The following is a 144,179-nucleotide window of genomic DNA, read 5'->3' on the forward strand; positions in this document are numbered from 1 at the left end:
GTTTGTCTATCTTTATACCTTGTTTACCACTGAACTTTTTGGGTAGTACTTGCTAGTGCTTTACGTGGTTTTGGGTATGAAGATACATTATTCATGATCACACTTTTATTATCTATTTATTATTACTGTTCATGATAAGATCATTTTGTTAATTGGAACATGGAGCGACCACCCGGGAAAACAGTGCTACCACAAGGGTTTAATGGGACGCCCTTGGCTGATTAATTAGGAAAGCTAGTGGAAGACTATCTTACCCGAAAGGGGCAAGGGCAGTAGGGGAGTGGTCAGTGTAGGGAGGTCCTTGGGATGATTTTGCTGCGATGGCGATGATGCGAGGGATCCCTGCATTGGAGCTTTCTATAAACTGTAGCGGGTTTTCTGAAGCTAGTGGAACTTTGTAAAGGCCTCGTAGTGTTACCCTGCCTCGCCTCCTCGGTAGAGGTGTATGGGAAGTCGCGATCCCTTGGCAGATGGGTAACATGACTTGTGGGTAAAGATGCGCAACCTCTGCAGAGCGTAAAACTGGTATACTAGCCGTGCTCACGGTCATGAGCATCTCGGACCCTCACATGATTAATATATGGAACTAAATTCAAATTGTCATATGCATTGCATCGCAGGTGATGTTATTACTTTTATTAATTGGGTTGGTATTTACTTATACTTAGTAACTGCTAATAAAATTTTGACCAACTTTAAAAGCAATGCTCAGCTCTAACCATCCTCTTTGGTAAGCCTTACACTTCACGTGAGCTCCCACCTTTGGCGAGTTCATGCATATTATTCCCCACAACTTGTTGAGCAATGAACGTATGTGAGCTCACTCTTGCTGTCTCACACCCCCCCACAGGTCAAGAACAGGTACCGCAGGATGAGGCGCATGAAGGATGCTATGATGTGTTCGTGAGAGGTCTAGGCCGTCGTCTCCCAGTCAACTTTGGGTTGCTGGACCATTGTCTCCTTATAATGTAATTATTTATTTATTTTGTATAGAACTCCTATTATATAGTAAAGATGTGACATTCGATCCTGTGCCATGATTCATCATGTGTGAGACTTGGTCCCAGCACACCTGGTGATTATGTTCGCGCCCGAGTTTTGGACCCCTAAAACCCGGGTGTGACAGAAGTGGTATCAGAGGAATGTTGACTGTAGGACGAAACCTAGATAGAACTGGACAACCATTATCTACTTACCTTTGCTACTCTAATTCTTCCTAAACTTTTCTTAATCTTTTCTCATCTATTTCCGCTTTACTCTGAATATTCTTACCTGTTCCTTCTAAAGATAAATGTGGATTTCACACTTTGAAATCGTGTGCCTAAAGTGGCCTTTAGGAATAAGAGACATACTCTTAGGAACAAAAACAAAACTATTTTATTTATACGCTTGAGTGTTTGTTCTAAAGATACATGTCTGATTTGGATCTTTGATTGAGTGTGATTAGTTGTGGAATAATGTCCACAATAACATCTGCATATACATATAGAAAAAAAAGCTTATAAAAATAACTAGACAAACTAGATTACCCCTCATTAATGTATCTAGCCAAACAATATCCATCTTACCTTAAAAGATACTCTATTACCTTAGTAGATTCATCTTATCTTGAAAAGATTTTATTTTATTCTAATAGATCTAACTGACCTCAAAAGATTCTACCTTAGTCTTATGGATTCATCTTGCCCTAATAAGCATATTTATCCCGCACTAGTGTAACAACTATGATCTATTCCAAAGTAATTAGATATTATCTAGTCTAACCTAGTTATACCGATCTAATCTAGATCCCATCTAATCTAATATGGTCCAATCTAAAGTGAGTTACTTAATGGATAAGTTAATACTTGTGAAATAGATTAGACCCTATCCACATGTTTTAACTTAGTTCACTCTGCACTAAATAAAGAATGATAGACCAACCCAACCAATAGAGTCATGATGGATTGTATAATCTATCTATTCCCACCTAACATCAAATGAACTTTTGACCTACATCATGTAGTCTATCTCATCCATAACTATATTAACCATACTCCACAACTTCGACGATACACATTAACCTCGAATTAATGAGACCAAAACCGGAGAAGAAAAGGGTCAACATCAACAAGGGAGGATATAACAGTCAAAGCAAACCTCGAGATGAATCAAGATTTAAAAATTTCGGATGAAGTCTTTTCCTTGTCATAATCTATTCTTGTCCTAACCTATCCATCTCTTATCCCACATAAAAAGTAGCTGGATACCCATGCTCTACTAATCACACAATATGGACAAAAAATGTGAGACTCTGAATTTTTGAACCAATTAGAAATTAAAGGCTCAAATCATAAACCAATTCTTTTATGTCCCTTTTCTTACAAATCTCGAGGACGAGATTTCTGTTAAGGGGGGTAGAATTTGTAACACTCTAAAACCCTATTTGTGATTTAGAAAAAAAATTCCAAAGGTTTTTGTGAAAAAAATCTTTTAATAAGAATCTTGTTACCTTTGAGTTACTTCTCCTAAGGTAAATGTGTTTTCTAATAAACTATTACATCAAATGGATTAAGTTATCCCTTTTATAAAACTATACAAGTCCTCACTATAGGATTTAAGCATATTTTGATAAAGAATATACATTATGTTTTATTCCTAGGTTCATGAATTATCCACCTAAAGACAACGCTTAACTAATTAAATTAGTATAAGTATTCATGCATCTCATGCTGAACTTTGGGGGTTGCATATAATTTGAAAGTTTAGTGATTCAATTCATATTTAATTGGATTTCAGAAAACATAGGAAAAAAACTGGAAATAGGAAAAAGAAAAGAAACAAAAAAATGACGTTTGGGCCGAATCCTCCCTCATCCGGCCCAGGATGCCGCCATCCCACGCACCGTGATTCCTTGAGCCACCGCCAGGTGGGACCTCCTCATCGGATGTCTCTTCTCCAGTCCGAGGCAATCGACGCCGAGCCCGCGGCTCACCTGGGACCGGAAGCTCCTCCACCTTGGCCATCCTCTCATTGTTGCACGCGCGGAACTGTTGCTATCAGTTGGGAAACAAACTCCGTGATGCGCGGCACAAACAAAATCAAAATGAACTCCATGGTTCTGCGGGGATTATGATTTCGGCTGCTCCCTGGAACTGACACGGTGAAATCCACGGCGAGCTCCCCGGCCAAACCGTTCTCCGCCTCGGGTGCCCTGCGCCTATATAAATCGGCGGCCCTACTCCTCATCTCGAGACTCGAAACCACCAAGCAGCGCTTCGGCAATCGACAGGGAGACCCGGCGCTACGCCCCCTGCCGTAGATGCCGCCGCCGCCGTTCTCTCGGAATGGACATTGTGGCGGAACTGCCCGAATTATTCCAACTTAAGTGCCTAAGTCCCGCCTTAGAGGCTAGACCACACTTAAATGGGAATAACCCGTCAATCCCTCGGATCTAGTCCGACAAGGCCACTGACAGGATCAAGTACCACAATCTCACTCGATGGTGAGTCACAGAGCAAATACAATAAAGCATAAAACCATGCATGTAGGAGTATTAAATTATTACATCATCATCGGAGTTTTGCAAAAGTAGTCATCATTGTTCGAAGTGCAGCGGAATAAAACTAACGGTAAATAAACAAAGAGATGGGGAAGCCTGTCCCATCACTCCTCATGCTCCTCCTCAGCCGAGGCGGGGTCCCACTCGACAGTCCAACCCGGTGGCAAGATGGACGGCCAAGTCACTCCAGCAACCATGTCCTCCAGAGAACCTGTAAAATTATGCCACAAGCAAGGCTGAGTATACTAATACTCAGCTAGACTTACCCGGTGTGAGGAGTCTACTCCTCTACCTCTAGACATGCAGCTGTTTGGCTGTGGGGTTTGGTTGCCAAAAGCACTAGCTGAGTTTCTAAGTCAAGTTTTAACTTTGCCAATTTAAGTGTGACTCTCTTAAGGCTAAAGGTGTACTATCTACTCATACATAGTAGCAAACATTATTAGCAATCAACATCTTATATCAACTCATCATATTTCCACTTGTTACTCCATGCAGTACAATGGATCAAGCAGTCTCATTAGCTGCGAGAAGCAGACGATTCGAATCGAGTTTTTATCCTTGCAAGGTAAACCTAAACACACGACATGTCAGGGCACTCCATCCCCACACACATCAACTGTCCCCATCGATTCCCCGTCAGCAGATCAGGGCTCACCGCCTTGGCGTACAATGCCTCACTGACCCCGACTGCCGTCGTGCAGTGACCGCACTTGTACCCACCATAACCGGAATGGGAGACCACGTCTCAGGTCGCGTGAGGGGTAAAGTCCACTGCCAGGTTCAATCAGGTACTAGGCTTACCGATTTACCATATTTCTCGGCATGTGTTTAGTACGTTCAAACGCTTGACACAGGTATCCGCACGTTAATCCTTATTCCATTTTCACATCTCGTAAACAACCAATCCCCATGGATTGTTGTCCACAACTAGCATCATGATAGTATGAAAGTGGGTACAACCAATTCCTGATCTCACGCGAGTGCTAGAAAAATCACTCGTCTTCTACCGAGATCCTAATTAAATAAAGCAACTACTCGACCTAGCATACTAGTATTCATCTCAAAAGGATTCCTGAGATCATGCAAATAGGGTTTCAAACAACTCCTACACCTAAGTGCACATTCAATCCTACAATCATTAAGCATAGTAAAATAGCATAAATAACAGGTTATGCATAAAACCAGGGCTTGCCTTCCAAAGCTTTGGCAGGCAGGTCCTCTGGTGCAGGCTCTGGTGCTGGATCTGGGGCTACCTCCTGAGCAGCTCCTTGCTCCGGCACGAGGACGTACTCTCCGTCAGCAAGGTTACAGTCTATCGAAATGCAATGAACATGTATGTCAAGATTATGCAGGATTTAATAACATTATGCTAAGAGAAGAAAAACTAAGTTAATGAGTAACTTAGGGTTTTCGGGTCATATGTGGCTTTTAATGGTTTATGCTTATCACTTCTAGGTTTAGGTTTTGCTAGGGATAGGCATAGGGAATTTGTATTGCCACTATATATTTCAGTGGACAAGTTAAAAAGGGTTTTAGGATGACAATAGTTCCTCTCATTCATTTTTCCCTTTCTTCATTTCCTATTTAGGGTTTCTAGTGTAGATTTGAACTACAACAGTGGTTTAATATTTTCCAAAAATTCTGTATAAATTACAGTGGGTTGCCATTGGCCATTCTAGCCTGTTTTAAGAATTTGAGGCTTAAAATATAATGGCTATGCTTTAGACAAAAATAACAAGAGTTGTGTAAAATGGGCCACTTTACACTACATCTCTTAATTAGGGGTGAGTTCTGCCCTAAGGGTTATTTTTGTTGGCATCTAACAGTAATAATAGGCTTTTGTGCCAAAAATCACAGAAAGCTAAGGGATGTTCATTTAGTTATGATTTTCTAAAGTTAAATGCCAAAAGGCACTTTCTACTACATTGTTATTTGAAAAATGTCAAACAGCAGATTTCATATTTTTCCTAAGTTCTTATTAACAAAACATTAATTTTCCCAAGGGTTGGGGTGTTTTCACCTTGGGGTTATTTTTGTAGGGTTTTTCTAAGTTTTCCTTGTTTTATTAAAATAAAAGGTATCCTCCTCATTTTATACTAAACCAGGGTATGATAGATTTTTCTAGTGAACTGTATTGAATAAGTACCCTAACAAAAATAGGGGTGCCCTCTGGTTCATTATTTATATCACCTTTTCTAATTTTTCTTATCCTTAAGCATATTGTAAATTAAATGGCAAAAACTAACTTAATGGGTTGGACAGAGAGGTTTAACATTTTTAGACAGATCAGTAGGTGGATATAAACTTCTCCAAATTTTTCTAACCCTAGTTAAATAGTGCAACTATTTTTATCCCTATTATTTAGTTTTTGGTCAAAACAATAATTAAATCAGAATCCTAAAGTTTTCTGTAGTACATAGGGGTTTTATATTTTTCTTAAGTAGTTTACATTATTTAGAGTCTGACAAAATTGGTTTGACCAAATTTGGATGAACTAAACAGATGTTATGGATTATTAAAGTTTCTGTTCAAATTTAAAATCAGATTTAATAAGGTTTTCTGGAAAAGCAGTTTACACCGAGGACCCTGGGGTATTTCCAAACTAACTCTCTCAGTTATACCCCCGCGCTACTATTCATTTGAGTCACTGACATCTCACAAAACCCCCCAGACTTCTCTCCTTCTCCCCCGCGGTCCCTCCCTAGGTTTAAACAGTACCCGCAAGATAGAAAAGGGTGGCGCGGCTTACCGGCGGCGAGATAGGTCCGGCGAGGGGCGGGGTTGGCTCGGGGAGGCTCTGGCGGTCACAGCGATGTACGGCTCGACGGCGGGGATGGCCGGAATCGCTCGGTCCACGTGCGCAGGCGGGTGTCTTCGTCGGCGGCGGGTGTGCCGGCCAAATCACGGCGATCTAGTTCAATCCAAGGGCACGGTGAGCTTCACAGGGTGACGTAGAGACCGTGTGCACAAGGAATTAGAAAATGGTTTAGTGGATTACCCGGTCCACACACTCCGGCGGGGTTGTGAACTCCGGCGACCGTGGACTGGCCTCTCCGGCGAAGCAGGCTTCGATTCCTCGCTCGGGGAGCTTCACTGAGGTGTGCTCACTCGTCTCCGAGGGTTTGACAAGGTCGGGAAGGGCTGGGCTGGCCGGTCTACGGCGACAGGGGCTCTGGTGGCCGCGGACACGCTGTGCACGGGCAAACGACGGTGAGTTTGGGCTCCGGTGAGGTTGAGCGCGTGCGGAGGGGTACGGTCAAGGTCACTGGGCGTTATATAGGCGCGGGCGCGGGCCATGGCGTCGGCTGGCCTTTGGCGCGACGCGGGGCACGCAGGGGTGCGCGCGGGCGTGCTCTGGCGAGCTCAGAGCGCGTCGAACACGTGGCTCTTTGCTTCTGCCCGTGTTCTTCGCTCTACTGAGCGGCCAAAATGTACGAATCTTGCCCTAGAGCCTGTGGGAGATCTCTTCCCTGCACCTAGAGCTACCTAGTTCATGTGAGTTCCAAGAGTAGATGTGGTCGGGTTAGAGAGATATGGGGGTGGGAAGTCGGCTGTGTCAGACATGTCCAAACCGAGACAAAAATGGTGCCAAGTCGTGTCAAACGTCTAAGGGCAGGGGTCATCTCTTTCCAGGGCATTCTAGGGTTAATTTGGCGCCACATTGTCAATTGGGTCGAAGTGTTTTGAATTTTGGATGAAGGTGAACATGTGTGATCTTTGTCCAAGGTTTAGTTTTTGGACTTAGGCAATATATGAATTTTCTCTTGTGCTCAAACCTTTGGTGAACTTTTTAGGGCTTTTCTGAATTCTTTTTGGGGTTACTTCCTTACTATTATTTGTAAGTTATTAAGTGTACTACAACTTTTATATTTGGCCCAAGCCATGATCATAAGGTTTACATGACCTTTTGATCCTACTTAAATCTAGGGTTCCTATTGTCCAAAAGGGGTTTGCTTTAGGGTTTTGGGAATTCTCCCCTTAGATGGGCATGACAAGCTACGGCATGATATCCAAGATGGGTGGCACTTGCTTAGGACCTTGAATTCCAAGTTTGAGATACATTACTCAAACTAACCCACATGTGATAGTATGTTAAATGGTGTAGCCCTGGGTGGACATCCTGAGTAACACCTGGGGTGTTACAGCCCTCCCCCCTTAAAGGAATTTCGTCCCGAGATTTCAGGTAGAGTCCCTTGGAGGGGTGCTTGAAGGTGTGTTGGTGTGCTACTCTTTCTTTTACCCAGGTTTCTCTTGTTAACTGCTCTTCGAATGTCATTCTCTTTGCAACTTCAGAAGGAAGCCCTTTTTAAGTTAAATCCACAACTTAGACTATCCTTGTTATCTAAGTTTTTCTTATAATTGAATTCAAAGGGCAGGTGGGGGTGGGGTTTTGGGGTACGTACCGACTCCTTTGGGCAGAAAGTCGGGGAAGCGAGAGCGTAGAAAATCCTCAGTCTCCCATGTAGCTTCTTCTGCTGAATGGTGACTCCACTGAACCTTATACATTCGGATCGACCTTGCCCGTGTTGATCTCTCCTTCTGATCTAATACCTTGACGGGGTACTCTTGGTAGGTCAAGTCTGGCTCTATCTCAATGTCTGGCTCAGGTAGCACTTCACTGGGTAGGCGGACACATTTCCGCAGCTGAGATACATGAAACACATTGTGAACTGCTGACATGTGAGGTGGCAATTCCAATTGATAGGCTACTGATCCACAACTTGCTTTGATATCATAGGGTCCAATGTAGCGAGGAGCTAACTTGCCCTTAATCCCGAATCTCTGGACACCCTTGGTGGGTGATACCTTAAGATAAACATGATCTCCCACCTCAAACTGTAGAGGCTTCCGCCTCTTGTCATGATAGCTCTTTTGCCTGGCCTGAGCAGCTTCTAAGTTCTTTGTAATAACTCTGACCTTTTCCTCTGCCTCAAGTACCAAATCTGGCCCAAATATTTCCCTTTCTCCTACTTGAGACCAATTTAGTGGGGTTCTGCATCTTCTCCCATACAAAGCTTCAAAAGGTGCCATCTTTAGACTGGACTGATAGCTGTTATTGTAAGAAAACTCTGCCAAAGAAAGACTCTTGTCCCAATCCTTTCCGTAGTGTAGTGCACATGCCCTTAACATATCTTCCAAAATCTGGTTTACCCTTTCTGTCTGGCCATTTGTTTGGGGATGGTAGCTGAGCTTCGTATGACATGGGTCCCCAGTGATTCTTGCAGCTACTCCCAAAAGCGTGCCACAAACAGTGCTCCTCTGTCAGATACAATGGTCTTTGGAATACCATGCAATCGCACTATTTGATCAACATATATTTCTGCATACTTCTCTGTCTTGTGGGTGGTATGCACTGGTAGGAAATGAGCAGTCTTGGTCAACCTGTCCACAATAACCCAAATGGAATCATGGTGCCTGGAGGTATTGGGCAATCCCACTATGAAGTCCATGCAAATGTCCTCCCATTTCCAAGATGGTATGGGAAGGGGTTGCAAAGGGCCTGCTGCCTTCAAGTGACTAGCTTTTATCCTCTGGCAAGTGTCACAGTCGGATATGTACTTTGCAATTTCCCTCTTCATTCTGGTCCACCAATATAAAGATCTGAGATCATGATACATTTTGTTGCTACCAGGGTGCATGGAGAATTTGGAAAGGTGAGCTTCATCTAAAATCTTCTTTCTGAGCTCAGGGTCCTTGGGAACAACCAGTCGATCTCCAAACCATAGAATTCTCTTGCTATCCTGACGGAAGCACTTGTATTTCTCTGCCTTCTGCTTGGTCATTTCCTTGATAACCTGAACACCGTTATCCTCAATATGTGCCCTGACTATCTGCTCTTGCAATGTGGGCTCTACCGAGATATAACTTAAGTCACCCGAAGAAACAACTTCCAGGTTCAGCTTGCACAATTCATCGCAAAGGGTGGTAACTCTTGCATCCATGCTCATACAATTGCATTGGGCCTTTCTGCTCAAGGCATCTGCCACAACATTGGCTTTACCAGGATGGTAATGCACCTCTAAATCATAATCCTTGATCAACTCCAACCATCTCCTCTGCCTCATGTTCAGATCTGCCTGAGTGAAGATGTATTTGAGACTCTTGTGATCGGTGTAGATGTTACAGTGAGCTCCCATCAAGTAGTGTCTCCATATCTTAAGAGCATGAACCACAGCTGCCAATTCTAGATCATGTGTAGGGTAGTTCTGCTCATGGGGTCTGAGTGCCCGGGAAGCATAAGCAATGACTCTGTTATCTTGCATCAAGACACAACCCAAACCCGTACCAGAAGCATCACAATAAACTTCAAATGGCTTGGTGTTGTCAGGTTGAGCCAGCACTAGGGCTGTTGTCAAATGCCGCCTCAAAGTGTGAAAGGCATCTTCGCACTTGTGGCTCCAATCATACTTGACTCCCTTCTTCAACAGTTCAGTCATTGGTTTGGCAATTCTGGAGAAATCCGGGATAAATCATCGATAATACCCTGCCAATCCCAGAAAACTTCGAATTTGCCTCACTGTAGTCGGGGGTTTCCAATTCTTTACCTCTTGTACCTTCTCAGGATCCACTGATATCCCATCCTGAGAAATTGTGTGACCCAAGAATTTAATCTCCTTCAGCCAGAATTCGCATTTAGACAACTTAGCATAAAGGCGATGATCGCGCAGTCGCTGAAGTACGATGTGCAGGTGCTCAGTATGTTCGTCTTTATTCTTGGAATAGACCAGAATATCATCAATGAAAATGACCACGAACTTGTCCAATTCTGGCATAAACACTGAGTTCATTAAGTACATAAAATAAGCCGGGGCATTGGTCAGCCCAAAGGACATCACCAAAAATTCATAGAGCCCATATCTGGTAGAGAAAGTCGTCTTGGGAATATCACTAGCACGGATCTTGATCTAATGGTAACCTGAGCGAAGGTCTATTTTGGAGAATACCTTGGCTCCTACCAACTGATCGAACAGAACATCAATGCGGGGCAGTGGGTATTTGTTCTTGATAGTCACTGCATTGAGAGGGCGGTAGTCAACACACATTCTCAAACTCTCATCCTTTTTCTTCACAAATAAGGCTGGGCATCCCCATGGTGAAGTACTTGGGCGAATGAACCCCTTGTCCAGCAACTCTTGCAATTGCCTTTTCAGTTCTGCCAATTCCACGGGAGGCATCCTATAGGGTCTCTTGGAGATAGGAGCAGTCCCGGGTTGCAACTCGATTGCGAACTCAATGTCTCGGTCAGGTGGCATCCCTGGCAATTCATCCGGAAACACATCCGGGTAGGCATAGACCACTGGGATCTTTTCCACTGGGGATTCTATCATAATGAAGGCACAAGAACGGGTGCATCCCTGGTCGGGCAGATATAGTGTAGTTTCACCACAAGTTGGTGAGTGTACCTCAATGACCCTGGCTGCAATATCAATAACTGCTTGGTGCCTGGTTAACCAGTCAGTTCCCAATATAATATCCACGCTATCCAAACCCAAAATGAGGAGGGTGGTTTTAATTACAAGACTACCAAATTTTATGGGCACATGCCTGTTGACCTGATAGGTGGCAACCCTGCCCCCTGGTGTTGAAATTGTGATACCCCCATTGGTGTGGTGAAAAGGCAACTGACACTTGGCACTGATAAAACTATGCGATGCACCAGAATAAAAAAGAATAATAGCAGGATAATTCAAAACTGTAAAGATACCAGTCATGACGGGTGCTCCCTCTGGAATATCAGTCATGGTGGTGAAGTTCAGCCTGCCCTGCCTTACTTGCACCTTCTGTCTCTCGCCTTGATTCTGATTCACATTCTGCCACTGCCTCTGCTGGTTCCTGGGGCAATTCTTGGCATAGTGTCTGGTGTTGCCGCAAGTGAAACACCTGTTGTCATTCCCCTGGCGATACGGCTGCTGCTGTTGATTGTTCCTCTGAGCTGGAAACTGGGTGCGGTTGGGTGTCTGCTGCTGCTGCTGTGGTTAGATCACCCATCGCCCTTGCTGCTGCTGGGGCCCCCTGTTCTGAGTGTCAGACACAATCCTGAAACGCTGTGGCTGAGCTGAGGGTCCTGCCACAGGGGTCTTCCTCTTCTTTTCTGCCTGTCGAGCTGTAATGCAGTCCTCCTGGGAGATAGCCATGTTGACCAACTCATTGTAACTGTTGGCCCTGACGGTGTTGAGACAGTCACGGAGCTTAGTGCTGAGCCCCCTCCTGAACCTGTCTCTCTTCTTCTCGTCCGTATCTGCATGATACACAGCATACTGGCACAAGTCATTAAAAGCCTGAGCATACTGCAATACTGTCCTGTTGCCCTGGGTGAGTGCCAGAAACTCGTTGAGCTTTCGGTCCATAATTCCGGCTGGTATGTGGTGTCCCCGGAAAGCTGCCTTGAACTCTCTCCAGTCCACCTCTCGATCCTCTGGCTGCATGGCAAGAAAATGGTCCCACCAAGTCCTTACGGGTCCGCGAAGCTGCTGGGTGGCGAACCTGACTTTAGTGACCTCAGAACAAGCTCCATGGAGTAGCGGGAATTTGGATTCCACTACCCTTAACCACACATCTGCATCAAGTGGGTCCTCTGCCCTTGTGAACAATGGAGGCTGGGTACTGAGGAACTCCTGGTAGGTAGCTGCCGCGGGGTGACGCTGATGGTCTCCACCACCATAATGCTGAGGTGGTGGCTGACGCTGAGCTAGCTGCCTCAAGATCTCATTCTGTTGAGCCATTAGCTCCTGCAGAGTGGGAGGCGGTGGCGGCGGTGGAGGAACGCGCTCATTCTGGCCACGACGCTGTCTCCCGGCCATCTGAAAAACCACATATATACTTAATACCATATCTCCAAGTTCAAGGTTTAATCGCGGCGAAAGAGTCAAACGCAATTTGATAGATTCCGACATAAGCTAAAAAGGATTTCAAAAGGCATAGACTTTCCTTCCAAATTTAAAACTAATAACATTATCAACCATGCATCCAAAAGATTTTATCACGGCTACATTAAGGGTCCCAAAAAGACTCAACTCTATGTAGCCTAGTACCCCAAGGGTGCAAAAGCTAAGCTAGCTGCGAGGAGTCCTACCCTCACCAACTTCTAACTCTATCCCTGATATCTAGTGAGCGAACGAGGCAACGCTCGACTCGGGGGAAGGTGGTCTCCCAGAGCCAGCAGTGTCCACGCTGGAGGCAGGCTCCTCTCCTCCCTCGATGTCGACGTCCTCGTTGGCCTCCATATCCTGGATCTCCTGGTGATGCATATCCAGGTGCTCATTAGCCTCAGCCAACTGCTGCTGAGTGTTAATAAGCTGATCCTCAAGAACCTCAATGGTGTTCTCCCTGGTCCCCACTAATTCCTCCAACTCTTGGATATCATTGGATAGCTGCTCCACCTGCAAGTCCTTTTCCACCATCTCAGTGGACAAATCAACCACCAGCTCCTCTCTGTTGTCCAAAGTGATCTTTGTCGCCTCCAATAGTGCCATCAGATGGGACATCGCCTCATCGCGCATCACTTGCAGACGGTACAGAGCATTCATGCACCGTACGGTCAAGTGCGCAGTCTATCCTGGGTAGATGGCCCAGATATCCTTGGCATGCTCCACCCGATCCTTCCACATTGGGTCATCCTCCCTTTCGGTGGGGAACAAGCCAATGGGGTGGGTAGACAGCTCCAAAGGATGGAATCCGCAGAAAGTGGTCAACCCGTGCAGAGCGATTGCCTCGATCGTGTCCTCAGCTCGGTATCCAAAAGACTCAGAGTCCAACGAGCGCCAGCCTGGCTGCAGGGGATGAGGCTCCAAGGTCATCCTTACCCTACAGCGGGGCACTCGGTGCTTCTCGAACTGCTGCACCGCGTACTGAGGAGGCTTCGTGTATCCGGCCCCGTGAAGTACCTCCCGCAAAATGTGGGGAAAGCCCTCCCGTGCAAGCCCGTCAGTGTGGGACAGTGCATTTCCGTCGTCTGAGGATCCGTGGGAAGTCATCTGTGTACGGTTAAGCGTAAGTAAAAGAAAAAGAATTATAAAAAGAACAAGAAAAATAAGACTCAGCCTTTCTCTAGTTAAATGAAATAGTACTGGGGAACTTAGTCGGTTATCATCTTGTTTTTAAGTCTTTACTCAAATATCCATTTGTTTAATTTAAGAATGCATGCATGCTCGTCCTGAATGACCTCACCAATGTAAAGGGGATAGGGAATACTCCCATCCTTTAAGGTGGCCTGTAGGGCCTAATCACTTAGCCACCTAGCTACCCTTCTATCATCCTAAGGCTTCACGTCCTAGGTCTATCCTGCTCGTCCTACTACCTATCCAACATTGTTTCTATCAAGTTTTATTTCGGAAAAGGATGGTAGTTACATTTTATTGATTCCTCTATGGTGGTACAAGCTCCGATACCAGCTGTGGCGGAACTGCCCGAATTATTCCAACTTAAGTGCCTAAGTCCCGCCTTAGAGGCTAGACCACACTTAAATGGGAATAACCCGTCAATCCCTCGGATCTAGTCCGACAAGGCCACTGACAGGATCAAGTACCACAATCTCACTCGATGGTGAGTCACAGAGCAAATACAATAAAGCATAAAACCATGCATGTAGGAGTATTAAATTATGACATCATCATCGGAGTTTTGCAAAAGTAGTCATCATTGTTCGAAGTGCAGCAGAATAAAACTAACGGTAAATAAACAGAGAGATGGGGAAGCCTGTCCCATCACTCCTCATGCTCCTCCTCAGCCGAGGCGGGGTCCCACTCGACAGTCCAACCCGGTGGCAAGATGGACGGCCAAGTCACTCCAGCAACCATGTCCTCCAGAGAACCTATAAAATTATGCCACAAGCAAGGCTGAGTATACTAATACTCAGCTAGACTTACCCGGTGTGAGGAGTCTACTCCTCTACCTCTAGACATGCAGCTGTTTTGTTGTGGGGTTTGGTTGCCAAAAGCACTAGCTGAGTTTCTAAGTCAAGTTTTAACTTTGCCAATTTAAGTGTGACTCTCTTAAGGCTAAAGGTGTACTATCTACTCATACATAGTAGCAAATATTATTATCAATCAACATCTTATATCAACTCATCATATTTCCACTTGTTACTCAATGCAATACAATGGATCAAGCAGTCTCATTAGCTGCGAGAAGTAGACGATTCGAATCGAGTTTTTATCCTTGCAAGGTAAACCTAAACACACGACATGCCAGGGCACTCCATCCCCACACACATCAACCGTCCCCATCGATTCCCCGTCAGCAGATCAGGGCTCACCGCCTTGGCGTACAATGCCTCACTGACCCCGACTGCCGTCGTGCAGTGACCGCACTTGTACCCACCATAACCGGAATGGGAGACCACGTCTCAGGTCGCGTGAGGGGTAAAGTCCACTGCTAGGTTCAATCAGGTACTAGGCTTACCGATTTACCATATTTCTCGGCATGTGTTTAGTACGTTCAAACGCTTAACACATGTATCCGCACGTTAATCCTTATTCCATTTTCCCATCTCGTAAACAACCAATCCCCATGGATTGTTGTCCACAACTAGCATCATGATAGTATGAAAGTGGGTACAACCAATTCCTGATCTCACGCGAGTGCTAGAAAAATCACTCGTCTTCTACCGAGATCCTAATTAAATAAAGCAACTACTCGACCTAGCATACTAGTATTCATCTCAAAAGGATTCCTGAGATCATGCAACTAGGGTTTCAAACAACTCCTACACCTAAGTGCACATTCAATCCTACAATCATTAAGCATAGTAAAATAGCATAAATAACAGGTTATGCATAAAACCGGGGCTTGCCTTCCAAAGCTGTGGCAGGCAGGTCCTCTGGTGCTGGATCTGGGGCTACCTCCTGAGCAGCTCCTTGCTCCGACACGAGGACATACTCTCCGTCAGCAAGGTTACAGTCTATCGAAATGCAATGAACTTGTATGTCATGATTATGCAGGATTTAATAACATTATGCTAAGAGAAGAAAAACTAAGTTAATGAGTAACTTAGGGTTTCCGGGTCATATGTGGCTTTTAATGGTTTATGCTTATCACTTCTAGGTTTAGGTTTTGCTAGGGATATGCATAGGGAATTTGTATTGCCACTATATATTTCAGTGGACAAGTTAAAAAGGGTTTTAGGATGACACTAGTTCCTCTCATTCATTTTTCCCTTTCTTCATTTCCTATTTAGGGTTTCTAGTGTAGATTTGAACTACAACAGTGGTTTAATATTTTCCAAAAATTCTGTATAAATTACAGTGGGTTGCCATTGGCCATTCTAGCCTGTTTTAAGAATTTGAGGCTTAAAATATAATGGCTATGCTTTAGACAAAAATAACAAGAGTTGTGTAAAATGGGCCACTTTACACTACATCTCTTAATTAGGGGTGAGTTCTGCCCTAGGGGTTATTTTTGTTGGCATCTAACAGTAATAATAGGCTTCTGTGCCAAAAATCACAGAAAGCTAAGGGATGGTCATTTAGTTATGATTTTCTAAAGTTAAATGCCAAAAAGGCACTTTCTACTACATTGTTATTTGAAAAATGTCAAACAGCAGATTTCATATTTTTCCTAAGTTCTTATTAACAAAACATTAATTATCCCAAGGGTTGGGGTGTTTTCACCTTGGGGTTATTTTTGTAGGGTTTTTCTAAGTTTTCCTTGTTTTATTAAAATAAAAGGTATCCTCCTCATTTTATACTAAACCAGGGTATGATAGATTTTTCTAGTGAACTGTATTGAATAAGTACCCTAACAAAAATAGGGGTGCCCTCTGGTTCATTATTTATATCACCTTTTCTAATTTTTCTTATCCTTAAGCATATTGTAAATTAAATGGCAAAAACTAACTTAATGGGTTGGACAGAGAGATATAACATTTTTAGACAGATCAGTAGGTGGATATAAACTTCTCCAAATTTTTCTAACCCTAGTTAAATAGTGCAACTATTTTTATCCCTAATATTTAGCTTTTGGTCAAAACAATAATTAAATCAGAATCCTAAAGTTTTCTGTAGTACATAGGGGTTTTATATTTTTATTAAGTAGTTTACATTATTTAGAGTCTGACAAAATTGGTTTGACCAAATTTGGATGAACTAAACAGAAGTTATGGATTATTAAAGTTTCTGTTCAAATTTAAAATCAGATTTAATAAGGTTTTCTGGAAAAGCAGTTTACACCGAGGACCCTGGGGTATTTCCAAACTAACTCTCTCAGTTATACCCCCGCGCTACTATTCATTTGAGTCACTGACATCTCACAAAACCCCCCAGACTTCTCTCCTTGTCCCCTGCGGTCCCTCCCTAGGTTTAAACAGTACCCGCAAGATAGAAAAGGGTGGCGCGGCTTACCGGCGGCGAGATAGGTCCGGCGAGGGGCGGGGTTGGCTCGGGGAGGCTCTGGCGGTCACAGCGATGTACGACTCGACGGCGGGATGGCCGGAATCGCTCGGTCCACGTGCGCAGGCGGGTGTCTTCGTCGGCGGCGGGTGTGCCGGCCAAATCACGGCGATCTAGTTCAATCCAAGGGCACGGTGAGCTTCACGGGGTGACGTAGAGACCGTGTGCACAAGGAATCGGAAAATGGTTCAATGGATTACCCGGTCCACGCACTCCGGCGGGGTTGTGAACTCCGGCGACCGTGGACTGGCCTCTCCGGCGAAGCAGGCTTCGATTCCTCACTCGGGGAGCTTCAATGAGGTGTGCTCACTTGTCTCCGAGGGTCGGACAGGGTCGGGAAGGGCTGGGCTGGCCGGTCTACGGCGGCAGGGGCTCGGGTGGCCGCGGACACGCCGTGCACGGGCAAACGACGGTGAGTTTGGGCTCCGGTGAGGTTGAGCGCGTGCGGAGGGGTACGGTCAAGGTCACTGGGCGTTATATAGGCGCGGGCGCGGGCCATGGCGTCGGCTGGCCTTTGGCGCGACGCGGGGCACGCAGGGGCGCGCGCGGGCGTGCTCTGGCGAGCTCAGAGCGCGTCGAACACGTGGCTCTTTGCTTCTGCCCGTGTTCTTCGCTCTGCTGAGCGGCCAAAACGTACGAATCTTGCCCTAGAGCCTGTGGGAGATCTCTTCCCTGCACCTAGAGCTACCTAGTTCATGTGAGTTCCAAGAGTAGATGTGGTCGGGTTAGAGAGATATGGGGGTGGGAACTCGGCTGTGTCAGACATGTCCAAACCGAGACAAAAATGGTGCCAAGTCATGTCAAACGTCTAAGGGCAGGGGTCATCTCTTTCCAGGGCATTCTAGGATTAATTTGGCGCCACTTTGTCAATTGGGTTGAAGTGTTTTGAATTTTGGATGAAGGTGAACATGTGTGATCTTTGTCCAAGGTTTAGTTTTTGGACTTAGGCAATTTCTGAATTTTCTCTTGTGCTCAAACCTTTGGTGAACTTTTTAGGGCTTTTCTGAATTCTTTTTGGGGTTACTTCCTTACTATTATTTGTAAGTTATTAAGTGTACTACAACTTTTATATTTGGCCCAAGCCATGATCATAAGGTTTACATGACCTTTTGATCCTACTTACATCTAGGGTTCCTATTGTCCAAAAGGGGTTTGCTTTAGGGTTTTGGGAAATTCTCTCCTTAGATGTGGATGACAAGCTACGGCATGATATCCAATATGGGTGGCACTTGCTTAGGACCTTGAATTCCAAGTTTGAGATACATTACTCAAACTAACCCACATGTGATAGTAGGTTAAATGGTGTAGCCCTGGGTGGACACCCTGAGTAACACCTAGGGTGTTACAGACATCACCGGATCATTGATGGGTGTCTCTGGTGATTCTTGATGGCGCAAGCAAGCCACCCTCGCACTATTTTGGCGTGCGGACGATCGGGACTCGGCCAACGACCCACCGGAGCTCGGTGGATGCTGGGGTCCTGCACTGTACCGTGTGCACGATTCTCTATTGCTCAACCATCGGTAAATCCCCTTCCATGTTGATTCGCCACCATCCTTTATGTGATTCGCATATGTCTGCCTCGCGCTAGAAGCACTAGAACATCGGGGCGCCGCTCTCCGGTGAGATGCTGCCGCGGGAGCCGTCTCCCTGGCCACCGCGTGCTGGCTTGGGGATGAAGACGCGCAAGAGCCCTCGATCTACGGATGAACGACTTTGATTGATCAAAGTTACCCCCTTCGCGAGATCAACCCTAAATCGTTGATATGTGATCGGATGGCTAGGATTGCATCCTTGGCATACCGCCTCGGGTGCAAGATCTGCGTCGTGGAAATCTGATCCTAGGATCGTGGTCGTGGACGACTTCTTTAAAAGTGGAGATCTAATCTGGACCATCTGGGTCAGATCTGACGGTCTCGATTCTCTCATACCCCTTCGGCCTGGCCGTCTTCCAAAAGAACCCATGGCCTTTGCTGAAATCAACCCGCCATCCTAGCCGTGGGAAAACTCTTGTACTGGGGTCCCTGGAATTTACAGTTTACACCCTGCACTCTTCTAAATTTATGGCCGCAGTCCACTAATTTGGTATAAATCTAGATTTTATCCGAAAATTGGTTATTATGTATAAAAATAATATTAGGAACTTGTTTAATTCATATTTAATTTATTACAAATCCGTTTTACTCCGTTCCAGTTGCGTTAGCTTCATAAAAATATTCTCTACGTAGTAAAAACATTAATCATACTATATCTCATACTTTTATGATATTTATTTAACCTATGTTTCGTAGATTAACCTCTCAAAATCAAAGTTAATATGTTTATAATTAAAGTTTGGCTAAAATATGATCCCTAATTATATTATGATTTAACTTAAAGTTGAATTAATTATTCATTTAGGTTATTTTCTCACATGATCTATTAAATCAACATAAGGCCTAGTTTTAAGTGCTTAAATTGCATGGATCTTTGGAAAACCATAACTTCACAACAGTAACTCCAAATTTAGTCGTTCTCGAATCCGCGATCTCGTAGCGACACGTAGATTATTATTACATAGTTTATTATTATCTTTGGTGTGATGTTAATTTTGCATATACCATGTTGGTTTGTATTGCTACGATTAGCAGCGAGGTTACGAATCTTGAAGATCATCCTGGTACCTGGAATCTCGAGTCCCAGGCAAGTTGTGCCCTTGATCACTTCTTTTTACCCACTCATGTTCTAATTAATCATAATGATCTGCATAGGTTAATTTTGATGGGACCCAATAGGTTACCCTAGTTTGTCTATCTTTATACCTTGTTTACCACTGAACTTTTTGGGTAGTACTTGCTAGTGCTTTACGTGGTTTTGGGTATGAAGATACATTATTCATGATCACACTTTTATTATCTATTTATTATTACTGTTCATGATAAGATCATTATGTTAATTGGAACATGGAGCGACCACCCGGGAAAACAGTGCTACCACAAGGGTTTAATGGGACGCCCTTGGCTGATTAATTAGGAAAGCTAGTGGAAGTCTATCTTACCCGAAAGGGGCAAGGGCAGTAGGGGAGTGGTCAGTGTAGGGAGGTCCTTGGGATGATTTTGCCGCGATGGCGATCATGCGAGGGATCCCTGCATTGGAGCTTTCTATAAACTGTAGCGGGTTTTCTGAAGCTAGTGGAACTTTGTAAAGGCCTCGTAGTGTTACCCTGCCTCGCCTCCTCGGTAGAGGTGTATGGGAAGTCGTGATCCCTTGGCAAATGGGTAACATGACTTATGGGTGAAGATGCGCAACCTCTGTAGAGCGTAAAACTGGTATACTAGCCGTGCTCACGGTCATGAGCAGCTCGGACCCTCACATGATTAATATATGGAACTAAATTCAAATTGTCATATGCATTGCATCGCAGGTGATGTTATTACTTTTCTTAATTGGGTTGGTATTTACTTATACTTAGTAACTGCTAATAAAATTTTGACCAACTTTAAAAGCAATGCTCAGCTCTAACCATCCTCTTTGGCAAGCCTTACACTTCACGTGAGCTCCCACCTTTGGCGAGTTCATGCATATTATTCCCCACAACTTGTTGAGCAATGAACGTATGTGAGCTCACTCTTGCTGTCTCACACTCCCCCAACAGGTCAAGAACAGGTACCGCAGGATGAGGCGCATGAAGGATGCTATGATGTGTTCGTGAGAGGTCTAGGCCATCGTCTCCTAGTCAACTTTGGGTTGCTGGACCATTGTCTCCTTATAATGTAATTATTTATTTATTTTGTATAGAACTCCTATTATATAGTAAAGATGTGACATTCGATCCTGTGCCATGATTCATCATATGTGTGAGACTTGGTCCCAGCACACCTGGTGATTATGTTCGCGCCCGAGTTTTGGACCCCTAAAACCCGGGTGTGACACTGGACCGACTAGTAAATTTGTCGCTGCGTGCCCCTGCCCAGATGGGTTGATGCGATACGGAACACAAGGGGGGAAATGCAGCTTGTATTATCTCGCACCAGGGGTGTGCTCGTAGTAGGGGTTACAAGCGTCACGAGAGAGAGAGAGAGTGAGCCTGTTCGTTAGCTTGTTCCCCCGCGCCCACCCCCGCAGGAAGGCCCTGGACCTCCCTTTTATAGATGCAAGGAGAGGGTCCAGATGTACAATGGGGGTGTAGCTATGCGCTAACGTGTCTGGCAGAGGAGTGCATGTACATGCCAACGTGGCTGTCGGAGGAGTGCTTGAGCCCTGTGTACGCGATAACGTGGCCATCGGAGAAGTGTCTGAGCCCTATAGAAGCACAGTTGTCGGTGCTGCTGGGATCCTGCTGACGTCCCCTTGCTTCCGTAGGGGGCTGAGAACCACCGACGTCATGGACACATGTGGGGAACCATCATTACCTATTACCGGGGCGAGCCAGATGGGACGCTGGTCTTGTTCCTTCGTAGCCTGAGCTAGCTAGGGTAGGGTAATGAAGTATCCCCTGTGGCGCGATCGGTCCGAGCCCAAGGTCGGGCGAGGCGGAGACTTCTCCTGAGGCCGAGGCCGGGGTCGGGCGAGGACGTGATTCCTCTCGAGGCCGAGGCTAAGGCCGAGCCCTGGGGTCGGGCGAGGCGGGGATCTGTTTCCGAGGCCGAGGCCTAAGGTCGGGCGAGGCGGAGCTTCCTGTTGCGCCCAAGGCTGAACTTGGCTATTGTCAGTCTCACCCCGGTGGGTGGCACAGCAGTCGGAGCGGGGTGAGCGCCGCTGTTTTCCTGTCAGGTCGGTCAGTGAAAGGGCGAAGTGACTGCGGTCACTTCGACCTTGCCGACTGAGGCGCGCTTGTCAGGATAAGGTGTCAGGCAATCTGCGCATTGAATGCGCCTGCGATACGGTCGGTTGGTAAGGCGATTTGGCCAAGGTTGCTTCACAACGAAGCCTGTCCGAACTGGGCTTCGGGCAAGTCGAGGGTGCGCCCACCGCCTGAGGAGGCCCTCGGGCGAGGCGTGAATTCATCGGGGACTACTGTTCCCATCCGAGGCCAGGCTCGGGCGAGGCGAGATTGCGTCCCTTGGTAGATGAGGCCTTGACCTGAACCGCGCCCATCAGTCTTTGCGGTTTGTGCTGAGGGTGGTTACCAGCCGTGTTTAGGAGTTTTGGGGGTACCCCTAATTACGGTACCCGACAAGCATGTTGGGGTGCAAGGACCCTTCGTCAGGTCCAAGTGGTCCCACATCCCAATCACCTTCTCCCAGGAGGATCTTTAGCTAAAAGACTATCCTCACAATGATGTTATGGTCATATCTTATGTCATCAAGGGATTTCTGGTCCACAATGTTCTGGTTGACAAAGGCAGTGCAACGGACATTATATTTGCAAAGGCCTTCAAGCAGATGCAAGAACCAGTGGACAAGATTAATGATGCTACACACTCTCTTTGTGGCGGAGGACAGCAGATTGTGGCACTTCACAAAATCACAGTGTCAGTTACCTTCGATTACGTTCACAACACAAGAACTAAGAAAGTTGTTTTTGACATTGTCGACATGGAATACCCGTACAAATGCAATCATTGGTCGAGGAACACTTAATGCCTTCGAAGCAATACTTCATCCAGCATACTTATGCATGAAGATACCTTCGGAGCAAGGGCCCATTGCCATCCATGGAAGTCAGAAGCTGCCATAAGGGCTGAAGGGAGTTGGACAGATTCAAAGGCAATCCACAACATAAATGGAGCTGAAGCTTGTCAACAATATAAGCACAAAAAGATAGAAGGCTTCTTCGGCAGATCAGCCGAAGCCTATGCTTCTATGTGAAGATATAGCAGATCAAAGGGTATTGCTCGGATCTCAGCTATCTGATGAGCAAGAAAAAACTTTGATAAGGTTTTTGCTCAACAACAAAGATGTCTTTGCTTGGATAACCAATGATCTTTGTGGTGTTAACAGAGATGTTATTGAACATTCACTTAATGTGGATCCATCTTTCAAACCAAGGAAGCAAAGGCTTCGGAAGATGTCCGATGATAAAGTTGAAGGTGCTCGGAACAAGGTAAAGAGACTTCTCAGTGCTGGTGTTATCAGAGAAGTAAGATATCTAGAATGGCTAGCTAACACTGTTAAGGTGAAGAAGGCTAATGGCAAATGGAGAATGTGTATTGATTTCACAGATCTCAACAAAGCATGCCCGAAGGACGAGTTCCCATTACTAAGAATAGACTCCCTTGTAGATGCAACAGCTTCTTCGGAGCTCATGAGTCTACTAGACTGCTACTCAGGCTATCATCAAATTTGGATGAAGAAGGAAGATGAGCCAAAGACTAGCTTCATAACTCCTAGTGGCACTTATTGCTACCTTCGGATGCCTGAGGGGCTCAAGAATGCTGGAGGAAGCTTCAGCAGAATGACAATCAAGGTCCTTCATTCTCAAATAGGCAGGAATGTGCTGACTTATGTTGATGACATCATAGTAAAGAGCATGAAGCAAGATGATCATATTGCTGATTTGCACGAGACATTTGCCAATTTCAGGCAAGCTGGTTTGAGATTAAATCCAAAAAAGTGTGTTTTTGGAGTAAAGAAGGGCAAGTTTCTTGGTTGTCTAGTATCAACAAAGGGAATCGAAGCTAATCCAAATAAAATTGAAGCTATCATTCAGATGGAGCCGCCAAATACAAAGAAAGGGGCCCAGCGGTTGGTAGGAAGGCTCGCATCGTTAAATAGATTTATATCCAGATTAGTAGAAAGGAATTTACCATTCTTTGAAATATTGAAGTTAGCTGAAGTTTTCCAGTGGGGTCCGGCTCAACTAAGGGTTTTCGAAGAGTTAAAGCAATACTTGATCAACTTGACAACACTAACTCCACCTTCGCTAGGGGCCCCATTGCTCTTATATGTGGCAGCCTCTCACTCTGCAGTCAGTGCAGCACTTGTACAGGAGAAGCAAGATGGCCAGGTTAAAAAACAAGCACCAGCATATTTTGTCTCCGAAGTTTTAAGGTTAACAAAGAAAAATTACACAAAACTGGAGAAGGTGCTATATGCTGTGTTGATGGCCTCCAGGAAGCTTTGGCATTACTTTCAAGCATATCATATAATTGTTCCTTCATCACTACCTTTAAAAGACATAATGAGGAATAGAGAAGCTACTGGGAGGATCAAAAAATGGGCTGCCGAGCTCAAAGAATTTTCTATAGATTATGTGCATAGGTCCACAATTCAGTCCCAGGCGTTAGCAGATTTCATCGCTGATTGGACGCCAGGGGCTCACGAAGAAGTAACAAAGGACGCCGAAGCCTGGACAATCTTCTGTGATGGTTCTTGGGGAACTTTCGGCGTAGGAGCCGCTGCTGTCCTAGTAGCGCCCTTTAAAGTCAGAACATGCTATGCAGCAAGACTAGACTTTAGTTGTACAAATAACATTGCTGAATATGAAGCCCTTCTGTTGGGGCTTCGGAAGCTAAATGCAATGGGAGTAAGAAGGGCGATCCTTAAAGCTGACTCCCAAGTCATCTCTGGCCAGGTAGATAAAAGCAGCAAGGCAAGAGGCCCGAACCTTGAAAAATATTTGGACACAGTCCGAAGGTTGGAGGCTTCTTTCGAAGGTTTTTCTGTAAAAAATATTCCAAGAGGGGAAAATGAGCATGTTGACCTACTGGCCAAGTCAGCAGCACAGGGGCTCCCTTTACCTTCGGAAGTATTCTTTGAGACAATAAAAGCACCTTTGGTTGAAGTTATGGAGATGGCAGTCCTCACAATATCACCTGTACATAGTGAAGATGGGAGGACTGAAATCATATCCTTCCTCCAAGGCAATTGTCTTTCGAATGATGAAGTTTATAATAAAAGAATGGAAGCAAGGACAAGACCATACGTCATAATAGAAGGGGAGCTATACAAACATAGAGTTTGCTCCCCACTTCTCAAGTGTTTATCCAGAACCGAAGGAATAGAGTTAATGAAAGAGATACATGCAGGTTTGTGTGGATCTCACATCGGGTCCAGGCCTTTGCTGGGAAATGTATTTAGACAAGGGTTTTATTGGCCGAAGGCAGCATCGGATGCAGCAGATCTAGTTCAAAAGTGCGAAAACTTTCAAAAATGTGCAAGAGATCAGAAACAACCTTCGTCATTAACTCAGCTAATACATCCAACCTGGCCATTGCAAAGATGGGGCCTAGATTTGTTGGGTCCACTCCCACCAGCACAAGGCAACTTGAAGTATGTTGTAGCGGCAGTGGAATATTTTTCCAAGTGGATTGAGGCGAAGCCCTTGGCTACAATAACTTCGGTTACCGTCCAAAAATTCTTCTGACAGAATATTATTTGTTGCTTCGGTGTGCCGAAGGCAATAACCGTGGACAATGGTACGCAATTTGAGGCTGAAGCATTCAAAGATTTTTGTGACCAAATTGGTACGAAGATCCACTTTGCATCAGTTAGGCATCCAGAATCCAATGGCATGGTAGAAAGAGCGAATGGTATTATAATGACAGGAATAATGAAGCTAATCTTCAACCAGCCCAGAGGAAAGTGGTCAGACGAACTAATTAAAGTGGTGTGGAGCCACAACACAACTACGTCAAGGTCAACAAGATTTACACCCTTCGAGCTCCTATTTGGCGACGAAGCAATAACTCCAGAAGAAGCAAAGACAGGGTCAATAAGAACAATAGCTTCAGCAGAAGACGAAGCTGATTATCATGTAACAAAAGATACTATAGAGGGGACCAGACTTCAGGCAATAGAGCACATCAATAAATATTAGGCCGAAATAGTAAAATGGTGTGACAGAAAAGTTCGGTTGAAAAATATCAAGCCAGGGCATCGGGTGCTTCGGAGAGTCGCTAACCCAGACACAGTGGGCAAGTTGCAACTGAAGTGGGAAGGTCCTTTTCTAGTAGTATCTTCATCGAGGCCCGGTTCTTATAGATTGGAGGATATGAACGACAACGACATACCCAGATCTTGGAATGTGGGTGAGCTACAGCGATACTATGTGTAATATGTTGTAATCTTTTTTCATTTTTTCCTATGGAACCCTTTTCCTTACAAGAGGGGAGAAAGGTTTTTAATGGGGCCATAGCTTGTAATTTTTCATTCTTATTTAGCCCTACGAGAGCCAAATCCCCAAAAAGATGTAATATGTAAAATCTGAGCATGCACCATTGAGTGCAAAAAGAAAAATAGGGTGAAGCTCAAAAGACGTCCCCAAGGGGATGCAGAGCATGACGAAGCTACAAAAAGTTGTTCCTAAGGGAGCACAGTGTAAGTTTCCTGCTCAAAAGTCGTTCCAAAGGGAATGCAGAGCCAGATACCACCGAAATATAAGGCGAAGAAGTTCAAAAGTCGTTCCTGAGGGGATGCAGAAGTTATACCGCAGAAATATAATGCGAAGAAGTTCAAAAGTCGTTCCTGAGGGGATGCAGAACTTATACCACCGAAATAGAAGGTGAAGAAGCTCAAATGTCGTTCCTAAGGGGATGCAGAGCTTAAGATTCAAAAGTCGTTTCTAAGGGGATACAGAGTCTGGGTGTGGATTCGTGTGTGTGTGTTTGGACATTCATTTGCACGTTACATTACATCATTCATTGCATTCATACACATTCATGTAGACATTCGTAGGATCATCATCATCATAACATAAAGCACAAACAGATACTTCAGCTTTGATAACAATGCTTCGATGAGCATGAAGAAGCAAGATATGCTTCGTTGTGTACAAAAAGAAGGGACGGTGTTTTTCGCCTTTGGCTCAAAAGATACAAGTTTTGTCCACAGCGAAGAAACTTACACACGGAAGAAAAGGTAAAAATACATTACAAGGTATGGACAAATATACAAAGTAATGTTCAAATTATCGATTATAATGTCTTTAAAGAGATAATACAAATGCCTCTAAAAGTTCTATGTAGGCAAGCCTAAAGATCAGCTTCAGTGGCCTTCGGAATCTGCTTCGGATTACTAATCTTCGGCATCATCATCCTACACACAACAAAATTTTATATGGTAAAAGGTAATCACAAGAAAAGGTAAGCAACAGGTATAAGTTTCATACCGGCTTAAGTAAGCTTCGGGCCTCATCACCAGCCAAATCTCGACCACCCTTTGCCCAAATTTGTGTTATAAATCTGCTTCCTATGCTTCGGGCTTTGCCGGGAATATCAACTAAATCTATCGAAGATAGGCTGAAGGTAGGTCTATTCACTATCTTCGTGTGCGTACAGCCGGCTTTCAAAAATGCTGCAGCCGTGCCGCGAGAAGCTAGCAGGGTGCAGAAGTCACCGTGCCCCGCTATTACTTCGTCAAGCGCCTCCACTTCGCCTTCAATGTGTTCGAAGGTGCTTGATATATTTTCAGTCGAAGGAGTAAACTTTTCAGCACTAGCTCCAACTGAGTTGAAAACCTTTTTTAATCGCTGTACGCAGCGGCTGCCAAAATTCAGACATATGTCACGAAGCTCCTTCAAAGATTGCTTCAGCTTCGTATTCTCGGTAGCTTCGGCTTCATACTTTGTCTGCAAGTTTTTTCTCTCCTGTTCGAAGCTCTCTGATTTTTGCAGGAGTTCCCTGTTTAATCTAATACTTTCGGCTTGCGCTTCTGCATGGGAACCTTCCATTGCTTGGAGTAGGAAATCCTTCTTTTCAAGAGAAGCTTCGTATTCTTTGATTTTGCTCTCTAAACCCTCAATTATAATTTCGTTCTTTTTATCCTCGAGGTCCTATTGCATTTGCAGCACTTTGCTTAGTAGCATACTCTGTACAAAATAGACCTTCATCAGCAAAATTCGTCTTAAAATTAAAACAAATAATAAAATTTTGCTTTATCATAAGAATTTTACCTTAAAGTTGGAATAAAACAAACTATCGACAATATGTTGTCGTCGGTAGCTGCTAATATCAGCTTCAAGCTTCGGAAAACCGACACTCTTCGATAGAGTGCCGATTACCTTTGCCTCGGTACGGTCGCAAACACATCCTAAGGCATCGATTCCACCAAATAGAATGGCTCCTGGCTGGTAGCCATAGAAAATGCCATATTCTTGTAGCTCCTTCTTCTCGGCCTCAGATAGTTCTTGTCCGACCAGGTTCCGAAGATCGAAACCTTTTTCTTCTGAAGCAGCTTCGGCAATTCCTTTCCCTTTGTCAGGCACTAGGGCCATGACTTGTTCTACAGCCGCAGATGTTTCTTCTGTAGGCATACCCAGTATCAATTTATCAATCCCAGATAAGGTAGCCTCCAGGTTGGCAGCTTCGGTGGCAGCTGCAACTTCGGCCGATGTGTTTGCTTCGGCAGTGGCCTCGGCACTTGCAGTAGGCGCTATATTAGATGCCGAGACCGGTGGTGGTGTCTTTTCAATGGCTTGCATTAAGCTACCAATCCTTCGCTTCTTCAGCCCATCGACCTTATTTGTGGCCGAAGGTTCTTCTTTCTTCTGAAAAAGCTTCATCAGTTCCAGTCCCAGAAGGCTTAGCAGCTTGATAGGTAGAGATTCAGTCATTACCTTTAAAATTTCTGCCACTTCAGCAGCTAGAGGTGTTGAGGGAGTCTCTTCTTCCTCTTCAGTCACCTTCGGCCCTGGGGATTTAGCTTTTCTTTTCTTTAAAGCTGCCACCTTCGGCTTGGGACTAGATTTTCTCTTCTTTAAGATCTTCTCATCTTCTTACACCATTCTGGCAGCTTGTCTGCTCAGAACGCTAACAACCCTTTTTCTTTTTGCCCCTTCGGCACCCTTGTTGAGCCGCTCATAATCAGGGTATTCAAATTTTAGAGCGTCCATAACCCGGTTTAACCTTCATTTTGGCCGGGTGCCGAAGGCCACTGACATTAATTAATCTTCTTTTTTAGTATAGTTCCCCAAAATTTCATTGCACATAGTTTCAATCATTTCCAGCCATTCTTGGCAGTGCTCCTTGAACTATTTCTCAAACTTAAAACGATAAGGTAATCGAACGAGCTCATATTTCTTTTTTGTCCCCTTTAGCTTCGGCATGCCCAGTCACTTGACGTTGGAGATGTCCTGTTGGCCAGGTATTCTTGGACCAGGTCTCTGGTGCTTATTTGTTCAGCCACCACCCTGAATTCTACTGTGGCCAGTTGGCATGGTGACCTTAGCTGCATGTTGCACAGGGGCCGAGTCATTCCGAAGTTTAGAGATAGTGGGCACATAACCATCGTCATCAGCTTCTCCCTTTTCTTTTCATCAGCCTTGATATAGAACCATTCACTCTTCTAGCCGGTTGGCCACTTGGTGCGATAGCTGGGAACTGGAGCCTTTGTATCCTTGCGATACGCGAAATTATAGCAACCAAAATTCTTATGTAAACCATCTGCCCTGGCCTTCTTTTTGTAGTGCAGCTCGTGCACTCGGCAGAATGCTTCGGCATCTGGGTCCATCCCTCGGCTTCGGAGGGCCCAGATGAAGATGCTGAGCCTAACGATAGCGTTAGGGGTCAGCTGATGAAGATAAATTTCAAATTTTTTCAAAACTTCTTCTATCATCTCGTTCTGAGGAAACCATAATCCTGCTCTGAAAAAACTTTTGAAAACCACTACTTCATCATCCTTCGGCGTTGGAGTGGTTTCTTCTCCAGCAAAACGAACAAGCTTCCTTTCAGCTTCTCCAAAGTAGCCCAGTTTCATCATCATGGGCACGTCGGCTTCAGACACAGTAGATTTCTCAAAATCTAGGTGGCTGGGTTTTGATGGGATCAAAATGCTATTATCCTCCTCTTCTTCATCAGCATTTTCTTCTTCAATATCAGCCTGTTCAGCTTCGGCAGCAGATGTACCTTCGTCAATGGTTCCCTCTATCACAACTAAACCCGACTGTCTCATGACTTTGGAAATCGGAGCAGTCTCGGTGGCCTCGGTCTCCTCTCCTTCATGAGTCATCCTTGCAGTCGAGCGTACTCTAGCCATCTAATGGATCTTTTGCGGTTTTTACGAAGTTGATGTCTTTTGCAGTTTTGACGAAGCTCTCTTTTTTGACGAAGTTAACTCAAAATGATGGTCCACTCGAGAGTGTAGTGAAAAAGCTTCGGCTATGGTTAAATTTTTTAAGAGCACAACAGTGCAATGGCAATGAATGCTGTGATAACTCCACACCTACCCGTCTGTTTATATAGTGCTGCAGGTGGGAAGGCGAATCGTCAAGTCGCCCGCACCCGTTGAACGGTGGACCATTCAGCGCCTGGAAGGTGAATCGCGAGATCGCTCGTACCTACTGAGCGGTGGGCCACCTGGCGCTTGAAATATTTTAATCGTTTCTCGGCAACGAGCTCAGGGAAGGTGTTTTTCGGACCTTCGGCATTCCGAAGCCTTTGAGATTTTTTTCCTAGATCTAGCTCATTACGAAAAACGATCTAGCACCACGAAGGGGCTACTGTTGGGGTGCTGCTTCTTCACCGAAGGTCCTCCAAGCAAAAACACCTTCGGCAGTATGATATGCGAACTGACACAACATGAAGGCACAAGCCGAAGCTAAAACCCAGAAAGCTTCAGCATAATGACGCGCCTTGAGACGAAGGGCAGCACCGAATTAAAGAGGAAAAGACCGTTCAGTACCTAATAGCTTGTGTCACATTTGTAATTTGTTATCAAGGACATAAATGTAATTTCGACCGGGCTGCGTCACGCACCTATAATTAGGTGAACAGTAACCCTGTACTGTTCACACTGACTTGTATTCGCTCACACGTCACACCTGGATTTCTACCTTCTGTCAAGCCGAAGGTATAAATGTAACTCGATATTGTTCATGTTTATTCATGATAATATAATAAAAATGCTCTGATAATGTCATATGATTATTCATGTTATTTTCCATGTTTCATATGCTTCTACTTTCATTTTTATATGGTGAGATGATGAAGGTACGTCCTTCATGACCTTCGTCTAAAGATCATTATATCCTAAGAGAGATAATGCTTCGAAGGACGAAGGTCGTTTATTATTAACATTTTGTGTTGCCTTGTTCTTAATTCATAGCATTTGAGAACAAGTCCCCAACAAATACCTTTTTATTATAACCCTTGCATGTAATGTTTTTGAAAAGCAAACGCTCTTTTCATTACGCTTTTTTTTAGCTTTACTTATGGTGAATGTGGTATGTTAATGAGCGGTGTTTGTTCTTCTTGTTTGTTTGTGTGATATTCAGTGGTTGATCTAGAAGTTAAGAATCAAGATCTATTCCTATCCGTGGAAGAAACTCAAGTTCCGATGATCTGCCAATGGTAATTGAACTTGAAGATGGAAATAAATTGAAATCTGATGATCTGCCAATGGTTTGCTTAAGTGGTTTCACTTAAGTGTTTTTTTATATACTCTTATACCTTTGTTTAATGGGAATACTTGGGATTCACACTTATTAGTAAGACATCTATTGTTAATAAAATGTTGACCAACTAAAATGCTCACTACTCAACCTTAGCCTCACCTTGTTAAACTTGCATTAATTTCCCTCACTTGCTGAGCCCCGACCATAAGTGAGCTCACCCTTGCTTAAATTTTGATCATAAGTTTGTAGATGAAGTTATGATGCTAAGCTCCATGGATGCTAGTTTAGTGATACCTCCGGTCATCTTCCTATGGATGGATGTCCATGTTTCGCAGTACTTTGATGAATAAAGGTTAAAACATTATGTTTGTTTGAAGTGTAATATGTTAATATAATCATTATTTATGCTTTTATGCATTGTTCTTTTGATATATTACACTTGTGACGTCAACATATGTGTGCAAATAGATCCTGGCACACATATGCGATGCACCTGGCTCTGCCCCCTAGAATCGGGTGTGACAGAAGTGGTATCAGAGCAATGTAACCGTAAGTCGTTAGATTAGTTAGAAATGGAAAGCCCAGTCATTCGTTCAAAACTTGACTTAATTGTCTCCATAAAAACTTACTTTATATCAAAACTCATCTCATTTATTTTCAACTCTTCTTATCTAATTCTTCGTCTATCAGAAGGTTCAAAATGAGAATCATTGCAAGATGATCAAGCTAGGATTTCAGAATTTGAAGCGAAGTTTGCCAGAAGAAACCCTTTCGAAGCTATTAACGATGCCCTATTCTCTGTCTTATCCCCACTCCGCAAGAAGTTTGTTATGGATCCTCTAGATCTATTATTTGACTTCTTGGCTAAGGTGATAGGATTGTTCTTTAGTATTAAGATTTTCGACTAGATCGGTAAGGGTTATATTATATTATATTATATTATATTATATTATATTATATTATATTATATTATATTATATTATATTATATTATATTATATTATATTATATTATATTATATTATATTATATTATATTATATTATATTATATTATATTATATTATATTATATTATATTATATTATATTATATTATATTATATTATATTATATTATATTATAGTGGTTTTCTAATCCCTAATATTGCTATATAACCCTTGACTTCCTATACTTTTGTTTTCTTGCCATTGTACTATCACCCTTGCGCAATATCTACCTTGATATATTAAACCTTTGCCTCTCTACTTTTCTCCTTGATAATGCTTTCTCCCTAACTCACTTCATATCCTTGGTTGTATCATTTATCCTCAGTTTAATAGTTCATGGTTACCTTATTTCACCCTTGACCACCAACAAATATGTCTTGTCTAACTCCTTGCTATTTCTTACCTGACTCCTTGACTTTATAATATCTTTCTTATTTCAACCCTTACCTGACCTTTTGTTTTGGTTGAATGAGTAGAATTGGATTGTGTTGTGCTGGTATGCTTGAGTTCATTGTCCCTTGTGTTCATGTTTGATTTGCTTCTTTGAAATGATGGTTGGTGTATTGTGTGACTTTTGTCCATAATGGCATCAGTTAGCTAGGTAAAACTATAGATAGATGGGTTTTCTCTGCTCTCTATAATCTGTCTTTGCTCAACCCTTTCATCCCTTCCATTCTTCTATACCCATACAGATGTCAGACCTTGTAATGTCAACTAGAAGTGACATCACTAAATGCAAAGAATGCGGTGTGTTGGCAAGTCAAAACAACACTATAAATAAAACAGTTGATGAACAGACATTCAAGACCCAAAAGGATGCACAACCAAACCAACAAACAAGTGACCTTGGAACATGTTGTTGTTGTGAGTACTATGGAATTCCTTGTCGCCAAATCAATGCAAATGAAAGTGAAACTGCAAAACAGAAGAACTAGATTTTATTTTTTGGCATAAAAAGACAGATGTCTCCTAAAGAACAACTAATAACAAATTCTCTCATACCTAATGCACTGTCACTTGATGAATTGCAAAGTATTCCAAAAAGGAAACATCACAAGGATGCCCAGCCCCAAGAAGAAACACAGGAGTGTTACATTGATGAATGGACTATTACTTTCACACAATTTCAGCCTTGTGGTCGCATCAGGTCCAAGAAACAAAAAGGGAAACATGGAAAAAGTCAAGAAATAACTTCAAGAAAAGCTTGCTATCAATGTGGACGCGAAGGTCATTACTTCTGTAATTGTCCTGAGAAGAGTTCACTACAGACCACCTCTGAGATGAAGCTATCTCAGTCTTCAGACATGGAATATGAACAAAAATGCACATAAACTTATACCAACAACGTAAAGACAACTCCACCATGTAACTCATCAAGTCGTGCTTGCTTTGGCTATGGTGATACCGGCCATCTTTTTAATAGTTGTCCTAAGAAGGATGTGGAGATCAATAAGGTCCAAAAGAAAAGACAACACCCTCAAACTCATGCATCAACAAAGAATAAACAACGGAAAAAGTCCATAGGAAGGATAAGTTATGCAATGACAGGAACCATTCCATATGAAAATGCAGTGATTTTTGGAACACTAGTCATTCACACAGCTATCGCCACCGTGTTGTATGATCCTCGTACAACACATTCTTTTATCAGTGCCCAGTTTGCAACAAAGTATGGTATCTTTAAGTGTCCCTTGAGATCAAGGATGACCATCAGTGCACCCGAAAGAAAAATGTTAGTAAACTACATATGTCCAAATGTAAATGATAAAATCAATGTGATAGATTTTCTAGCTGATCTTTTAGTAATAGAATCAATGGGAAAGAATTGGTTACAAAGAACTAAGGCAGTAATCCAACATACTGAGAGAACCATATGTTTGGAAACCCCATTTGGAGAAAGAATAGTAGTTGAAGACAATCGACCTACAGCTCTAATTGGTGCATCTGACAAGGAAGAATAATATATCATTTAGCTAGAAGGAGTATGTCTCACGAAGAAAAAAAGAAAATGTCAAGGTGTTGCTCTCTTAAAGGAATTGTAATTGTGCTAAGTGATATATGAATAAATTTGGAGAATCTTTCGCACCTATTGTGTTTTGCCTCTTTATAAAGAGAATAAAGTATGGTATCATCTGCTATATGCAAACAATGTGATGCTCTACTCTAGTTGCCCTAAAGTCCCGCTCAAGTCTTTCTCTCAAATTGTGCTCAAAGAAATACTGTTGGACCAGAAAGATGATTTGGATATCATGCTCTGAAATCTATAACATTCAAAAGATCTCTGTTAAGGATTATAACACATGTACACTCTTGCAGTATGATGAAGCTAGGAAGAAAGCTGCCAAGCATGACTTAAGCAATAATTCAGAAGACCAACCATTTTATAAGTACGATGATGAAGGTCGCTTGATTAGTATACTGATGTAGCTGAGGTGCCCGATCTTTCGGCGAGTAGAGATAATTCCGATTTGGCGGAAGATGACCCTTGCGATCCGACTACGACGAGCAAGCCCGAGGCGCCAATGCAATCGCTGAACCAACTCCCTGTGGTTACCGACCTTGCTGATGCGAGATCGGCCTGATCACGAAGATCGTTTCCTGTGCGCAATCGAAGAACGAACAAGAAAAAGATGCGAGCAATCTAATCTATTACTCGAGGGTGGAGTTCTAAATACACGAAGACAGCGCAGATTTGCGCGTGTTCAAGAGTAGCTAAGGCTAACGTAAAACAAAACTCAGAAAATAAAGGAGGCGCAGCTCCTGAATAAATAGAGAGAGGGGGCGCAGCCCCTAGGGGCAGCCAACCCTAGGTCGTCCATTATGGGCCGCAATTGGGCTGGTCGTCTATTCTTCCGGGCCTTCGTTCTTTAACAACATGATGTAGTTCAATTCTCTTGCACGGGCCCGAGTCACTGGCCCAGGTGGAAGGGGTGGCGCCTGGACTGGAGAAGGTGCTGCTGGTTTAGATGTGCTCGTGTTGGTGTTGATGTCCGCATCATCCTCCCCTTCTTGAACTGAAGTCGTCCTCGACGGCAACTCCTCATCTTCTCCCGCATACGGTTTCAAATCTGCAACATTAAAACTAGTGGAAACACCAAACTCCGCAGGCAGGTCAAGGATATAAGCATTATCATTAATCTTGGTTAGTACCTTAAAAGGACCAGCAGCACGAGGCATCAATTTAGAACGGCGCAAAGTAGGAAAACGATCCTTTCTCAAATGCAACCAAACCATATCACCAGGTTCAAAAGTAACTAGTTTCCGGCCTTTACTACCAGTAATCTGATATTTAGCATTAGCAGCAGCAATGTTTTGTTGAGTTTGTTCATGGAGATTAATCATTTGTTCAACATGTGCAAGAGCATCTATGTGTGGGGCGTCCGCAGCATCAAGCGAAAACAAAGCAATAGGCGCCCTAGGAATGTAACCATAAACAATTTGAAAAGGGCACATCTTTGTAGAAGAATGTGTTGCATGATTATAAGCAAACTCAACATGAGGTAAGCAATCCTCCCAACGTTTCAAATTTTTTTCTAAAACAGCCCTAAGCATGGTAGACAAAGTTCGATTAACTACCTCAGTTTGACCATCAGTCTGAGGGTGACAAGTGGTGCTAAACAGCAATTTAGTTCCCAATTTATTCCACAGAGATCTCCAAAAATGACTCAGAAACTTAGCATCACGATCCGAGACTATTGTATTGGGAATACCGTGCAAACGAATAATCTCTCTAAAAAACAATTCAGCAACATTGCTAGCATCATCAGTCTTATGACAAGGTATGAAATGAGCCATTTTGGAGAATCGATCAACAACCACAAAAATGCTATCCCTCCCCTTCTTAGTTCTAGGCAACCCAAAACAAAATCCATCGAAATATCAATCCAAGGGGAAGTAGGAACAGGCAAAGGCATATACAAACCATGGTTGTTCAACCGTGACTTAGCTTTCTGACAAGTAGTGCAGCGTGCAACAAGGCGCTCAACATCAGTGCGCATCCGAGGCCAAAAGAAGTGGGCAGCCAACACCTCATGTGTCTTGTAGACGCCAAAGTGCCCCATGAGACCGCCTCCATGTGCTTCCTGTAACAACAAAAGACGAACCGAGCTAGCTGGAACACACAGCTTGTTAGCACGAAACAGGAACCCATCATGTATGTGAAATTTGCCCCATGGTTTCCCATTAATACAATGGCCGAAAGCATCTTTAAAATCAGCATCGTCAACATATTGATCTTTCACAGTGTGCAAACCAAAGATTTTAAAATCTAACTGTGACAGCATGGTATAGCGACGAGACAAAGCATCAGCAATAACATTGTCCTTCCCGTTCTTGTGTTTAATAATGTAAGGAAAAGACTCAATAAATTCTACCCATTTAGCATGACGACGGTTCAGATTTGTTTGGGTACGAATATGTTTTAAAGCCTCATGATCAGAATGAATTATGAACTCACGATGCCAAAGATAGTGCTGCCATGTATGCAAAGTGCGCACTAACGTGTAAAGCTCCTTATCATAAGTAGAATATTTCAGACTAGCACCGCTTAATTTTTCACTAAAATAAGCAACTGGTTTTCCTTCTTGTAACAAAACAGCACCTAGCCCAATACCGCTAGCATCGCATTCAAGCTCAAACACTTTATTAAAATCAGGCAATTGCAATAGGGGAGCTTGGGTTAACTTATCTTTCAAAGTGCTGAACGCTTCCTCCTGCGAATCACTCCAAGCAAACGACACATCTTTCTTTGTAAGCTCATGTAGAGGCGCTGCAATGGAGCTAAAATCACGAACAAATCTGCGGTAGAAACCGGCAAGTCCAAGAAAGCTCCGAATTTGTGTGACCGTCGTCGGTGTAGGCCACTCCCGAATGGTAGCAATCTTGCTGCTATCCACCTCAATGCCCTGTGGAGTAACAACATAACCAAGAAACGAGACACGTCGTGTGCAAAAGATGCATTTTTCCATGTTAGCAAATAACTGGGCAGCATGCAATGCATCAAAAACAGCACTTAAATGTTCCAAATGCTCTTTCTTAGATTTGCTGTAAATAAGGATATCATCGAAATAAACAACCACAAACAATCCTATGAAGGGCCGCAGAACTTCATTCATCACTCGCATAAAAGTGCTGGGAGCATTAGTCAATCCAAACGGCATAACCAACCATTCATATAAACCAAATTTCATTTTAAAAGCTGTTTTCCATTCATCACCCAGTTTCATTCTAATCTGGTGGTAACCACTACGCAAATCAATCTTAGTGAAAATAATGGCACCACTAAGCTCATCTAGCATATCATCAAGGCGTGGTATAGGATAGCGATAACGTATAGTGATGTTATTAATAGCACGACAGTCTACACACATACGCCATGACCCATCTTTCTTGGGAACAAGTAACACAGGAACAGAGCAAGGGCTAAGAGACTCACGAATGTATCCTTTGTCAAGCAACGCCTGTACCTGGCGCTGAATCTCCTTCGTCTCATCTGGATTTGTACGGTATGGTGCGCGGTTCGGAAGCTGTGCGCCGGGAATGAGGTCGATCTGGTGAGCACAATAAATGCCAAGTGGCTAGAAAGGAGTCTCAACAAAACACAATACCACAAGAGATCAATCACAGAGATGACACAGTGGTTTATCCCGTGGTTCGGCCAAGACCAACGCTTGCCTACTCCACGTTGTGGCGTCCCAACGGACGAGGGTTGCAATCAACCCCTCTCAAGCGGTCCAAAGACCCACTTGAATACCACGGTGTTTTGCTTGCTTTTTCTCAATCCCGTTTGCGAGGAATCTCCACAACTTGGAGCCTCTCGCCCTAACAATTGAAGTTCACAAAGAACATAGAGCAAAGGGGGATGAGCAACGCACACAAGACTTCAAAAGATTAGAGCAACAACACGCACACAAGTCGCAACAAGAGCTCGCAACACAACTCAAAGAGTTCGCAACTCAACAAGAGCTCTAGATGCTATCACAATGAAACGAATGCGTGAGATTGATGTCTTGGTGCTTAGGAATGTTGTAGGAATGCTTGATGTCTTCCTCCATGCGCCTAGGGGTCCCTTTTATAGCCCCAAGGCAGCTAGGAGCCGTTGAGAAAAAATCTGGAAGGCCATCCTTGCCTTCTGCCATCGGGCGCACCGGACAGTCCGGTGCACACCGGACAGTGTCCGGTGCCCGATTCCTTTCCTTAAATGGCGAAGCCGACCGTTGCAGATCTGGGAGCCGTTGGCGCACCGGACATGTCCGGTGCACACCGGACAGTCCGGTGCCCCCTTCCGACCGTTGGCTTGGCCACGTGTCGCGCGCAGAATCCGCGGCCGACCGTTGGCCCGGCCGACCGTTGGCTCACCGGACAGTCCGGTGCACACCAGACAGTCCGGTGAATTTTAGCCGTACGCCGTCAGCAAATTCCCGAGAGCGGCCTCTTCGGCCGAGGCAGCCTAGTGCACCGGACACTGTCCGGTGCACCACCGGACAGTCCGGTGCTCCAGACCGAAGCAGCCTTCTGGCTGTACACAACCAACTCTTTTCTTTTCTTTTTCTTCCTGTTTCCAATACTTAGACAAGTATATTAGTACACAAAACCAATCTACTAAGACTTAGAAACATACCTTTGCTCTTGATTTGCACTTTATTCATCCATGGCATAAATTCACATTTAGGCACTTGAGTTGGCACTCAATCACCAAAATACTTAGAAATGGCCCAAGGGCACATTTCCCTTTCAATCTCCCCCTTTTTGGTGATTTATGCCAACACAACATAAAGCAACTAGAACAAGTGCAAAATCACTTCAAATAAAACTCAAATTGATTTTGATTCAATTTTGGCATATATGGATCATCCTTTGCCACCACTTGGTTTGTTTTTGCAAATCAAACTCAAATCTAGCACACATGCATACGCTAAGCATAATATCCGGTCTACTAGCACATAAATAAAGTAAAGACCCTATCATTGACCGGTATGCTTTTTGATCAATGGACTTACCTCCTTTGTTGAGGTCGGTGTGTCCGTCGGTCCCCATCGGAGTCTTTGCGGGCTTGGCGTCCTTCATCCCAAACCGCTTTAGCAGATCTTGCGTGTACTTCGTTTGGGAGATGAAGGTGCCGTCCTTGAGTTGCTTCACTTGGAACCCAAGGAAGTAGTTCAACTCGCCCATCATTGACATCTCGAATTTCTGCGTCATCACCCTGCTAAACTCTTCACAAGACTTTTGGTTAGTAGAACCAAATATTATGTCATCGACATAAATTTGGCACACAAACAAATCACCATCACATGTCTTAGTGAACAGAGTTGGATCGGCTTTCCCAACCTTGAAAGCATTAGCAAGTAAAAAGTCTCTAAGGCATTCATACCATGCTCTTCGGGCTTGCTTAAGTCCATAGAGCGCCTTAGAGAGCTTACACACATGGTCGGGGTACCGTTCATCCTCGAAGCCAGGGGGTTGCTCCACGTACACCTCCTCCTTGATTGGCCCGTTGAGGAAAGCGCTCTTCACATCCATTTGGAACAACCTGAAAGAATGGTGAGCGGCATATGCTAGCAAGATACGAATTGATTCTAGCCTAGCCACAGGAGCAAACGTCTCCTCAAAGTCCAAACCTGCGACTTGGGCATAACCTTTTGCCACAAGTCGAGCCTTGTTCCTCGTCACCACCCCGTGCTCGTCCTGTTTGTTGCGGAACACCCACTTGGTTCCCACAACATTTTGCTTGGGACGAGGCACCAGTGTCCAAACTTCATTGCGCTTGAAGTTGTTGAGCTCCTCCTGCATGGCCAACACCCAGTCCGGATCTAGCAAGGCCTCCTCTACCCTGAAAGGCTCAATAGAAGAGACAAAGGAGTAATGCTCACAAAAATTAACTAATCTAGATCGAGTAGTTACTCCCTTACTAATGTCACCCAAAATTTGGTCGACAGGATGATCCCTTTGAATCACCGCTCGGACTTGGGTTGGAGGTGCCGGTTGCGCATCTTCCTCCATCACATGATCATCTTGTGCTCCCCCTTGATCACACGCCTCCTGTTGATGAACCTGTTCATCGTCTTGAGTTGGGGGTTGCACCATAGTTGAGGAAGAAGGTTGATCTTGCTCCAATTGTTCCTGTGGTCGCACATCACCAATCGCCATGGTGCGCATAGCGGCCGTTGGAACGTCTTCTTCATCCGTTGTCGCTCCTTATCTTCTTCACCTTGAGCTCAAACTCATTTTGAGCTCTCATGAGGAAGCGCTTGAGGGTCCCTTGGGTTTCAGACTTATCCTGCAAAAAGAACACCCAAGTGAAGCGGGAAAAGTCATCAACAATAACTAGACCATACTTACTTCCTCCTATGCTCAGATAGGCGACGGGTCCGAAGAGGTCCATGTGTAGCAGCTCCAGGGGTCTTGATGTGGTCATCACATTCTTGCTGTGATGTGCTCCTCCCACTTGTTTACCTGCTTGACAAGCTGCACAAGGTCTATCTTTTTCGAATTGTACGTTAGTCAAACCTATCACGTGTTCTCCCTTTAGAAGCTTGTGAAGGTTCTTCATCCCCACATGTGCTAAGCGGCGATGCCACAGCCAGCCCATGCAAGTCTTAGCTATTAAGCATGCATCTAGACCGGCCTCCTCTTTTGCAAAATCAACTAAATAAAGTTTGACGTCTAATACACCCTTAAATGCTAGTGAACCATCACTTCTTCTAAAGACAGACACATCTACATTTGTAAATAGACAGTTATACCCCATGTTGCATAATTGACTAACAGATAGCAAATTATATCCAAGAGACTCTACTAAAAACACATTAGAGATAGAGTGCTCATTAGAAATTGCAATTTTACCTAACCCTTTTACCTTGCCTTGATTCCCATCACCGAATATAATTGAATCTTGGGAATCTTTATTCGTGACGTAGGAGGTGAACATCTTCTTCTCCCCCGTCATATGGTTTGTGCATCCGCTATCAATAATCCAGCTTGAACCCTCGGATTCATAAACCTGCAAGGCAAATTTAGGCTTGGGACTTAGGTACCCAACTCTTGTTGGGTCCTACAAGGTTAGTGCAAATATCCTTAGGGACCCAAATGCAAGTTTTGTCTCCCTTGCATTTTGCCCCTAACTTCCTAGCAACTATCTTCCTATCCTTTCTACAAATAGCAAAGGAAGCATTTAGGGCATGATAAATTGTAGAAGGTCCATGAACTTTCCTATGAGCATTAACAACATTTCTCCTAGGCATATTGTGAATAACATTTCTTCTACCAACCTTTCTATCATGCATAACATGAGAACTAGAAGCAGTCATAGCATAAGAATCATAAGCATGTGAATCAAAAGCATCATAACTTCTAAAAGCATTTCTAGAATTTTTCCTATCATGATACAAAAAGGCATGGTTCTTTTTAGCACTAGTAGCCATAGGGGCCTTCCCTTTCTCCTTAGCGGGAATGGGAGCCTTATGGCTTGTTAAGTTCTTGGCTTCCCTTTTGAAGCCAAGTCCATCCTTAATTGAGGGGTGTCTACCAATCGTGTAGGCATCCCTTGCAAATTTTAGCTTATCAAATTCGCTTTTGCTAGCCTTAAGTTGAGCATTAAGACTAGCCACTTCATCATTCAATTTAGAAATTGAAACTAGATGTTTACTACAAGCATCAACATTAAGATCTTTACACCTAGTGCACGTTTCAACAATTTCTACACAAGATGTTGATTTACTAGCTACTTCTAGTTTAGCATTTAAGTCATCATTAACACTCTTTAAAGTAGCAATGTTTTCATGACAAGAAGATAATTCACTAGAAAGCACTTCATTTCTTTTAACTTCTAAAGCATAGGATTTTTGTGCCTCTACAAACTTATCATGTTCATCATACAACAAATCCTCTTGCTTTTCTAAAAGCCTATCCTTTTCATTCAAGGCATCAATCAATTCATTGATTTTATCAATTTTATTTCTATCCAATCCCTTGAACAAACTAGAGTAATCTATTTCATCATCACTAGACTCATCGTCACTAGAAGAGTCATAAGTGACATCATTACGAGTGATTACCTTCTTCTCTCTTGCCATGAGGCAAGTGTGACGCTCGTTGGGGAAGAGGGATGACTTGTTGAATACAGTGGCGGCGAGTCCCTCATTGTCGGAGTCAGACGAGGAGCAGTCCGAATCCCACTCCTTGCCAAGATTAGCCTCGCCCTTTGCCTTCTTATAATTCTTCTTCTTCTCCCTCTTGTTCCCTTGGTCCTGATCACTATCATTGTCGGGACAGTTAGCAATAAAATGACCAAGCTTACCACATTTGAAGCACGAACGCTTCCCCTTGGCTTTGGTCTTGCTTGGCTGTCCCTTGCGACCTTTAAGCGCCGTCTTGAATCTTTTGATGATGAGGGCCATCTCTTCATCATTAAGTCCGGCCGCCTCAATTTGTGCCACCCTGCTAGGTAGCGCCTCCTTGCTTCTTGTTGCCTTGAGAGCAAGGGGTTGAGGCTCGTTGATTGGTCCATTCAAGGCGTCGTCCACGTATCTTGCCTCCTTGATCATCATCCGCCCGCTTACGAATTTTCCGAGTACCTCCTCGGGCGTCATCTTCGTGTACCTGGGATTCTCACGAATATTGTTCACGAGATGAGGATCAAGAACGGTAAATGACCTTAGCATTAGGCGGACGACGTCGTGATCCGTCCATCGCGTGCTTCCGTAGCTCCTTATTTTGTTGATAAGGATCTTGAGCCGGTTGTATGTTTGCGTCGGCTCCTCGCCCCTTATCATCGCGAATCGTCCGAGCTCGCCCTCCACCAACTCCATCTTGGTGAGTAAGGTGACATCATTCCCCTCATGAGAGATCTTGAGGGTGTCCCAAATCTGCTTGGCATTGTCCAAGCCGCTCACCTTGTGATACTCGTCCCTGCACAAAGAGGCTAGCAACACGGTAGTAGCTTGTGCATTTTTATGGATCTGTTCATTAATACACGAAGGACTATCCGAGCTATCAAATTTCATTCCACTTTCCACAATCTCCCAAATGCTTGGATGGAGAGAAAATAGGTGTGTACGCATTTTGTGACTCCAAAATCCGTAGTCCTCTCCATCAAAGTGAGGAGGCTTGCCAAGTGGAATGGGGAGCAAATGAGCATTTGAGCTATGCAGAATGCGCGAATAATCAAAAGAAAAGTTTGAGTTAACCATCTTTTGTTTGTCGTAGTCGTCGTCCTTGTGGGAAGAAGTAGACTCGTCGCTGTCGTAGTAGACGATCTCCTTGATACGTCTTGTCTTCTTCTTCTTCCCATCTTTACGTCTGTGGCCCGAGCCAGAGTCGTTGGATTTGTCATCTTTTGGCTCGTTGACGAAGGACTCCTTTTCCTTGTCGTTGATCACGATTCCCTTCCCCTTAGGATCCATCTCTTCGGGCGGTTAGTCCCTTTCTTGAAGAGAACGGCTCCGATACCAATTGAGAGCACCTAGAGGGGGGGGGGTGAATAGGTGATCCTGTAAAACTTAAGCTTATAGCCACAAAAACTTGTTAAGTGTTAGCACAATAAATGCCAAGTGGCTAGAAAGGAGTCTCAACAAAACACAATACCACAAGAGATCAATCACAGAGATGACAAAGTGGTTTATCCCGTGGTTCGGCCAAGACCAACGCTTGCCTACTCCACGTTGTGGCGTCCCAACGGACGAGGGTTGCAATCAACCCCTCTCAAGCGGTCCAAAGACCCACTTGAATACCACGGTGTTTTGCTTGCTTTTTCTCAATCCCGTTTGCGAGGAATCTCCACAACTTGGAGCCTCTCGCCCTAACAATTGAAGTTCACAAAGAACATAGAGCAAAGGGGGATGAGCAACGCACACAAGACTTCAAAAGATCAGAGCAACAACACGCACACAAGTCGCAACAAGAGCTCGCAACACAACTCAAAGAGTTCGCAACTCAACAAGAGCTCTAGATGCTATCACAATGAAACGAATGCGTGAGATTGATGTCTTGGTGCTTAGGAATGTTGTAGGAATGCTTGATGTCTTCCTCCATGCGCCTAGGGGTCCCTTTTATAGCCCCAAGGCAGCTAGGAGCCGTTGAGAACAAATCTGGAAGGCCATCCTTGCCTTCTGTCATCGGGCGCACCGGACAGTCCGGTGCACACCGGACAGTGTCCGGTGCCCGATTCCTTTCCTTAAATGGCGAAGCCGACCGTTGCAGATCTGGGAGCCGTTGGCGCACCGGACATGTCCGGTGCACACCGGACAGTCCGGTGCACACCGGACAGTCCGGTGCCCCCTTCCGACCGTTGGCTTGGCCACGTGTCGCGCGCAGAATCCGCGGCCGACCGTTGGCCCGGCCGACCGTTGGCTCACCGGACAGTACGGTGCACACCGGACAGTCCGGTGAATTTTAGCCGTACGCCGTCAGCAAATTCCCGAGAGCGGCCTCTTCGGCCGAGGCAGCCTGGCGCAACGGACACTGTCCGGTGCACCACCGGACAGTCCGGTGCTCCAGACCGAAGCAGCCTTCTGGCTGTACACAGCCAACTCTTTTCTTTTCTTTTTCTTCCTGTTTCCAATACTTAGACAAGTATATTAGTACACAAAACCAATCTACTAAGACTTAGAAACATACCTTTGCTCTTGATTTGCACTTTATTCATCCATGGCATAAATTCACATTTAGGCACTTGAGTTGGCACTCAATCACCAAAATACTTAGAAATGGCCCAAGGGCACATTTCCCTTTCAATAATATTCCTTATAATCAAGTATATCCTGGATTTCGCGGTTTAAAGCACCATGAAAACGTGCCATAGCAGCATCGTTGTCCTCCAATATCCCACAACGAATCATACCTTTTTGTAATTCCTGGAAATAGTCCTCAACAGATTGAGAACCTTGCTGAAAACGCTGCATTTTATTAAGCAAATCACGAGCATAATACGAAGGCACAAATCGATGTCGCATCGCAGCTTTCAACTGATCCCAAGTGGTTGGAATGGCAGTGGTATGTTTCATTTTATACTCACGCCACCAAATTAAAGCAAAATCAGTAAATTCACTAATAGCAGCTTTAACCTGAGAATGTGCAGCAATATCATGGCATGAAAATTTTTGTTCAACCTCTAACTCCCAATCAAGATATGCAGCAGGATCATATTTGCCATTAAAAGGTGGAATTTTAAATTTAATCTTAGAAAATAAGTCATTAGGGGGATGACGAACCACACGGCGTGCACGACCACGTCGATCTCCATCGTCCTGCTCAGTGTCACCGCCGTAGTCCTGCTCCATCTTTGTGGTCAACGCATCAAGGCGTGCCAGGATGGTGTCGAGTGTGGTGCGAGTCGCCGTTTGAGCAAGGTCAAGCTGGTTGAAACGCTCGGTCGTCGAAGTGACCGTTGAATCAAGTCGTTCATGCATCGTCCTAATGTCAGCAGCAAGTCCATCAACTTGTCCCCTTACTTCCTGCAACTGGGCATCCACCATGTCGTGTGCTCCTGCCATAGTTAGCGCAAACACCAATACACCAAAAGGAGAAAAACCAACGACAAAAACAGGGGTGTACTGCTCACAAGGCGCTCACACTAGTGCTGTTATCAAGTTCTTATCCGTTCTTACCAAGCCACAGTGGTGAACTGCAAGCAACAGGTGGAACCGGTGAAAGATTGGATGAGCGATTGCGTGGAGAAACAGAAACCTGCTCGTCGTAGAAATATGTGGAGTTGTGGGTAGGCTGCACTCAAGTCAAGGATTAGCACGATCAAACAATAATGCAAAGTTGAATTATAGTGCAGAACACGAAACTATATTGCTGGCCACAGGTGCAAAGGATGGATGGAACTAGCAGAATGGCAGTACCGTAAATATTGTACTAGTGATGCCAAAAAGGCACTAGTAGAAATCACAGGTGATTTTGTTTTTCTTTTTTTGTATGATTTTTTTGATATTTTTCTCAGCACAAGAAGCAACAAGATAGGAGCTACACGAAGTTTCACCTAAAACAGAGATCAGATGTGGTCTATAGAAAATCAGGAAGTTCTCTGAAAAGCGTGCGAGAACTTTGACGGATTTTTTTCTTTATTTTCCTGAATTTTTTTGACAATTTTGTCGAAACCAAACAGACCAAAGGTCAGTTTGGCCGGCCTCAGAATGGTGTCAACTAGCTCCTGTAAAAATTTCAGATTTTTTGGACACCCGAGCGAAACGTTATGCCCGGTTTAATGAAGGTACCTCAAGTTATGTTTTCAAACGACCGGGATGAAACAACTGTATCCTTTCTCCTTCGTTGTTTTTTGTTTCTGTTTTTTTTGACGTAACCGAAGGAGAAAAACAAGGAAACGATGTTGACTCGGTTTGTTTTTTTTCTGTTTTTTTTCGTAATCGAAGGAGAAAAACAAGGAAACAGCCGTTGACTCGGTTTGTTTTTTCTGTTTTTTTTTTGACGTAACCGAAGGAGAAAAACAAGGAAACGATGTTGACTCGGTTTGTGGCGTGATCAAAGGGTAGATGGTGGCGGCGCCAGGGTTTGAATGGTGGAAGAACACAATGCAACCAGCAACAAATGACGCGAAAGCACACAAATTCAACAATGCAGATTATTGAAAGAAAGTGCGAGGCTCAATAGGGTGCTGGGATAAGATCTAACCTGAATTTTTATGTGGTTTTGTGGACTGTAGGAAAAAAACGCTTGATAAACTCACCGATCAACCTGGAAATCTGATACCAATTGATGTAGCTGAGGTGCCCGATCTTTCGGCGAGTAGAGATAATTCCGATTTGGCGGAAGATGACCCTTGCGATCCGACTACGACGAGCAAGCCCGAGGCGCCAATGCAATCGCTGAACCAACTCCCTGTGGTTACCGACCTTGCTGATGCGAGATCGGCCTGATCACGAAGATCGTTTCCTGTGCGCAATCGAAGAACGAACAAGGAAAAGATGCGAGCAATCTAATCTATTACTCGAGGGTGGAGTTCTGAATACACGAAGACAGCGCAGATTTGCGCGTGTTTGAGAGTAGCTAAGGCTAACGTAAAACAAAACTCAGAAAATAAAGGAGGCGCAGCTCCTGAATAAATAGAGAGAGGGGGCGCAGCCCCTAGGGGCGGCCAACCCTAGGTCGTCCATTATGGGCCGCAATTGGGCTGGTCGTCTATTCTTCCGGGCCTTCGTTCTTTAACAACATGATGTAGTTCAATTCTCTTGCACGGGCCCGAGTCACTGGCCCAGGTGGAAGGGGTGGCGCCTGGGCTGGAGAAGGTGCTGCTGGTGTAGATGTGCTCGTGTTGGTGTTGATGTCCGCATCATATACATTGTGGAGCAAAGAAGAAAGGAAGTTCCTTAATATTAGAAGAGTTCAATGTGAACTAAGAACCTACAAATAACCATGTATCTCCTTTGCTTTGATGCTAGCGTTCCTTAATCTCGAGGACGAGATTCTTTTAAGAGAGGTAGGTTTGTAACACTATAAAAATCATCAAATAAAAAAATGCAGTAGTTATTAATGGTAATTATGGTAATGAATTTGCTTTTAAGTGTTTAATTTTTGATTGCATTTAGAATAATTTTTTATTTCTCATGATTGATTTTGGATATTGATTAGCATTTCTTCTTGAATAAAAATCCAAATAAATAATATATTTATTAGTCCTAAAATAAATATTTTATTTATAAATAATTTTGGTATAGTTATTATGAATTTTAGGGTTATTTAAAAATATGTTTTTGAAATTAGAAAAGAAAAAAATAAGAAGAAAACCCTAACCCCTAAAGCCCACTAAGGCCCATGTAAGGAGCCGCCGCCCTCCGCCTGCCTCCTAAGGCCGCCGACCGCGCCCCGCGCAAGGACCAGTCGAGCCGCCCGTCCCTCGCAGCCACCTGACGCGTCGACCCCGGCCTAGCCCCGAGCCGCACGCGACCCCGACAGCCGTGCCACCCACGCTAGGAAGCCAAGTCTCGCGACCATTCGTCTTCCTCTTTGTTAAGAAGCTTCATTGCGTCTGTTTCTCCTCCCCCATTAATCCCTCTCTTCATGGACGCCATTGATGACCGCCATGAAGACCCGACCGCCTCTCTCCCTTCCCCGGTGACCTTTCCTCTCCCTCCCTCCCTCTCCTCTATAAAACTGTAACACCATGAATTTGGGGTATAAAATTTCTTTTCTAATATCCACGAAATTCAGGTGTTACCCTCTCTTTTTCTTAAATTTATTTTCTTTTTCCTAAATAGTGGGAAATTATTTAGTGTGTGTATATATATATTTTAAGTGTAGTAAAATAGAACACTAAAAGAGTCCTTGATTATTGCATAACATGACGAGACATTTTATTGTATGTTGAATTGTTGTGGTGGTGCATCCATTCAAACTCATGAAGTATATTAGAATTTTTTGTTCAAAAATTATATCTAAAATTGAATAGAAATAGGTAAAATAATAGGGGAAGAAAAATAGAAAAAAAACAAAAAGGGTCAGCTCCACTTCTTTTTCCCACGGCCCAACTCGTGCTCCCCTCCGCGCGCGCCACCCAGCCCAGGCGCAGTCGCGGCCCAGCTCCTCTCACCTCGGCCTGCCTTGTGTCCCCTGGCCAACCCCGCGGCACGCAGCCCACCTTTCTCAGCCCACTTCCGCGCCATGCCTCCCCCTCCTGCGCGCACGGCTCACCCACAGCCCAACGCCCCCCAAACCCTAACTGTGGGCATCATTGCCCCAGCCGCCGGGCCCGCCTGTCAGTGGCGCCCCGCCCACTGTTCCTCTTCCCTAACCTCTCCCTCCTGCCTAAGATGCCCCACGTTGCGATAACCTTGTCAACCACCCCACGCCGCCCATTATCATGCCCCAACCCTGCTCAACCCCTCCCTCTTCCTCTTGTCCGTTGCCGAGCGGCCCAACCACTCCCTTCCACGGTGATGCACCCCGTCGCGTACCTGCTGGCGCACTTGGGCATGGCCAGCCCCAGCGGCCAGTCGGCGCGGCTTGATGGCAGCCATCCTGCATAGCTTGTGCGGCGGCTAGCCACGGCCGGGCCTCCCCGGCCAGCCCTGTGGCGCAGCCAGCCCCAGCGGCAAGAGCCCCTGCGCGCGCGGCGGCGTGGCCTGCTAGCAAAGTGGCGCGGCCAGCCAGTGCAGGGAGCCCTACACGCGACCCCTGCAGGAGCAGGCGTGGCGATATCCAGCCCCTACACACGCGCCAGCGAGCTTCCCCAGCGCGGCTCGCGTTGCACGGCCATCCCGGCGTCCTGGCATGCGGCGCGGCTAAGCCTGGCCTGCCCGTGGTGGCCAGGGCGAGCCCACCCCCTCCATTGCTAGCATGCCCTACCCTGCGCGGCGGGCCGTCAAGCCCTTTGTGCGCGACTTCATTCTCCCTGCGATGGCTAGTTCCTGCGTGTTGATTGAAGAAGATAGAGAAAGAAAGAAGCGCTCGAGGGATTCGTGCGTGAGTGGTGTGGGCTACTCCTCCCACACCAGATCCCGCTTTGCGCGATCTTTTGTGGCTACAAACTTCACGGCCTTTCATGTCTTATAGCTCCGGGCAATCATGTCATGCCAGGTCGTGTTAAATCTGAAATTATTAACTAAACATTAGCTTTCGCATTTTACATCAGTTTCAACCTATTTGCATGTCGTTAACTTCATAATAATGGTGTATACAAGTTAAAATATCATTTTGTCATGTCACATGTTTTAGTTAATTAATTAGGTGTTTATTTGTCTGATGGTTACTAAAGCGAAAATTTAATTAAAACTAATTTATAGTTTTAGTTGTGCTTTATTAATACCTATCAATATGGTTATGGCTATTCAAATGTTTTAATTAATACTTGTTTAGTATAAAGGCGTCAACCATTTATTATTTCTCGCCTGTCGCGCGTGCCGTTCCGCACGCGGTGGCGTGCTGTGTCGTTCGCGTGATGTCGCGCGTGCTGTTCGCACGCGTTGTCAGGCGTCGGTTGCGTGTGTCGCATATGCCATTTACATGTGCCGCTTGCCTTGCCGCGAGCCGTTTTCGTGAGTCGCACGCTGTCCGCGCGCGATATCAAACTGTTTCGCTTATAATCGCTCGTGTTAATTAGTTAATTACTTGTTTAACCCGACAACTATTAGAATAGACGATTAATCGAAACTAAGTAGAAGTTGTAATTTACATTTAATGAAGGTTGACTAATATAGTCATGTCGAACTAAATGTTATATTTAATAACTGTTTAGTGTAATCACCTTCACATTTATTTATTAGTTTTGCATGTCGGCCCGCTCGTACCGTGCGCGTGCCGCTGTGCTGTTTCTCGCGCGTCTTCGTGTGTCATTCGCTAGTGTCGAGCGCGCTATGCTGATCTTTCGAAGGTGTTTCTTCTTAAAGGACCTTCGGTGACGAAGCAGACCCCCAACAATAGCCCCTTCGCGGTGCTAGATTATTTTTCGTAACGAGCTTGATCCGTGAAAATATCTCCCAGGCTTCGGAATGCCGAAGGTCCGAAAAACACCTTCGATGAGCTCATTATCGAGAAACGATTAAAATGTTCCGAGCATAAAGTGGCCCACCTTGAGGTGGGTACGTGCGATCTGGCGATTCTCCTTCAAACGCCGAGTGGTCCACCATTCAGTGGATGCGGGTAACTGTTCAACGGTGCGGGCAACTTGGTGGTTCACCTTCCCACTTGCAGCACTATATAAACAGATGGGTAGTTGTGAAGTTACCACATCATTGATTCCCATTGCACTGTTGTGCTGTTGAAAAATTTAACCATAGCCGAATCTTATTCACTGTGTTCTCGAGCGAAGCATCATTTTGATTTAGCTTCGGCAAAAGAAAAAACTTCGTCAAAACTGTAAAAGTCACCAACTTTGTAAAAACTCGTAAGAGATTCAACATCAGATGGCCAGAGTACGCTAAACTGCAAGGGTGACCGACGAAGGAGAGGAAGCCGAAGCCACCGAGACAGCCCAGATTTATGAAGTTATGAGGCAATCGGGATTGGTTGTGACAGAGGGGGCTATTGACGAAGATGCACATACTGCTGAAGCTGAAGAAGTTGATATTGAGGAAGAAAATGCTGATGAAGAGCAAGACTATAACACTCTAATCCCAACAAAGCCCAGCCACTTAGATTTTGAAAAATCTACTGTCTCTGAGGCCGATGTGCCCATGATGATGAAGCTCGGTTACTTCGGGGAGATAGAGAAGAAGCTTCTTCATTTTGCCGGCGAAGAAACCACCCCAGAATCGAAAAATGATGAAATAGTAGTTTTCAAAAGCTTTTTCAAAGCTGGATTGCGGTTTCCGCTTCATGAGATGATTGGGGAAGTTTTGGATAATTATGAAATTTATCTTCATCAGCTGACTCCTAACGCTATCGTTAGGCTCAACATCTTCATTCGGGCCCTTCGAAGCCAAGGAATGGACCTAAATGTTGAAGCTTTCTACCGAGTGCATGAGCTACATTATCAAACGAAGGCTAGAGAAGATGGGCTTCATGAGAATTTTGGTTGTTATAACTTCACGTACAGCAAGGATATGAAGACCCCGGTGCTTAGCTACCGCACCAAGTGGCCAACCGGCTGGAAAAGTGAGTGGTTCTATATCAAGGCCGATGAGAAGAAGAGGGAGAAATTGAAGATGCTGGTAATGAGCCCGCTGAGGTTAAGCTTCGGGCTAACCAGGCCCCTGTGCCGCATGTCGTCGGGGTCACCATGCCAACAGGCTGTAGTAGAATTCAGAGTTGTGACGGAGCAGATCAGCACTAGAGATCTGGTGCAAGAATACCAAGCCAACGGGGTATTTCCGACGTTGAGTGAATCGAATATGCCGAAGCTGAAGGGAGCAAAGAAAAAGAATGAACTTGTTCGATTGCCTTATCGCTTCAAGTTCGAGAAACAATTCAAAGAGCCTTGCCAAGAGTGGCTAGAAATGATTGAGGCTATGTGCAACGAAATTTTGGGCAACTACTGATGTAGCTGAGGTGCCCGATCTTTCGGCGAGTAGAGATAATTCCGATTTGGCGGAAGATGACCCTTGCGATCCGACTACGACAAGCAAGCCCGAGGCGCCAATGCAATCGCTGAACCAACTCCCTGTGGTTACCGACCTTGCTGATGCGAGATCGGCCTGATCACGAAGATCGTTTCCTGTGCGCAATCGAAGAACGAACAAGAACAAGATGCGAGCAATCTAATCTATTACTCGAGGGTGGAGTTCTGAATACACGAAGACAGCGCAGATTTGCGCGTGTTCGAGAGTAGCTAAGGCTAACGTAAAACAAAACTCGAGAATAAAGGAGGCGCAGCTCCTGGATAAATAGAGGGGGCGCAGCCCCTAGGGGCGGCCAACCCTAGGTCGTCCACTATGGGCCGCAGTTGGGCTGGTCGTCTATTCTTCTGGGCCCTCATTCTTCAGTAGCATGACGAAGTTAAGATCTCTGGCACGGGCCCGAGTGATTGGTCCAGCTAATGAAGGAAGTGGCGCTTGATGTGGAGGTGCTGGTGGTGTAGTCGTACTCATAGTGATGTCCTCATCATCCTCCCCTTCTTGAAGTGAAGTCGTCCTCGACGACAACTCCTCATCCTCGACCATATATGGTTTCAAATCTGTAACATTAAAACTAGTGGAAACACCAAATTCCGCAGGCAGGTCAAGGATATAAGCATTATCATTAATCTTTGTTAGCACATTAAAAGGACCAGCAGCACGAGGCATTAATTTAGAACGACGCAAAGTAGGAAACCGATCCTTTCTCAAGTGCAACCAAACCATATCACCTGGCTCAAAAGTAACATGTTTTCTTCCTTTACTACCAGCAACCTGATTTTTAGCATTAGTAGCAGCAATGTTCTGTTTCGTTTGTTCATGTATGGTAATCATTTGTTCAACATGTGCAGCAGCATCTACATGTGGGGCGTTGGCAGCATTAAGTGAAATCAAATCAATAGGTGCCCTAGGGATGTAACCATAAACAATCTGGAAAGGGCACATCTTTGTAGAAGAATGTCTGGCATGATTGTAAGCAAATTCAACATGAGGCAAGCAATCCTCCCAACGTCTCAAATTCTTGTCTAAAACAGCCCTAAGCATGGTAGATAAAGTTCTATTTACTACCTCAGTTTGTCCATCAGTCTGAGGGTGACAAGTAGTGCTAAACAACAATTTAGTTCCCAATTTATTCCAAAGAGATCTCCAAAAATGGCTTAGAAACTTAGCATCGCGATCAGAGACTATTGTTTTTGGAATACCATGTAAACGAATAATTTCTCTAAAGAACAATTCAGCAACAATGCTAGCATCATCAGTTTTATGACAAGGTATAAAGTGAGCCATTTTAGAGAATCTATCAACAACCAAAAAAATACTATCCCTCCCCTTCTTAGTTCTAGGCAAGCCCAAAACAAAGTCCATAGAGATATTAAGCCAAGGAGAAGAAGGGACAGGCAAAGGCATATACAAACCATGGTTGTTCAACCGTGACTTAGCTTTCTGACAAGTAGTGCAGCGTGCAACAAGGCGCTCCACATCAGCGCGCATCCGAGGCCAAAAGAAATGGGCAGCCAACACCTCATGCGTTTTGTAGACGCCAAAATGCCCCATGAGACCGCCTCCATGGGCTTCCTGTAACAACAAAAGACGAACCGAGCTAGCTGGAACACACAGCTTGTTAGCGCGAAACAGGAACCCATCCTGTATGTGAAATTTGCCCCATGGTATCCCATTAATACAATGGCCGAAAGCATCTTTAAAATCAGCATCGTCAACATATTGATCCTTCACAGTGTCCAAACCAAAGATTTTAAAATCTAATTGTGACAGCATGGTATAGCGACAAGACAAAGCATCAGCAATAACATTGTCCTTCCCGTTCTTGTGTTTAATAATGTAAGGAAAGGACTCAATGAATTCGACCCATTTAGCATGACGACGGTTCAGATTTGTTTGGGTACGAATATGTTTTAAAGCCTCATGATCAGAATGAATTATGAACTCACGATGCCAAAGATAGTGCTGCCAAGTATGCAAAGTGCGCACTAAAGCGTAAAGTTCCTTATCATAAGTAGAATATTTCAGACTAGCACCGCTTAATTTTTCACTAAAATAAGCAACTGGTTTTCCTTCTTGTAACAAAACAGCACCTAGCCCAATACCGCTAGCATCGCATTCAAGCTCAAAAACTTTATTAAAATCAGGCAATTGCAAGAGGGGAGCTTGGGTTAACTTATCTTTCAAAGTGCTGAACGCTACCTCCTGCGAATCACTCCAAGCAAACGGCACATCTTTCTTTGTAAGCTCATGTAGAGGCGCTGCAATGGAGCTAAAATCATGAACAAATCTGCGGTAGAAACCGGCAAGTCCAAGAAAGCTCCGAATTTGTGTAACCGTCGTCGGTGTAGGCCACTCCCGAATGGCAGCAATCTTGCTGCTATCCACCTCAATGCCCTGCGGAGTAACCACATAACCAAGAAATGAGACACGTTGCGTGCAAAATGTGCACTTTTCCATGTTACCAAACAAGCGAGCAGCACGCAAAGCGTCAAAAACAACACACAAATGTTCTAAATGCTCCTCTATAGACTTGCTGTAAATAAGGATATCATCGAAATAAACAACAACAAACAAACGTATGAAGGCCCGTAGAACTTCGTTCATTAAACGCATAAAGGTGCTGGGAGCATTAGTCAATCCAAATGGCATAACCAACCATTCATATAAACCAAATTTCGTTTTAAAAGCCGTTTTCCATTCATCACCGAGTTTCATTCTAATCTGATGGTAACCGCTACGCAAATCAACCTTAGAGAAAATAACGGCACCACTAAGCTCATCTAGCATATCATCAAGGCGTGGAATAGGATATCGATAACGAACTGTGATGTTATTAATAGCACGACAATCTACGCACATACGCCATGACCCATCTTTCTTTGGAACGAGTAAAACAGGAACCGAGCAAGGGCTAAGAGACTCACGAATGTAACCCTTATCAAGCAGCGTCTGCACCTGGCGCTGGATCTCCTTCGTCTCATCTGGATTTGTACGGTACGGGGCGCGGTTCGGAAGAGAAGCGTCGGGGATGAGATCGATCTGATGCTCAATGCCACGGAGGGGAGGAAGACCCGGTGATAAGTCCGTAGGATAAACATCAGCATACTCCTGCAAAAGGTTAACAACAGCAGGGGGTATATCCAAAGACGGTGCATCATCAAGCGGAACAAGCATTCGCGAGCATACAAGTGCATAACAGGGCATATGAGCTTCATGGAGATCATCAAAATCAGCACGTGTAGCAAGTAAAACAGGAGAGTGCAACTTGATTTCAGATTTAATAGGTGCGGCTGATGTCGATTTGACTTGTTGTGCAGTTTTAGCAGCCCTAGTAAGATCATCTTTCAAAATTTGGTCAGGGGTCATTGGATGTATAATTATTTTCTGGCCTTTAAACATGAAAGAATAATGATTTGAACGACCATGATGTAAACTATCAGTATCATATTGCCAAGGTCGACCTAATAACAAAGAGCATGCTTCCATAGGAATAACATCGCAATCAGCATAATCAGAATAAGAACCCAGCGAAAAGGGGACACGTACCGAACGTGTTACCTTTATTTTACCACCATCATTAAGCCATTGAATGTGATACGGATGTGGATGTGTGCGAGTGGGCAAGGATAATTTCTCTACCAACGCTGTACTTGCCAAATTGTTGCAGCTGCCACTATCGATGATGATGCGAATCGACCGTTCGTGCACGACGCCCTTGGTATGGAATAGAGTGTGTCGCTGATTTTTTTCGGCCTGGGCAACCTGTGTGCTGAGAACACGCTGCACAACAAGACTCTCATACCTATCGGCGTCGATGGGATCAACGTGGACTTCCTCATTTTCTGCATGGTTAGTGGCAATCATAGCATGACTAGTTTCCTCAGAATCACTGGCTGAAGAGTACTCACCATTGTCACGTATAAGCAAGGTACGCTTGTTTGGGCAGTCCCGAATCATGTGCCCAAACCCTCTGCAACGATGGCACTGAATATCCCGTGTACGTCCTGTGGAAGAAGCGGCGCCTTTGGCAGGGGGCGCCACTGGCTTGGTCGTCCCTGTGCGCGATGTAGTGCTAGGCGTAGAAGGTGCAGGGCTGGAAGGAGTTGAGCTGTGTGTTGGACCCCGGCCTGCAAAAGAGTTAGTATATGTCTTTGATCGTCGTCCCTGCACTTCACGTTCAGCTTTGCAAGCATATTCAAACAATGTGGTTATATCAAAATAATCCTTATAATCAAGTATATCCTGAATTTCTCTGTTCAAACCACCACGAAAACGCGCCATAGCAGCGTCATCTGACTCAACCAAACCACAACGAAGCATACCCTTTTGCAACTCCTGGTAATATTCCTCAACAGATTGTGAACCTTGTTGAAAACGCTGCATTTTGTTAAGCAAATCACGAGCATAATAGGAAGGAACAAATCTGTGGCGCATGGCAGTTTTTAATTGGGTCCAAGTAATGACACTGTTAATGGGAAGTTTTTGTTTATACTCACGCCACCAAATTAAAGCAAAATCAGTAAATTCACTAATGGCAGCCTTCACTTGGCTATTAGCAGGAATATCATGGCATGAAAATTTCTGTTCTACCTCCAATTCCCAATCAAGATATGCAGCAGGATCATATTTACCATTAAAAGATGGAATTTTAAATTTAATCTTAGAAAATAAGTCATTAGGGGGATGACGAACCACACGACGTGCACGACCACGACGATCTCCATCGTCCTGCTCAGTGTCACCGCCGTATTCCTGCTCCATCTTTGTGGTCAATGCATCAAGGCGTGCCAGGATGGTGTCGAGTGTGGTGCGAGTCGCCGTTTGAGCAAGGTCAAGATGGTTGAAACGCTCGGTCGTCGAAGTGACCGTTGAATCAAGTCGTTCATGCATCGTCCTAATGTCAGCAGCAAGTCCATCAACTTGTCCCCTTACTTCCAGCAACTGGGCATCCACCGTGTCGTGTGCTCCTGCCATAGTTATTGCAAACACCAGAACACCAAAAGAAGAGAAAAAACAACGATAAAAACAGGGGTGTACTGCTCACAAGGCGCTCACACTAGTGCTGTTATCAAGTTCTTATCCGTTCTTACCAAACCACAGTGGTGAACTGCAACCAACAGGTGGAACCGGTGAAAGATTGGATGAGCGATTGCCTAGAGAAACAGAAACCTTCTCGTCGTAGAAATATGTGGAGTTTTGGGTTGGCTGCACTCAAGTCAAGGATTAGCACGATCAAACAATAATGCAAAGTTGAATTATAGTGCAAAACACGAAACTATATTGCTGGCCACAAGTGCAAAGGACGGATGGAACTAGCAGAATGGCAGTACCGTAAATATTGTACTAGCGAGGCCACTAGTAGGAATCACAAGTGATTTTGTTTTTCTTTTTTGTATGATTTTTTGATATTTTTCTCAGCACAAGAAGCAACAAAATAGGAGCTACACGAAGTTTCACCTAAAGCAGAAATCAGATGTGGTCTATAGAAAATCAGGAAGTTCTCTGAAAAGCGTGCGAGAACTTTGACGAATTTTTTTCTTTATTTTCCTGAATTGTTTTGACAATTTTGTCGAAACCAAACAGACCAAAGGTGAGTTTGGCCGGGCTCAGAATGGTGTCAACAAGCTCCTGTAAAAATTTCAGATTTTTTGGACACCCGAGCGAAAAGTTATGCCCGTTTTACGGAAGGTACCTCAAGTTATGTTTTAAAAACAACCGGGATGAAACAACCGTATCCTTTCTCCTTCGTTTTCTTTTTTTTCTTTCTGTTTTTTTTTTGAGTAACCGAAGGAGAAAAACAAGGAAGCAGTCGGTGACTCGGTTTGTTTGTTTTTTTCTGTTTTTTTTCGTAACCGAAGGAGAAATACAAGGAAACGGTCGTTGACTCGGTTTGTTTTTTCTGTTTTTTTTGACGTAACCGAAGGAGAAAAACAAGGAAACGATGTTGACTCGGTTTGTGGTGTGATCAAACGGGAGATGGTGGCGGAGCTAGGGTTTGAATGGTGGAAGAACACAATGCAACCAGCAACAAATGACGCGAAAGCACACAAATTCAACAATGCAGATTATTGAAAGAAAGTGCGAGGCTCAAAAGGGTGCTGGGATAAGATCTAACCTGAATTTTTATGTGGTTTTGTGGACTGTAGGAAAAAAACGCTCGATAAACTCACCGATCAACCTGGAAATCTGATACCAATTGATGTAGCTGAGGTGCCCGATCTTTCGGCGTGTAGAGATAATTCCGATTTGGCGGAAGATGACCCTTGCGATCCGACTACGACAAGCAAGCCCGAGGCGCCAATGCAATCGCTGAACCAACTCCCTGTGGTTACCGACCTTGCTGATGCGAGATCGGCCTGATCACGAAGATCGTTTCCTGTGCGCAATCGAAGAACGAACAAGAACAAGATGCGAGCAATCTAATCTATTACTCGAGGGTGGAGTTCTGAATACACGAAGACAGCGCAGATTTGCGCGTGTTCGAGAGTAGCTAAGGCTAACGTAAAACAAAACTCGAGAATAAAGGAGGCGCAGCTCCTGGATAAATAGAGGGGGCGCAGCCCCTAGGGGCAGCCAACCCTAGGTCGTCCACTATGGGCCGCAGTTGGGCTGGTCGTCTATTCTTCTGGGCCCTCATTCTTCAGTAGCATGACGAAGTTAAGATCTCTGGCACGGGCCCGAGTGATTGGCCCAGCTAATGAAGGAAGTGGCGCTTGATGTGGAGGTGCTGCTGGTGTAGTCGTACTCATAGTGATGTCCTCATCAACTACACTAAAAAAGAAGACCAACTGATGATTGCGGCCTTCGGCACCCGACCAAAACAAAGCCTGAATCGGGTAATGGATGCCCTGAACTTTGAATACCCTGACTATGAACGACTAAGCAAGGGTGCCGAAGGGTCAAAGAGAAAGAGGGTTGTCAGTGTTATGAATAGACAGGCTGCTAGGATGATAAAAGAATATGAAAAAACTATTAAAAAGAAAAAATCCAGCCCTGAGCCGAAGGTGGCAACCTTGAAGAAGAGAAAAACTGCAACTTCAGAGCCGAAGATGGCTGAGATAGAAGAGGGAGCTCCTTCGACACCTTCAGCTGCTGAAGTGGAAGAAATTTTAAAGGTAATGACCGAATCCTTACCTATCAAGCTGCTAAGTCCACTGGGGCCAGAACTGACGAAGCTTTTACAGAAGAAGGACGCACCTTCGGCAGCAAAGAAGGTTGTTGGGCCAAAAAAGTGAAGGATTGTTACTGTTATAGAAGCTATTGAAGAAACGCCACTGCTGGCCTCAGGGTCAAAAATAACACCAGCTGCCGAAGCTACAACTGCCGAAGCTACCAACCTAGAAAGTACAATATCTGATATCGATAAGGTACTCTTGGATTTGGCTGCAGAGGAGACTGCTGCTGCTGCGGAAGAAGTCCTGGCCACAGCGCCTGAAAAAAGAAAGGAAATCGCCGAAGATGTTTCGGAAGAAAAGGGCTTTGACGTTCAAAATATAATTGGTCAAGAATTATCCAAGGCTGAGAAGGAGGAGCTACAGGAATATGCTATATCCTGTGGCTACCAACCAGGAGCGATGCTCTTCGGCGGAATTAACGAGGAAGCCTTAGGATGTATCCGAGATCGAACTGGAGCAAAGATTATCAGCACTCTGTCGAAGAGTGTTGGTTTTTCGAAGCTTGAAGCTAACATCAGTCGCTACCGACGATAGCATATCGTCGGCAATTTATTCTATTCTAATTTCAAGGTAAAATTTTCCCTCGGCTTTTCATTGTTTTACGATGAAGGTGATTGCTGATGAAGGTTATTTTTCATAGAGTATGCTACTAAGTAAAGCCTTGAGGATGCAACAGGACCTCGAAGAAGAGAAAAATGAGGTTATAATTGAGGGCTTGGAAAGCAAAATCAAAGATCATGAAGCTGCTCTTGAAAAGAAAGATTTTGTTCTTCAAACAATGGAGGGTTCATTGGCGGAAGCCCAAGCCGAAATTGCCAGATTAAACAGTGAACTCCTTCTGCAGTCAGAAAGCTTCGAGCAAGAAAAGAAGAATTTTGATACGAAGCTTGATGCCGAAGTCAAAAAGAGTTTGAATTTGCAAAAATCCTTGAAGGAGCTTCAGGACAAATGTTTAAACTTCAGCAACCGGTGCGGCAACGGCTGAAGCAGGTTTTCAACTCAGTTGGAGCCAGTTCTGAAAAATTTGAACCTTCGGTTGAAGACCTGCCAAGCACCTTCGAACATATTGAGGGCGAAGTTGATGTGCTTGACGAAGTTATAGTTGGGCACGGTGACTTCTGTGCCCTGCTAGCTTCTCGCAGCACAGCTGTTGCTTTCATGAAGACTGGTTGCACGCATGGGAAGATCATAAACAGGCCAAACTTCAGCCTATGACCAGCGGATTTAATTGACATCCCGAGGCTGGCCCGAAGCATTGGAAATAGATTTATAACACAAATCTGGACGAAGGGTGGGCGAAACTTAGTTGGTGACGAAGCTTGAAGTCATCTCAATCCGGTAATAAACTTGTACATGTTGCTTACATTCTCCTGAGATTTCTATTTACCTTATACCACTTTGTTATGTACAGGATGACGAAGCCGAAGATCAATGATCCGAAGCTTGACGGATAGTGATGAAGCTACTGCAAAAAGCTCTAGAGAAATTTTGAATTAACTTTGTAAAAGATATTGTAATTTAGGAATCAAACACTGCTCTGTAAATTTGTCCATACCTTGTAATATATTTTTATCTTTCCATCCATGTATGAACTGCTTTGATGTGAATGAAACTTATATTTATTGAGCCAAAGGCAAAAAACACCTTCCCTTCTTTTCGTACACAATGAAGCATAACTATGCCTTTTTTATACTCATCGAAGCCTTGTGAGAGCCGAAGCATCTGTTTGTACTCGATGTTATGATGATGATGATCCTACGAATGTCTAAATGAATGTGTATGAATGCAATGAATGATGTGATGTAACGTGCAAATGAATGTCAAAACACACGCTTACGAAGCCACACCCAGACCCTGCATCCCCTTAGAAACGACTTTGGAGTCTTCTTCACCGTTTATTTTTCGTTGTTCACCGTTTATTTTTCTGTGTAAGTTCTGCATCCCCTTAGGAATGACTTTGGAACTTCTTCGCCTTCTATTTCGGCGGTATAAGTTCTGCATCCCCTTAGGAACGACTTTTGAACTTCTTCGCCTTATATTTCGGCGGTATTTGGCTCTACATTCCCTTAGGAACGACTTTTTGTAGCTTCATCGTGCTCTGCATCCCCTTAGGGACGACTTTTGAGCTTCTCCCTGCTTTTTTTTCTCTCTGCACTCGATGGTGCATGCTTAGATTTTACATTCTTTTGGGGGATTTGCTCTCGTAGAGCTAAATAAGAAATGAAAAATTACAAACTATGGCCCCATTAAAAACCTTTCTCCCCCTTTGGAAAGGAAAATGGTGCCATAGGAAAAAATGAAAAAAGATTACATCAAATTACACATAAAATTGTCGAAGCTCACCCGCATTCCAAGATCTAGGAATGTCGTTGCCGTCCATATCCTTCAATATGTAAGAACCGGGCCTTGACGAAGATACCACCAAAAAAGGTCCTTCCCACTTGAGCTGCAATTTGCCTACTGTATCCGGATTGGCTACTCTCCGAAGCACCAAATGCCCTGGCTTAATATTTTTGAACTGAACTTTTCTATCACGCCATTTTATTGTTTTGGCTTGGTATTTATTGATATTCTCCATAGCCTGAAGTTTTGTCTCTTCTATAGTATCTTTTGCTACGTGATAATCAGCTTCGTCTTCTGCCGAAGCTGCTGTTCTTATTGACCCCGCTTTAGCTTCTTCTAGGGTTATAGCTTCATCACCAAATAATAATTTGAATGGTGTAAAACCTGTTGATCTTGATATGGTTGTATTGTGGCTCCACACCACTTTAATCAACTCATCTGGCCACTTTCCTCTAGGCTAATAGAAGATTAGCTTCATTATTCCCGTCATTATAATGTCATTTGCTCTTTCGACCAGCCCGTTTGACTCCAGATGCCTAACTGATGCAAAATGAATCTTCGTGCCAATCTGATCATAGAAATCCTTGAAAGTTTCGGCATCAAACTGTGTTCCATTATCCACAGTTATAGCCTTCGGCACGCCGAAGCGACAAACAATATTTTGCCAGAATAATTTCTAGACTGTAACCGAAGTTATTGTAGCCAAAGGCTTCGCTTCAATCCACTTAGAAAAATATTCTACAGCTACCACAACATATCTCAAATTGCCTTGCGTTGGTGGAAGTGGGCCTAACAAATCCAGGCCCCATCTTTGCAACAGCCAGGTGGGCTGTATTAGCTGAGTGAGAGATGAAGGTTGTTTCTGGTCTCTTGCACATTTTTGACAATTTTCACATTTTTGAACTAGCTCTACTGCATCCTAAGCTGCCTTCGGCCAGTAAAATCCTTGTCTAAACACTTTTCCTAGCAAGGTCCTAGACCCAATATGAGATCCACACAGACCTGCATGTATCTCCTTCATTAATTCAATACCTTCAGCTCTCGATAATCACTTGAGGAGTGGAGAACAGACTCCATGTTTATATAATTCCCCTTCTATTATCACATACGGTCTTGTCCTTGCTTCCATACTCTTATTATAAGCTTCGTCATCCGAAAGACAATTACCTTGGAGGAAGGATATAATTTCAGTCCTCCAATCTTCACTATGTACTAGAGAAATAACAAACACTGCTCTCTCCATGAGTTAAACCGAAGGTGCCTTTATTGTTTCAAAAAATACTTCTGAAGGTAGAGGGAGCCCCTGAGCCACTGATTTGGCTAGTAGATCTGCATGCTCATTTTCACCTCTTGGAATATTCTTGACAGAAAACCTTCGAAAGAAGCCTCCAACCTTCGAACTGTATCCAGATATTTTTCATGTTTCGGGTCCCTTGCCTTGCTACTTTTGTCTACATGGCCAGAAATGACTTGAGAATCAGTTTTCAGGATGGCCCTTCTTATTAACTTCCGAAGCCCCAACAGAAGTGCTTCGTATTCAGCAATATTATTTGTACAACTAAAGTCAAGCTTGGCTGCATAACATGTTTTGACTTTCGAAGGTGCTACAAGGACAGCAGCCGCTCCTGCACCGAAGGTTCCCCAAGAACCATCATAGAACACTGTCAAAGCTTCGACGTCTTTGTTTATTTCTTCTTCCTGAGCCCCTGGCATCCAGTCAGTGATGAAGTCTGCTAACGCCTGGGACTGAATTGAGGATCTATGCACATAGTCAATGGTGAATTCGTTAAGCGCCGCCGCCCATTTTCCAATCCTTCCAGTAGCTTCTCTGTTCCTCATTTTGTCCTTAAGAGGCTTCTCCAATTCTGTATAATTTTTCTTTGACAAACTTAAAACTTTGGAGATGAAGTACACTAGAGCTTGCTTTTTGACTTGGCCATCTAGCTTCTCCTGTACAAGCTGCCACATATAAGAGAAATGGAGCCCCTGGAGAAGGTGGAGTTAATGTTGTTAAATCAATCAAGTATTGCTTCAACTCTTCGAAGACTTTTTGCTGAGCCGGGCCCCATTAAAAAACTTCGGCTGACTTCAGTATTTCATAGAATGGCAGATTTCTTTCGCTGATCTAGATATGAATCTGTTTAATGATGCTAATCTACCTCCCAGCCATTGAGCCCCTTTCTTTGTGCTTGGCGGCTCCATCCGAAGGATAGCTTCAATCTTGCTTGGGTCGGCTTCGATTCCCTTCGTTGATATTAGACAACCAAGGAACTTGCCCTTCTTCACCCCAAAAACACACTTTTCTGGATTTAACTTCAGACCAGCTTGCCTGAAATTGGCAAATGTCTCTTGCAAATCAGCAATGTGATTTTCTTGCTTCATGCTTTTGACTATGATATCATCAACATTGGTCAACACATTCCTGCCTATTTGAGAATGAAGGACCCTTGCTGTCATTCTGTCGAAGCTTCCTCCAGCATTTTTAAGCCCCTCAGGCATCCAAAGATAGCAATATGTACCACTAGGGGTTATGAAACTAGTCTTTGGCTCATCTTCCTTCTTCATCAAAATTTGGTGGTAGCCTGAGTAACAGTCCAGTAGACTCATGAGCTCTAAAGAAGTTGTTGCATCTACTAGAGAGTCTATTCTTGACAATGGGAATTCGTCCTTTCGACAAGCCTTGTTAAGATCTGTAAAATCAATGCACATTCTCCATTTACCAATGGCCTTCTTCACCATAATAGTGTTGGCTAGCCACTCTAGGTATTTCACCTCTCTGATAACATCAGCACTAAGAAGTCTCTTTACTTCGTTTAGAGCACCTTCGGCTTTGTCATCAGACATTTTCCGAAGCCTTTGTTTTCTTGGCCTGAAGGATGGATCCACATTGAGTGAATGTTCGATGACATCTCTGTTGACACCACAGAGATAATTGGCTGACCAAGCAAATATATCTTTGTTGTTCAATAAGAATCTTAGCAAAGTCTTCTCTTGCTCTTCAGATAGCTGAGTCCCTAGTAATACCCTTTGTTCTGCTATGTCTTCATATAGGAGCATAGGCTTCGGCTGATCCGCCGAAGCAGCCTTCTCTCTTTTGTATCTATACTGCTCACAGGCTTCGGCTCCATCTATATTATGGATTGCCTTTGAATCTGTCCAGTTTCCTTCGGCCTTTCTGGCATCTTCTTGACTCCCATGAACAGCAATGGGCCCTTGTTCCGAAGGTATCTTCATGCATAAATATGTTGGATGAAGTATTGCTTCGAAATCATTAAGTGTCCCTCAACCAATGATTGCATTATAGGGGTACTCCATGTCAACAATGTCAAAGACAACCTGTTCAGTCCTTGTGTTATGAACAAAGCTGAAGGTCACTGGCATTGTGATTTTGCCGAGTGCTACAATCTGCCTTCCTCTGAAGCCACAAAGAGGGTGTGTAGCATCATGAATCTTATCCTCTGGTTCTTGCATCTGTCTGAAGGCCTTAGCAAATATGATATCCGCTGCGCTGCCTGTATCAACCGGAACATTATGGACCAGAAATCCCTTGATGACACAAGATATGACCATAACATCATTGTGAGGGTAATCTTTGAGCTGAAGGTCCTCCTAGGACAAGGTGATTGGGATGTGGGACCATATTGACTTGATGAAGGGTCCTTGCACCCCAACATGCTGCACCCTTCTCTGTGCTTCTTTCTTTTGCTTCTTGTTAGCCGGCTCTAAGCTTGAGCCGCCTGTTATCGGGAGCACCAGCTTCGTAGCCGAAGGTGTTTTGGCTTGATTGTTAAACGAAGCCATCAGCTCAAAAGTGGAAGTGAGTTCACCGGAGGTGGGCGCCAATGTTGGAGACTTGTTCTCAAATGCTATGAATTAAGAACAAGGCAACACAAAAAAGAGGTTAATGGTTAAAGTCCTTCGACCTTCAAAGCATTATTTCCCTTGGGATATAACAATCTTCGGACGAAGGTCATGATAGACGTACCCTCATCATCACAGTATATGTTAATGAAAGAAGAAGCATATGAAACATGAGAGATAACATGAGTAATCATATGATTCTTGATATATCTTTATCATATCATCACAAATGCATGAGAACAATATTGAATTACACTAATACCTTCGGCTTGACAGAAGGTAAAAGTCCAAGCGTGACGCATGAGCGAATACAAGCCAGCGTGAACAGTACAGAGGTATTGTTCACCTATTTATAGGCACGAGACGCAACCCGATCAAAATTACATTTATATCCTTGATAACTAGTTGCAATCATGGCACAAATTACCATGGGCCGATTGGTCTTTGCCTCTTTAAGTCGGTGCAGCCCTTCGTATCAAGGCATGTCGCTATGTCGAAGCTCCCTGAAAGGTACCTTCGGCATGTACCTTCGCGCTATGTTTGCTTCTATACTGATCTTCCTAAGGTGTTTCTTCTTAGAGGAGCTTCGGCGACGAAGCAGACCCCCAACATGTCCTAAGAAGGATGTGGAGATCAATAAGGTCCAAAAGAAAAGACAACACCCTCAAACTCATGCATCAACAAAGAATAAACAACGGAAAAAGACCATAGGAAGGATAAGTTATGCAGTGACAGGAACCATTCCATATGAAAATGCAGTGATTTTTGGAACACTAGTCATTCACACAACTATGGCCACCGTGTTGTATGATGCTCGTACAACACATTCTTTTATCAGTGCCCAGTTTGCAACAAAGTATGGTATCTTTAAGTGTCCCTTGAGATCAAGGATGACCATCAGTGCACCCGAAAGAAAAATGTTAGTAAACTATATATGTCCAAATGTAAATGTTAAAATCAATGGGATAGATTTTCTAGCTGATCTTATAGTAATAGAATCAACGGGAAAGGGTGTGATTCTTGGAAAGAATTGGTTACAAAGAACTAAGGCAGTAATCCAACATACTGAGAGAACCATATGTTTGGAAACCCCATCTAGAGAAAGAATAGTAGTTGAAGACAATCGACCTCCAGCTCTGATTGGTGCATCTGACAAGGAAGAATAATATATCATTTAGCTAGAAGAAGGAGTATGTCTCACGAAGAAAAAAAAGAAAATGTCAAGGTGTTGCTCTCTTAAAGGAATTGTATTTGTGCTAAGTGATATATGAATAAATTTGGAGAATCTTTCGCACCTATTGTGTTTTGCCTCTTTATAAAGAGAATAAAGTATGGTGTCATCTGCTATATGCAAACAATGTGATGCTCTACTCTAGTTGCCCTAAAGTCCCGCTCAAGTCTTTCTCTCAAATTGTGCTCAAAGAAATATTGTTGGATCAGAAAGATGATTTGGATATCATGCTCTGAAATCTATAAGGTTCAAAAGATCTCTGTTAAGGATTATAACACTTGTACACTCTTGTAGTATGGTGAAGCTAGGAGGAATCGGAAATCATCCTTAAGTAATCTTATATTGGAAATCAAAATGTTGTGTTAGCTCTTTATCTTAATGTCATGCAAGCCTCTTATGCAGTCTGTCTCATTAACACTTTTACCCTCTGACTAGATGATGAACCCCAATGGAAATGAAGTAAATGATGCCAACGACAAAATTCGTACCTTAACAACTATGAACAAAAAAAATGAGTCACAGAGATATTTGATGAATGGAATGAAGAACAACAAAAGGAATAGAAAAATGTTTGGATACATGATTAGTCCACCTCAACCACAAGCAAAAGCCACGAAACACATGGATACCCAAACAGAAGAATCAAGTCAGACTCAGCTATATGAGATACAAACACCCAGTCAACCCTCACCCCCTGTTGATCAAGCAAAGTTGACTCGCAAAGAACTCAAAGCAAGATGTGCTTGCTACTACTGCAAAAAAACGAAGGACATATTATTCGCGAATGCCCCAAGAAGCGTCTAGACCGACTAGAGAAGAAAGCTGCCAAGCATGACCTAAGCAATAATTCAGAAGAACAACCATTTTATAATTATGATGATGAAGGTCGCTTGATTAGTATACATTGCGGAGCAAAGAAGAAAGGAAGTTCCTTAATATTAGAAGAGTTCAATGTGAACTAAGAACCTAAAAATAACCATGTATCTCCTTTGCTTTTGTGCTAGCCTTCCTTAATCTCGAGGACGAGATTCTTTTAAGACGGGTAGGTTTAATCATCAAATAAAAATAATGCAGTTAGTTATTAATGGTAATTATGGTAATGAATTTTCTTTTAAGTGTTTGCTTTTTAATTGCATTTGGAATAATTTTTGATTTCTCATGATTGATTTTGGATATTGATTAGCATTTCTTCTTAAATAAAAATCCAAATAAATAATATAATTATTAGTCTAAAAATAAATATTTTATTTATAAATAATTTTGGTATAATTATTATGAATTTTAGGTTTATTTAAAATATGTTTTTGAAATTAGAAAAGAAAAAAGAAGAAGAAAACCCTAACCCTAACCCCTAAAGCCCACTAAGGCCCATGTAAGGAGACATCGCCCTCCCCCTGCCTCCCAAGGCCGCCGACCGCGCCTCACGCAAGGACCGGTTGAGCCACCTGCCCCTCGCAGCCACCCGACGCGCCGACCCCGGCCCAGCCCCGAGCCGCACGTGACCCCGACGGCCGCGCCACCCGCGCCAGGAAGCCAAGTCCCACGACCGTTCATCTTCCTCTGTGTTAAGAAGCTTAATTGTGTCTGTTTCTCCTCCCCCATTAATACCTCTCTTCATGGACGCCATTGATGACCACCATGAAGACCTGGTCGCCTCTCTCCCTTCCCCGGCGACCTTTCCTCTCCCTCCCTCTCCTCTATAAAACCCACGCCGAGATCCTCTCTTCTCCTCCCTACCCGAGCTTGTCCCATTCTCTCTCTCAAGCTCCTCGCTGTTAGAGCCACCGCCGCTGTCGCCGGAGTTCGCCATGCCGTCGCTGGAGCCCGTGGAGCTCGCCGGAGCTACGCACCCGTCGTACCGAGCCTTCGCCTAGACGCACGCCAAAGCCCGTCCGCTGTTCGTCCCAAGGATGAAGACAACCCCAAAATGTTAATTTATTTTGTAATGCAATTTTTGAATTAATTTATGAATCTTGTGAATTATCGTTGTAATATTGAGATGATGTGATTTGGCGATTCACGTGTATGATTTTAGAGATTTTGATGTATAAGTGTAGCCAAAATAGAACCTCGCGGCAATGCTTTGAATATGTGTATGATTTATAATTTTAAAAATGAATACATTCACTATTCACTACCTCGGTGATTTTCATACTAGAATACGTTTACAATTAAACCTCGCTCTAGCACATGGAGTGATATTGATTAGTATTGATATAAGTATAATTTTATTGATATAAGAAAAATTGAAATAGGCACTAAGCCACGTATTTCTGGTCAAATGAAAATATAGATGTTACTAGTCATGATAAATGTATTCATAAGTATTGCACTTAATTACTTAGAATTAGTAAAATACTTATTTATGTCATAATAACCATGAATATGTTATTAAAAGTCTCATTTAGTAATTTACAATTAATTCTTAGTATATTAATGTCAGAAGAATTATAAATAAACAATTTTTAGTTATACGTATAAATTCTATTTAGAAAAGAAAGGAGAAAACCGAAAGAGTAGAATTTATAATAATGTTAAAATGACTTAACTAGGCGCTCATACTTTTCTAATAAAGAAATTGATAGTTATGTTGGTAAACATAGGTTTATTACTAAAGAATTAGATAACTTGTTTCTAATTTAAAATGACCTTTTAATAGATATCATATTTAACAAGGTTCGTTATAGATGTTTAAGTATAGCCGTATTAAATAGAAACTTAAAAGAATATGTAGACCATATGTTTCTTAATAAAAATAGAAGATAAATATATGTCCAATTAATAGATTATTTATATTTTCTAAATTAAAAGATAACAAGGGTCATTGCTTTTATAAACTAAAATGATAGTTTATAGATAATTTCCTTTCTAATGAATTAGATAATTTGTTCCTATAATAGAATTAAAGATAATTAATAGATTAATTATCCTTTATCATAATTTATTAATCAAACCTATAGTCAATTTGTCCTTAACTAGATTTATGGCATGATTAATGATTTCATAGAATTTAGTCCACATTATATATGAATCACTTAGCTTTTTATAAAGGATAAAATAAAGTAATAAGTGTTTAAGTTCTTTTATAACTTAAAATGTTAATGTATATATTGACTTTGAATGTAGTTTCTTAATAATAGGCTATGCATTTTCCTAATCAAAGTAAGACAATTAATGGTTTCTTTCTTTTACATGACAATCCACTTAAGGGCCTACAACCTAGTTTTTCATAAAATAGGTGTTTAATAATAATGATCTTTTCACATAAAACCTATTTAGACTTATATCTTAGTTTATCATAAGTGAAGGTTTAACAATGAATTATAATACGTTCCATAATGCTTCTAAAATTAATAACGTGTTTCGTAGCCCATTAACCTTAGATATATAACTTATATCTTTTCTAAAAGGTTAAAAAGGTTTAATATTGTTATAACGTGTTTTATCATCTTATAAACCCTTAATCTTAGACATATCACATATGACGTTTTATAAAAGATTAAATGGGTGAACTTAATATGTGTAGATTTCAATTAAGATATTTTAAGCTCATGTCTTGTTTTATAAAGTATAGATCACACATTTTTGAAAAGAATACCTTTTTATTATAACCCTTGCGTGTAATGTTTTTGAAAAGCGAACGCTCTTTTCGTTAGGCTTTCTTTTAGCTTTACGTATGGTGAATGTGGTATGTTATTGAGTGGTGTTTGTTCTTCTTGTTTGTTTGTATGAAATTCAGTGGTTGATCTAGTAGTTAAGAATTAAGATATATTCCTATTCGTTGTGGCGGAACCGCCCGAGTTATTCCAACTTAAGTGCCTAAGTCCCACCTTAGAGGCTGGACCACACTTAAATAGGAATAAAGCATCAGTCGCTCGGATCTAGTCCGACGAGGCCACTAACAGGATCAAGTACCACGTACTCACTCGAAGGTGAGGCACAGAGCAAATACAATAAAGCATAAAACCATACATTAAGGAGTACTTAATTTATTACAACATTTTCGGAGTTTATCAAAAGTAGTGACCATTGTTCGGAATGCAGCGGAATATAACTAACTGTAAGTAAATGGAGGGATGGGGAAGCCTGACCCATCACTCCTCATGCTCCTCCTCTACCGAGGTAGGGTCCCACTCGACTGTCCACCCCGGTGGCAAGATGGACGGCCAAGTCACGCCAGCAACCATGTCCTTCAGAGAACCTATAAAAAATTATGCCACAAGCAAGGCTGAGTATACTAATACTCAGCTAGTCTTACCCGGTGTGAGGAGTCTAGTCCTCTACCTCTAGACATGTAGCTGTTTGGCTGAGGGGTTTGGTTTGCCAAAGGCACTAGCTGAGTCTAAAATAAAGTTTAGCTTTTCAAGTTTTAGTGTGACTCTCTTAAGAAAAAATGTATACCTAGCTAATCATACATGATAGCAATCAACATCTTTTGCCAAATCAATACATTTCCACTTGTTACTCAATGTAGCAGCATGGATCAAGCAGTCTCATTAACTGCGAGAAGCAGAAGATTCGAATTGAGTTTTCATCCTTGCGAGGTAAACCTAAACACACGACATGGCGAGGCACTCTGTCCTCACACACATCAACCGTCCCCATCGATTCCCCGTTAATAGATCAGGGCTCACCTCGTTGGCGTACAATGCCTCACTGACCCCGACTGCCGTCATGCATTGACTGCACTTGTACCCACCATAACTGGAATGGGAGACCACGTCTCAGGTCGCGTGAGGGGCAAAGTCTGCTGGCAGGTTCACTCAGGTACTAGGCTTACCGATTTACCATATTTCTCGGCATGTGCTTAGTACGTTCAAACGCTTGACACACGGTACCACACCTTAATCCTTATTCCAATTTCCGTCTCGTAGACAACACACCCCCATGGATTGTTGTCCACAGACCAACATTATTACGATATAAAAATGGATACAACCAATTCCTGACCTCGCGCGAGTGCTAGAAAAATCACTCAACTTCTACCGAGATCCCTAATTAGTAAAGCAGCTACTCGACCTAGCATACTAGTATCCATCTCAAGAGGGATCCTGAGTTCAGGGAACTAGGGTTTCAGTCAACCCCTACACTTAAGTGCACAGTACAAGCGTACAAACATTAAGTGCAGTAAAATAGCATATATAATGGTTATTCATAAAACCGGGGCTTGCCTTCCAAAGCTGGGGCAGGCAGATCCTCGATGGCAGGCTCTGGTGCTGGCTCCTGGGCTACCTCCTTGCTCCGGAACGAGGATGTACTCCCCGTCAGCGAGATTACAGTCTATCGAATGCAATGAATAAGATGTATGCATATTAATGATATGGTATTTTGGAAACACTGAACATAGTGAAACAGTATTAAAATAGTGGTATACTAGGGTTTTCTTTGGTTATCCTTAAGGGTTTTATACCTTCATTTTTGGGGTTTTGAATGAACTTACAATCTTTAATTACATCTTTAGGTTTCATGGGATTTTTAGATGGTTTTAGTTGTACATTATCTAGTTCTCCCAAAATTCCCATTTTTCTTCCTATTGTACTTCTTATTAAGTATTTTTGATCTACCATGGCAAGTTAGAATTTTCCAAAAATGTTATAAAAATTATAGTGGGTAAACATTGACCTCTGGGCTCCATCCTACAAGTTTGAGGTTGAAAAATAATTCATATATTCCTTGGGCAAAAATGACAAAAGTAAGGGTAAAAGAGCACTTTACACCATAGCTCTACTTTCTGTGGGGTTTCTGGGTCAACATTTATTTTTGCCAAGATTCCTAGGGGATAATAGGTCTGTGTTAAAAATCACAGAAAAAGACCTACTGGATATTTAGTTGTGATTTTCTAAAGTTTAATGCCAAAAAGGTACTTATAACTAACTTGTTGTTTGAAAAATATCAAACAACAGAACTTACATTTTTCTTAGATTCATATTAGCATATTATTATTTATCCCAAGGGTTTGGTTGGGTTCTTCTCAAGATTATTTTTCTAGGAATTTTCTAAGTTCTCATTGTTTTCATGAAATAAAAGGTAGTTCATTTCTTTTGTACTAACAGAGGGTCCAACAAAATTTTCCCGTGAACTATGTTAAATAAGTGAGCTAGCAAAAATGTGGTTGCCCCCTGGTTTTTATTTTAAACTCCCTTTCCTATTTTCTTTAACTTTGAGTCAAAGTGAGTTTAAATGGTAAACCCTTCCTTAATCTGGTGTACTGAGGGGTTTAGTATTTTTAAACAGGCTAGGGAGTGGTTAAGTACATCTCTAATTTTTCTTAACCCCAGTCTAAAAGTATAGCTATTTTTCCCTTCTTTATTTATCTTTTGGTCAGTTTACTATTTAAATCTAAACCTTAAAATCTTCTACAATACTTATGGTGTTTGGTATTTTTCCTAAGTAGTTCACCTTATTTAGAACCTAGCAAAATTGGTTTGAACAAATTTGGTTGGATAAAACTGAAGTTATGAATTTTATGAGCTTTGTTTACATTTAAATTAATAATGTTTAAAAGGTTTTATGAAAAACCAGTTTATACCGAGACCCCTGGGCTTTTCCTAAACCAAGTCTTTAACTTATACCCCTGCGGGACTGTTCACATGAGTCACTGACTATTCAAACCCCCCAGCTTCTATTTCTTTTTCCTCGAGCTCCCTCCCCCCTTGAAACAGTAACTACGGAAATAAACAGGGCGGCGCGGCTTACGGCGGTGAGGGAGGTCCGGCGAAGGGTGGGGTCTACTCCGGGAGGTCCTGGCGGTCACGTCGAGGTATGGCTCATCGACTGTGATGGCCGGAAACGGTCGGGCTACGGGCGCAGGCGGTCGGGCTCATCGGCGGCGTATGCTCCAGCCTGCTCACTGCGGTAGAGCTCAATTAAACCGCACGGGGAGCTTGATGGGAGGCTAAGGGTGCTACCGGTGCAAGGAATCGAAGAAGGGCTCACCGTGGAGCTCGGTCTACGTGCGCCGACGGTTGGGTGAAGTCCGGCGACGTCGATCCGGTGTCTCCGGCGAGGTAGAGCTCAATCCCCGGCTCTAGAAGCTTCACCGAGGCACGCAGAGGTTATCCCGAGGGTCGGACGGGGCGCGAAATGGCTAGGGTGGCCGGTCTACGGTGGTCGGGTCTCGGGCGGCCGCTGGCATGCCGTGCGCAGAGCGATCGCCGGTGAACTTGCGCTCCGGCGGGGTGGAGAGCGAGCGGGGGTGTACGGTCAAGGCCTCGCTCGACTTTATAGGCACGGGCGCGGGCGCGGGGTCTTGCTTAGCGCGGCGCGGCGCGCACGGGGCCGAGCGCCGAGGCGTGCTCTAGCGTTGCCAGGGCGCGTCGAACACGTGGCCATTTCCGTCTGCCCGTGTTCTTGCCCTTGTTGAGCAGCCAAACGTGCGAATCTCACCATAAGACTTTTGTGAGATCTCTTTCCTGCACCTAGGGCTACCTAGTTCATGTGAGTTCCAAGGGAAGTATGCCCTAGCTTGGGAGATATGCGGGCGCCAAGATGGGTCTGTCGGCACTGTTCATCCCGAGACAAAACAGGTGTTAACTCATGTCAAAACGTCTTGGCTTCGGTTCAAACTTTTCCAGTGTGTTCCTTAGGTAATTTGGCTCCCTTTTGTCAATTGGACCCCATGGATTTGGTGCCAAAAACTAGGTGAACATCTATGATCTTTGGAAGAAGGCTGATTTTTGACTTAGAGAAAAATTGGTTGTTCTTGCGTGTTCTTCACTTGGGGGCTGAATTTGATAACTTTGTGGGGCCTTTTTGGAATACTTTCCTTACTATTTCCTGTAGATATATAAATTTACTTCAACTTTGGTAAAGGGTTTAAGTCATGATATGGTCATTTGTATAGCTTTCCCACTAATTCCATGCTTGGGGGTCTAATGGCCCAAGAGGGGGTTTAGGGTTTGAGCCACTTTTTCCAAGGTGAAGATGTATGAAAATCTTGGGTATTTCTTTTGTCATAATCATTCCTTAATTAATCCATGGTTCTAATGTTTTGGTGCTCCTTATCCTCTACTTAAACACATGTGATAATAGGCCATGAGTCCATGTATTGAGCCAGGGCCTTGGGTAACACCTTGGGTGTTACAGCCCTCCCCCCTTAAAGGAATCTCGTCCCGAGATTGGGTTGGAATCCTTTAGTGGGGTACCAAAATGGTGTAAGTTGGTGTGTTGTAGTTTCATTTAACCGAGTTTCTCTAGTTAACTGCTCTTCGAATGTCATCCTCTTTGCAACTTCAGAAGGAAGTCCTTCTAGATTTCTTTCCTCAACTTACTCTACTCTTATGAACTAGGTTTTTCTTATATTTAGATTCAAAGGGAAGGTGGGGGTGGGTGTTTTGGGTCATGTACCGACTCCTTTAAGCAGAAAGTCGGGGAAGCGAGAATGTAGAAAATCCTCAGTCTCCCACGTAGCCTCTTCTTCTGAATGGTTGCTCCACTGAATCTTATACATTTGGATTGACCTTGCTCGAGTTGATCTTTCTTTTTGGTCCAAAACCTTGACGGGGTACTCTTGATAAGACAAGTCTGGCTCTATCTCCAATTCTGGTTCAGGTAGCACTTCCGTGGGTAAGCGGACACACTTTCGTAGCTGAGATACGTGGAACACATCATGAACTGCTGCCATATGAGGTGGCAACTTCAACTGGTATGCTACAGGTCCACAAGTCTCTTTAATCTCATAGGGCCCAATATAGCGAGGAGCTAACTTGCCCTTGATTCCAAACCTCTGAACACCTTTGGTGGGTGACATCTTAAGATAAACATGATCTCCCACTTCAAATTGTAGAGGCTTCTTTCTCTTATCATGATAGCTCTTCTGTCTGGCCTGAGCAACTTCCAAGTTCTTCTTAATGATTCGGACTTTCTCCTTGGCTTCAAGTACTAGGTAAGGCCCAAATATTTCCCTCTCTCCAGCTTGTGACCAATTTAGCGGTGTCCTACACCTTCTCCCATACAAGGCCTCAAAAGGTGCCATCTTTAGGCTGGACTGGTAGCTATTGTTATAAGAGAACTCCGCCAATGAAAGGCACTTATCCCAATTTTTCCCATAGTGTAACACACATGCCCTCAACATGTCTTCCAAAATCTGATTTACTATTTCTGTTTGACCATCTGTTTGAGGATGGTATGCTGAGCTCCTTATCACCTGAGTTCCCAGTGACTCTTGCATTTGCTCCCAAAAATGGGCTACAAACGGTGCTCCTCTGTCTGACACGATAGTCCTTGGTATTCCAAGCAAACGCACTATCTGGTCAATATAGATTTCTGCATACTTTTCTGTCCGGTGGGTTGTATGTACTGGCAAGAAGTGAGCTGTCTTAGTTAGCCTGTCCACAATGACCCAAATAGAATCGTGGTGTCAGGAGATGTTGGGCAAACCCACAATAAAATCCATGCTGAGGTCCTCCCATTTCTAAGATGGTATGGGAAGAGACTGTAAGGTACCCGCTACCTTCAAATGACTAGCCTTGATTCTTTGGCAAGTGTCGCATTCAGATACATACTTAGCAATTTCCCTCTTCATTCTGGTCCACCAATACAAGGATCTGAGATCATGATACATCTTGTTACTGCCGGGGTGCATGCAAAATTTGGAAAGATGAGCTTCATCCAATATTTAGGAACCACCAATCGGTCTTCAAACCATAGAACTCCCTTGTTGTCCTGACGGAAGCATTTGTACTTATCCACCTTCTGTTCGAGCATTCCCTTAATGACTTGAACACCCTTGTCACCACTCTGTGCCATGATTATCTGCTCAGGTAGTGTGGGTTCCACTGAGATATAATTCAAGGTACCTGAGGAAACAATTTGTATGTTCAACTTGCACAACTCGTCACACATGGTGGCGATCTTAGAACCCATAGTTACACAGTTGCACTGGGCCTTTCGACTTAATGCATCTGCCACCACATTTGCCATGTCGGGATGGTAATGCACATCCAAATCATAGTCCTTGATCAATTCCAACCATCTTCTCTGCCTCATATTAAGATCAGCCTGAGCGAAAATATACTTGAGACTCTTGTGATCAGTACAGATATTACAATGGGCTCCCATCAAATAATGTCTCCATATCTTCAGAGCATGAACTACGGCTGCTAACTCCAGGTCATGTGTGGGGTAGTTCTGCTCATGAGGCCTGAGTGCTTGGGATGCATAGGCAATAACTCGGTTGTCTTGCATCAAGACACATCCCAATCTAGTGCCTGAAGCATCGCAATAAACCTTGAAAGATTTGGTGTTGTCAGGCCGCGCTAGCACGGGTGCTGTCATCAGATGCTGCCTCAACGTATGAAAGGCATCCTCACATTTCTGACTCCATTCATACTTTACCCCTCTCTTCAACAATTCAGTCATTGGCTTGGCAATCCTGGAGAAATCCGGAATAAATCACTGATAATATCCTGCCAATCCCAGAAAACTCCGAATTTGCCGCACAGTGGTAGGGGGCTTCCAATCCATCACTTCTTGCACTTTCTCAGGATCAACTGATACCCCATCCTGAGAAATGGTGTGACCCAAAAATTTAATCTCCCTTAGCCAGAAATCACACTTGGACAACTTAGCATATAAGCAATGGTCGCGCAGTCGCTGAAGTACGATGTGTAAGTGCATAGTATGCTCCTGTTCATTTCTTGAATATACTAGAATGTCATCAATGAAAACCACCACAAACTTATCCAGTTCTGGCATAAATACTAAGTTCATCAAATACATGAAATATGTCGGGGCATTGGTCAGCCCGAAAGACATCACCAAGTACTCATAGAGTCCATATCTGGTAGAGAAAGCCATCTTCGGAATATCGCTGGCCCTAATTTTGATCTGATGATAGCTAGAGTGAAGGTCTATCTTGGAAAACACCTTGGCTCCCACCAACTGATCAAACAATACATCAATGCGGGGCAATGGATACTTATTTTTGATGGTCACCGCATTGAGAGGGCGGTAATCAACACACAATCTCAGACTCTCATCTTTTTTCTTCACGAACAAGGCTGGACATCCCCATGGAGAAGTACTTGAGACGAATGAATCCCTTGTCCAACAACTCTTGTAACTGCCTTTTCAATTCTGCCAACTCTGCGGGAGGCATCCTATAGGGTCTCTTGGATATAGGGGTAGTTCCGGGTTGTAGCTCAATTCCAAACTCTATGTCTCTGTCGGGTGGCATCCCTGGCAATTTATCTGGGAAAATTTTCGGGGTACTCACGGACCACTGGAATTTTCTCTACAGGTGACTCTATCATAGCGAAGGCACAAAAATGGGTACAACCCTGGTCGGGTAGGTACAAGGTGATTTCTCCATCCAATGGTGAGTGAATTTTTATGGCTCTAGCTGCGACATCAATCACAGCATGGTGTCGTGATAACCAGTCAGTCCCCAAGATGATATCCACACTATCCAATCCCATGATCAGGAGAGTGGTTTTAAATATGAAGCTACCCAACCTTATTGGTATGTGCCTATTGATCTGATATGTGGCAACCCTGTCTCCTGGTGTAGAAATTGTAATACCCCCATTTGTGTGGTGAAAAGGTAAGTGACACTTGGCGCTAAATTTTGCGCTGATGAAGCTGTGTGATGCACCAGAATCAAAAAGAATGACTGTAGGAAAATTTAAAACGGAAAAGATACCAGTCAAGACAGGTGCTCCCTCTGGAATGTCAGCCAACGTGGTGAAGTTCAGTCTGCCTTGCCTCGCCTACACCCTCTGCTTCTTGCCTTGGTTCTGATTGGCATTCTGCCCCTGCCTCTGCTGGTTCTTGGGGCAATTCTTGGCGTAATGTCCAGTGCTGCCACAAGTGAAACATCGGTTGTCATTGGCCTGACGGTACTGCTGTTGTGGCTAGTTGTTGCTCCTCTGAACTGGGGGTTGACAACGGTTGGTTGCCTGCTGCTACTGCTGCTGTGGCCGGATCACCCATCGCCCTTGCTGCTGCTGAGGTCCCCTACTCTAAGTGTCGGACACAATCCTGAAGTGCTAAGGCTGAGCTTGTGGCGGAACTGCCCGAATTATTCCAACTTAAGTGCCTAAGTCCCGCCTTAGAGGCTAGACCACACTTAAATGGGAATAACTCGTCAATCCCTCGGATCTAGTCCGACACGTCCACTGACAGAATCAAGTACCACAATCTCACTCGATGGTGAGTCATAGAGCAAATACAATAAAGCATAAAACCATGCATGTAAGAGTATTAAATTATTACATCACCATCGGAGTTTTACAAAAGTAGTCATCATTGTTCGAAATACAGCGGAATAAAACTAACGGTAAATAAACAGGGAGATGGGGAAGCTTGTCCCATCACTCCTCATGCTCCTCCTCAGCCGAGGTAGGGTCCCACTTGACAGTCCAACCCGGTGGCAAGATGGACGGCCAAGTCACTCCAACAACAATGTCCTCCAGAGAACCTGTAAAAATTATGCCACAAGCAAGGCTGAGTATACTAATACTCAGCTAGACTTACCTGGTGTGAGGAGTCTACTCCTCTACCTCTAGACATGCAGCTGTTTGGCTGTGGGGTGGGGTTGCCAAAAGCATTATCTGAGTTTCTAAGTCAAGTTTTAACTTCGCCAATTTAAGTGTGACTCTCTTAAGGCTAAATGTGTACTATCTATTCATACATAGTAGCAAACATTTTTAGCAATCAACATCTTATATCAACTCATCATATTTCCACTTGTTACTCAATGCAGTACAATGGATCAAGCAGTCTCATTAGCTGCGAGAAGCAGACGATTCGAATCGAGTTTTATCCTTGCAAGGTAAACCTAAACACACGACGTGGCGAGGCACTCTGTCCCCACACACATCAACAGTCCCCATCGATCCCCTGGCAACAGATCAGGGCTCACCGCCTTGGCGTACAATGCCTCACTGACCCCGACTACCGTCGTGCAGTGACCACACTTGTACCCACCATAACCGGAATGGGAGACCACGTCTCAGGTCGCGTGAGGGGTAAAGTCTGCGGGCAGGTTCACTCAAGTACTAGGCTTACCGATTTACCATATTTCTCGGTATGTGTTTAGTACATTCAAACGCTTGACACAGGTATCCGCACGTTAATCCTTATTCCCATTTCATCTCGTAGACAACCAATCCCCATGGATTGTTGTCCCCAGACTAGCATCATTATGATATGGAAGTGGGTACAACCAATTTCCTGACCTCGCGCGAGTGCTAGAAAAATCACTCGACTTCTACCGAGATCCTAATTAATAAAGCAGCTACTCGACCTAGCATACTAGTATTCATCTCAACAGGATTCCTGAGATCATGCAACTAGGGTTTCAAACAACTCCTACACCTAAGTGCACAATCAATCCTACAATCATTAAGTATATTAAAATAGCATAAATAACAGGTTATACATAAACCAGGGCTTGCCTTCCAAGGCTGTGGCAGGCAGATCCTCTGGTGCAGGCTCGGGTGCTGGATCCAGGGCTACCTCCTGAGCAGCTCCTTGCTCCGGCACGAGGACGTACTCTCCGTCAGCGAAGTTACAGTCTATCGAAAGGCAATGAATATGTATGTCATGATTATGCAAGATTTAATAACATTATGCTAAAGGAAGAAAAACTAAGTTACTGAGTAACTTGGGGTTTTCTTGGTCATACAGGGCTTTTAGTGGTTTAGGCTTATCACTCTAGGTTTAGGTTTTTGTTAAGGATAAGCATATAGGATTGGTATTTCCTTATTATAATTTAGTGAACAATTTACAAGGGTTTTAGGATGACACCATTTCCCATTATTCATTTTCCTTTCTTTATTTTCTATTTATGAATTCTAGTGTAGGTTTGAACTACAACATTGGTTTAACTTTTTCCAAAAAATTTGTAAACATTACAGTGGCTTGCCTTTGGTCAATATAGCTTATCCTAGGACTTTGAGGTTCAATTGAAAAAGGCTATGCTCTAGACAAAAATAACAAGAGTGGTGTAAATGGGCCACTTTGCACTACAACTCTTAATTAGGGGTGGGTTCTGTCCTAAAGGTTATTTTTGTTGGTATCTAATAGTAATAATAAGGTTCTGTGCCAAAGATCACAGAAATCTAAGGGGTGGTTTTTTAGTTATGATTTTCTAAAGTTTAATGCCAAAAAGGCACTTTCTACTACATTGTTATTTGAAAAATGTCAGATAGCAGATTTCATATTTTTCCTAAGTTCTTAATAACAAAACATTAACTATCCCAAGGGTTGGGGTGTTTTCACCTTGGGGTTATTTTTGTAGGGTTTTTCTAAGTTTTCCTTGTTTTCTTAAAATAAAAGGTATCCTATTTATTTTATACTAAACCAGGGTATCATAGATTTTTCTAGTGAACTACTTTAATGGGGTGGACAGAGAGGTTTAGCATTTTTAAACAGGTCAGTAGGTGAACATAAACTTCTCCAAATTTTTCTAACCCTAGTCAAATAGTGCAACTATTTTTCTTCCTATTATTTAGCTTTTGGCCAAAACAATAATTAAATCATAACCCTAAAGTTTTCTGTAGTACATAAGGGTTTTATATTTTTCCTAAGTACTTTACATTATTTAAAGTCTGACAAAATTGGTTTGACTAAATTTGGATGAATAAAACAGAAGTTATGGATTATTCAAGTTCTGTCAAAATTTAAATCAGATTTAAATAAAGGTTTCCTGGAAAACTACTTCGCACCGAGGACCCTGGGTTTAATCCAAGTCAACCCACTCAAATCTACCCCTGCGTCACTATTCCCCTGAGTCACTGATAGTTCAAAAATCCCCCTGACCTTTCCTTCTTCTTCCCCGAGGTCCTTCCCCTAATGTAAACAGTACCCGCGGGAAAGAAAAGGGCGGCGCGGCTTACCAGCGGCGAGAGAGGTCCGGCGAGGGGCAGGGTTGGCTCGGGGAGGCTCTGACGGTTACAACGATGTACGACTCGACGGTGGGGATGGCCGGAATCGCTCGGTCCACGTGCGCAGGCGGGTGTCCTCTTCGGCGGCGGGTGTGCCGGCCAAATCACGGCGATCTAGTTCAATCCAATGGCACAGTGAGCTTCACGAGGTGATGTAGAGGCTATCTGTGCATTGAATCGAAAAATGGCGCAGTGGCTTACCCGGTCTACGCTCGCTGGCGGTCGGAGGGAGTCCGGCGACCGTGGACTAGCCTCTCCGGGGAAGCAGACTTTGATTCCTCGCTCGAGGAGCTTCACCGAGGTGTGCTCAGTCCTCTCCGAGGGTCGGACGGGGCTGGGAAGGGCTTTGTTGGCCGGTCTACGGTGGCAGGGGCTCGGGTGGCCGCGGACACGCCGTGCGCGGGCAAACACCGGTGAGTTTGAGCTCCGGTGAGGTTGAGCGTGCGCGGAAGGGTATGGTCGACGCCTGAGTGGGCTTTATAGGCGCGGGCGCATACGGGTGGCACTGGCGCGGCTCGGCGCGGCGCGGGGTCGGACGCGGGCGTGCTCTGGCGTGCGCAGAGCGCGTCGAACACGTGGAGGTTTTCTTCTGCCCGTGTTCCACAGGTCGCCCAAGTCGCAAGCGTGCGAATCTTGGCAAAAATCCGGCGCGAGTCTTTTCCTGGCACCTAGGGCTGTCTCTCATCCGCGAGTCGCCATGGCAGATATGCCCTAGGTAGGGAGATCTTTAGACGCCAAATCAGATATGTCTCCCTGCCCACCTCACGACAAAAACGATGCCAAGGCATGTCAAACGTCAAGGGCTCGGTGTCAACTTTTTCCAGGGGGTTCCCTAGGTGGTATGCCACATTTTTGGTATAGAACTTAGGTGGTTTTGGTGCCATCTTCAAGGTGAACACGTTGGATCTTTAGTTTAGGTGTAGTTTTTGACTTAGAGAGAATTAGAGAGCTCTAGCTCTCTCTCTACTTAGGGATTGGATTTGGGGTTTCTTAAGGGGTCTTTTAGCAATGTTTCCTCTCTATAATTGTAGGTTAATAAGTTACTTAACTTTGTGCCAAAGGTTTGGTCATGACTTGCACCTTTGCTTAAACTCTCCCCTTTAACCAAGGTGCTTAGAAGATAGGATTCAAGAGAGGTTTAGGGTTTACTCCCCCCTTGTCCAAAGTGATAAGTGCACACAACTTGGGTAATGCTTTTGGTCATCCACATCTCTTGGTTAAAACCTAGCTTCCAAGGCCCTTACACTTTTGCTCCTTAAGTTTCTTCCACATATGATCATAGTCATTAGTGCATAGGTGTGCCCTAGCCATGGTAACACCTGAGGTGTTACAACCCTCCCCCTTAAAGGAATCTCGTCTCGTGATTTTAGGCAGAGTCCTCTAGAGGGGTGCTAAGAAAGCGCGTGGGTGTGCTATTCCTTCTTTTACTCAAGTTTCTCTTGTTAACTGCTCTTCGAATGTCATTCTCTTTGCAACTTCAGAAGGAAGCCCTTTTTAAGTTAAATCCACAACTTAGACTATCCTTGTTACCTAAGTTTTTCTTATAATTGTATTCAAAGGGCAGGTGGGGGTGGGGTTTTGGGTTACATACCGACTCCTTTGGGTAGAAAGTCGGGGAAGCGAGAGCGTAGAAAATCCTCAGTCTCCCATGTAGCTTCTTCTGCTGAATGGTGACTCCACTGAACTTTATACATTCTGATTGACCTTGCCCGTGTTGATCTCTCCTTCTGATCCAATACCTTGATGGGGTATTCTTGATAGGACAGGTCTGGTTCTATCTCCATGTCTGGTTCAGGTAGCACTTCGGTGGGTAGGCGAACACATTTCCGTAGCTGAGATACATGGAACACATCATGAATGGCTGACATGTGAGGTGGCAATTCCAATTGATAGGCTACGGGTCCACAACTTGCTTTGATTCTGTAGGGTCTAATGTAGCGAGGAGCTAACTTGCCCTTGATCCCGAATCTCTGGACACTCTTGGTGGGTGACACCTTAAGATAAACATGATCTCCTACTTCAAATTGTAGAGGCTTCCACCTCTTGTCATGGTAGCTCTTTTGCTTGGCCTGAGCAGCTTCCAAGTTCTTTGTAATAACTCTGACCTTCTTTTCCGCCTCAAGTACCAAATCTGGCCCAAATATTTCTCTTTCCCCTGCTTGAGACCAATTCAGCGGGGTCCTACACCTTCTCCCATATAAGGCTTCAAAAGGTGCCATCTTTAGACTGGACTGATAGCTGTTATTATAAGAAAACTCTGCCAAAGATAGACACTTGTCCCAATCCTTTCCGTAGTGTAGTGCACATGCCCGCAACATATCTTCCAAAATCTGGTTTACCCTTTCTGTCTGGCCATCGGTTTGGGGATGGTATGCTGAGCTTCGTATTACCTGGGTCCCAAGTGATTCTTGCAGCTGTTCCCAAAAGAGTGCCACGAACAGTGCTCCTCTGTCAGACACAATGGTCTTCGGAATACCATGCAATCGCACTATTTGATCAACATAAATTTCCGCATACTTCTCTGTCTTGTGGGTGGTATGCACTGGTAAGAAATGAGCAGTATTGGTCAATCTGTCCACAATAACCCAAAAGGAATCATGGTGCCTGGAAGTATTGGGCAATCCTACGATAAAGTCCATGCAAATGTCCTCCCATTTCCAAGATGGTATGGGAAGGGGTTGCAAAGGGCCTGCTGCCTTCAAATGACTAGCTTTGATCCTCTGGCAGGTGTCACACTCGGATATGTACTTGACAATCTCCCTTTTCATTCTGGTCCACCAATATAAAGATCTGAGATCATGATACATTTTGTTGCTACCAGGGTGCATGGAGAATTTGGAAAGGTGGGCTTCATCCAATATCTTCTTTCTGAGCTCAGGGTCCTTGGGAACAACCAATCGATCTCCAAACTATAGAATTCCCTTGCTGTCCTGACGGAAGCACTTGTATTTCTCTGCCTTCTGCTTGATCATTTCTTTGATAACCTGAACACCCTTGTCTTCAATCTGGGCCCTGACTATTTGCTCTTGCAATGTGGGCTCCACCGAGATATAGTTTAAATCACTTGAAGAAACAACTTCCAGGTTTAGCTTGCACAATTCATCACATAGGGTGGTAACTCTTGCATCCATGCTCATACAATTGCACTGGGCCTTTCTGCTCAAGGCATCGGCCACAACATTGGCTTTACTAGGGTGGTAATGCACCTCCAAATCATAGTCCTTGATTAATTCTAACCATCTCCTCTGCCTCATGTTAAGGTCTGCCTGAGTGAAAATGTATTTGAGGCTCTTGTGATCAGTGTAAATGTTACAGTGAGCTCCCATCAAGTAGTGTATCCATATATCTTGAGAGCATGAACCACAGCTGCCAACTCCAGATCATGTGTAGGGTAGTTCTGCTCATGGGGTTTGAGTGCTCGGGAAGCATAAGCAATTACTCTGTTATCTTGCATTAAGACACATCCCAATCCTGTACTGGAAGCATCACAATAAACTTCAAAGGGCTTGGTGTTGTCAGGTTGAGCCAGCACTGGGGCTGTTGTCAAGTGCTGCCTTAGTGTATGAAAAGCATCTTCGCACTTCTGGCTCCAATCATATTTGGCTCCCTTCTTTAACAGTTCAGTCATTGGTTTGGCAATTCTGGAGAAATCCGGAATAAATCGTCGATAATACCCTGCCAATCCCAGAAAACTCCGAATCTGCCTCACTGTAGTCGGGGGTTTCCAATCCATTACCTCTTGTACCTTCTCAGGATCAACTGATATCCCATCCTGAGAAATTGTGTGACCCAAGAATTTAATCTCCTTCAGCCAGAATTCACATTTAGACAACTTGGCATACAACTGATGATCACGCAGCCTCTGAAGTACAGTATGCAAATGCTTGGTGTGCTCGGCTTCATTCTTGGAATACACCAGAATATCGTCAATGAAAACGACCACGAATTTGTCCAGCTCTGGCATGAATACTGAGTTCATCAAGTACATAAAATATGCCGGGGCATTGGTCAGCCCAAAAGACATCACCAAAAATTCATAGAGCCCATATCTGGTAGAGAAAGCCGTCTTTGGAATATCACTGGCACGGATCTTGATCTGATGGTAACCCGAGCGAAGGTCTATTTTGGAGAATACCTTGGCTCCCACCAACTGATCGAACAAAACATCAATGCGGGGCAGTGGGTATTTGTTCTTGATGGTCACCGCATTGAGAGGGCGGTAGTCAACACACATTCTCAAACTCTCATCCTTTTTCTTCACGAATAAGGCAGGACATCCCCAAGGTGAAGTACTTGGGCGAATAAACCCCTTGTCCAACAACTCCTGCAGTTGCTTTTTCAATTCTGCCAATTCCACGGGAGGCATCCTATAAGGTCTCTTGGAGATAGGAGCAGTCCCGGGTTGCAATTCAATGGCGAACTCAATGTCTCGGTCAGGTGGCATCCCGGGCAATTCATCCGGAAAGACATCTGGGTAGTCACAGACCACTGGGATCTTTTCCACTAGGGATTCTATCATTACGAAGGCACAAGAACGGGTGCATCCCTGGTCGGCAAATATAGTGTAGTTTCACCACAAGTTGGTGAGTGCACCTCAATGGCCCTAGCTGCAATATCAATAACTGCTTGGTGCCTGGTTAACCAGTTAGTTCCCAATATAATATCCACGCTATCCAAACCCAAAATGAGGAGGGTGGTTTTAATTATTAGACTACCAAACTTTATGGGCACATGTCTGTTGACTTGATAGGTGGCAACCCTGCCTCCTGGCGTCGAAATTGTGATACCCCCATTGGTGTGGTGAAAAGGCAATTGACACTTGGCACTAAATTTGGCACTGATAAAGCTGTGTGATGCACCGGAATCAAAAAGAATAATAGCAGGATAATTCAAAACTGTAAAGATACCAGTCATGACGGGTGCTCCCTCTGGAATATCAGCCATGGTGGTGAAGTTCAGCCTGCCTTGCCTCACTTGCACCTTCTGTCTCTTGCCTTGATTCTGATTAACCGCCTGCCCCTACTGGTTCCTAGGGCAATTCTTGGCATAATGTCTGGTGTTGCCGCATGTGAAACACCTGTTGTCATTTGCCTAGCGATACTGCTGCTGCTGTTGATTGTTCCTTTGAGCTAGAAACTGAGTACGGTTGGGTGCCTGCTGCTGCTGCTGCTGTGGTCGGATCACCCATCGTCCTTGCTGCTGCTGAGGTCCCCTGCTCTGAGTGTCAGACACAATCCTGAAGCGCTGTGGCTGAGCTGAGGGTCCTGCCACAGGGGTCTTCCTCTTCGTTTCTGCCTGACGAGCTGTGATACAGTCCTCCTGGGAGATGGCCATGTTGACCAACTCATTGTAGCTGTTGGCCCTGACGGTATTGAGACGGTCACGGAGCTTAGTGCTGAGCCCCCTCCTGAACCTGTCTCTCTTCTTCTCGTTTGTATCTGCATGATATCCAGCATACTGGCATAGGTCATTAAAAGCCTGAGCGTACTGCAATACTGTCCTGTTGCCCTGAGTGAGTGCCAGAAACTCGTTGAGCTTTCGGTCCATAATCCCGGCTGGTATGTGGTGTCCCCTGAAAGCTGCCTTGAACTCTCTCCATTCCACCTCTCGGTCATCTGGCTGCATGGCAAGAAAATGGTCCCACCAAGTCCTTGCAGGCCCGCGAAGCTGCTGGGTGGCGAACCTGACCTTAGTGACCTCTGAGCAAATTCCATGGAGTAGCGGGAATTTGGATTCCACTACTCTCAACCACACATCTGCATCAAGTGGGTCCTCTGCCCTGGTGAATAATGGTGGCTGGGTACTGAGGAACTCCTGGTAGGTAGCTGCCGCGGGGTGACGCTGATGATCTCCACCACCATAGTGCTGAGGTGGTGGCTGACGCTGAGCTAGCTGCCTCAAGATCTCATTCTGCTGAGCCATTAGCTCCTGCAGAGTGGGAGGCGGTGGCGGCGGTGGAGGAACGCGCTCATTCTGGCCACGACGCGCTCTCCCGGCCATCTGAAAAATCACATATATCCTCAATAACACATCTTCAAGTTTACGGTTTACTCGCGGCGAAAGAGTCAAAAGGCGAATTGATAGATTCTGACATAAACATAAAGGATTTAAAAAGGCATAAACATTTTCTTCCCAATTTAAAACTGTCATTATCCATCAACCATGCTTCCAAAAGAGTTTATCACGATTACATCAATGGTCACAAAAAGACTCAACTCTATCTAGCCTAGTACCCCAAGGGTGCAAAAGCTAAGCTAGCTGTGAGGAGTCCTACCATCGCCGACTTCTAACCCTACTCCTGATACCTAATGGGCGAACGAGGCAACACTCGACTCGGGGGAAGGTGGTCTCCCTGAGCCAGCAGTGTCCAAGCTAGAGGCAGGCTCCTCTCCTCCCTCAATGTCGACGCCCTCGTTGGCCTCCATATCCTGGATCTCCTGGTGATGCATATCCAGGTGCTCATTCGCCTCGGCAAGCTGCTGCTGGGTGTTAATAACCTGATCTTCGAGAACCTCGATGGTGTTCTCCCTGGTCCCCACTAATTCCTCCAGCTCTTGGATCTCATTGGATAGTTGCTCCACCTGCAAGTCCTTTTCCACCATCTTAGTGGACAAATCAACCACGAGCTCCTCTCTGTTGTCCAGGGTGATCTTTGTTGCCTCCAACAATGCCATCAGATGGGACATTGCTTCACCACACATCACTTGCAGACGGTACAGGGCATTCATGCACCGTACTGTCAAGTGAGCAGTCTGACCTGGGTAGATAGCCCAGATGTCCTTGGCATGCTCCACCCGATCCTTCCACATTGGGTCGCCCTCCCTCTTCGTGGGGAACAAACCAATGGGGTGGGTGGACAGCTCCAAGGGGTGGAATCCGCAGAAAGTGGTCAACCCGTGGAGAGCAATTGCTTCAATCGTGTCCTCAGCCCGATATCCAAAGGACTCAGAGTCCAGTGAACGCCAGCCTCGCTGCAGGGGATGAGGCTCCAAGGTCATCCTCACCCTACAGCGGGGCACTCGGTGCTTCTCGAACTGCTGCACCGCGTACTGAGGAGGTGTTGTGTATCCGGCCCCCTGAAGTACCTCCCACAAAATGCGGGGAAAGCCCTCTCGTGCAAGCTGAGAGCACCTAGAGGGGGGGTGAATAGGTGATCCTGTGAAACTTAAACTTATAGCCACAAAAACTTGTTAAGTGTTAGCACAATAATCGCCAAGTGGCTAGAGAGGAGTCTCAACAAAACACAATACCACAAGAGATCAAACACAGAGATGACACAGTGGTTTATCCCGTGGTTCGGCCAAGACCAACGCTTACCTACTCCACGTTGTGGCGTCCCAACGGACGAGGGTTGCAATCAACCCCTCTCAAGCGGTCCAAAGACCAACTTGAATACCACGGTGTTTTGCTTTGCCTTTCAATATCCCGTTTGCGAGGAATCTCCACAACTTGGAGCCTCTCGCCCTTACACTTGAAATTTACAAAGAAATACAGAGTAAGGGAGGAACTAGCAACGCACACAAGACTCAAAATCAGAGCAACAGCACGCACACAAGTCGCAACAAGAGCTCGCAACACAACTCAATGAGTTCACAACTCAACAAGAGCTCTAGATGCTATCACAATGAACCAAATGCGCGGAATCGATGTCTTGGTGCTTAGGAATGTTGTAGGAATGCTTGGTATGCTCCTCCATGCGCCTAGGGGTCCCTTTTATAGCCCCAAGGCAGCTAGGAGCCGTTGAGAGCAAATCTGGAAGGCTGATCTTGCCTTCTGTCGACTGGTGCACCGGACAGTCCGGTGCACACCGGATACTGTCCGGTGCCTGATTTCTTTCCTTAAACAGCGCAGCCGACCGTTGGCCGCCAGAGAGCCGTTGGCGCACCGGACATGTCCGGTGCACACCAGACAGTCTGGTGCCCCCTTCTAGCTGTTGGCTCGGCCACGTGTCCCGCGCAGATCGCGCGGCCGACCGTTGGCCCGGCCGACCGTTGGCTCACCGGACAGTCCGGTGAATTATAGTCGTACGTCGTCGGTAAATTCCCGAGAGCGGCCAGTTCGCCCGAGTCAGTCTGGCGCACCGGACACTGTCCGGTGCACCACCGGACAGTCCGGTGCTCCAGACCGAACAGCCTTTTGGCTGTACACAGCCAACTTTTCTCTGACTCGATTTCTCCTGTTTCAAGCACTTAGACACAATACATTAGTCTTCAAAACAATGTACTAAGGCTTAGAAACATACCTTTACTCTTGATTTGCACTTTGTCCATCCATGGGTATAGATTCACATTTAAGCACTTGTGTTGGCACTCAATCACCAAAATACTTAGAAATGGCCCAAGGGCACATTTCCCTTTCAATCTCCCCCTTTTTGGTGTTTTATGCCAACACAACATAAAGCAACTAGAACAAGTGCAATATCACTTCAAATAAAACTCAAATTTATTTTGATTCAATTTTGGCATATATGGATCATCCTTTGCCACCACTTGGTTTGTTTTTGCAAATCAAAACTCAAATTTCTATCTCTAAGTCAAACACACATGTTAAGTCATAAAGAGAGTCATTTCAGGAGTATTTGATTCAGGATTCCAAAAACTCCCCCTTTTCCCATAATCAACATTTCTCCCCACAAGAGGCCAACTTTTGACAAGAGAGACAATAAAAGAGTTTTGACAAAACAAAAAACTCTATTCTACTATTACAAAATCTCTCAAGTGGTAGCTGATCCATTTATCACTTTGGCCTTTATTTTCTCCCCCTTTGGCATCAAGCACCAAAACGGGATCAATCTTGGCCTTTTAACCCCATTGCCTCACCAAAATCTTCAATAAGAATACAAAGGCAATAAGACTACATGTGATGAACTTGGAATAAGTTACCCTCTCATCGGAGTGCAGTGGAAGTCTTTCATGGTCCAAGTCCACCTTTTCCCTTTCAATCCTTCTTTGAGACTAAATCAAGCAAACTCAAGCATATGGTTAGTCTCAAAGGGTCAGGTTGTAATACATCTCCCCCTAAATATGTGCATCTCTTGCATAAGGACTTGTGAGGTCCGGGGAGTGCTTGTACAACTTGAGCACCATAATAAGCAACAAAATGCAGAGTGAACATTATCAAAGGCATAAACACATGTATGCTACAATTCAATCCAAGTTCCGCGAATCTAAGACATTTAGCTCACTGCGCAGCCTGCAAAAGGTCTTCTCATCTAGAGGCTTGGTGAAGATATCGGCTAGCTGGTTCTCGGTGCTAACATGAAACACTTCGATATCTCCCTTTTGCTGGTGGTCTCTCAAAAAGTGATGCCGGATGTCAATGTGCTTTGTGCGGCTGTGTTCAACAGGATTTTCCGCCATGCGGATAGCACTCTCATTATCACATAGGAGTGGGACTTTGCTCAGATTGTAGCCAAAGTCCCGGAGGGTTTGCCTCATGCAAAGTAGTTGCGCGCAACACTGTCCTGCGGCAACGTACTCGGCCTCAGCGGTGGATAGGGCAACGGAAGTTTGTTTCTTAGAGTTCCACGACACCAGAGACCTTCCTAAGAATTGGCATGTCCCCGATGTACTCTTCCTATCGACCTTACATCCAGCATAGTCGGAATCTGAATATCCAATCAAGTCAAAGTTCGACCCCTTTGGATACCAGATCCCGAAGCAAGGCGTAGCAACTAAATATCTAAGAATTCGCTTCACGGCCACTAAGTGACACTCCTTAGGATCGGATTGAAATCTAGCACACATGCATACGCTAAGCATAATATCCGGTCTACTAGCACATAAATAAAGTAAAGACCCTATCATTGACCGGTATGCTTTTTGATCAATGGACTTACCTCCTTTGTTGAGGTCGGTGTGTCCGTCAGTCCCCATCGGAGTCTTTGCGGGCTTGGCGTCCTTCATCCCAAACCGCTTCAGCAAGTCTTGCGTGTACTTTGTTTGGGAGATGAAGGTGCCGTCCTTGAGTTGCTTCACTTGAAACCCAAGGAAGTAGTTCAACTCGTCCATCATCGACATCTCGAATTTCTGCATCATAACCCTGCTAAACTCTTCACAAGACTTTTGGTTAGTAGAACCAAATATTATGTCATCGACATAAATTTGGCACACAAAAAGATCACCGTCGCAAGTCTTAGTAAAAAGAGTTGGATCGGCTTTCCCAACCTTGAAAGCATTAGCAATTAAGAAGTCTCTAAGTCATTCATACCATGCTCTTGGGGCTTGCTTAAGTCCATAAAGCGCCTTAGAGAGCTTACACACGTGGTTGGGGTACCGTTCATCCTCGAAGACAGGGGGTTGCTCCACGTACACCTCCTCCTTGATTGGCCCATTGAGGAAAGCGCTCTTCACATCCATTTGGTACAACCTGAAAGAATGGTGAGCGGCATATGCTAGCAAGATACGAATTGATTCTAGCCTAGCCACAGGAGCAAACGTCTCCTCAAAGTCCAAACCTGCGGGGCATAACCTTTTGCCACAAGTCGAGCCTTGTTCCTCGTCACCACCCCGTGCTCGTCCTGTTTGTTGCGGAACACCCACTTGGTTCCCACAACATTTTGCTTGGGACGAGGCACCAGTGTCCAAACTTCATTGCGCTTGAAGTTGTTGAGTTCCTCCTGCATGGCCAATACCCAATCCGGATCTAGCAAGGCCTCCTCTACCCTGAAAGGCTCAATAGAAGAGACAAAGGAGTAATGCTCACAAAAATTAACTAATCGAGATCGAGTAGTTACTCCCTTGCTAATGTCACCCAAAATTTGGTCGACGGGATGATCCCTTTGAATCACCGCTCGAACTTGGGTTGGAGGTGCCGGTTGCGCTTCATCCTCCATCACGTGATCATCTTGTGCTCCCCCTTGATCACACGCCTCCTTTTGATGAACCTGTTCATCGTCTTGAGTTGGGGGATGCACCGTTGTTGAGGAAGAAGGTTGATCTCGTTCATCTTGTTCCTGTGGCCGCACTTCTCCAATCACCATGGTTCGTATAGCGGCCGTCGGAACATCTTCTTCATCTACATCATCACAATCAACAACTTGCTCTCTTGGAGAGCCATTAGTCTCATCAAATACAACGTCGCTAGAGACTTCAACCAAACCCGATGATTTGTTGAAGACTCTATACGCCTTTGTATTTGAGTTATAACCTAACAAAAACCCTTCTACAGCTTTGGGAGCAAATTTAGAATTTCTACCCTTCTTCACTAGAATGTAGCACCTGCTCCCAAATACACGAAAGTAAGATACATTGGGTTTGTTACCGGTTAGTAGCTCATACGAAGTCTTCTTGAGGAGGCGATGAAGGTAGACCCTGTTGATGGCGTGGCAAGCCGTGTTCACGGCTTCCGACCAAAAACGCTCGGGGGTCTTGAATTCTCCAAGCATCGTCCTCGCCATATCGATTAGCGTCCTGTTCTTCCTCTCTACCACACCATTTTGCTGTGGTGTGTAGGGAGCGGAGAACTCGTGCTTGATCCCTTCCTCCTCAAGGAACTCATCCACTTGAAGGTTCTTGAACTCGGACCCGTTGTCGCTCCTTATCTTCTTCACCTTGAGCTCAAACTCATTTTGAGCTCTCCTGAGGAAGCGCTTGAGGGTCCCTTGGGTTTCAGACTTATCCTGCAAAAAGAACACCCAAGTGAAGCGGGAAAAGTCATCAACAATAACTAAACCATACTTACTTCCTCCTATGCTTAGATAGGCGACGGGTCCGAAGAGGTCCATATGTAGCAGCTCCAGGGGTCTTGATGTGGTCATCACATTCTTGCTGTGATGCGTTCCTCCCACCAGTTTACCTGCCTGACAAGCTGCACAAGGTCTATCTTTTTCGAATTGTACGTTAGTCAAACCTATCACGTGTTCTCCCTTTAGAAGCTTGTGAAGGTTCTTCATCCCCACATGTGCTAAGCAGCGATGCCACAGCCAGCCCATGCTAGTCTTAGCAATTAAGCATGCATCTAGACCGGCCTCTTCTTTTGCAAAATCAACTAAGTAAAGCTTGCCGTCTAATACACCCTTAAAGGCTAGTGAACCATCACTTCTTCTAAAGACAGACACATCTACATTTGTAAAAAGACAATTATATCCCATATTGCATAGTTGACTAACAGATAGCAAATTGTAACCAAGAGACTCAACTAAAAACACATTGGAGATAGAGTGCTCATTAGAAATTGCAATTTTACCTAACCCTTTTACCTTGCCTTGATTCCCATCACCGAATATAATTGAATCTTGGGAATCCTTATTCTTGACGTAGGAGGTGAACATCTTCTTCTCCCCCGTCATATGGTTTGTGCATCCGCTGTCGATAATCCAGCTTGAACCCCCGGATGCATAAACCTGCAAGGCAAATTTAGGCTTGGGTCTTAGGTACCCAACTCATGTTGGGTCCTACAAGGTTAGTGCAAATATCCTTAGGGACCCAAATGCAAGTTTTGTCTCCCTTGCATTTTGCCCCTAACTTCCTAGCAACTATTTTCCTATCCTTTCTACAAATAGCAAAGGAAGCATTTAAAGCATGATAAATTGTAGAGGGTTCATTCACTACTTTTGATGAGGACATCACTATTATTGATACAACCACACCAGTGACCCCTACACCATTCGTAGCTAATCAAGGACCAATGACACGAGCCCGTGCACGTAAAATTAATTATCAGGTGAACTCGTTCCTTGCTGTTGAAGCTAATTCTTCTTTAAACGAGGTACTAAAGCCTTGCTACGACTTTATTATGCTCAGGTGTTTGGGAGGTGAACCATCTTGGAGTGGAGAAAACAACAAAACAATAAAAGCTGTTGCACCCGAGATAATTTCGTAACTGCAGCAAGTGCATATTAAAGAGGGCATATCTTTCAACTCCCAAGGTTGTTTAAAGCAAATAAGTACTTGTTGGAAAGCTCTCTTCGTCTACTTTCTAGTGGATCAAGAATCAATGAGAGATCAGACACTAAGCGTCCAGAAACTGCCGAGTGAACTCCTGCTCTACCCAAGTCAATTTCGTAACTGCAGCATGCACCAAATTAAATGGAGCATAACTTTCCACTCCCAAGGTTGTTTAGTGCAAATAACTACTTGTTGGAAAGCTCTCTTCGTCTACATTCATGTGCATCAAGAATCAATGACAGAAACCAAACGAGGCGTCCAGAAACTGCCGAGAGAGTTTCGTTCTCCATTAGAACTCCTTTCTATTCCTCTATTTAAGCAACTAGCAGCCACCAAAGAACTTGGGTTTTTGTTTGATGTAAGTTTAGCCTTTGCTACTTCCTTGTAAACGCGTGTGTCGGCTAGACCACCCGGATACTTGAAACAGAACCCCAACTCTATCAGATCCGTGAGCGTCTGCTTTTTATCTTGTTCTTGCTTGTTCTCGATTGCTTGCAGGTTCAAGGCTGTTCTTGGCACGGCAAGAGCAGCAACAATAGGAGCCGGTGTAACTATCGCTAAGGCGCAGCACCCTTGTGGTTGTTGTAGTCGGATAGCACAACATTGACCTCCACCCCAAATCGTAGTTATCAGGAGACGGTGTACCTGTCGCTCAAGGCGCCACACCATCTTGGTTGTGGTAGTCGGGCAGCCAACGTCGTTCTCCAACAAGTTTTCCACCTCCATCATCTCTCATCGAAAGATCGGGCACCCTTCTACCCGTTGGGTTTATCAAGTGGTATCAGATTTCAGGTTGCTCGGTGAGAGATCTACATCTTCCTTGTTTTATTTACCTACAGTCCACTTTTGCCAAAGATATATTTAGAGCAGAAAATCACCTAAAAACATTTTGAGCCTTTGCTTTACTACTTAGTTTTCGACTTGTTGAATTCACGGTTGCTGCATTTGGGTCGAGTTGCTGGTCTAAAGTTTTCTTACCGCTAGAGTTTCGAGTTCGCGCCACCTTGTTTCAATCACCAGTTTAGACCTCTTACTGCAATTCAACCAAAAAGAAGAGAAAGCAAAAGGCAAGTGCACAAAAAAAGCCGCACTAATCAGCAAAACAAAAAAAGCACGTACAAAAGAGAGAGAAAAAACTGCAGTAAGAATATTGGTAGATAAAATTCTATGTGCAAAAAAAAGACAGTTTGTGTGCCACCGTTTCACAATTTTATAAGTCAGCTTGCTGTTTTGAGTATTTGGTGATATCATTTGTGTAACGGCTCGCGTCTCTATTACGGTTTGGACTAGTACCAGCACAACACCATTGTGGAACGTTTATTCAACTTGTTGTGGCTAACGTGGTACTAGCTATTCCTTGGAACTATTGTTTTAGCAGCCACCTATAAATCCACAATTTTTTCTACAACACCACCAGGTTGTGCTAGCAGCCACTGTTGCTGTTCTTGCTGTTTGCCAGCGCCACTTGCTTTGCATGGTGAGAACTTGTAAGAGCTTGATTTCTTGCTAGTGAGGTAGTGTTTATCCATCCACATCACAGCAACTACTAGGCTGCATTACTTGTTTTTGTATCTCTTTTGCACTAACCATGGCAGAGGATGCAAATGCGCGACCTCCACATTCTCCACGAACAGTGGGCATCATTCAACATTTCGAACGTCAAGTAAGGTTGCACACAGATGCCCTCAATGAAGATGTTGAAGTCACCAATGAGCGCATTGGTCAATTAGAAACAGCACAAATTGTTACCAACAACACATTGACCACTTTGGAACGAACAGTTGCTACTACTAACACCTCTCTTGCAGCAATTATTGAGCGCTTAGATAGGATGGACCAAGTTGGGCGTGAAGGTAGGCAACAAGGTGATGATGATGGCCATGGTTCCATTGCTGGTACCGCAAGAGATGATGCTACGGAGTATTCAGCACACACCGAGCATGATGACCGATCTATTAGGCACCGACGACACCAACGACGTGATCGCCATGGCTTGGGTGGTCGACCTCCGCGACGTGAGGTACGTGAAAATGATGATTCTCTAGGAAGAATTAAATTCTCCATACACCGTTTGATGGAAAATATGATCCTGATGCATATCTAACATGGGAATTGTCGGTAGATCAAAAATTTGCATGCTATGATTTTTCTGATGATAAAAAGGTTAGAGCTGCTACAAGTGAATTCACTGATTTTGCTTCTATTTGGTGGCATGAGTACCAAACTACACATCCAGCTACCATACCACAAACTTGGAATGCTTTAAAAAGAATCATGCGTAGTCGTTTTGTTCCTTCCTATCATGCTCGTGATTTATTACATAAATTACAACAGCTTAGACAAGGCAACAAATCTGTTGAAGAGTATTATCAACAATTACAAATAGGCATGTTGAGGTGTGGTCTCGTAGAAAATGAAGAAGCTGCAATGGCTAGGTTCATGGGTGGTTTGACAAGAGAAATTCAGGATATATTAGCTTACAAGGAATACACTAATGTTACTCGCTTATTTCATCTTGCTTGTAAGGCTGAAAGAGAAGTCCAGGGACGATGCTTGAGAACTAACACTTATGCAGGTCGCAATACATCATGGCAGCCCCGCACTAGTGCTGCTAGCTCTAACCATGTGTTTCAGGGAGATGCTTCCAATAGATCATCCACAACACCATCGAAATCAGCACCTTCTCGTGCTATTGAGACAGGGAAAGGATCCTCCCAAGCTGTAACCAAATCTTCTTCTATTGCTTCCACGGGAAGAACAAAGGATATCCAATGCCTCCAATGCAAAGGATTTGGGCACATCCGAAGGGATTGCCCAAGCAAGCGTGTGCTAATTATAAGAGAAAATGGTGAGTACTCATCAGCCAGCGATTTAGATAATGATACATATGCCATGCTTGCTGCCCAAGATGCAGAAAAGGAGAATGATGATGTAGAGCACATTGGGGCTGCATATGCTGAACACTATGAGAGCCTGGTTGTAAGACGTGTCTTGAGTGCCCAAATTATTAAAGCTGAACAAAACCAGCGACACAACCTGTTCCAAACTAAATGTGTAGTTTTGGAACGATCTTGTCGTATTATAATTGATGGAGGAAGCTGTAACAACTTAGCAAGCACCACCATGGTAGAGAGGCTTGGGCTGAAAACGCTTCCACATCCACACCCCTACTACATCCAATGGTTCAACGACAGTGGTAAGCTTAAGGTAACACGTATGGTCCGTGTGGAATTTACAATTGGTTCATACCATGATTATATTGATTGTGATGTGGTACCCATGCAAGCTTGCTCTATGTTATTTGGTAGACCATGGCAATTTGATAAGGACACCGTGCATCATGGTAAAACAAATCAATACTCTTTTATGCATAATGAGAAGAAGCTTGTTTTGCACCCTATGTCCCCCGATGCTATCTTGAAAGATGAAGTTGCTAGAGCATGCAAAGAGAAAAACAAATCTGTTCATAATAAAAATCTAGATGTTACAAAGGAATTGGTACAACCTAAGAGTGATAATTCTAAATCTGCTCATGTAAGGAAAAATGAAATACAACTGAAAAGTGCTTGTTTCCTTGCTTCCAAATCTGATTTACTTGAATTAAACGATGTTGATGCAATCTGCTATGTGTTTATATGCAAGGATGCTTTGTTCTCACTTCACAACATACCATCTACTTTGCCTTCTACTATCACTAATCTTTTGCAGGACTATGCTGATGTATTTCCAAAAGAAGTGCCACCTGGGCTGCCACCGATAAGAGGAATTGAACATCAGATTGACCTCATCCCAGGGGCTTCCTTGCCAAACCGAGCGCCATACAGGACGAACCCAGAAGAAACCAAGGAGATTCAGCGACAAGTACAAGAATTGCTCGATAAAGGTTATGTGCGTGAGTCCCTTAGTCCTTGCTCTGTCCCTGTTTTACTAGTCCCAAAGAAAGATGGCTCATGGCGCATGTGTGTAGATTGTCGAGCAATTAATAACATTACCATCAGGTATCGTCATCCTATCCCTAGGTTAGATGATATGCTGGATGAACTTAGTGGCTCGATGGTTTTCTCTAAGATTGACTTACGTAGTGGATATCACCAAATTCGCATGAAGCTAGGAGATGAATGGAAAACAGCATTTAAAACCAAGTTTGGTTTGTACGAGTGGTTAGTCATGCCTTTTGGTCTTACTAATGCACCTAGTACTTTCATGAGATTAATGAATGAGGTTTTACGTGCTTTCATTGGAAGATTTGTGGTCGTCTACTTTGATGACATCTTGATCTATAGCAAATGTCTAGTAGATCATCTTAATCATCTACGTGCTGTTTTTAATGCTTTACGTGAAGCACACTTATTTGGTAACCTTGACAAGTGCACATTTTGCACAGACCGTGTCTCTTTTCTTGGCTATGTTGTGACACCACAGGGAATTGAAGTTGATCAGGCTAAGGTGGAGGCAATACATAGCTGGCCAGTCCCTACCACGGTCACGCAAGTCCGAAGCTTTCTCGGGCTTGCTGGGTTCTATCGTCGATTTGTGAAAGATTTCAGCACCATCGCAAGGCCGCTGCACGAGCTTACGAAGAAGGGTGCTACATTTTCTTGGGGCAAGGCGCAAGAGGATGCATTTGAGACTTTGAAGGATAGGTTAACTCATACACCCGTTCTCCAATTACCTGATTTTAATAAGACTTTTGAATTGGAATGTGATGCTAGCGGTATTGGTTTGGGTGGTGTCTTGTTGCAAGAAGGGAAGCCTGTTGCTTATTTTAGTGAGAAACTGAATGGTCCTAGTTTGAACTATTCCACTTATGATAAAGAATTATATGCTTTAGTTCGAACTTTGGAAACATGGCAACACTACTTATGGCCTAAAGAATTTGTTATACATTCTGATCATGAATCTTTGAAACATCTAAGGAGACAAACAAATCTGAACCGTAGGCATGCCAAGTGGGTCGAATTTATTGAATCTTTTCCCTATGTGATCAAACATAAGAAAGGAAAAGATAATGTCATTGCGGATGCTTTGTCTCGTCGGTACACCATGTTGTCCCAACTAGATTTTAAGATTTTTGGCTTGGAGACAATTAAACAACAATATGCTTTCGATGCTGATTTCAAAGATGTGCTTTTACAATGTAAAGAAGGAAGGACATGGAACAAATTTGTTCTCACCGATGGCTTTGTGTTTCGGGCTAACAAATTATGCATTCCAGCTTGTTCTGTGCGTATATTATTATTACAGGAAGCACATGGAGGTGGGTTGATGGGACATTTTGGTGTGAAGAAGACAGAAGACATATTAGCGAGCCATTTCTTTTGGCCAAAGATGAGAAGAGACGTGGAGCGATTTGTTGCTCGCTGCACCACTTGTCAAAAAGCTAAGTCCCGTCTTAATCCACATGGTTTATACATGCCTCTCCCTGTTCCTAGTGCACCATGGGAAGATATTTCTATGGACTTTGTTTTAGGACTGCCTAGAACAAAGAAGGGGAGGGATAGTATTTTTGTTATTGTGGACAGATTTTCTAAAATGGCACACTTTATACCATGTCACAAAACTGATGATGCAACCCATGTTGCTGATTTGTTCTTTCGGGAAGTTGTTCGTTTGCATGGGGTTCCAAACACTATTGTTTCTGATCGAGATACTAAATTTCTTAGTCATTTTTGGAAAACATTATGGGCTAAGTTGGGAACTAAATTGCTCTTTTCTACTACTTGTCACCCTCAAACCGATGGACAAACTGAAGTCATAAACCGTAGTTTATCTACCATGCTTAGGGCTATTCTGAAACATAACATCAAATTATGGGAAGAATGTTTGCCTCACATTGAGTTTGCTTATAATCGTTCGCTGCATTCTACAACTAAACTATGCCCTTTTGAAATTGTGTATGGTTTTGTCCCTCGTGCTCCTATTGATCTTGTCGCCATCCCACATTCTGAAAAAATGAATTTTGATGCTTCTCGCCGTGCTGAACTGATTATAAACCTGCATGAACAAACTAAAGCAAATATTAAAGCCATGAATGCTAAGTATGAACAAGCCGGTAGCAAGGGTAGAAAGCATATTACCTTTGAACCTGGTGATTTAGTATGGGTGCATTTAAGGAAAGATAGATTCCCTGATTTGCGTAAATCTAAATTACAACCTAGAGCTGCTGGACCCTTCAAAGTGCTTCACAAAATTAATGATAATGCATATAAAGTTGACTTGCCTGCAGATTTTGGGGTCAGTTCCTCTTTTAACATTGCAGATTTGACACCATACTTGGGAGAGAACGACACGTTTGAGTCGAGGACGACTTTGTTGCAAGAAGGGGAGGATGATGAGGACATCACTATTATTGATAGAACCACACCAGTGACCCCTACACCATTCGTAGCTAATCAAGGACCAATGACACGAGCCCGTGCACGTAAAATTAATTATCAGGTGAACTCGTTCCTTGCTGTTGAAGCTAATTCTTCTTTAAACGAGGTACTAAAGCCTTGCTACGACTTTATTATGCTCAGGTGTTTGGGAGGTGAACCATCTTGGAGTGGAGAAAACAACAAAGCAATAAAAGCTGTTGCACCCGAGATAATTTCGTAACTGCAGCAAGTGCATATTAAAGAGGGCATATCTTTCAACTCCCAAGGTTGTTTAAAGCAAATAAGTACTTGTTGGAAAGCTCTCTTCGTCTACTTTCTAGTGGATCAAGAATCAATGAGAGATCAGACACTAAGCGTCCAGAAACTGCCGAGTGAACTCCTGCTCTACCCAAGTCAATTTCGTAACTGCAGCATGCACCAAATTAAATGGAGCATAACTTTCCACTCCCAAGGTTGTTTAGTGCAAATAACTACTTGTTGTAAAGCTCTCTTCGTCTACATTCATGTGCATCAAGAATCAATGACAGAAACCAAACGAGGCGTCCAGAAACTGCCGAGAGAGTTTCGTTCTCCATTAGAACTCCTTTCTATTCCTCTATTTAAGCAACTAGCAGCCACCAAAGAACTTGGGTTTTTGTTTGATGTAAGTTTAGCCTTTGCTACTTCCTTGTAAACGCGTGTGTCGGCTAGACCACCCGGATACTTGAAACAGAACCCCAACTCTATCAGATCCGTGAGCGTCTGCTTTTTATCTTGTTCTTGCTTGTTCTCGATTGCTTGCAGGTTCAAGGCTGTTCTTGGCACGGCAAGAGCAGCAACAATAGGAGCCGGTGTAACTATCGCTAAGGCGCAGCACCCTTGTGGTTGTTGTAGTCGGATAGCACAACGTCGACCTCCACCCCAAATCGTAGTTATCAGGAGACGGTGTACCTGTCGCTCAAGGCGCCACACCATCTTGGTTGTGGTAGTCGGGCAGCCAACGTCGTTCTCCAACAAGTTTTCCACCTCCATCATCTCTCATCGAAAGATCGGGCACCCTTCTACCCGTTGGGTTTATCAACTTTCCTAGGAATATTAACAACATTTCTCCTATGCATATTATGAACAACATTTCTCCTACCAACATTTCTATCATGCACATAAGAAGAACTAGAAGCAAACATGTCATGAGAATCAAAAGCATCATATGCGTTACATCTCCTATAAGCATTTCTAGATTGTCTCCTATCATGGTACATAAAGGCATGGTTCTTTTGCACACTACTAGCCATAGGGGCCTTCCCTTTCTCCTTGGCGGAGATGGGAGCCTTATGGCTTGTCAAGTTCTTGGCTTCCTTCTTGTAGCCAAGTTCATCCTTAATTGAGGGGTGTCTACCAATTGTGTAGGCATCCCTTGCAAATTTTAGCTTATCAAAATTACTCTTGCTAGTCTTAAGTTGAGCATTAAGACTAGCCAATTCATCATTAAGTTTGGAAATTGAAACTAGGTGTTCACTGCAAGCATCAATGTCAAAATCTTTACACCTATTGCAAGTTTCAACAATTTCTACACAAGATGTTGATTTACTAGCTATTTCTAACTTAGCATTCAAATCATCATTAACACTTTTTAATTTAGAGATGAATTCATGACAAGTAGATAATTCACTAGAGAGCATTTCATTCCTTTTAATTTCTAGAGCAAGAGAATTTTGTGCACTAACAAATTTATCATGCTCCTCATATAAAAGATCCTCTTGTTTTTCTAGTAATCTATTCTTGTCATTCAAAGCATCAATCAACTCATTAATCTTATTAATTTTAGATCTATCTAATCCCTTCAATAAGCATGAGTAATCTATCTCATCATCATCACTAGACTCATTCTCACTTGAAGAAGCATAAGTACTAGTATCATGAGTGCTTACTTTCTTCTCCCTTGCCATGAGGCAAGTGTGACGCTCGTTGGGGAAGAGGGATGACTTGTTGAAGGCGGTGGCGGCGAGTCCTTCATTGTCGGAGTTGGAGGAGGAGCAATCCGAATCCCACTCCTTTCCGATATGTGCCTCGCCCTTGGCCTTCTTGTAATGCTTCTTCTTCTGCCTTTTGTTCCCCTTTTCCTGGTCACTTTCATTATCGGGACAGTTAACAATGAAATGACCAATCTTACCACATTTGAAGCATGAGCGCTTCTCCTTTGTCTTGGTCTTGCTTGGCTGTCCCTTGCGACCTTTAAGCGCCGTCTTGAAGCGCTTAATGATGAGGGTCATCTCCTCATTATTTAGCCCGGCCGCCTCAACTTGCGCCACCTTGCTCAGTAGCGCCTCCTTGCTCCTCGTTGCCTTGAGAGCAATGGGTTGAGGCTCATGAATAGGACCGTTCAACGCGTCGTCCACATATCTTGCCTCCTTGATCATCATTCGCCCGCTTACGAACTTCCCCAGAACTTCTTCGGGCGACATCTTGGTGTACCTAGGATTTTCACGAATATTGTTCACCAAATGAGGATCAAGAACGGTAAAGGACCTTAGCATTAGGCGGATGACGTCGTGATCCGTCCATCGCGTGCTTCCGTAGCTCCTTATTTTGTTGATAAGGGTCTTGAGCCGGTTGTATGTTTGAGTTGGCTCCTCGCCCCTTATCATTGCGAACCGTCCAAGCTCGCCCTCCACCAACTCCATCTTGGTGAGCAAGGTGACATCATTCCCCTCATGAGAGATCTTGAGGGTGTCCCAGATCTGCTTGGCATTGTCCAAGCCGCTCACCTTATGGTACTCGTCCCTGCACAAAGAGGCTAGCAACACAGTAGTAGCTTGTGCATTTTTATGAATCTGTTCATTAATAAACATGGGACTATCCGTACTATCAAAGTGCATTCCACTTTCTACAATCTCCCATATGCTAGGATGGAGAGAGAACAAGTGACTACGCATTTTGTGACTCCAAAATCCGTAGTCCTCTCCATCAAAATGAGGAGGTTTACCAAGTGGAATAGATAATAAATGAGCATTAGTACTTTGAGGAATACGAGAGTAATCAAAAGAAAAGTTCGAATTGACCGGTTTCTTTCTCTCGTATTCGTTGTGGTCGTCGTCCTTTTGGGAGGAAGTAGACTCATCGCTGTCGTAGTAGACGATCTCCTTGATGCGTCTTGTCTTCTTCTTCTTCCTATCTTTGCGTCTGTGGCCCGAGCCCGAGTCGTTGGACTTGTCATCCCTTGACTCGTTGACGAAGGACTCCTTCTCCTTGTCGTTGATCACGATTCCCTTCCCTTTAGGATCCATCTCTTCGGGCGGTTAGTCCCTTTGTGAAGAGAACGGCTCTGATACCAATTGAGAGCACCTAGAGGGGAGGTGAATAGGTGATCCTGTGAAACTTAAACTTATAGCCACAAAAACTTGTTAAGTGTTAGCACAATAATCGCCAAGTGGCTAGAGAGGAGTCTCAACAAAACACAATACCACAAGAGATCAAACACAGAGATGACACAGTGGTTTATCCCGTGGTTCGGCCAAGACCAACGCTTGCCTACTCCACGTTGTGGCGTCCCAACGGACAAGGGTTGCAATCAACCCCTCTCAAGCGGTCCAAAGACCAACTTGAATACCACGGTGTTTTGCTTTGCCTTTCAATATCCCGTTTGCGAGGAATCTCCACAACTTGGAGCCTCTCGCCCTTACACTTGAAATTTACAAAGAAATACGGAGTAAGGGAGGAACTAGCAACGCACACAAGACTCAAAATCAGAGCAACAGCACGCACACAAGTCGCAACAAGAGCTCGCAACACAACTCAATGAGTTCACAACTCAACAAAAGCTCTAGATGCTATCACAATGAACCAAATGCGCGGAATCGATGTCTTGGTGCTTAGGAATGTTGTAGGAATGCTTGGTATGCTCCTCCATGCGCCTAGGGGTCCCTTTTATAGCCCCAAGGCAGCTAGGAGCCGTTGAGAGCAAATCTGGAAGGCTGATCTTGCCTTCTGTCGACTGGTGCACCGGACATTCCGGTGCACACCAGACACTGTCCGGTGCCCGATTTCTTTCCTTAAACAGCGCAGCCGACCGTTGGCCGCCAGAGAGCCGTTGGCGCACCGGACATGTCTGGTGCACACCGGACAGTCCGGTGCCCCCTTCTAGATGTTGGCTCGGCCACGTGTCCCGCGCAGATCGCGCGGCCGACCGTTGGCCCGGCCGACCGTTGGCTCACCGGACAGTCCGGTGCACACCGGACAGTCCGGTGAATTATAGCCGTACGTCGTCGGTAAATTCCCGAGAGCGGCCAGTTCGCCCGAGTCAGTCTGGCGCACCGGACACTGTCCGGTGCACCACCGGACAGTCCGGTGCTCCAGACCGAACAGCCTTTTGGCTGTACACAGCCAACTTTTCTCTGACTCGATTTCTCCTGTTTCAAGCACTTAGACACAATACATTAGTCTTCAAAACAATGTACTAAGGCTTAGAAACATACCTTTACTCTTGATTTGCACTTTGTCCATCCATGGGTATAGATTCACATTTAAGCACTTGTGTTGGCACTCAATCACCAAAATACTTAGAAATGGCCCAAGGGCACATTTCCCTTTCACAAGCCCGTCAGTGTGGGACAGTGCATTCCCATCGTCTGAGGATCCGTGGGAAGTCATCTGTGTACGGTTAAGCGTAAGTAAAAGAAAAAGAATTATAAAAAGAACAAGAAAAATAAGACTCAGCTTCTCTCCAACAATAAAAATGGTAGTGGGGTACTTAGTTGGTCATCATTTTGTATTTAAGTCTTTACTCAATTATCCATTTGCTTAATTAAGAATGCATGCATGCTCGTCCTAAATGACCTCACATCAATAAAAAGGGAATAGGGAAGAACTCCCATCCCTTATATTTAGGAACCACCAATTGGTCTTCAAACCATAGAACTCCCTTGTTGTCCTGACGGAAGCATTTGTACTTATCCACCTTCTGTTCGAGCATTCCCTTAATGACTTGAACACCCTTGTCACCACTCTGTGCCATGATTATCTGCTCAGGTAGTGTGGGTTCCACTGAGATATAATTCAAGGTACTTGAGGAAACAATTTGTATGTTCAACTTGCACAACTCGTCACACAGGGTGGCAATCTTAGAACCCATAGTTACACATACAGTTGCACTGGGCCTTTTGACTTAATGCATCTGCCACCACATTTGCCTTGCCGGGATGGTAATGCACATCCAAATCATAGTCCTTGATCAATTCCAACCATCTTCTCTGCCTCATATTAAGATCAGCCTGAGCAAAAATATACTTGAGACTCTTGTGATCAGTATAGATATTACAATGGGCTCCCATCAAATAATGTCTCCATATCTTCAGAGCATGAACTACGGTTGCTAACTCCAGGTCATGTGTGGGGTAGTTCTGCTCATGAGGCCTGAGTGCTTGGGATGCATAGGCAATAACTCGGTTGTCTTGCATCAAGACACATCCCAATCTAGTGCCTGAAGCATCGCAATAAACCTTGAAAGATTTGGTGTTGTCAGGCTGCGCTAGCACGGGTGCTGTCATCAGATGCTGCCTCAACGTATGAAAGGCATCCTCACATTTCTGACTCCATTCATACTTTACCCCTCTCTTCAACAATTCAGTCATTGGCTTGGCAATCCTAGAGAAATCCGGAATAAATCACCGATAATATCCTGCCAATCCCAGAAACTCCGAATTTGCCGCACAGTGGTAGGGGGCTTCCAATCCATCACTTCTTGCACTTTCTCAGGATCAACTGATACCCCATCCTGAGAAATGGTGTGACCCAAAAATTTAATCTCCCTTAGCCAGAAATCACACTTGGACAGCTTAGCATATAAGCGATGGTCGCGCAGTCGCTGAAGTACGATGTGTAAGTGCATAGTATGCTCCTGTTCATTTCTTGAATATACTAGAATGTCATCAATGAAAACCACCACAAACTTATCCAGTTCTGGCATAAATACTAAGTTCATCAAATACATGAAATATGCCGGGGCATTGGTCAGCCCGAAAGACATCACCAAGTACTCATAGAGTCCATATCTGGTAGAGAAAGCCATCTTCGAAATATCGCTGGCCCTAATTTTGATCTGATGATAGCTAGAGTGAAGGTCTATCTTGGAAAACACCTTGGCTCCCACCAACTGATCAAACAATACATCAATGCGGGGCAATGGATACTTATTTTTGATGGTCACCGCATTGAGAGGGCGGTAATCAACACACAATCTCAGACTCTCATCTTTCTTCTTCACGAACAAGGCTGGACATCCCCATGGAGAAGTACTTGGGACGAATGAATCCCTTGTCCAACAACTCGTGTAACTGCTTTTTCAATTCTGCCAACTCTGCGGGAGGCATCCTATAGGGTCTCTTGGATATAGGGGCAGTTCCAAGTTGTAGCTCAATTTCAAACTAGGACTGGGCAAAAAACCCGTTACCCGTTACCCGAACCCGAAATACCCGAACCCGTAATGTCGGGTACCCGAAATTTGTTTGGGAAATTCGGGTAGTAAATTGTGAAACCCGAAATTATTCTGGGTAATTCGGGTAGCACCAACCGGTACCCGAACAACCCATACCCGAATATTACAACGGCTGCCGCGGCCCACTGTTCACAAATCACAATCACTCGCTGGCCGGCCCAGGCCCACCTAGGCACAGACGTAGGCACGCAGCCACGCCACGGGCCACGCCACGGTCCATCTCCATCTCCAGGCACCCAGGCGGCAGTTATGGACTCACGGTCACGCACTCACGCAGGACGCACTGACGCAGCTCCATCTCCAGCCTCCAGGCGGCGCCGCGCGACATCTCCAGTTCTCCACTCTCCAGGGCTCCAAGCGGCAGCCAAGCGCGGAGCGCCCAAGCCTCTAAGGCTCCAACGTCCACGCCGTCGACGCTGACATATCCAGCCGCCGAGCCAAGCGCCCAAGCCGCAGCATCTCCAGCGGCGTCGCGACATCTCCAGGCCGAGCTAGGCAGCCAGGCGCGGAGGCGCTCAGGCCGCAGCCGTACGCCGTCCTGCTCCTGCCATCCAGGTTCAACTCACTGATATGCTCATCCCTAATTTTCTACTGAACCCTGCCCAAGGAATAGAGCAGATAGCAGAGCACATCCCTAACCCTAATGGCCTAATCCGACCTTGCAGGCTCGCAGGCTCGCATCAGGCAGCACGACAGTAGACCACGCATACCTCATCGACCGACACGACGACACTGACCGAGGAATCAAGCAACGTATGCAATTTTTAGCATCAATATATGTTGTCTAATTATCACTAACTTTGTAAGTTAGTATAAGGTTTGAGTTTTTTGCAGATGCCTAATAGTATCGATGATATAGTAGACATGGAATTGGAAAGAGAATCTATGGGTACTGCTACTCAATTTGAGCAAGCAACTGTGGAAACAACAGGTGATCAGTCACAAACTATACGAGGTAAATCTAGTGGAACTGAAGGCCAAGCGGATGCTAATTTTGTAGACCTTGAGAACGAAACTGAGAAAAAGGAGGCAAGGAAGGAGATTGTGCCAAGGTCAAGTATGTGGGATCATTTCATTAAGATCAAAGATGACAAGGGTAGGCTAAAGTCTGCTAAGTGCAAATATTGTCAGCGTATCCTTAAGGCTGATTCCAATCAGCATGGTACATCTTCATTGAATAAACATTTTAATGTCTGCAAGAGCAACCCCAATAAATTTGATAAAGACCCAAAGCAAGGTACTTTGCAAGCAACCGGAGGGGAAGCTCCTAGCACTTGGAGGTTTGATCAAAATTCATTAAGGGATGCATTTGCTGAAATGCTCATAGAAGATGAGTTGCCATTTGCTTTTGGTGAGAAGTTGGGTTTCAGAAAATTTATGTCAAAAGCTTGCCCACGGTTCCAAGTGCCATCTAGAAGAACTTGTACTAGGGGCATTGTGCGTACATACTTCCAAGAGAGGGCCAAGCTAAAGAAGTTCTTCAAAGACTCTTGTCAAAGAGTTAGTGTAACAACAGATTGTTGGACTTCCCAGCAACAAGATGGGTATATGACTGTGACAGCAAGTTTTATTGATGAGAATTGGATTTTGCAGAAGAAAGTCATTAGCTTTTTCAAGATAAAGGGACATAAGGGGGATGATATTGGGAAAAGCTTGATCAAAAGTTTGGTGTACTGGGGTTTGGATAGAATTATGACTATAACAGTTGATAATGCAAGTGCCAATGATAGCGTTATTGGTTATTTGAGAAGAAAATTACAGAAAACAACAATAGCAGATGGCAAGTATCTCCACATGAGGTGTGCTGCACATATAGTGAACCTCATTGTGCGAGATGGCTTGAAAGATGTGGACCTCTCAGTGCAGCGTGTTAGGGATGCAGTTCGTTACATAAAAAATGGAACTTCAAGGTTGGTAAAGTTCAAGGAAATTGCAGAGGAAGAGAAGGTGGACATCAAGGCCTTTTTGAGGCTTGATGTCCCAACAAGATGGAATTCAACATATCTAATGTTGAAGGCTGCAATTGTGTATGAGAAGGTATTTTTAAAGTTGGCTGAAGACGACATTAGCTATGTTTTGGAGCTATCTGAGGTGAGAGAAGGACATGGTCACCCAAATGAGGATGATTGGGAGGATGCCAAGAAGATGGCTGAATTTCTAGAGCATTTCTATGATCTCACTATTCGCATCTCCTCTAGTCTTCATGTGACTAGTAACACCTTCTTTCATGAGATTGGAGAGATCCACTTGTTGATTCAGTCATGGATTGACAGTGTGGATCCTTTGCGAGTTTCAATGGGCTTGAGAATGAAAGAGAAATATGACAAGTATTGGGGAGTTTGGAATGAGCCACAACCACAACCAGAGAAGGATAGAGGGAAAGGAAAGGGTAAGGAAAAGGAGAACATTAATCTATTGATTTTTGTGGCTGCATTTCTTGATCCAAGATACAAGTTATCTTTGTACCATAAGATTACCATTGAAGAGATCTTTGGTGAGGACAGAGGACAACTAGTATGGTCTGCTATTAAGACATGTATCCGAGAACTGTTTAAAGAATATAGAAATATTTATGCACCAATTGAAGAAACAACAGATGAAACAGATTCAACTCAAGCAAAAGGTGCTCCAGGAGGGAAGCTTAAACAAGTTATTGCCAAGAAAATGAAGCTGACTAATAGTAGTAACAACACTACTAAATCAGAACTTGACAAATATCTATCTGAAGATTGTGAAGACACAGAGAAAAAGATCGATGTTCTCATTTGGTGGAAGGACAATGCACATAGATTGCCGGTTTTGGCTCACATGGCCCAAGATATCCTTGCTATACCAATATCAACAGTAGCTTCAGAGTCCGTTTTCAGCACAAGTGGGCGTATCTTGGATGATTTTCGTACTTCCCTTACTCCTTTCATGTTGGAGGCCCTTGTATGTACCCAAGATTGGCTAAGAAGGTCTACTCCCATTAACATACAAGAGAATATCGAGGAATTGACTATTATAGAAAAAGGTATATTCCATCATTTTTTGTATGTATTTGATGTTTACCCATTTCTAATTGATAGCTACATGCTTGCACTTCTTTAATTGTAGAGCTAATTGAAGAATTTGGTAATGGTGGCAAAGAAAAAAGAACCGAGGCTACTTCCACTTCCAAGTCTCAAGCAACACATGAGTGAGCTGCTAATCTGCTACGAATTGTTTACTGTTTAAATAACTTTATACTCTTTTTTATTAATGCTATGAAATGTTAACATATATATATATATTGCTTGGACTCGTGTACAGAATGGTTGCTGGTGCCGTGGTGCGCAGTGAGCACTAAGTAGTGACCTGGCGCAGTGTTGTGGGCTGAACTGAAGCCTGAAGCTGAAATGCTGAATGGTGGTTGTGTTATGTGGCTGTTGGGATGTGTTCTGCGCAGTGAGCTGTTGGGAACATGGGATGGTGGCTGACTGGTTGTGTTCTGTCTGTGGCTGCTGGAGTGCTGGTGCAGAGTGCTTGTGTAGTTCTGCGTGAATGGTGCTTGTGCTTGTGTAGTGTAGCAGTGAGTCAGTGACCTGGTGGCTGCTGGCTGGTGAGCAGTGAGCTGCGTGAATGGTGAGAAGTGAGCACTGGCAAGTTGTGTAGTTGTGTCTTGTGTTTGTGTGTGGCCGTGTGGCTTGTGGGTGTGGCTGCAGTGCAGAGACATGCTTGTGTTTTTATTTTATTCCTATCTTGATTCTTGAGAACTTGATGTATCTTCTCTTTATAATGTGTGACTGTGTGATTATGAGTATCCTAATTCCTAAATAGCTATTATTATTGTGGCTGTGTTGCTCTGGTTCCTATTTTTTAAATTTGGTTACTTCGGGAGTACCCGATACCCGAACCCGAAGTATCGGGTACCCGAACTTTCGGGTACTATAATACCCACTGTAAATTCGGGTAACACTTCCTGAAACCCGAAATTTTAATTACCCGGATTACCCGACCCGAAAATTTCGGGTAACCCGAACGCCCAGGCCAATTTCAAACTCTATGTCTCTGTCGGGTGGCATCCCTGGCAATTCATCTGGGAAAACTTCGGGGTACTCACGAACCACTGGAATTTTCTCTATAGGTGACTTTGTCATAGCGAAGGCACAGGAATGGGTACAACCCTGGTCGGGTAGGTACAAGGTGATTTCTCCATCCAGTGGTGAGTGAATTTTTATGGCTCTAGCTGCGGCATCAATCACAGCATGGTGTCGTGATAACCAGTCAGTCCCCAAGATGATATCCACACTATCCAATCCCATGATCAGGAGAGTGGTTTTAAATATGAAGCTACCCAACCTTATTGGTATGTGCCTATTGATCTGATAGGTGGCAACCCTGTCTCCTGGTGTAGAAATTGTAATACCCCCATTTGTGTGGTGAAAAGGTAACTGACACTTGGCGCTAAATTTTGCGCTGATGAAGCTGTGTGATGCACCAGAATAAAAAAGAATGACTGCAGGAAAATTTAAAACGGAAAAGATACCAGTCAAGACGTGTGCTCCCTCTGGAATGTCAGCCAACGTGGTGAAGTTCAGCCTGCCTTGCCTCACCTACACCCTCTGCTTCTTGCCTTGGTTCTGATTGGCATTCTGCCCCTGCCTCTACTGGTTCTTGGGGCAATTCTTGGTGTAATGTCCAGTGCTGCCACAAGTGAAACATCGGTTGTCATTGGCCTGACGGTACTGCTGTTGTGGCTAGTTGTTGCTCCTCTGAACTGGGGGTTGACAGCGGTTGGTTGCCTGCTGCTGTGGCCGGATCACCCATCGCCCTTGCTGCTGCTGAGGTCCCCTACTCTAAGTGTCGGACACAATCCTGAAGCGCTAAGGCTGAGCTTGTGGCGGAACTGCCCGAATTATTCCAACTTAAGTGCCTAAGTCCCGCCTTAGAGGCTAGACCACACTTAAATGGGAATAACCCGTCAATCCCTCGGATCTAGTCCGACACGGCCACTGACAAGATCAAGTACCACAATCTCACTCGATGGTGAGTCACAGAGCAAATACAATAAAGCATAAAACCATGCATGTAAGAGTATTAAATTATTACATCACCATTGGAGTTTTGCAAAGGTAGTCATCATTGTTCGAAATGCAGCAGAATAAAACTAACGGTAAATAAACAGAGAGATGGGGAAGCCTGTCCCATCACTCCTCATGCTCCTCCTCAGCCGAGGTAGGGTCCCACTCGACAGTCCAACCCGGTGGCAAGATGGACGGCCAAGTCACTCCAGCAACCATGTCCTCCAGAGAACCTGTAAAAATTATGCCACAAGCAAGGCTGAGTATACTAATACTCAGCTAGACTTACCCGGTGTGAGGAGTCTACTCCTCTACCTCTAGACATGCAGCTGTTTGGCTGTGGAGTGGGGTTGCCAAAAGCACTAGCTGAGTTTCTAAGTCAAGTTTTAACTTCGCCAATTTAAGTGTGACTCTCTTAAGGCTAAATGTGTACTATCTATTCATACATAGTAGCAAACATTTTTAGCAATCAACATCTTATATCAACTCATCATATTTCCACTTGTTACTCAATGCAGTACAATGGATCAAGCAGTCTCATTAGCTGCGAGAAGCAGACGATTCGAATCGAGTTTTATCCTTGCAAGGTAAACCTAAACACACGACGTGGCGAGGCACTCCGTCCCCACACACATCAACCGTCCCCATCGATCCCCTGGCAACAGATCAGGGCTCACCGCCTTGGCGTACAATGCCTCACTGACCCCGACTGCCATCATGCAGTGACCGCACTTGTACCCACCATAACCGGAATGGGAGACCACGTCTCAGGTCGCGTGAGGGGTAAAGTCTGTGGGCAGGTTCACTCAAGTACTAGGCTTACCGATTTACCATATTTCTCGGTATGTGTTTAGTACATTCAAACGCTTGACACAGGTATCCGCATGTTAATCCTTATTCCCATTTCATCTCGTAGACAACCAATCCCCATGGATTGTTGTCCCCAGACTAGCATCATTATGATATGGAAGTGGGTACAACCAATTTCCTGACCTCGCGCGAGTGCTAGAAAAATCACTCGACTTCTATCGAAATCCTAATTAATAAAGCAGCTACTCGACCTAGCATACTAGTATTCATCTCAACAGGATTCCTGAGATCATGCAACTAGGGTTTCAAACAACTCCTACACCTAAGTGCACAATCAATCCTACAATCATTAAGTATATTAAAATAGCATAAATAACAGGTTATGCATAAACTGGGGCTTGCCTTCGAAGGCTGTGGCAGGCAGATCCTCTGGTGCAGGCTCGGGTGCTGGATCCGAGGCTACCTCCTGAGCAGCTCCTTGCTCCGGCACGAGGACGTACTCTCCGTCAGTGAGGTTACAGTCTATCGAAAGGCAATGAATATGTATGTCATGATTATGCAGGATTTAATAACATTATGCTAAAGGAAGAAAAACTAAGTTACTAAGTAACTTGGGGTTTTCTTGGTCATACGGGACTTTTAGTGGTTTAGGCTTATCACTCTAGGTTTAGGTTTTTGTTAAGGATAAGCATATAGGATTGGTATTTCCTTATTATAATTTAGTGAACAATTTACAAGGGTTTTAGGATGACACCATTTCCCATTATTCATTTTCCTTTCTTTATTTTCTATTTATGAATTCTAGTGTAGGTTTGAACTACAACATTGGTTTAACTTTTTCCAAAAAATTTGTAAAAATTACAGTGGCTTGTCTTTGGTCAATATAGCTTATCCTAGGACTTTGAGGTTCAAATGAAAAAGGCTATGCTCTAGACAAAAATAACAAGAGTGGTGTAAATGGGCCACTTTGCACTACAACTCTTAATTAGGTGTGGGTTCTGTCCTAAAGGTTATTTTTGTTGGTATCTAATAGTAATAATAAGCTTCTGTGCCAAAGATCACAGAAAGCTAAGGGGTGTGTATTTAGTTATGATTTTCTAAAGTTTAATGCCAAAAAGGCACTTTCTACTACATTGTTATTTGAAAAATGTCAGATAGCAGATTTCATATTTTTCCTAAGTTCTTAATAACAAAACATTAACTATCCCAAGGGTTGGGGTGTTTTCACCTTGGGGTTATTTTTGTAGGGTTTTTCTAAGTTTTCCTTGTTTTTTAAAATAAAAGGTATCCTATTTATTTTATACTAAACCAGGGTATCATAGATTTTTCAAGTGAACTACTTTAAATAAGTACCCTTAACAAAAATAGGAGTACCCTCTGGTTCATTATTTAAATCACCTTTTCTATTTTTCTTAACCTTAAGCACATTGTAAAATAAATGGCAAAAACTAACTTAATGGGGTGGACAGAGAGGTTTATCATTTTTAAACAGGTCAGTAGGTGGACATAAACTTCTCCAAATTTTTCTAACCCTAGTCAAATAGTGCAACTATTTTTATTCCTATTATTTAGCTTTTGGACAAAACAATAATTAAATCAGAACCCTAAAGTTTTCTGTAGTACATAAGGGTTTTATAATTTTCCTAAGTAGTTTACATTATTTCAAGTCTGACAAAATTGGTTTGACTAAATTTGGATGAATAAAACAGAAGTTATGGATTATTCAAGTTCTGTCAAAATTTAAATCAGATTTAAATAAAGGTTTCGTGGAAAACTACTTTGCACCGAGGACCCTAGGATTAATCCAAATCAACCCACTCAAATTTACCCCTGCGCCACTATTCCCATGAGCCACTGACAGTTCAGAAATCCCCCTGACCTTTCCTTCTTCTTCCCCGAGGTCCTTCCCCTAATGTAAACAGTACCCGCGGGAAAGAAAAGGGCGGCGCAGCTTACCGGCGGCGAGAGAGGTCCGGCGAGGGGCAGGGTTGGCTCAGGGAGGCTCTAACGGTTACAACGATGTACGGCTCGATGGCGGGGATGGCCAGAATCGCTCGGTCCACGTGCGCAGGCGGGTGTCCTCGTCGGCGGCGGGTGTGCCGGCCAAATCACGGCGATCTAGTTCAATCCAATGGCACGGTGAGCTTCACGAGGTGATGTAGAGGCTATCTGTGCATTGAATCGAAAAATGGCGCAGTGGCTTACCCGGTCTACGCTCGCCGGCGGTCGGAGGGAGTCCGGCGACCGTGGACTAGCCTCTCCGGCGAAGCAGACTTCGATTCCTCGCTCGGGGAGCTTCACCGAGGTGTGCTCAGTCCTCTCCGAGGGTCGGACGGGGCTGGGAAGGGCTTGGTTGGCCGGTCTACGGTGGCAGGGGCTCGGGTGGCCGTGGACACGCCGTGCACGGGCTAACGCCGGTTAGTTTGAGCTCCGGTGAGGTTGAGCGTGCGCGGAAGGGTATGGTCAACGCCTGAGTGGGCTTTATAGGCGCGGGCGCATACGGGGGACACTGGCGCGGCGCGGGGTCGGGCGTGGGCGTGCTCTGGCGTGCGCAGAGCGCGTCGAACACGTGGAGGTTTTCTTCTGCCCGTGTTCCACAGCTCGCCCAAGTCGCAAGCGTGCGAATCTTGGCAAAAATCCTGCGCGAGTCTTTTCCTGGCACCTAGGGCTGTCTCTCATCCGTGAGTCGCCATGGCAGATATGCCCTAGGTAGGGAGTTCTTTAGACGCCAAATCAGGTATGTCTCCCTGCCCACCTCGCGACAAAAATGATGCCAAGGCATGTCAAACGTCAAGGGCTCGGTGTCAACTTTTTCCAGGGGGTGCCCTAGGTGGTATGCCACATTTTTGGTATAGAACTTAGGTGGTTTTGGTGCCATCTTCAAGGTGAACACGGTGGATCTTTAGTTTAGGTGTAGTTTTTGACTTAGAGAGAATTAGAGAGCTCTAGCTCTCTCTCTACTTAGGGATTGGATTTGGGGTTTCTTAAGGGGTCTTTTAGCAATGTTTCCTCTCTATAATTGTAGGTTAATAAGTTACTTAACTTTGTGCCAAAGGTTTGGTCATGACTTGCACCTTTGCTTAAACTCTCCCCTTTAACCAAGGTGCTTAGAAGATAGGATTCAAGAGAGGTTTAGGGTTTACTCCCCCCTTGTCCAAAGTGATAAGTGCACACAACTTGGGTAATGCTTTTGGTCATCCACATCTCTTGGTTAAAACATAGCTTCCAAGGCCCTTACACTTTTGCTCCTTAAGTTTCTTCCACATATGATCATAGTCATTAGTGCATAGGTGTGCCCTAGCCATGGTAACACCTGAGGTGTTACAGAGCTGAAGGTCCTGCCATAGGGGTCTTCCTTTTCTTTTCTACCTAGCGGGCTGTGATGTAGTCTTCCTGAGAAATGGCCATGTTGACTAACTCATTGTAGCTGTTGGCCCTGACTGTGTTGAGACGGTCGCGGAGCTTAGTACTGAGGCCCCTCCTGAACCTGTCCCTCTTCTTCTCATCTGTGTCAACATGATAGCCTACGTATTGACATAGGTCATTAAAAGCTTGAGCGTACTGTACGATTCCCCTGAGTGAGTGCCAGAAACTCATTGAGCTTGCGGTCCATGATACCTGCCGGTATGTGATGCCCTCTGAATGCTGCCTTGAACTCTCCCCATTCCACCACGTGGTTAACTGGCTGCATAGCGAGGAAGTGGTCCCACCATGTCCGCGCGGGTCCACGAAGCTACTGGGTGGCGAACCGGACCTTAGCCACATCTAAACAAACTCCATTAAGTAGTGGGAACTTGGATTCCACCACTCTGTGATGAAGACATCCACACTACTGATGCATCTATACCAATACAAGTACCAATTTCTGGTCCCATTACTCGTGCTCGTCAACTCAACCATCAGGTGATTACACTCTTGAGTTCATGTCCATCATATTTAGACCATGGAGACCCATGCACTCTTGTTTTGCTTAGGAATCAGGGAGAAGACCGAAAGGGAAAAGGATTTGAACATGCTGGATTCGGACTGCAGAAGAACACCAACTTGTGACGGTCACCACGGTCAGATGCGGGCTCGGATTGGAATGTTCAAGCACAACATGGAAAGCTTATCAAGTCTACTTTCATATGGATCCAGAATTATAGTCATATCTGTTCTGAGGCCACCGTAATCATTGTTTTCTTACCGAGACATTTCCTGCCTTTTCTGCCCATGGTGCTGTGTCACCCTATTTTGGCCCAATGGGTCGTGTATCAAGTTAGGTCCATTAGAAACGCATCCTAGGGTTGCAGCACGACCCCAATACCCTTGTGGTCGTCCTCCCATGTTTATAAACCCCCTAGCCACCACCAAGAACAGCGGGTTTTGTTTAGATCAAGTTTAGCTCTCGCTACTTGCTTGTAAGCGCGCGTGCTAGTCAGCCGCCCGTCTTCTTGTCTTCGGAACCCCACCATATTGGAGTTTGATTTTGAAACCTACATTTAGATCTGGTAATTCAGTACTTGTTCTACTTGTTCTTGCTAGTTCTTCGATTGCTTGCAGGACAAGTGCCCTAGTGGCCAGGGTGTCACGCCCCACAAGATCGTGACAGCCATAGGAGGTGGTGTATCGGTTGCTAAGGCGCAGCGTCTTGGGAAGGCTGTAGTCGGGCCGTGAACGTCGTCTTCTCCCCCAATCGAGTTATTCCACACCCTCTCATCGAAAGATCGGGCAATCACCCAACGGGTGCACATCAGTTGGTAATCAGAGCAAGGTTTATCGGTGAGAGATTTACTTTTCTTCGCTGTTTTCTTATCTCCTATAGTCCAGAAAAAGCCAAAAAATAGTAGATTAGTTTTACCGCAATCCTATAAACCATTGAGCATTTACTAGTACTACTTAGTTAGGGCTTGTTGAGTTTTTGGTTGCATCGGTTGTGTCGAGTTGCTGGTCATTTCTTTTGGCCCAAGATGAGAAGAGATGTGGTGAGATTGGTTGCTCGTTGCACGACATGTCAAAAGGCGAAGTCACGGTTAAATCCACACGGTTTGTATTTGCCTCTACCCGTTCCTAGTGCTCCTTGGGAAGATATTTCTATGGATTTTGTGCTGGGATTGCCTAGGACTAGGAAGGGACGTGATAGTGTGTTTGTGGTTGTTGATAGATTTTCTAAGATGGCACATTTCATACTATGTCATAAAACTGACGATGCTACTCATATTGCTGATTTGTTCTTTCGTGAAATTGTTCGCTTGCATGGTGTGCCCAACACAATCGTTTCTGATCGTGATGCTAAATTTCTTAGTCATTTTTGGAGGACTTTGTGGGCAAAATTGGGGACTAAGCTTTTATTTTCTACTACATGTCATCCTCAAACTGATGGTCAAACTGAAGTTGTGAATAGAACTTTGTCTACTATGTTAAGGGCAGTTCTAAAGAAGAATATTAAGATGTGGGAGGACTGTTTGCCTCATGTTGAATTTGCTTATAATCGATCATTGCATTCTACTACAAAGATGTGCCCATTTCAGATTGTATATGGTTTGTTGCCTCGTGCTCCTATTGATTTAATGCCTTTGCCATCTTCTGAAAAACTAAATTTTGATGCTACTAGGCGTGCTGAATTGATGTTAAAACTGCATGAAACTACTAAAGAAAACATAGAGCGTATGAATGCTAGATATAAGTTTGCTAGTGATAAAGGTAGAAAGGAAATAAATTTTGAACCTGGAGATTTAGTTTGGTTGCATTTGAGAAAGGAAAGGTTTCCTGAATTACGAAAATCTAAATTGTTGCCTCGAGCCGATGGACCGTTTAAAGTGCTAGAGAAAATTAACGACAATGCATATAGGCTAGATCTGCCTGCAGACTTTGGGGTTAGCCCCACATTTAACATTGCAGATTTAAAGCCCTACTTGGGAGAGGAAGTTGAGCTTGAGTCGGGACGACTCAAATGCAAGAAGGGGAGAATGATGAAGACATCCACACTACTGATGCATCTATACCAATACAAGTACCAATTTCTGGTCCCATTACTCGCGCTCGTGCTCGTCAACTCAACCATCAGGTGATTACACTCTTGAGTTCATGTCCATCATATTTAGACCATGGAGACCCGTGCACTCTTGTTTTGCTTAGGAATCAGGGAGAAGACCAAAAGGGAAAAGGATTTGAACATGCTGGATTCGGACTGCAGAAGAACACCAACTTGTGACGGTCACCACGGTCAGATGCGGGCTCGGATTGGAATGTTCAAGCACAACATGGAAAGCTTATCAAGTCTACTTTCATATGGATCCGGAATTATAGTCATATCTGTTCTGAGGCCGCTGTAATCATTGTTTTCTTACCGAGACATTTCCTGCCTTTTCTGCCCATGGTGCTGTGTCACCCTATTTTGGCCCAATGGGTCGTGTATCAAGTTAGGTCCATTAGAAACGCATCCTAGGGTTGCAGCACGACCCCAATACCCTTGTGGTCGTCCTCCCATGTTTATAAACCCCCTAGCCGCCACCAAGAACAGCGGGTTTTGTTTAGATCAAGTTTAGCTCTCGCTACTTGCTTGTAAGCGCGCGTGCTAGTCAGCCGCCCGTCTTCTTGTCTTCGGAACCCCACCATATTGGAGTTTGATTTTGAAACCTACATTTAGATCTGGTAATTCAGTACGTGTTCTACTTGTTCTTGCTAGTTCTTCGATTGCTTGCAGGACGAGTGCCCTAGTGGCCAGGGTGTCACGCCCCACAAGATCGTGACAGCCATAGGAGGTGGTGTATCGGTTGCTAATGCACAGCGTCTTGGGAAGGCTGTAGTCGGGCCGTGAACGTCGTCTTCTCCCCCAATCGAGTTATTCCACACCCTCTCATCGAAAGATCGGGCAATCACCCAACGGGTGCACATCACTCTGAGCCATACATCAGCATCAAGTGGATCCTCTGCCCGAGTGAACAATGGTGGCTGAGTGCTGAGGAACTCCTGATAGGTGGCCGCTGCTGGGGGACGCTGATGGTGATCACCACCACCATAGTGCTGAGGTGGTGGCTGACACTGAGCCAACTGTCGCAGAATCTCATTCTGCTGAGCCATCAGCTCTTGCATGGTAGGAGGCAGTGGCGGTGGTGGAAGAATGTGCTCATTCTGTCCACGGCGCGCTCTTCCTGTCATCTGAAAATTTAGGATGCTATTAATATCATACTTTTGACATCAGGGTTCGCACATGGTAAAAGGTTTGAATGGACAAAGTTTGTAAAATGCCAAACATTTCTTTGCATTTTTCATAAAAGATACCACATGACATAAAACTTTCTTCATAACTTAATTAGAGATCATCCATCCTTCATCAATCCAAAAGAGTTTTCTAATAGTTACAGCAGTGTTCAAAATACTCGACTCTCTCTAGCCTAGTACCCTCTAGGTGCAAAAGCTAAGCTAGTTTCGAGGAGTTCTACTGCCGCACACTTCTATCCCAATTTTCTGAAACCTAATGGGCAAATGAGGCAATGCTAGACTCGTGGGAAGGTGGTCTCCCTGAGCCAGCAGTGTCCAAGCTGGATGTAGGCTCCGGCTCCTCTCCTCCCTCGATGTCAACATCCTCGTCGGCCCCTTCGGCCTCCATGTCTTGGATTTCCTGATGGTGCATATCCAGGTGCTGGTTGGCTTCCTCAAGTTGCTGCTGAGTGTTCAGGAGCTGATCCTCGAGAACCTCGATGGTGTTCTCCCTGGCTCCTACTTGCTCCTCAAGCTCTTGGATCTGGGTGGCCATCTACTCCACCTGGAGGTCCTTTTCCACCAGCTCAGTGGACAGGTCTACCACAAGGTCCTCCCGGTTATCCAGGGTGGTCTTTGTAGACTCCACCAAGCCTATCAGTTGGGACATTGCCTCAGCTCGCACGGCTTGCAGACGATACAGGGCATTCATGCATCACACTGTTAGGTAAGCAGTCTGCCCCGGGTAAAGAGCCCACACATCCTTGGCATGCTCCACTCGGTCCTTCCACATTGGGTCATCCTCCTTTTCGATGGGGAATAACCAATGGGATGAGTGGACAGCTCCAAGGGGTGAAAGCCACAAAAGGTCGTCAGCCCGTGGAGAGCAATGGACTCGATAATGTCTTCAGCCCGAAATCTGAAAGACTCAGAGTCCAACGAGCGCCAACCCGGCTGCAAAGGATGAGGCTCTAAGGTCATCCTCACCCTACAGTGGGGTACCCGGTGCTCCTCGAACAACTGCACCGTATACTAGGGAGGCATCGTATAACCGGCTCCCTGCAGCACTTCCCACAAAATGCGGGGAAAACCCTCTCGCGCAAGTCCATCCATGTGGGAAAGTGTGTTCCCTCCTTCCAAGGACTCGTGAGAAGTCATCTGTGTAAGGGTGAGTGTAAGCGAAAAAAGAAAAAGAATTAAGAAAAATTAAAGGGAATTAGTGCTTGGCGTTCCTAGGGTTATGTGGAGATCTTGGAGGTACACTTAATCTTTTATTACTGTGCCTCATTGCTTTTAAAAGTTCTTGACCACTTACTAAGTAGTTAGATTAAAATGATGCATGCATGCTCGTCCTAAGCTACCTCACATCAACCAATAGGGATAGAGAAATCTCCATCCATTATTAGAGTAGCCCATAGGGCACATTCAAATAGCCACCTAGCTACCCATCTAGGATCCGAAGGCTTCACGTTCTATGTCCATCCTTATCGTCTTACCGATCTATCCAACATTTGTTTCTAACAAGTTTTACTTTTGAAAAGGGTGGTATTTACGGTTTATTGATTCCTCTGTGGTGGTACAAGCTCCGATACCAGCTGTGGCGGAACCGCCCGTGTTATTCCAACTTAAGTGCCTAAGTCCCACCTCAGAGGCTGGACCACACTCAAATAGGAATAAAACGTGAGTCCCTCGGATCTAGTCCGACGAGGCCACTAACAGGATCAAGTACCACGTACTCACTCGAATGTGAGGCACAGAGCAAATACAATAAAGCATAAAACCATAGATTAAGGAGTACTTAATTTATTACAACATTTTCGGAGTTTATCAAAAGTAGTGACTATTGTTCATAATGCAGCGGAATATAACTAATGGTAAGTAAACGGAGGGATGGGGAAGCCTGGCCCATCACTCCTCATGCTCCTCCTCTGCCGAGGTAGGGTCCCACTCGACTGTCCACCGCGGTGGCAAGATGGACGGCCAAGTAACGCCAGCAACCATGTCCTCCAGAGAACCTGTAAAAAATTATTCCACAAGCAAGGCTGAGTATAATAATACTCAGCTAGACTTACCAGTGTGAGGAGTCTACTTCTCTACCTCTAGACATGCAGTGTTTGAATGAGGGGTTTGGTTTGCCAAAGGCACTAGCTGAGTCTAAAATCAAGTTTAGCTTTTCAAGTTTTAGTGTGACTCTCTTAAGACTAAGTGTATACCTAGCTAATCATACATGATAGCAATCATTTTAGCAATCAACATCTTTTACCAAATCAACACATTTCCACTTGTTACTCAATGTAGCAGCATGGATCAAGCAGTCTCATTAACAGCGAGAAGCAGACGATTCGTATCGAGTTTTCATCCTTGCAAGGTAAACCTAAACACATGACATGGCGAGGCACTCCGTCCTCACACACATCAACCGTCCCCATCGATTCCCCGTCAACAGATCAGGGCTCACCGCCTTGGCGTACAATGCCTCACTGACCCCGATTGCCGTCGTGCAGTGGCCGCACTTGTACCCACCATAACCGGAATGGGAGACCACGTCTCAGGTCGCGTGAGGGGCAAAGTCTATGGGCAGGTTCACTCAGGTACTAGGCTTACCGATTTACCATATTTCTCGGCATGTGCTTAGTACGTTCAAACGCTTGACACACGGTACCACACCTTAATCCTTATTCCAATTTCTGTCTCGTAGATAACGCACCCCCACGGATTGTTGTCCACAGACCATCATTATTACGATATAAAAATGGATACAACCAATTCCTGACCTCGCGCGAGTGCTAGAAAAATCACTCGACTTCTACCGAGATCCCTAATTAATAAAGCAGCTACTCGACCTAGCATACTAGTATCCATCTCAAGAGGGATCCTGAGTTCATGCAACTAGGGTTTCAGTCAACTCCTACACTTAAGTGCACAGTACAACCCTACAAACATTAAGTGTAGTAAAATAGCATATATAATGGTTATGCATAAAACTGGGCTTGCCTTCCAAAGCTGGGGCAGGCAGATCCTCGATGGCAGGCTCTGGTGCTGGCTCCTGGGCTACCTCCTTGCTCCGGAACGAGGATGTACTCCCCGTCAGCAAGATTACAGTCTATCGAATGCAATGAATAAGATGTATGCATATTAATGATATGGTATTTTGGAAACACTGAACATAGTGAAACAGTATTAAAATAGTGGTATACTAGGGTTTTCTTTGGTTATCCTTAAGGGTTTTATACCTTCATTTTTGGGGTTTTGAATGAACTTACAATCTTTAATTACATCTTTAGGTTTCATGGGATTTTTAGAAGGTTTTAGTTGTACATTATCTAGTTCTCTCAAAAATCTCTTTTTTCTTCCTATTGTGCTTCTTATTAAGTATTTTTGAACTACCATGGCAAGTTAGAATTTTCCAGTAATGTTATAAAAATTATAGTGGGTAAACATGTCCTCTAGGCTCCATCCTACAAGTTTGAGGTTGAAAAATAATTCATATATTCCTTGGGAAAAATGACAAAAGTAAGGGTAAAAGGGCACTTTACACCATAGCTCTACTTTCTGTGGGGTTTCTGGGTCAACATTTATTTTTGCCAAAATTCCTAGGGGATAATAGGTCTTTGTGTTAAAAATCACAGAAAAAGACCTACTGGATATTTAGTTGTGATTTTCTAAAGTTTAATGCCAAAAAGGTACTTATAACTAACTTGTTGTTTGAAAAATATCAAACAACAGAACTTACATTTTTCTTAGATTCATTTTAGCCTATTATTATTTATCCCAATGGTTGGGGTGGGTTCTTCTCATGATTATTTTTCTAGGATTTTTCTAATTTCTCATTGTTTTCATGAAATAAAAGGTAGTGCATTTCTTTTATACTTAACAGAGGGTCTAACAAAATTTTCCAGTGAACTATATTAAATAATTGAGCTAGCAAAAATGTGGTTGCCCCCTGGTTTTTATTTTAAACTCCCTTTTCTATTTTCTTTAACTTTGAGTCAAAGTGAGTTTAAATGGTAAACCCTTCCTTAATCTGGTGTACTGAGAGTTTTAGTATTTTTAAACAGGCTAGGGAGTGGTTAAATACCTCTCTAATTTTTCATAACCCCAATCTAAAAGTGTAGATGTTTTCCCTTCTTTATTTATCTTTTGCTCAGTTTACTATTTAAATCTAAACCTTAAAATCTTCTGCAATACTTATGGTGTTTGGTATTTTTCCTAAGTAGTTCACCTTATTTAGAACCGAGCAAAATTGGTTTGAACAAATATGGTTGGATAAAACTGAAGTTATGGATTTTATTAGGTCTATTTACATTTAAATGAGTAATGTTTGAAAGGTTTTATGAAATACCAGTTTATACCGAGACCCCTGGGCTTTTCCTAAACCAAGTCTTTAACTTATACCCTTGCGGGACTGTTCACATGAGTCACTGACTATTCAAAACCCCCCTGGCTTCTATTTCTTTTTCCCCGAGCTCCCTCCCCCCCTTGAAACAGTAACCGCGGAAATAAACAGGGCGGCGTGGCTTACCGGCGGTGAGGGAGGTCCGACGAAGGGCGGGGTCAGCTCCGCGAGGTCCTAGCGGTCACGTCGAGGTACGGCTCGTCGACGGTGATGGCCGGAATCGGTCGGGCTACGGGCGCAGGCGGTCGGGCTCGTCGGCGGCGTTTGCTTTAGCCTACTCACGGTGGTAGAGCTCAATTAAACCGCCTGAGGAGCTTCACGGGAGGCTAAGGGTGCTACCAGTGCAAGGAATCGAAGAAGGGCTCACCGTGGAGCTCGGTCTACGTGCGCCAGCGGTCGGGTGAAGTCCGGCGACGTCGATCCGGTGTCTTCGGCGAGGTAGAGCTCAATCCCCGGCTCTAGAAGCTTCACCGAGGCACGCAGAGGCTATCTCGAGGGTCGGACGGGGCGGGGAATGGCTAGGGTGGCCGGTCTACGGTGGTCGGGTCTCGGGCGGCCACTGGCACGTCGTGCGCAGAGCGACCGCCGGTGAACTTGCGCTCCGGCGGGGTGGAGAGCGAGCGGGGGTGTACGGTCAAGGCCTCGGTCGGCTTTATAAGCATGGGCGCGGGCGTGGGCGCAGGGTCATGCCGAGCGCCAGGGCATGCTCTGGCGTTGCCAGGGCGTGTCGAACACGTGGCCATTTCCTTCTGCCCGTGTTATAGCCCTTGCTGAGCAGCCAAACGTGTGAATCTCACCATAAGACTTTTGTGAGATCTCTTCCCTGCACCTAGGGCTACCTAGTTCATGTGAGTTCCAAGGGAAGATATGCCCTAGCTTGGGAGATATGCGGGCGCCAAGATGGGTCTGTCAGCACTGTTCAACCCGAGACAAAACAGGTGTCAACTCATGTCAAAAGGTCTTGGCTTTGGTTCAAACTTTTCCAGTGTGTTTCTTAGGTAATTTGGCTCCCTTTTGTCAATTGGACCCCATGGATTTGGCACCAGCAACTAGGTGAACATCTATGATCTTTGGAAGAAGGCTGATTTTTGACTTAGAGAAAAATTGGTTGTTCTTGGGTGTTCTTCACTTGGGGGCTGAATTTGATAAATTTGTGGGGCCTTTTTGGAATACTTTCCTTACTATTTCTTGTATATATATAAATGTACTTCAACTTTGGTAAAGGGTTTAAGTCATGATATGGTCATTTGCATAGCTTTCCCACTAATCCCATGCTTGGGGGTCTAATGGCCCAAGAGGGCGTTTAGGGTTTGAGCCACTTTTTCCAAGTTGAAGATGTATGAAAATCTTGGGTATTTCTTTTGTCATAATCACTCCTTAATTAATCCATGGTTCTAAAGTTTTGGTGCTCCTTCTCCTCTACTTAAACACATGTTATAATAGGCCATGAGTGCATGTATTGAGCCAGGGCCTTGGGTAACACCTTGGGTGTTACATTCGTGGAAGAAACTCAAGTTTTCAATAAGCAAGGCAAGTGGACTTCTCCCTCTGCATACTCTGTTTGATCCCAAACAATACATTTAATAAAGTTTATTCTTGGATATATATATGCATAATTTGATGGGTGATACACCTAACCTTTCCAACCTTACTCCTTGTTTAACTTGGGATTATGATCTAATCAAGTAGCTATGATATTGCTACAACCTTAAATTTATGCAGCCACTCTTGTTTATGATATCAATGTTCCAAATGGTAAGTTTACATTATTGTTGCTAATCCGACGATTAAGCAAGATCATATGATTTAATTGGAACATGGAGTGACCACCAGAGAAAACAGTGCTACCATGAGGGTGGTATGGGACGCCCTTGGCTAAATAACTAGGGAAGTCTTATGTTGGGTGTTGGTCATGGTCGACCAAAACGGGGGCATCTAGCAAGCGCTTATATTTTGGCTCAGGCAGATTGGATATGGGCATAGTTCCCAAAGCTTTACCCTGCAGACTGGTCTATAAGTTGGTTACGTTAGGTGTGCTTTATGCTGTTTTACCATTTCCAGCATTTGCATAATGAGGACTCTAGGGAAAACCCTCGTAGTGAGACCCTAGCCATTCACCTCGGAAGTGAATACGGGTCTAGCTAACCCGGGCTAGAAGGGAATCGTGACTCATGGGTAAAGATGTGCCACCTCTGCATAGTGTAAAACTGATATATCAGTCGTGCTCACGGTTATGAGCAGTGTGGACTCCTCACATGGTAATTGAACTTAAAGATGGAAATAAATCAAGATCCGATGATCTGCCAATGTGTCACACCCTGGTTTTGGGGGGCACAAAGGCCCGGGCGCGAACATAATCACCAGGTGTGCTGGGACCAAGTCTCACACATATGATGAATCATGACACAGGATCGAATGTCACATCTTACTATATAATAGGAGTTAAGTACAAAATAAATAAATAATAAATAATTACATCATAAGGAGACAACGATCCAGCAACCCAAAGTGGACTGGGAGACGACGACCTAGACCTCTCACGAACTCGTCACAACATCCTCCATGCGGCTCATCCTGTGGTACCTATTCTTGACCTGTGGGGGTGTGAGATAGCAAGAGTGAGCTCACATACGTTTATAGCTCAACAAGTTGTGGGGAATAACGTGCATGAATTTGCCAAAGGTGGGAGCTCATGTGAAGTGTAAGGCTTACCAAAGAGGATGGTTGAAGCTGAGCATTGCTTTTAAAGTTGGTCAAAATTTTATTAGCATTTACTAAGTATAAGTAAATACCAAACCCAATTAAGTAGTAGAACAAAAGTAATAACAACACCCTCAATGCAATGCATATGATAAATTGAATTTAGTTCCATAAGTTAATCATGTGAGGGTCCGAGCTGCTCATGACCGTGAGCACGGCCAGTATACCAGTTTTACACTCTACAGAGGTTGTGCATCTTTACCCACAAGTCATGTTACCCATCTGCCAAGGGATCGCGACTTCACATACACCTCTACCGAGGAGGCGAGGTAGGGTAACACTATGAGGCCTTTACAAAGTTCTAATAGCTTCAGAAAGCTCGCTACAGTTTATAGGAAGCTCCAATGCAGGGATCCCTCGCCTGATCACCATCACAGCAAAATCAACCCAAGGACCTCCCTACACTAACCACTCCCCTACTGCCCTTGCCCCTTTCAGGTAAGGTAGTCATCGACTAGCTTTCCTAATTAGTCAGCCGAGGGCATCCCATACTACCCTTGTGGTAGCACTGTTTTCCCGGGTGGTCGCTCCATGTTCCAATTAACATAATGATCTTAACATGAACAGTAAATAACAACTGATAAAAGTATAATCATGAATAGTGTGTATCTCTATACCCAAAACCACATAAAGCAATAGCAGGTACTACCCAAAAATTCAGTGGTGAACAAGGTATAAAGATAATCAAACTAGGGTAACCAATTGGGTCCCATCAAAATTAACCTATGTAGATCATTGATGTGCACCCGTTGGGTGATTGCCCGATCTTTCGATGAGAGGGTGTGGAATAACTCGATTGGGGGAGGAGACGACGTTCACGGCCCGACTACAGCCTTCCAAAGACGCTGCGCCTTAGCAACCGATACACCACCTCCTATGGCTGTCACGATCTTGTGGAGCGTGACACCCTGGCCACTAGGGCACTCGTCCTGCAAGCAATCGAAGAACTAGCAAGAACAAGTAGAACAAGTACTGAATTACCAGATCTAAATGTAGGTTTAAAAATCAAACTCCAATATGGTGGGGTTCCGAAGACAAGAAGACGGGCGGCTGAACTAGCACGCGCGCTTGCAAGCAAGTAGCGAGAGCTAAACTTGATCTAAACAAAACCCGCTGTTCTTGGTGGCGGCTAGGGGGTTTATAAACATGGGAGGACGACCACAAGGGTATTGGGGTCGTGCTGCAACCCTAGGATGCGTCCCTAATGGACCTAACTTGATACACGACCCATTGGGCCAAAATAGGGTGACACAGCACCATGGGCAGAAAAGGCAGGAAATGTCTCGGTAAGAAAACAATGATTACGGCGGCCTCAGAACAGATATGACTATAATTCCGGATCCATATGAAAGTAGACTTGATAAGCTTTCCATGTTGTGCTTGAACATTCCAATCCGAGCCCGCATCTGACCGTGGTGACCGTCACAAGTTGGTGTTCTTCTGCAGTCCGAATCCAGCATGTTCAAATCCTTTTCCCTTTCGGTCTTCTCCCTGATTCCTAAGCAAAACAAGAGTGCACGGGTCTCCATGGTCTAAATATGATGGACATGAACTCAAGAGTGTAATCACCTGATGGTTGAGTTGACGAGCACGAGCGCGAGTAATGGGACCAGAAATTGGTACTTGTATTGGTATAGATGCATCAGTAGTGTGGATGTCTTCATCATTCTCCCCTTCTTGCATTTGAGTCGTCCTCGACTCAAGCTCAACTTCCTCTCCCAAGTAGGGCTTTAAATCTGCAATGTTAAATGTGGGGCTAACCCCAAAGTCTACAGGCAGATCTAGCCTATATGCATTGTCGTTAATTTTCTCTAGCACTTTAAACGGTCCATCGGTTCGAGGCAACAATTTAGATTTTCGTAATTCAGGAAACCTTTCCTTTCTCAAATGCAGCCAAACTAAATCTCCAGGTTCAAAATTTATTTCCTTTCTACCTTTATCACTAGCAAACTTATATCTAGCATTCGTACGCTCTATGTTTTCTTTAGTAGTTTCATGCAGTTTTAACATCAATTCAGCACGCCTAGTAGCATCAAAATTTAGTTTTTCAGAAGATGGCAAAGGCATTAAATCAATAGGAGCACGAGGCAACAAACCATATACAATCTGAAATGGGCACATCTTTGTAGTAGAATGCAATGATCGATTATAAGCAAATTCAACATGAGGCAAACAGTCCTCCCACATCTTAATATTCTTCTTTAGAACTGCCCTTAACATAGTAGACAAAGTTCTATTCACAACTTCAGTTTGACCATCAGTTTGAGGATGACATGTAGTAGAAAATAAAAGCTTAGTCCCCAATTTTGCCCACAAAGTCCTCCAAAAATGACTAAGAAATTTAGCATCACGATCAGAAACGATTGTGTTGGGCACACCATGCAAGCGAACAATTTCACGAAAGAACAAATCAGCAATATGAGTAGCATCGTCAGTTTTATGACATGGTATGAAATGTGCCATCTTAGAAAATCTATCAACAACCACAAACACACTATCATGTCCCTTCCTAGTCCTAGGCAATCCCAGCACAAAATCCATAGAAATATCTTCCCAAGGAGCACTAGGAACGGGTAGAGGCAAATACAAACCGTGTGGATTTAACCGTGACTTCGCCTTTTGACATGTCGTGCAACGAGCAACAAATCTCACCACATCTCTTCTCATCTTGGGCCAAAAGAAATGACCAGCAAGTATGTCCTCCGTTTTCTTTGCTCCAAAATGTCCCATTAAGCCACCTCCATGTGCTTCCTGTAACAACAACAAACGAACGGAGCTAGCTGGAATGCATAGCTTGTTAGCTCTAAACACAAACCCATCACTAACGATATATTTGTTCCATCCTTTCCCATCTTTACAATGCAGCAACACATCTTTAAAATCAGCATCATGAACATATTGGTCTTTAATCGTCTCTAATCCAAAGATTTTGTAGTCAAGTTGATTCAGCAAAGTATATCTCCTAGACAAAGCGTCAGCAATGATATTCTCTTTTCCTTTCTTGTGCTTAATAACATAAGGAAACGATTCGATAAATTCAACCCACTTAGCATGTCTACGGTTCAGTTTTCCTTGACTACGAATATGTTTCAAAGATTCATGATCAGAATGAATAACAAACTCTTTGGGCCACAAATAATGCTGCCATGTTTCTAATGTTCGCACAAGAGCATATAATTCCTTATCATAAGTAGAATAATTTAGAACAGACCCACTCAATTTTTCACTAAAATATGCAACAGGTTTGCCTTCTTGTAACAAAACACCACCCAATCCAATTCCACTAGCATCACATTCAAGCTCAAAAGTCTTATTAAAATCAGGAAGTTGGAGGAGAGGTGCATGTGTCAACTTATCTTTCAGCACGTTGAAAGCGTGCTCTTGTACTTTGCCCCAACTAAAATGCACTCCTTTCTTCGTAAGCTCATTCAAAGGTGCAGCAATGGTGCTAAAGTCCTTCACAAAACGGCGATAGAAGCCAGCAAGTCCTAGGAAACTCCGCACCTGTGTGATAGTCTTTGGCATAGGCCATCCATGTATCGCTTCTACCTTGGCTTGATCAACCTCAATTCCCTGTGGAGTCACAACATAACCAAGAAACGAAACTCGATCGGTGCAAAATGTGCACTTCTCAAGGTTACCAAATAAACGTGCATCTCGTAAAGCATTAAAAACAGCACGCATGTGATCAACATGTTCATCCATAGATTTGCTGTAGATCAATATGTCATCAAAGTATACTACCACAAATTTTCCAATGAAGGCACGCAAAACCTCGTTCATTAATCTCATGAAAGTGCTAGGTGCATTAGTTAACCCAAAAGGCATGACTAACCACTCATACAATCCGAACTTAGTTTTGAAAGCAGTTTTCCATTCATCTCCCAATTTCATACGAATCTGGTGGTACCCACTACGCAAATCAACTTTAGAAAAGACAATGGCACCACTCAATTCATCAAGCATATCATCTAAACGTGGAATAGGGTGTCGATAACGTATCGTGATATTATTAATAGCCCTACAATCAACACACATACGCCATGTTCCATCTTTTTTAGGCACTAAAATAACCGGAACAGCACACGGACTAAGAGACTCACGCACGTAACCTTTGTCGAGTAGTTCTTGCACTTGTCGCTGAATTTCTTTTGTTTCCTCTGGATTTGTCCTATATGGCGCACGATTCGGCAAAGATGCACCAGGAATAAGATCAATTTGGTGCTCAATCCCTCGTATAGGTGGCAGCCCCTCTGGTATCTCACTTGGAAATACATCAGAATACTCCTGCAAAATGTTAGTAATAACAGGAGGCAAAGAATGCTGCATATCTTGAATTGAAATCAAAGCATCCTTGCATACCAAGGCGTAGGCAACAGTAGTGGAAGCAAATAATTCATTAACATCAGTTTTTGTTGCAAGCAAGCAATGTCCTTTCAATTTTATCCCATCTTTGTTATTACCAACAGCTTTAATATTCTTGTTGTTCTCAGTTTTAGCTTTGGTAGCTTTAGCAACATCATCACGCACAATAGCCTCAGGGGACATGGGAAGCAAAATAATTTTCTTATCATGGTGTATGAGAGAATATTGATTTGATCTACCATGATGCATACAATCTGAATCAAATTGCCATGGTCTACCTAGCAGAATATTACAAGCATCCATAGGCACAACATCACAGTCAACAACATCACGATATGAACCAATAGCAAAATTAATTCGTACCAACTTGGTTACCTTGACCTTACCACTATTGTTGAGCCATTGAATGTGATATGGATGTGGGTGCGGTTTGGTCGTAAGTGCAAGCTTCTCCACCATGTCGCTGCTAGCCAAGTTGTTGCAGCTACCTCCATCAATGATCAAACGACATGAACGCTCCTTAATGACACACTTTGTTTGAAACAATGTATGTCGCTGATTCTGCTCTGCCTTCTCCATTTGTGCACTAAGCACACGCTGTACAATGAGGCTCTCATAATGCTCTGCATCATCTGCACCAATCTGTTCTTCGGGTGGTTCCTTAGTGCCTGCATCATCAGCCGCAAGCAAAGCAAGTGTAGCTTCATCCAAATCACTAGCAGAAGAATACCCACCATCGTCTTTTACCACCAAAACACGCTGATTAGGACAATCACGCTGCACGTGTCCATAGCCCTTGCATCGATAACACAGAACATCTCTTGTTCTACCCGTGGAGGCTACTGAAGAGGCACTACCTGCTGGTTTCTGGGCAGATTTGGTTGCTGAATTTGTGGAAGATGCACGTGGTTTGTCGCCGGAGGAAGGCGGGGGTGCTGGTCGACTTGGCGAGGGAGTTGGTGCTAGTGTACGACCGGTCATGGACGTAGTCGTGCGCTGTTGCCATGGTGTAGATTTTCCTGCAGAAACATTAGACCTTGCACTAGCACGTCGTCCCTGCACTTCCCTTTCAGCTTTGCAAGCAAGATGAAACAATCGGGTTACATTAGCATAATCTTTATAAGCAAGGATGTCCTGAATTTCCCTATTTAACCCGCCCAAAAATCTAGCCATAGCAGATTCCTCACCCTCCTCTATGTTACAACGCAGCATACCCATTTGTAATTCCTGATAATATTCTTCTACACTTTTAGTACCCTGTCTCAATTGTTGCAACTTGTTTAACATATCACGTGCATAATAAGAAGGAACAAATCTAGCCCGCATGACCCGTTTGAACGCATCCCAAGTTTGTGGCATGTTATTAGGATTCTTCTTACCATGTTCTATCCACCAAACAGAAGCAAATTCAGTAAACTCACTAGTAGCAGCTCTAACCCGCGCATTCTCAGGAAATTCATGGCATGCAAACTTTTGATCAACCGCAATCTCCCAAGTAATGTAAGCATCAGGGTCATATTTACCATCAAAAGGAGGTATTTTAAATTTAACCTTACTAAAAGCATCATCATTACCATGTACCTCACGTCGGCGAAAACCACCCATACCTCTACGGTTAGTACGTAGTCGCCGGCGATTAGGTGCTTCTTGGTCATCTTGTTCAGTATCAGCAACATAGTCATCCCAGTTACCTTCGGCGCCCTCATCACGCCCACCATTGGTATTAGCATGCATCTCATCAAATCGCCTCAAGAGTGCGACAAGGCTCTTGTCAATATGAGCAACTGTCATTTCCACATTTGCAAGTTTGGTGTTTGTGTCGATCTGTGTGGCCTCCAATTGCCCCATCTTTTCATTCGTCACCTGCATGTCATTATCAAGACCTTCCGTGTGCGTTTTCACCAGCCTTACAAAGTGTTGTATGATACCCTTGGTGCGAGGAGAGTGTGGCATATTACGAGAAGCATCATCAACCTCCAATCCTGCCATGGTTAGATGAATAGAGGCAACAAGAAAAAAAATGTGAAGGAATAAAAACTCTACAACTATTAGGATGTAGCTACTGCAAGGCGCTCACTCTCAACCTGCCTCACAAGCTCTTACCAATTCTTACCTTGCACAACAGGAGGGGTCAGCAACCAACAAGTCTGCAACCGTGGAATAAGTGTATCGGTGCCGCAGCAACACGACCTGTCAAACTGTAGTCAAAATATGTAGAGTTGTAGGTGGGCTGAAGCAAGGAATACACTAGTACCACGTTAGTTACAAAAGCAAGCTGAATAATCGTTCAACGGTGGTACTGTGCTGGTCCTAGGCTAAACCAGGCTAGAGACGTGAGCCTAGGCACAAAGGTAGTCACTGAAAAAAAACAACTAGCACAGCACAAAGAGAAACAACAGATTTAGAGATTCAGCCCCCTTCTTCTTCTTTTCCTTTTTTTTTCTTTTCTATTCTTTTTTTCTTCTTCTTCTTCTGTTTTTTTTTTGCAGGGGCCTAAACCCTTTTTTTCACTATGACAACCCAAACAATAAAGATATTGCTAACAGCCCCTTTAAATCAGACTTAACAAATCTTGTTAATATAGAAAGTCCAGAAATCTCTACGATGATTGCGGAGCGCTCAGAACGAATTTTGAGATAAGGTCAGATCCGTTGGAAAGAAGATAAGATAAGCTTTCCAGATTGTATTTAAACTTCAAAATCGGATATGATATGTATCCGTGGTGGCAAAAACGAACCAGAGATGTTTTTGGTGATGGTGGATCTCGTGGTGACCAAAACGTGGTAGAACTTAAAACTCTAAAGGAATAAACTAAGACCAGCAACTCGACACAACCGATGCAACCAAAAACTCAACAAGCCCTAACTAAGTAGTACTAGTAAATGCTCAATGGTTTATAGGATTGCGGTAAAACTAATCTACTATTTTTTTGGCTTTTTCTGGACTATAGGAGATAAGAAAACAGCGAAGAAAAGTAAATCTCTCACCGATAAACCTTGCTCTGATACCAACTGATGTGCACCCGTTGGGTGATTGCCCGATCTTTCGATGAGAGGGTGTGGAATAACTCGATTGGGGGAGGAGACGACGTTCACGGCCCGACTACAGCCTTCCAAAGACGCTGCGCCTTAGCAACCGATACACCACCTCCTATGGCTGTCACGATCTTGTGGAGCGTGACACCCTGGCCACTAGGGCACTCGTCCTGCAAGCAATCGAAGAACTAGCAAGAACAAGTAGAACAAGTACTGAATTACCAGATCTAAATGTAGGTTTAAAAATCAAACTCCAATATGGTGGGGTTCCGAAGACAAGAAGACGGGCGGCTGAACTAGCACGCGCGCTTGCAAGCAAGTAGCGAGAGCTAAACTTGATCTAAACAAAACCCGCTGTTCTTGGTGGCGGCTAGGGGGTTTATAAACATGGGAGGACGACCACAAGGGTATTGGGGTCGTGCTGCAACCCTAGGATGCGTCCCTAATGGACCTAACTTGATACACGACCCATTGGGCCAAAATAGGGTGACACAGCACCATGGGCAGAAAAGGCAGGAAATGTCTCGGTAAGAAAACAATGATTACGGCGGCCTCAGAACAGATATGACTATAATTCCGGATCCATATGAAAGTAGACTTGATAAGCTTTCCATGTTGTGCTTGAACATTCCAATCCGAGCCCGCATCTGACCGTGGTGACCGTCACAAGTTGGTGTTCTTCTGCAGTCCGAATCCAGCATGTTCAAATCCTTTTCCCTTTCGGTCTTCTCCCTGATTCCTAAGCAAAACAAGAGTGCACGGGTCTCCATGGTCTAAATATGATGGACATGAACTCAAGAGTGTAATCACCTGATGGTTGAGTTGACGAGCACGAGCGCGAGTAATGGGACCAGAAATTGGTACTTGTATTGGTATAGATGCATCAGTAGTGTGGATGTCTTCATCAATCATTATGATTAATCAGAACATGACTGGGTAAAAAGAAGTGATCAAGGGCACAACTTGCTTGGGACTTGAGATTCCAGGTAACAACTTGCTCTTTAGATGACACGTGTCCTCACTGCTAAACGTAGCAATACAGACAAACATGGTATAGGCAAAATTAACATCACATAAGAGCAAACTATATAAGAATATTCTACGCGTTGCTACGAGATCGTAGAAACAAGAACCACTAAATTCGGAGCTACGATTATTAAGTTATGAATTCTCGAAGGTTTATGTGATTAAATAGGAAAACTAGGTTCTAAGTTGATTATTATAAATCATGTGAGAAAGATATTCCTAAGAAACCATTAATTTAATTTTAATACAAGTTGTAACTTGATTAGAAAACATATTTTAATCAAATTACAACTAAGAAGTGAAAATATTACTTTAATTTTAAATTAAAGAAGTTAACCCAATGAACATAGGGTAAACAAATTAATTATTTACAAACATGTTTCATGATAAAATAAGGTTACCAAAGTGTAGATAGTTTTATTATGAAGCCAAGCTATTTGAACGGATTGAAACAGACTTAGAATGCACAAGTTATGAATTATCTAAGTTTATAGAGTTATTTTTTATATTCAAAATCAATTTTCCATTTTTATTTCCTAAATTCTAAAATCTTTGTACCGTGCACAACATTAGTACATAGCTCAGGGTTGATTTCAGTAAAAACCAGGACTTGTTTGAATGGCTTCTTTAACTGTATGGGATGGCAGGTTGATTACTTAAAACACTAGGGGCTCTTAAGGAAAAAGGCTATGGCGAAGGGGTATCGTTGATTCAGAGCTGTAGCATATGATATATGCAGCTTGGATTAGATTAGAGCTTCATCAAAATGGTACACGCTATAGACCGTCAATCCCAAGATCAGTGTCACAGATTTAATGAGATGTGCGATACCCGCTGAACTCCCGATGGGAGATCAACGCCCCAAAACGCGACCGGCCGAAGCGGTACCCAATTCACAAATCTAGCCGTCCGCGAACGGATCGATGGTGGCAACACCTTCTTTCCCTGGCTATCAACACGACGGCGCGCAGCGCCATGACCAACGATGTCAATCTCGAGCATAAAGTCTCCAAACTCGAAACCGATTAGGGCAACAGGGAGCGAGCAACATTGCGAACTAGCGGTTGGGTGGCAAACCATGAATCGCCCAGTCATAAGCCTTGGCCGTGGCGAAGTGTGGATTTTGGGGAGGTGTGGTACACCGACGAGGAATTGCGACTTACCCCCGGCACCATATGCTTGAAGGATGCCCACAACACCTTCCATGCGCACCGCGCTCCACCCTAGTCGAGTTCCCGAGGCCGAACCGGCGGTGGACACTAGATCCAAGCGCGGCGGTACTCCATCTTCTCTCTACTCCGATCCTGATGGTGGGGAAAAAGGGTTCACGACATGGTTTTATAGCCAGGGATGGGGACACCCATGGCTGGCCCGACCCCGAGATTAGCGCGGGATTGGGGGTGGTCTATTGCGGACTTGCGGTGAACTCGGTGGAGGACAGCTCCGGTCGCGGAGCAATTCTGTTGAGATGGTGACAACGAAGCACCCGGTGAAGCAGTCCCACAAGGCAGAGGGACGACTCACGGGTAGAAACTTGTGCGCGCGAACTGGGTGGCTGACCAATGGGCCCCGTATGGCGGCGTGGCATGAGTGTTTGGCAAAAGGGGCCCACACGCTAGCGACAACGGGCGTGGCCCAACGCGCACGCAGAGTAGGCCTGGCAAGAGGGAAATGGGCCGAGTAGTGGGCTGCACAGAATCAAGGGAGATGGGCCGCTCGTGAACATTTCGGCCTAGGTGAGGTCTTCTCATTTTTCTTTTTACTTTATGATTTCATTTCAATTTACAAATCCAAACTAAATCAAATTCAATTTTAAGACTCCAATATAAACTACATGTACATCACAAAATTTTCAGCCTGAATGCAAATATATATATATTATATTTGTCTTATTTTAGTTCTTTTATACATGATTCCCAATCATATAGTAGAGAATAGTCCATACCTTTTTAATTCTAGGGAAATATAATTTATATTTGTAGATTATATATATTTAAGAAATACTTTAACCCTAATTCTTATATATAACCTAATCCAATGGCAATTTAGTTTAACTAAATATCTTTAATTATTATTATTATTATTTTAAATATGTTCATTTTGGGAGTAGTAACTTCCAAATTATGAATATCTTTAAAGAAAGGCGTTTTGATTTAAAACCTTTGGAGAATTTTCCTTACTTTATTATTTTATATTATATGTATTTATTTATTTATTTTATGTTCATTGCCGCACGTCACCCATTCCGAAAACGGGTGTAGGGTGCATACAAAGCACGAGTTTTCGCCACCGGAACCATTTCTTCGTTTTTCGCAACGAACATGCCCATTCCACTACTTTAGGTCCAAAACTCATGTTTGGGGTGGTTTCGCGCAATTTTGTTGTCGCACGTCACCCATTCCGAAAACAGGTGTCGGGGTGCATACAAAGCACGAGTTTTCGCCACCGGAACCATTTCTTCGTTTTTCGCAACGAACATGCCCAATCCACTACTTTAGGTCCAAGGGTGGTTTCGCGCAATTTCGTTGCCGCACATCATCCATTCCGAAAACGGGTGTCGGGTGCATACAAAGCATGAGTTTTCGCCACCGAAACCATTTCTTCGTTTTTCGAAACGAACATGCCTAATCCATTACTTTAGGTCCAAAACTAATGTTTGGGGTGGTTTCGCGCTATATCGTTGCCGCACGTCACCCATTCCGAAAACGGGTGTCGTGGTGCATACAAAGAACGAGTTTTTGCCACCGGAACCATTTCTTTGTTTTTCTCAACGAACATGCCCAATCCACTACTTTAGGTCCAAAACTCATGTTTGGGGTGGTTTCGCGCAATTTCGTTGCCGCACGTCACCCATTCCGAAAACGGGTTTCGGGGTGCATACAAAGCACGAGTTTTTGCCACCGGAACCATTTCTTCGTTTTTCTCAACGAACATGCCCAATCCACTACTTTAGGTCCAAAACTCATGTCTGGGGTGGCTTCGCGCAATTTCGTTGCAGCACGTCACCCATTCCGAAAACGGGTTTCGGGGTGCGAACAAAGCACGAGTTTTCACCACCGGAACCATTTCTTCATTTTTCTCAACGAACATGCCCAATCCACTACTTTAGGTCCAAAACTCATGTTTGGGGTGGTTTCGCGCAATTTCGTTGCCGCACGTCACCAACTCCAAAAACGGGTGTTGGGGTGCATACAAGCACGAGTTTTTGCCACCGCAACCATTTCTTCATTTTTCGCAACGAACATGCCCCATCCACTACTTTAGGTCCAAAACTCAAGTTTGGGGTGGTTTCGCGCAATTTCATTGCCGCACATCACCCATTCCGAAAACGGGTGTCGGGGTGCATACAAAGCACAAGTTTTCGCCACCGGAACCATTTCTTCGTTTTTCGCAACGAACATGCCCATTCCACTACTTTAGGTCCAAAACTCATGTTTGGGGTGGTTTCGCGCAATTTCGTTGCCGCACGTCACCCATTCCGAAAACAGGTGTCGGGGTGCATACAAAGCACGAGTTTTCGCAACCGGAACCATTTCTTCGTTTTTCGCAACGAACATTCCCAATCCACTACTTTAGGTCCAAAACACATGTTTGGGGTGGTTTCGCGCAATTTCGTTGCCGCACGTCACCCATTCCGAAAACGAGTGTCGGGTGCATACAAAGCATGAGTTTTCGCCACCGAAACCATTTCTTCGTTTTTCGCAACGAACATGCCCAATCCATTACTTTAGGTCGAAAACTCATGTTTGGGTGGTTTCGCGCAATTTTGTTGTCGTACGTCACCCATTCCCAAAACTGGTGTCGGCGTGCATACAAAGCACGAGTTTTTGCCACTGGAACCAATTCTTCGTTTTTCGCAACAAACATGCCCAATCCACTACTTTAAGTCCAAAACTCATGTTTAGGGTGGTTTCACGCTATGTCGTTGCCGCACGTCACCCATTCTGAAAATGGGTGTCGTGGTGCATACAAAGAACGAGTTTTTGCCACCGGAACCATTTCTTTGTTTTTTCGCAACGAACATGCCCAATCCACTACTTTAGGTCCAAAACTCATGTTTGGGGTGGTTTCGCGCATTTTCGTTGCCGCACGTCACCCATTCCGAAAACGGGTTTCGGGGTGCATACAAAGCACGAGTTTTTGCCACCGGAACCATTTCTTCGTTTTTCTCAACGAACATGCCCAATCCACTACTTTAGGTCCAAAACTCATGTTTGGGGTGGTTTCGCGCAATTTCGTTGTCGCACGTCACCAACTCCGAAAACGGGTGTTGGGGTGCATACAAGCACGAGTTTTTGCCACCGCAACCATTTCTTCATTTTTCGCAACGAACATGCCCCATCCACTACTTTAGGTCCAAAACTCAAGTTTGGGGTGGTATCGTGCAATTTCATTGCCGCACATCACCCATTCCGAAAACGGGTGTCGGGGTGCATACAAAGCACAAGTTTTCGCCACCGGAACCATTTCTTCGTTTTTCGCAACGAACATGCCCATTCCACTACTTTAGGTCCAAAACTCATGTTTGGGGTGGTTTCACGCAATTTCGTTGCCGCACGTCACCCATTCCGAAAACAGGTGCCGGGGTGCATACAAAGCACGAGTTTTCGCAACCGGAACCATTTCTTCGTTTTTCGCAACGAACATTCCCAATCCACTACTTTAGGTCCAAAACTCATGTTTGGGGTGGTTTCACGCAATTTCGTTGCCGCACGTCACCCATTCCGAAAACAGGTGTCGGGTGCATACAAAGCATGAGTTTTCGCCACCGAAACCATTTCTTCGTTTTTCGCAACGAACATGCCCAATCCATTACTTTATGTCCAAAACTCATGTTTGGGGTGGTTTCGCACAATTTTGTTGTCGTACGTCACCCATTCCCAAAACGGGTGTCGGCGTGCATACGAAGCACGAGTTTTTGCCACTGGAACCAATTCTTCGTTTTTCGCAACAAACATGCCCAATCCACTACTTTAGGTCCAAAACTCATGTTTGGGGTGGTTTCGCGCTATGTCGTTGCCGCACGTCACCCATTCCGAAAATGGGTGTCGTGGTGCATACAAAGAACGAGTTTTTGCCACCGGAACCATTTCTTCATTTTTCGCAACGAACATGCCCAATCCACTACTTTAGGTCCAAAACCCATGTTTGGGGTGGTTTCGCGCAATTTCGTTGCCGCACGTCACCCATTCCGAAAACGGGTTTCGGGGTGCATAAAAAGCACGAGTTTTCGCCACCGGAACCATTTCTTCGTTTTTCTCAACGAGCATGCCCAATCCACTACTTTAGGTCCAAAACTCATGTTTGGGGTGGTTTCGCGCAATTTCGTTGCCGCACGTCACCAACTCCGAAAACGGGTGTCGACAACATACAAGCACGAGTTTTTGCCACCGGAACCATTTCTTCATTTTTCGCAACGAACATGCCCAATCCACTACTTTAGGTCCAAAACTCATGTTTGGGGTGGTTTCGCGCAATTTCATTGCCGCACGTCACCCATTCCGAAAACGGGTGTCGAGGTGCATACAAAGCACGAGTTTTTGCCACCGGAACCATTTCTTCGTTTTTCGCAACGAACATGCCCATTCCACTGCTTTAGGTCCAAAACTCATGTTTGGGGTGGTTTCGCGCAATTTCGTTGCCGCACGTCACCCATTCCGAAAACGGGTGTCGGGTGCATACAAAGCACGAGTTTTCGCCACCGAAACCATTTCTTCGTTTTTCGCAACGAACATGCCTAATCCATTACTTTAGGTCCAAAACTCATGTTTGGGGTGGTTTCGCGCAATTTTGTTGTCGTACGTCACACATTCCCAAAACGGGTATCGGCGTGCATACGAAGCACGAGTTTTTGCCACTGGAACCAATTCTTCGTTTTTCGCAACAAACATGCCCAATCCACTACTTTAGGTCCAAAACTCATGTTTGGGGTGGTTTCGCGCTATATCGTTGCCGCACGTCACCCATTCCGAAACGGGTGTCGTGGTGCATACAAAGAACGAGTTTTTGCCACCGGAACCATTTCTTCGTTTTTCGTGACGAACATGCCCAATCCACTACTTTAGGTCCAAAACTCATGTTTGGGGTGGTTTCGCGCAATTTCGTTGCCGCACGTCACCCATTCCGAAAACGGGTTTCGGGGTGCATACAAAGCACGAGTTTTTGCCACCGGAACCATTTCTTCGTTTTTCTCAATGAACATGCCCAATCCACTACTTTAGGTCCAAAACTCATGTTTGGGGTGGCTTCGCGCAATTTCGTTATCGCACGTCACCCATTCCGAAAACGGGTTTCGGGATGCATACAAAGCACGAGTTTTCACCACCGGAACCATTTCTTCGTTTTTCTCAATGAACATGCCCAATCCACTACTTTAGGTCCAAAACTCATGTTTGGGGTGGTTTCGCGCAATTTCGTTGCCGCACGTCACCAACTCCGAAAACGAGTGTTGGGGTGCATACAAGCACGACTTTTTGCCACCGCAACCATTTCTTCATTTTTCGCAACGAACATGCCCCATCCACTACTTTAGGTCCGAAACTCAAGTTTGGGGTGGTTTCGCGCAATTTCATTGCCGCACATCACCCATTCCGAAAACGGGTGTCGGGGTGCATACAAAGCACAAGTTTTCGCCACCGGAACCATTTCTTCGTTTTTCACAACGAACATGCCCATTCCACTACTTTAGGTCCAAAACTCATGTTTGGGGTGGTTTCGCGCAATTTCATTGCCGCACGTCACCCATTCCGAAAACAGGTGTCGGGGTGCATACAAAGCACGAGTTTTCGCAACCGGAACCATTTCTTCGTTTTTCGAAACGAACATTCCCAATCCACTACTTTAGGTCCAAAACTCATGTTTGGGGTGGTTTCGCGCAATTTCGTTGTCGCACGCCACCCATTCCGAAAACAGGTGTCGGGTGCATACAAAGCATGAGTTTTCGCCACCGAAACCATTTCTTCGTTTTTCGCAACGAACATGCCCAATCCATTACTTTAGGTCCAAAACTCATGTTTGGGGTGGTTTTGCGCAATTTTGTTGTCGTACGTCACCCATTCCCAAAACGGGTGTCGGTGTGCATACAAAGCACGAGTTTTTGCCACTGGAACCAATTCTTCGTTTTTCGCAACAAACATGCCCAATCCACTACTTTAGGTCCAAAACTTATGTTTGGGGTGGTTTCGCGCTATGTCGTTGCTGCACGTCACCCATTCCGAAAATGGGTGTCGTGGTGCATACAAAGAACGAGTTTTTGCCACCGGAACCATTTCTTTGTTTTTCGCAACGAACATGCCCAATCCACTACTTTAGGTCCAAAACCCATGTTTGGGGTGGTTTCTCGCAATTTCGTTGCCGCACGTCACCCATTCCGAAAACGGGTTTCGGGGTGCATAAAAAGCACGAGTTTTCGCCACCGGAACCATTTCTTCGTTTTTCTCAACGAACATGCCCAATCCACTACTTTAGGTCCAAAACTCATGTTTGGGGTGGTTTCGCGCAATTTCGTTGCCGCACGTCACCAACTCCGAAAACAGGTGTCGGGGTGCATAGAAGCACGAGTTTTTGCCACCGGAACCATTTCTTCATTTTTCGCAACGAACATGCCCAATCCACTACTTTAGGTCCAAAACTCATGTTTGGGGTGGTTTCGCGCAATTTCATTGCCGCACGTCACCCATTCCGAAAATGGGTGTCGAGGTGCATACAAAGCACGAGTTTTCGCCACCGGAACCATTTCTTCGTTTTTCGCAACAAACATGCCCATTCCACTACTTTAGGTCCAAAACTCATGTTTGGGGTGGTTTCGCGCAATTTCGTTGCCGCACGTCACCCATTCCGAAAACAGGTGTCGGGGTGCATACAAAGCATGAGTTTTCGCCACCGGAACCATTTCTTCGTTTTTCGCAACGAACATGCCCAATCCACTACTTTAGGTCCAAGGGTGTTGTCGCGCAATTTCGTTGCCGCACGTCACCCATTCCGAAAACGGGTGTCGGGTGCATACAAAGCATGAGTTTTCGCCACCGAAACCATTTCTTCGTTTTTCGCAACGAACATGCCTAATCCATTACTTTAGGTCCAAAACTCATGTTTGGGGTGGTTTCGCGCTATGTCGTTGCCGCACGTCACCCATTCCGAAAATGGGTGTCGTGGTGCATACAAAGAA

Source organism: Zea mays, chromosome 3, assembly GCF_902167145.1.
Source record: "Zea mays cultivar B73 chromosome 3, Zm-B73-REFERENCE-NAM-5.0, whole genome shotgun sequence".
Classification (NCBI taxonomy): Eukaryota; Viridiplantae; Streptophyta; class Magnoliopsida; order Poales; family Poaceae; genus Zea; species Zea mays.